Genomic DNA, 140,176 nt, shown 5'->3' with positions numbered 1-140,176 from the left:
TTAAAAAAGACACTTTTAGTTACAAAGTTTGTACAAAGCATGCATAAGCTGACGGACCCCGTCAAGGCAGTGTCCAAGTGTCAGTCCTATCCTAAGTGAAAAATAAAGTGTTATCTTTGGGGGGAGAAAGACCATACCTGCTTTTCTCTTTATTTAGCATGATCTCTTCCAAAGACACCATTGAGCAGGGGTTGGGAGTGTGAGCATTTAAGGAGAGAGCCACCTCCCCAAAATATAAAGATTTTTTTAAAATGAAACAAGCTGAAATGCGTAAAGCGTTGTTTTTGCTACAATTATCATTTCTGTCGTGAGTGCTTTCATCCGCCATATTTTGTATTGTTTTTTCGTTAGCACCTGGCCTGTGCTATGAAGGAGAGGTTAGTGTTGCACTCATGAAAAAGTACTCACTGGTGCCTGGGTGGTGCAGTCCACTGGTTTCAATTAAGTTACACAAGCTGACGTTTCGACTCTATACACAGCCTTTCTCAAAGTGAAAAAAATCAAACATCCACTCAAATACTATGGGGCAAATTTACTAATGGTCGAATATCGAGGGTTAATTAATGGTACAAGGAATAATCGTTTGATCGAACGATTAAATCGATCAAACGATTCTAAGGATTTTCATTCATCGATCGAACGATTTTCATTCATCGATCGAACGATTTTCCTTCAATCAGAAATTGGCTAACATCGATGCTCGGTAGGTTTTAGGTGGCGAAGTAGGTGGTCGAAGTTTTTTTTTTAAAGAGACAGTACTTCGACTATCGAATGGTCGAATAGTCAACGATTTTTAGTTTGAATCGTTCGATTCAAAGTCGTAGTCGAAGGTCGAAGTAGCCAAAAAAATACTTCAAAATTCGAAGTATTTTTTATTCTAATCCTTCACTCAAGCCAAGTAAATGTGCCCCTATATGTGGCAGGAACCTAAAGTGAGGTGAATCCTGACGTATATATAATACGTGAATAATATTCATTATATTCTATTTAAAAAATTCTGGTTCAGAGTTTAGATATATACTAAGACATACATACCACATATTAAAAACTTCCAGTGATTTAACAACAATGTATCTTACGTATACATGGAAACAATGTATCTAATACTTAGTAAGTGTTAACTTCCTCCACCTAATTAACAGTCAAACTGCTCCCTACGTGGACACAAGGAAAAAAGCATTAAAAAAAGTTTAGCATAGCTTTACAGTTTTTCAGAGTTAAAGGAAAACTATACCCCCGAACAATGGCGGTCGCTATAAAAAGATATTGCATAAAACAGCTCATATGTAAAACCCTGCTTGATGTAAATAAACCATTTTCATAATAATATACTTTTTTTAGTAGAATGTGCCATTGGGTAATCATACATAGAAAATTGCCATTTTAAAAAAATAAGGGCTGCCCCCTGGGATCATAGGATTCACGGTGCACGCAAACAAACCATAAATGTTAAGTCACATGAGCCAATTAACAGACAGAGTTCTGTGCTTTGCTCTCACACTTCTTCCTGTTACAATTGGAGCTGCAGTATTTCTGGCCAGGTGATCTCTGAGGCAGCACACAGACCATCACAAAATGGTGGATGTAAAATGGCAATATTTACTTAAATATATATTCCAGATGGTAAGATTCTTTAATATGTCACTTAATATGATATGAACTGTTGCTTAAGTATTCATTTTGGGGGCATAGTTTTTTTATTTGCCTATTTTGGATTTGGCAGAATCTGTTCTTTCCAAAAATCTTCAGTTTTTGTGGATTTTTTACTGTTATGGGGTCTTAAGACACATTATGCATGCAGGGTGTTTTATAACAGCAGCCATTGTCAGCTATTTAGTTTGTATGCACTATATTGATTTTATGATTTCTGCACTGCAGAAACTTTAAAAAGCCTATGCATACTGAAAACTTCTTAGAAGATACTGGACTTCATATTTACAATGTTCTATCTTGGTACCTAAGGTTGCAGAAGATTAGATGCTAAAAGGTGGTAGATTTCAGGAAATTTTCAGAAATGTCATCACAACCACTAACTTTAGCAAGGTTTTGTGGTTGTTTGGGGCATAAAGACATATTTACCTATTTTGGACTGTTTAGAATGTGAAATGTCCAAAATATATTGTTTCCTGTAATAAACTTGCTTTTGGGGTTTAACCCCACATTAAATAATTAAAATCTGTTGATTTTGAAGTAGCCTCAAGTTTCTACCTTGACAACTGATGTATACTATTTTGATTATCTCCACATGCCAGATTCTTTGGCAATGCTATGCATAGTTGGCATCAAACTCTTCAGATCGTCCCTGATATTCATATTTATGAAGTTTCATCTTGCTACTCAGTAACACATAGGATATAAGTTGCTGTAAAAGAAAGCCTTGATGCGATTTTTCTGAAATTTACATTTAAAAATTTGCTAACTTTAAAAAAGCATTGCATTAAAGTAGTTTGAATTTGAAAGATATATTCCATCTTGGGTTCATCAGAATGTCATATATTGCTTTCTTTTCAAAAACATGAAATCGAACATTTTCTTAGTATTAAGAGTCCTATATTACAAAAGTAGAAGAAAACTCAGCTTTAAAAATGTGGATTGCCCTGATAAAAAAATGTATTGAATTGGATTTTCCTAGGCAAGCAAAAAGTCTTCCATGGAAATTCCAGTAAACAGAGAGAAAATAAAGAGTTCAAAAAGTGCAAATGAAATAAAAAAAATAAGCAGGCGTTTAAAGGGTTACATACCGTCCAACAGAGTCGATTTTCTAAACACTGCCCGCAGTTCCGGATTGCAATTTAAAAGTCCCGCAGCGCCGTTAACGTCTGGGTCTTCGAATCCTTCCGGACAGCTTGTTCAGACGTCACAAGTATCAACTCGCGAGATTGTGCCGTCAAACTTCACGTATATAAGCGTAGAGACGCTGCGCGTAGCAGCTTTGAGAAATTGAGGTGTGGGTGATAGCTTTGGGGGAAGTGAGGTGTGGTTTGCGGAGGGTTGTAACAAGCGGAAGTGTTCTGTTACGGGACATTTTTGTGCTTGTGAGCCGTGCCGTGACCACGTTCACCAGAGCCGTTTGTCAGTGTTTGACCATTCCGGATTTCCGGATAATGGGTCTTTCTGTAATTTGGATCTTCACACCTTAAGACTACTAGAAAATCATGTAAACTTTAAATAAACCCAATAAACTGGTTCTGCTTCCAATAAGGATTAATTATATCTTAGTTGGGATCAAGTACAAGGTATTGTTTTATTTTTGCAGATAAAAAGGAAATCATTGTATAAAATTTGGATTATTTAATTATAATGGAGTCTATGGGAGACAGCCTTTCCATAATTTGGAACTTTCTGGATAACGTGTTTCCGGATAACGGATCCCATACCTGTACTCCTTTTTAGGGCTCACATCTCCTGTGCCAGGGAAGAAAGAAAAGGTTAAACACTTACCGCCAGCAGAGTTTAAAGGAGAAGGAAAGCTCCAAGACGGTTTATTGCCAACAGAATAGCCGCAAAAGTGTGAGCTAAAATGCTATATTTATTCTACAGAATGCTCATACTCATACCTGAGTAAACAGCTGTAGACACTGGCTCTGTTTGTTTAGGATAGAAGCTGCTATATAAGATTGGTGTGACATCACTTCCTGCCTGAGTCTCGCCCTGCTCTCTTAAAGCTCTGAGCTCAGTTTACAGCAGGGATGGGAGAGGAACAAACTGAGCATGCTCAAGCCCTGCCCTGGAGGTTTATGCTGAAAACAGGAAGTCTGATACAGAAGCCCATGAGTACACAATAAAAGGAAAGAAATGCTGTGTTTCTGTTGACAGAGGACTCGGAGCAGCATTACTTTGAGGGTTTACTTGTGTATTTATATAGACCTTTCTGATAAAGCTTGCATAATTGTAGCCTTTCCTTCTCCTTTAAAGGGGATGTTTGGTGAGAATTTTTAATCCCTCTTTGGCTTTGGGGAGTGAATAGAAGGATTTTTGAAATTTCAAATATATATATTTTTTTTTTTTGCGGTTTTCTAGCAATCAAATCCCCCACATACCGGATCATGCTGCAGCAGGGGTCAAAACCTTCAAGGCCTGTGGCAGTCTCTTCTTTGCCCGTCTCCCTCTTTTGCTAGTCCCTCCCACCTACCAATGAAAAACAAGTAGGCAGTCTTGTTTGCGGGCACCTGCTAGATGTGCTTAAAATTACTGCCTACTAATTTTTTTCATTGGTATGCGGGGCTGGACTAGCAGAAGAGGCAGACGGGCCAAGAAAAAGAGACTGCCACAGGCCGTGAAGGTTTTCCTGTTTCTCCACATGGCAGTGGGCAACAATGGTTTACATCCCTGTCAAGTGACCTAAATTAGCAAGCAATAAAATTAGGCTCTCTGCCCCCAAGCATGCATCTCATTTCCTGTCACTCGAGCTCACCTGATGTGCCAGCAGAGTCTCTGAGCTCTACCTGCTGAAGCTCCAAGTCCTATTGCCTGTGTGAGGCCTGTGAGCAGACCCAAACTGGCAATCTGTGGGTTCTGCCAAATGCCAGAGGGGCTGCTATAAGGTCCCATAGAAAGTCAGTATTTAGTGGGCTGGTGGGGGCAGATTGGGCCTCTATGTGGGCTGATTGGGCCTCTGTGTATTTGAAATGCTAGGACCTATTTTAATTCTCATTCCGGACCTGCCTGTGAGGGTACAAGGAGGACCATGGCCATGTGTGCCTATCACCACAGTCAGTCACAAAACCTTTGGGCACGTGCAATAAGTTGATGTTTGCATCCAAACAGAAAGTATGGGGCTCTCCTCACTGTGCACTCTGCCGGATAGCGTTCAGTGGAGAATGAGGTTATAGATATCTGAAGGACACGAGCTATCTGACAGACGGGCCATTTCCTATGATGCAGATTATCCAATTTACAAACGCACACCCTGGCCCTCCTGGAACTCGAATCCCTGGTGCCCAGCAAAATGGGGGATCGGCCAACCCCTCAACAACACAAAGAAAAAAGTTCACTGGCACTCAGGTAATGCTAGCAGGGTGAAACCCTTGCTTTAAATTTATTTAGTGCGCATGCAACGTTTCAGGGACAACCCCTTTATCTTGATAAAGGGGTTGTCCCCGAAATGTTGCATGCGCACTAAATAAATTTAAAGCAAGGGTTTCACCCTGCTAGCATTACCTGAGTGCCAGTGAACTTTTTTCATTTCCTATGATGCCCCAGAGTGCATTTGTTCATTTGTCTCCCAAGTCAAGTGGAATTTCAGCCATATACAGTAAATAAAGTACATAGTAGAAACGAAATGGCATTCCTCCAGAACCCCCTGGTGCTATACAACAACTCTAGTACACAGTCATGCTGGGCTAGGTGCACATTTCAGTTCCTTATGAATATATTCAGTTCAGTCCTTGGGAGTTGAGACACCTGATGGCTTGTGGAAATAGACTGTTTCGCATTCTGGAAGTCAGCGCTTGAATACTGCGGTATCTTTTACAGGATGTCAGGAGGGTAAAGAGATCATGTGCAGGGTGGGTTCTATCCCTGACAATGCTGGTAGCCTTCTGGAGACAGCGGGTGTGGTAAATATCCATAATGGCAGGAAGCGAGACCCCAATGATCTTTTCTGCTGTCCTCACCACCCGCTGCGATCTGATACAAAGCAGTTTCAATACCAGGTAGTGATGCAGCTGCATAAAATGCTTTCAATAGACCCTCTGTAGAAGATAGTGAGAATGGGTGGTGGAAGGTGGGCTTTTTTCAGCTTTTTCCCTGGGATTGAAAATGGGAGATAATTGGGTGAGTAGGAAGCAGCAACATAGAGCACCTGTTACTGGATCATCATGCTGATTAGTAATCATTCAAGTTGTAAGGTGTTCAAATATATATATATATAAGATTTTTTAAAAGTAGTTAATTTATTTATCAAATATTAAAAAGCATTTTACAAGTATCAACGTTTTGGTCCTGGTCTGGGACTGTTATCAAGATACCAAATGTAATTAACCCTTTACCCGCCAAGCACGTAATGCCGCGTGCTGGCGGGTCAGGGCTCTAACCGCTGGCAACGTACCTTGTACGTTTTCGCCGGCAGGAGCGCTTCCGGCTATACAGGGGCTGCTGCTGTGGCCGGAACGCAACAGAACAGCAGCCGACACCCCTAGGCAACGAGCTGTGGGGCCGGATCTTCCTGCTAGGTGCCCGATGACCCCCACGGCGACCCCAAAACAGCAGGAACATCGCCAAGGCTGTGGGGGTCATCGGTCGGCTCCATATGACCTGCGGTGGCTGCGGAAAGCCGCAGATCAGCAGCCACCACCTCTAGGCAACAAGCAGTGGGGTCTGATTATTTAGGCAGGTGCCTGATGACCCCCACAGCGACCCCAAAACCACAGGTAACGTCAGCAAGGCCGTGGGGGTCATCAGTAGGCGCCTCATGTTCTGCGGTGGCTGCTGCTGGCTGCACAAAGCCGCAGATCAGCAGCCACCCCCCTAGGCAACGAGCAGTGGGGTCAAATGTACCTGTCAGGTGCCCGATGACCCCCACTGCGACCCCAAATAGCAGAAACATCAGCTGGAGATGGGGGTCGGTGGACTCTGCCTCTTCTGCTCCTCTTCCCTTCCTGGTTTGACCTCAGCCAATCCCCTTAGGCAATGAACAATGGGGGCTGGATTCTTCTAACATGTGACCCCCACCTATGTCACCAGCTGCTGGGGTATATAAGATCTCCCCCAGTGCCTCCTCCTCTCCTCTTCTCTGCTTGGTTGTGGATGTCATTTGGAGCCCTCCTGCTGCCAGCTGCGGTCCTCCTGTGATCCTTGCCTGTGAGATCTTCTGTGCCTGCCCCAGGTAACGCATTTTCACACTCACTTACACACTTACATCCCCCCATATTTGTATTTCTGTTTATTATATTTTATTATATTTTATTGCTTGTTTTATTTTTGTCTTTTTTCTTTTATTGTCTTATTTCATTTTTAGTGATTTTTATTGCTTTTTTCTCTTTTGTGTTGCTGCCAATTACTGTTCTTTATTGATTTTCATTGATTTATTGCATTTCAGTGTTGCGTTGCTTTTGATTTATTGCTCTAGCTTGTTTTGCTGGTAATTAGCATTTTCAGTTTTGTGTTGCTTTTGCTTATTGTTCTTTATTGATTTTCAGTGTTTTATTCCATTTCAGTGGTGTTTTACTGTTGGTTATTGTTCTAGCTCAGGGGTCAGCAACCTTTAATATCAGAAGAGCCATTTTGCCCCCTCTTCCACTAAAGAAAAATAGTCTGGGATAATGGGATTCTCTTTGATTAAAAATTTCTTTAAGTCCCCATCAATTATACCATCCTTCTCGGCACTAAGTACCCTATCATTAATGCATTGTTGGATAGATGAGAGTGGGTTTGTATCAACTCTACTATAAACCTCCCTATGTGCCAATTGTGAGTATATCTCATCCATGTAAGAATCCTTATCCATAATGACAAGTGCACCACCTTTATCCGCTGGTTTGATCACTATCTTGTCATTATGCAACAATTCAGACAAACATGCCCTCTCCTTATGATTTAGATTCGACTCATTACAAACCAAGGATTACGTATGGCCCTTTGCTTTTATTTTTCAATATCACCCATCACCAGTTTAACATATGCCTCAACCACATTATCAGGAGTCATTGGTATAAAGGTACTTTTGTTACGTAGACCCACATCCCTAAGGGTAATACATGAATCATCAGAGGTAACCACAGAAGTATTATGTGGTGACCTGCATAGAATATCCTTAGTGCCGGCATGACATCAAGCATATCTTGGAATGTATCAGAGAAGTGCTGAGTATGTTTGTCATGGGCGTCTCAGGTTTGCAAATTCACCTTATCAATATACAATAATTATTATATGTTCTGAAGTGTTTTGAGTATCAAAATATGAGATTTTGCAAACACCAATGGACTCTTTTGAAAAGAATGGACTCAATTGATGAAACCCACTGTTTTTGAAATTCACGCTGGACGTTCTATTTTAATGTTTTTAATATCACATTTTTATTAACACTTTGTTATTAACACTGATTTTTTATAACAATTTCTTAACTTATTGGGAAAAGGTCATTATTCATGTAATTTACTTAATATGTAATTTATTAATTGTTTGTGGGATGGGGGTGGAGCACATGTACACGCCCCAAACCCTCACTATAAATGGATTGTTAATGGTGTAACAGGGGGCTTGATAAAGGGCCTGGTTGGCTCGAAACGTTGCCTTTGTATGCTGTGGGCTAAATAAATTATGCACTTGAGCACTTTTGCAACTTAACAGTGTGCTGCTATTTTTTGTCTATGGATTGATATGACCCGAGGACAGGATTGGGTCTTCTAGTTCAGCACCTGGCACTTCAACTGTGTTTATTTGAGAGGTGAGCGCTCCAATTTTTGTGACTGTCTGAAATATTCCTGCCAGGAGTTTTTTTGCTCCCTCTAATGTGAGAGAATCGAATTAACATTTATCTAAATGTCGCAAACAAGCCCTATTACACAAGACTCGACTACCTTTGCTTATTCAGAGGCTGATGCAAAACAGTACCAACCGGAGAGAACTTATCACCTGAACTGGAGAGAGAAAAGAAAAAACTGGTGGGCCTAGAACTGCATTCCGTAACCTTGACTGAATACTACAGGAACAAAAGGATCCCACGAGGATTGAGGGTAAACCTGAGACCCACTATTTTTGCTGAAAATGCAGACTTTGTGAAACGATATGAACAAATTATTAACAAATGCTCATTTGATATTGTTTTGTTAAACATTGAATTTCTACAAAGCAAGATACCTGAAGTACAGTCTAATATCAGGGACATCGAACAAAGTTTGAGGGACTCATTGGGCACAGACGATTTGAGAGACTTACATGACCGAATGACTGAAATCATCAGCAAACACCGAAGGACGATTGAAGACAGGAAAAGGGTTAAATTCCAGCGTGATGCCGAGGATTATCGCACAGGAGCAATCTATCAGTGGAGAAGTGCCGACCGGGAGGCAGTGAGTCAGAACCAACATCACTACGCCAGGTATCCAGCCAGTGACGCCTATAGACGCAACAGAGTGGAAGTCTCGCGAGATTACGCGGTAGAGAGAGAAGAAAGATGGCCACGCGCTGGGAACTATCGGAAGCCACGAGTCAAATTCACGGAGGAGAGTTTCTCGGACAATGCTGCCTCTACCTCCTCCTCATCTTCTTTTTTAGATTTGCGAGCACCAGAACCCGCAAGACCAGGCGGGGACGCGGAGAGGTCATAGGGGACAGACTACCACGCGACAGGGAGGTGCACTACAATCCCAACCCACAGGAACGCAGACAGCTCCCATACAGATCGGCGAAACAGGACAAGTACAAGAGACATTAGTATATAATATTTCTAAATCTGTACTTTCTGAACAACAAATGCTAATATTACAAAAGGGTTTATCATTTTGTCCCACTTATGTATGTGATACCTTTAATCTTGACATTGAATTACAGAGATTCTTTCGTAATTTAAGGTTGAAAAATCATTTTTCTAAAATACCAGACCAAACTATTACTAATGTGGTTACCTCTGATGATTCATGTATTACCCTTAGGGATGTGGGTCTACGTAACAAAAGTACCTTTATACCAATGACTCCTGATAATGTGGTTGAGGCATATGTTAAACTGGTGATGGGTGATATTGAAAAATTAAAGCAAAGGGCCATGCGTAATCCTTGGTTTGGACATGAGTCGAATCTAAATCATAAGGAGAGGGCATGTTTGTCTGAATTGTTGCATAATGACAAGATAGTGATCAAACCAGCGGATAAAGGTGGTGCACTTGTCATTATGGATAAGGATTCTTACATGGATGAGATATACTCACAATTGGCACATACGGACGTTTATAGTAGAGTTGATACAAACCCACTCTCGTCTATCCAACAATGCATTAATGATAGGGTACTTAGTGCCGAGAAGGATGGTATAATTGATGGGGACTTAAAGAAATTTTTAATCAAAGAGAATCCCATAACACCAGTATTATATACTTTGCCAAAGGTCCACAAGAATCTCAAGAAACCACCGGGGCGACCCATAGTGGCAGGAACTGACTCAGTCCTTAGTCCCCTGGCTATATTTTTGGATAAACTCCTACAGCCATTGGTGGTTAATACCAAATCCTTTGTAAAAGACACCACACATTTGCTTAATATACTCGAAACAGTTCATCTCCCTGTACATGATATACTATTGACAAGTTTCGATGTGAGTAGTCTATATACATCCATCGCAAATGATTTGATTTTAATGTTTTTGTTTTCTCCCTTAAGGGTATTAGAAGTATTATGTGGTGACCTGCATAGAATATCCTGAGTGCCGGCATGACATCAAGCATATCTTGGAATGTATCAGAGAAGTGCTGAGTATGTTTGTCATGGGCGTCTCAGGTTTGCAAATTCACCTTATCAATATACAATAATTATTATATGTTCTGAAGTGTTTTGAGTATCAAAATATGAGATTTTGCAAACACCAATGGACTCTTTTGAAAAGAATGGACTCAATTGATGAAACCCACTGTTTTTGAAATTCACGCTGGACGTTCTATTTTAATGTTTTTAATATCACATTTTTATTAACACTTTGTTATTAACACTGATTTTTTATAACAATTTCTTAACTTATTGGGAAAAGGTCATTATTCATGTAATTTACTTAATATGTAATTTATTAATTGTTTGTGGGATGGGGGTGGAGCACATGTACACGCCCCAAACCCTCACTATAAATGGATTGTTAATGGTGTAACAGGGGGCTTGATAAAGGGCCTGGTTGGCTCGAAACGTTGCCTTTGTATGCTGTGGGCTAAATAAATTATGCACTTGAGCACTTTTGCAACTTAACAGTGTGCTGCTATTTTTTGTCTATGGATTGATATGACCCGAGGACAGGATTGGGTCTTCTAGTTCAGCACCTGGCACTTCAACTGTGTTTATTTGAGAGGTGAGCGCTCCAATTTTTGTGACTGTCTGGTACAAGAAAGTTGGCATATACCTTATTCAAATGGCCCTTCGAAATTCGTATGTTGTCTATAAGGCAGCAGTACCAGGCCTCAAATTGTCTTATTATAAGTACCAGTTGCAGATAATCCCTGCCCTGTTGTTTGGTGGTCTAGAGGAGGCAGTGCCTGAGATGCGTGCCAGTGACAACGTGGCCCAATTGGTGGGGAAGCATTTTATAGACACGCTTCCACCAACTCCTGGAAAACCAAGAGCCCAAAAAGCCTGCAAGGTGTGCCGCAAAAGGGGTATCAGACGAGATACACGGTACTATTGCCCAAAGTGCCCTCGCAACCTCGGGTTATGTTTCAAACCATGTTTTGAAATATACCACAGTACCAAGTATTGGCATCCCGCTTTGTGCAAAATTTATATTCAGGGCACTCCTAGCATTTTATGTTGTGGTTAATTTGGTATTTTCTTTCCCTAAACTGTTCCTATGGTTAGAGGTAGCACTAGGGGGTATAGCCAAGTGATGTGTTAGGTGAAGGTCAAGGGCGCCTAAAAATTTGTGGTGTGTGATGACTCTGAGATAATTTCATCTTGCCTGCTGATGATGTCTTCTCTCTGGTGCCAGAAAACTTTTTTTTACTGACACCTCATAAGCTCCCCTCTGAGTGCGGTTGATCAGTATATCAGAATTTCGGGGCAATATTGTGTTAGGTCTCCCTAGAATTTTGAGAAGTATGGGCTTCAGTTTTTTTTTGTAAAGTGATCTTTGCCTGTTCTGGCTTTTTATTTGCAGTTGGCAATGAAACTCATGGTTTGCTGATAGATGGGAACATTTTGCATTTCAAAATGCTAATCTAATCTTTGTCTTTATTATGGCTAGTAGTTAGTACAGTACTGAATGCATGGCTGAGATGGTTGGAGAAAAACAGGGCACTTGATTGAACTGAAAACTCACCAGCGTTCAGTGCAGATTCTTTACTTCTGGGCAATATATATTTTGTTCTTGTGTAGACATTTAGCTCTTTCTTTTTGTTTTGTTTTTTTTTTTGTGCCGAATTATGGATCCATAAGTTGATTTCACCTCTTTATCTAATGCCTCAAGCTTTAGGGCAGAGACACACGTGGAGAATCTAAATCACCGGTGGGATGGCTCTTGGAGCGCTTCATTTTCCAAGTCGCCCAAAGTTTCCTCGTGAGGCAACTTTAGGCGACTTCAGGAAAGCGAATCACTCCGAGTGCCATCCCACCGGCGATTTAGATTCTGGGCGACTAATCTTCCCGAATCTCCATGTGTGTCTGTGCCCTTATTATTGGCATCTGAAACGCTCACCTTTCAGTGCAGTTACAGAAGGCACGTGTGTTTCTGGCAGTATGAATATATAGTGGCAAATGTTTTTTTCTTATAATTGCGCAGATTTTCTAGTTCTAATTTTCTAGGTGTTCTAAAAGTAAAAATAAAGATAAAAGCAGCCTTGCCAAAGGACATTGAAGAGTACAGATCAGAAGATGGTCCACTAAACGGATAATGGTAAGGAGAATATTCAATAACTATTCAGTAGGTTTTTGTTGCTTGTCTTTGGGTTTTTTTTAGAGAAATCTAGTTTTGAGTTTTTTTTATCTTCACTGCAAGACAAAATATAACATTTTACAAAGAATTGCATCCAATTCTGCAAGAAGGAAAGCAAGGATGGCGCCGCTAAATAGCTGCAGGTGTGCACGTTCAAGGAATATATAGTTTGTGGGGGGTATTTCACAGGTAAGGGGGTTTATAGACTGAAAAACTGTAAGGTGGTCACTTAGAGCACAGCCTCAAATTTAGCTATTGCTTCTGTTTTAGTGTGTTTCTTTAGGTGCACCCATACATGTAGGGCAGTGATCCCCAACCAGTAGCTCGCGAGCAACATGTTGCTCTCCAACCCCTTGGATGTTGCTCCCAGTGGCCTCAAAGCAGGTGCTTATTTTTGAATTCCAGGCTTGGGGGCAAGTTTTGGTTGTATAAAACCAGGTGTACTGCCAAACAGAGCCTCAATGTAGATTGACAATCCACATAGGGGCCACCAAATGGCCAATCACAGCCCTTATTTGGCACCCCAAGAACGTTTTTCATGCTAATGTTGCTCCCCAACTCCTTTTACTTCTGAATGTTGCTCACGGGTTCTAAAGGTTGGGGATCCCTGATGTAGGGTATTGTTTTGTTCAGGAGAAGTTGCACACTTAGATACTTAGCAGGTTTTTTTTTAGTTGTCATGGCAATTTTGTGGAGAAATCTAACCTTGATACTTTTTTTCTTTTATCTCAGGCCAAACCACAAATTTCTACAGAGAACTGCGCCCACAGATCTGCGTGTAGGAAAGGAAGGATGGTGCAGCTGAATAGGTGCAGGTGTGCACTTTCAAGGAATATATAGTTTGTGGGGGGTATTTCACAGGTAAGGGGTTGTTTGGACTGAAAAACTGCAAGGTGGGCACTTGGAGTGCAGCCTAAAAATGTAGCTATTGCCCCTGTTTTAGGATGTTTGGTGGCTGTATCTTTAGGTGCACACATACATGCAGGGTATCCTTTTGTTCAGGAGAAGTTGCAGATTGATATTTGCCAGGTTTTTTTTCATTGTCATGGCAATTTTGGGGAGAAATCTAACTTTGGAACTTTTTTTTTCTTTATTTCAGGCCAAACTGCAAATTCTACGGCGAACTGCGCCCACAGATCTGCATGCAGGAAAGCAATGATGGCGCCGCTGAATAGCTGCAGGTGTGCACTTTCAGGGAACATATAATTTGTGGGGGGTATTTCACAGGTAAGGGGTGTTTAGACTGAAGAACTGCAAGGTGTCCTCTTAGAGCGCAGGCCGAATTTTCCAGCTAAAATTTCCCTTATGTATTGCTCCTGTTTTGGGGTGTTTGGAGGCCATGTCTTTAGGTGCACCCATACATGCAGGGTATCCTTTTGTTCAGGAGAAGTTGCAGATTGATATTTGCCAGGTTTTTTTTTTTTGTTGTCATGGCAATTTTGGGGAGAAATCTAACTTTGGAACTATATTTTTTTTCTTTATTTCAGGCCAAACCGCAAATTCTACGGAGAACTGCGCCCACAGATCTGCATGCAGGAAAGCAATGATGGTGCCGCTGAATAGCTGCAGGTGTGCACTTTCAGGGAACATATAGTTTGTGGGGGGTATTTCACAGGTAAGGGGTGTTTAGACTGAAGAACTGCAAGGTGTCCTCTTAGAGCGCAGGCCGAATTTTCCAGCTAAAATTTCCCTTATGTATTGCGCCTGTTTTGGGGTGTTTGGAGGCCGTGTCTTTAGGTGAACCCATACATGCAGGGTATCGTTTTACTCAGGAGAACCTTTTCTTTCATATTTGGGGTTCATTTGACTATTTTCAGTGGAGTAATTTTGTCACATTCACTTCTGACTTTGTGACTGTAATGGTGTTTCAGAAAAAAAAAAATCCCCAAAAATATTGCTGTGTTTTAGGGTGATCTGTGTGACGGCAGCTACATTTAGAGCAAAAACTACACCACAGCTAAAAACCTAGAGGAACGCGGTTTCTAAAAACACCTAACTTATGGGGGTACGTCACTTCTGTCGTTGGATATGCAAGGATAACCTATAGATGCTCTTATCTATTGTGTTTCAATGTAAAATTGTACAAAATGCTGTTTTATTATTGGGGTGTGTTGTGGACAAGAAAAGTGGGATACCAATACATATCTGGTATCGTTGGATTCAGCAGAATCAATTTTTTGAAAAAAACCCACAAAATAAAAACATTTTATTTTTTATTTCACTTTTTTTTACATATTTCAATCAAAATTTCATTATATCTCCAGAAAAAGTACAAAATTTTGTTTCAGTGTTCAAGCCCAATTCATTACGAAAAAAAAGATATATAATGTATCATCTCTGATTCAGAATGCATGTTAAGGACAATTGTTCAATGAGACTGTGTGGCGCCATTGTGTTAAGTTTCTTAATCCAAAAGCATTCTCTTTGGAGAATCACTTTTTACCTATCCCCTCCTCTCCTGGGAGGTGGTATATGGTCAATGCCAATGTAATTTAATGTTGGTAAATGATGGCCCTTTTCTAAATAGTGTTTGGCCACTGGTTTTGAAGTATGATTATCTCTAAATGTGGTACATTTGTATTACTATGTGTTCATAAGCAACACTGTTGCAAGTTACCACAGGTTGAACAGCATATTTTGACAGCCTAATGTTTCTATGTTTAAGTGGGGGTGGAGTCGGTGACTTCACTTCCTGTGTTATGTGAGAGAGTATTAAGCAATGGTTTTAATTACACTTGGTATCTTGATAACGGTCCCAGACCCGGACCGAAACGTTGATACTTGTAAAATGCTTTTTAATATTTGATAAATAAACTACTTCTAAAAAATCTCCCAGTGTGCACTGCTCACTACTAAAGGACATGGATATGTATATATATATATATATATATATATATATATATATATATATATATATATATATATACTAATATCATGTAAATAAAAAAAATGTTTCCATCACCAACAAAGGATTGTGCAGCCTTATCAACTATAGTGGATTTGATCCACATCCTTATGGAAAGTTTGGTAGCCTAGCCTCTGTGATATAGGTTCACAGCTTGATGGAATAAAAGCTGTTTTATCCGTGCTGACCCTAAGGGAAAGGCTCCTAATGCAAAGGAGCCTGGTGCACTAATTGCCTCTGGCATGCAAATTACCTTTTGGGAGTGTTGCAGGTGTATGAGCTGATGTAGCAAATTGGCTGTCTGCTATACCAGCAAAGGCATTTAGAACTGTTGCGGGTATGGTTAATTAACCAAATCCCTGGAATATACAAAGTATTGTAGCTTTCTCAACATAGAGTTTCCCAACAATATGGCTACTAAACCCGTTACTTGTTACGGTTAGTAAGAAATGGTTGGTAAATTACCACATGAAACTCCGATTTCACCATGAAGTGAGTATTTCAGGAATCATTCAATCCTCAGGAGGTGGTTCTTACCTGCAATTTTTCTTGTGTTTAAAAATGTTTGTTCATTCCTGAATTACAATGTCTACCATTCAGCATATGAATTCTAATGGCATATATGGTTATTATTGTCCAAAAGTAGTGGTTGCGGACTCCACCAAATGATATCAAAGTGCGAACCGGAGTATTAAAATAAATCCATCTTTATTAGGCAACTTTAAAAATCGCGGGCAGGGGAGGGTTGCTCGACGCGTTTCGTGACGGCAAGGTCACTTCATCAGAAGCATAGGTGCCCCCTACAGGACTCTCACTAAAATAACACACAATTAAGAACATCTAGAACATATGATAAAAGTCACGTAGCGTGTGCTCACAATTATTAAATGGGTATCACAAATATCTATAGTGTGAGTATTGCTTGAAAAGATGCTAGAAAGAAACACCTATCATTTAGACCCAAAAAGTGAATATTAAATATAATCAAATACAATATAATCAAAAAAAAAATACAATATAATCAAAAAAAGAAGAAATCTGATAGGTTAACAGGAGCACACGGCGAAAGTACAAGCAGCAAAATATAATGTATACACAAGAGGTCAGGCACATATAGAATAAATGGAAAATTGGCAAATGTGATGTATAAGATATAAAGTATAGTACTCAAATCCAAAACTAGATTAGCGGTCAATAAAGCAGGTCAATTCCCATTCTCTATTAAGCCCATCTGTTGCCACCATATTAAGCTTGTAAATCCAATAGGCTTCTTTCCTTAAAAGAGAAATATCAGTATCTCCCTTATGTATATCTGTTACAACTCTATCAATCACCTGGACCGTGATGCGGGTTTTACTATTGTGGTGTTCAATCAAATGTTTAGACACAGCTGAGCTGTGATCACAGCGTGTTACACTACCCAAATGTTCAGAAAGGCGTTTCCTAAGAGGACGAATTGTCTTGCCTACATACTGTAATCCACAATCATATATCTCATCACTTGTAGATTGTTGTTTGCCGTGGCCAGAGCGGATCTTGTGGACGCACCAGCAGGTAGATTGCCTGAGTGCACTCACTGCTCCGATCCTGTAACGCTTTCCTTTTTGTCTCCATGGTTATTATTGCTATATGTCTGCAGGCATAAGTGCTATCATGATATAGCCATACATTGTGTTGTACTAATCACACCCGTGCACTCCACCAGGATTTTGTACACAATACCTGTATTAAGCAGTATCATAATACAATATATCATATGTAATGGCCGCACTCAAACTAAGTGCATGGCTATCTTCATTTTACTACCATATAAACATCTGAATTAACCTGAGCTACCATGAAGCTGCCATACAGCATATGGAGCTCCCTATACTACCATAGTGTAATGGCTGCATTCAAACTAAGTACATGGCTATCTTCATTTTGCTACCATACGGCAACATCTGAATTAACCATCGCTACCATGAAGCTCCCATGCAGCATATAGAGCTCCCTATACTACCATAATGTAATGGCTGCATTCAAACAGTATTAGCAGAATAGCCATTCAGCATATGGATTAAGTGCACTTCTGTACTGGGGGTTATACTGAATGTTCAACTACAGCTCCCTATACTGCCATAGTGTAATGGCTCAACTTGAAATATCTCACGGAGCACCAGGCAACTTCGGGTCTTAAAAATCTTGATTTTATTGCATTAAAAGAATTTTTTCATCCGCAGTAGTGAAACAAAACCCCACGCTTGACGTGTTTCGTGGCCTCATGCCACTTCCTCAGAAGCATAAGGAACAGCCCTGCTAACCACCCACAAATAGTGAAAGACCCCCACTGCTTAAAAACATTTAACTCTTGATGCTAATACATACAAGGCTATGATACAATTAGAAACACAGGACATAGGAATAGAGCATTATGTACAAAGAAGTACTAAGCATCCACTACAAAACCGGAAACACACTAATAGCAATAGCACGAAATCTCCCATTCTCTGTTTAGGCCCCCATAATTCTCAGTAGTTTTCAGTTGGTGGATCCAAAAAGCCTCTAGTCTACAAAGTTTTTTTTATCAAGGTCTCCCCCTCTGGTATCTCTAGATGGTTTATCAATGATTTGGAATGTTAAATGGACAGTTCCCTGATGTTTTTCAACAATATGTTTTGCTACCGCGGACTTAGGGCAGTGACGCACCAGGAGATTAATCGCTAGTGATAAATCAATGTTTCTCTGGGCAACTAATTTCCTCCACTCTCCATTAAAAAGCTTTCCCATAGGCAAAAATGTGAATCGTTGGTGGTAAAACCCATGTGTCGATCCAGTCTCCTAAAATCACTACAAGAGGAAACTTCAAGCGATTTTGGGAGACTGGAGCGACACATGGGTTTTACCACGAGTGAATCACATTATTGCCTATGGGAAAGCTTTTTACTGGAGAGTGCAGGAGATTAGTTGCCCAGGGAAGCAGCGATTTATCACTAACGATTACTCTGCTGGTGTGTCACTGCCTTCAAGTCTTTTCTGTCCACCACTGATATGTGTTCCAAAAACCTCGTACTAGCCATACGTAAAGTCTTAGGGTTAGTTCACACAAGGAGATTCGCCTCTTCTTCTGGGTGACAATCTCCCCGAACTGCCTTTGCATGTCTTCTCATCTGCTATAATAAAAAGTCGCCTGCCCTAAAGCATACGCGGCACTTGTTTTCTGAAGTCACCCGAAGTTTCCTCGTGAGGCAACTTGGGAAACCGCAGCGCCGCTTGTGCTTTAGCGCAGGCAACTTTTCATTATAGTGTGAACTAACCCTTACCAACCCATTGGGCGTTACAATCACATGTGATCAAATAAATAATCCCTTTAGAGGTGCAATTAAAATATTGATTTATGTTGTATGACATGCCCGTGGCAGAGCTTTGGAACATTTTTGATGGTTTAATGCTGAAGCATATTTTACACCTCGTTCTTCCGCATTTATAAATTTATAAATGCCCTAAACTTTAACCATGGAGTTTCATTCTTCTTATCTTTGGTGGTAAATAGGCTCTTTGAAACATGGGCTGCTATGGTTTTTCCTTTCCTCAACACAAATGAGGGTGTTTTACCTAGTATTTTACCTAGAACTGGATTATGAAGAAGTACCCCCCAGTGCTTAGGTATATTCTTTTGAATGGAGTGGGCATCCCGACTATAGGTTGATTGGATGTTTTTGCTTTTATTTACTTTTTTATTTTTATACTCACTTGCCTGCACAAACTGGGGTTCTGGTTTGGATTTATATTGTAATAATTTCTGACAATCGAAGCTTTTTTTTTTAAAAGGTATTTATTTATCAACTTTCATGAGGGTACAAGACCTAGTGCATATACAAAGAGATTGATACAGGCATATTGCATTTTGCACCTCTGAAAGCCATTTTCAATTTTCAGACCTTGGGATTCCCAACATGAAGGTAAGTGGTAAGAATGAAGAAAAAAGGAAGATAGGTAGGAAAGAAAGAGCAGTATGAAGAGGGGGGGGGAGATTGACCATTCTGCAGAAGGAATATATAAAATGATAACCCAATGTCACATTCTTTGCAAGCCTAACTGGGACCTCAACATATTATAACAAAATTTTGATCTTAATCATAACCTGCTTTAGGTTCATTTCAAGTATCTGTACAAGCTTAATAGTGCTAGTCAGCTAAGGCCTAGATAGGGGCTTCAAGCCAGTCCAAAGGTTGATCCGGTATATTTGCTGTTCTATTTGTATAGGTTTCATTTCGTAATAGCCAAAGTGTCCAAAGTGTTTTATTGAATTTTGTAGGACATCCCCTTGCATAGGAAATTTGTTCCAGTGTTGGCAGTGTTTGTTCCACCAGAGCTGTCCAATAGCTGAGTGTAGGAGGGTTCTCATCTTTCCATTTTATGGCTATTGCCCGTTTTGCATGGAACAGGAGGAAAGTGAGCAAAGTCCTTTCTGCTCTTGAAGTTAAAGTATCCTGTAGATAGTTTAGCAGTAGCACCTTAGGGTGAAATTCCACTGGCATTGCCATAAGTTGAGTTATATAATCAGCTATTTCTGTCCAGAAGTGTTGGATTTGGGTGCAGTCCCAGACCATGTGATAAAAATCTGTTGCACTTGTCCGGAAAGGCCGTGTTCATTTTATGTAGAGAAGAGGGAGTATAGTAGGCACGGTGTAAGTACTTGTATTGGATGAGTCGGTCTCTGGATCTTATTAATGGGGTGAGAGAGTTAGCTAGTATGTTTCCATTGCTCCATTGTAAGATCTGGAATGTTAACAATCCATTTCTGCAGCAGTTCCTGCTTTGTGGTTTGGTAACTGGTGCTGACAACAAAATAATGATATTAAAAATAGTATAATAAACACCCTATTCCATGACGGGTAATGGCTGGTATTTAGGACTATTAATTTAAATTAAAGATCAAGACCCCTCGTCTTGGTACTTACAAAGGCCAGACCTAAGGCAGATAAGGGGAAGGGAATGCTGATGATAGTGGTCTCAGGTAATCATACAATGACATGCTGACCAAAGGTCAAGACTCTGCAGAAGTCAAACAACAGTTAGATACAGAAGTGTTGCTTCAGAACTGCAAACACCCATACTGTCTCAAACTAGAAGACATATATTTTATGGTTTGTGTATATTGGAATCAGGGAAACATAAAATGATGTAACAGGTATTGCAATATTTACTATAGTAAGCTTACATGCCATCTAATATAGAAGGAGGGCTTTTGACCATGTATGGTATTTCCATGTACCCTTTGCTCTTCTGGTAAATGCTCTGTAAAAAGGTATAAAAGCTAGTTGTAAGAGGAGTGTCTTTGGGAAGTTCTCCTGTCACACTTAAGTACTATGCTGTGGTGTGATTGTGACAACTTCCTAGGCAAAACTCTTTTCTTGTTTGTCTTCGTCTAATAAATAACCTCACTTATTTGAATAGCCTTTTCTCTGAGTTTTGCTTTTATAAACTAGGTCTGAGTTATAAAAAATACCAACAGTGCGTAATAAAGTGTATATTGCTGATAATGGCTTTGTTAGGTGCTCCTTTCGTAATAGATTCTCTAGTCGGAAAGACTCAATCCTAGGGGTGTTGGACTGAAATTGTTGAGTAAGGGCATGTCTCAGCTGTAAGTAATGGAAGAGCCTTCCATTTGGCATTCCAAATTTGTCCTTTGTTGAAAGGAAAAAAAGAGTATTATCCGAATACAAGTCCCCTATATATTTCACATTATATTGAGCCCAGAGGTGTGGACTGACAATCTAAGCTTACCGCTTTTTAATATGCTGATTTGACATCCTCAAGCCTATACCCCCTTTCAATAAAATGGTCCCACAAGGCCATAGCCTGTTCATGAAAAGCATCCCAAGAGGAGCACACATGCTGGAGGCGCATGAATTGTCCAATTGGGATACCCCTCAAGAAGGAGGCAGGATGACCACTTTTAGCATGTAACAATCTATTACGATTTATGGGCTTGCGAAATAAGTCGTTAGCAATCTTGTCTGCTTGTACTCTAAAGATAACATCTAAAAAAGGTAGTTTGGTTAAATTAGTTTCATGGGTAAATTGAACACCCTTCACTGTGTGATTACAGTAATCTACAAAAGATGTCAGGGATACTTCGTCGCCGTCCCATACACCCATAAAATCATTGATGTATCTATAAAAGCATATGATTTTATGTCTAAAGGGATTGTGTTCCCCAAAAATATATCCCACCAACAGATCACCAAATTGGCATACGTTGGGGCGAAGGAGGCGCCCATGGTGGCCCCCCATTGCTGTAAATTAAAATGCCCATTAAACAAAAAATTATTTGATTGTAACAAAAAATGAATAGCCTGTAAAATTCATTCTGTGTTTGAGGAAAAGACCTGGTTACATTCAACCAATATTGTATAGAATGCATGCCCACATCATGCTCAATGGAGGAGTATAGGGCTGTTACGTCTACAGAGAACATTCTATAATTCGCTTCCCAAACTAAATTTAACATCTTGTTTAAACACATAGTGGTATCCCTCAGGTAAGTCAGGAGTTGAAGGACCAGAGGTAATAGCAGTTGATCCACATATTTAGACAAACCTTATATTAAAGACCTTATACTAGCCACAATGTGGCGTCCTTTTACTGATTTAAGTGACTTATGTACCTTCGGAAGTACATGAAAAATTGGTATAATTGAGTTCTCACAATATATGTAGTCAAATTCCTTTTGATTGATAATACCCATATCTAGAGCAGATGATAACATTTCTTTCCATTTAGACTGGAAAATTAAAGTGGGATCTGATTCTAAGACCCTGTACATTGCTTTATCTGTTAATTGCCTCATAATCTCTGACTCATAGGCAGACGCATCCAAAACCACCACAGATCTCCCTTTAGCTGCGTTTTTTTCACTTTATTGCGACTCTTTATATTCACCCGTATTAAGATTATTCCCCCAATTATTTTGCCCAATTTTTTGTTTATTTTTCATATCAATAGCTTCTATGTCCCGTTGTAGCAATTTATGAAAAAGGTCAATAAATTACTTTTTGACTGAACAGGGTAGAAATCCGAGCGTTTCTTTAAGCTACTGTAGTATGCATTATTAGTGGTTCATTAACACTGGTATTCTCTTGTAAGAAATCCTCTAGGGTCTGTAATGCACATTCATATCTGAAATCAAAATTGGGGTAGAATGTGGAGTCGGCAACAATATCAATCTCAGATTGGGCATTATCATTGGTAGCTGATGCCCCCATGTCACCTTAACTATTACCTATATCGACATTGACGGTTACTGAAGCAACATCTGTGTCACTTGAGTCAAAGTCCTGATGAATCTGTTTAGATCAAAAATAGTAGCAAAAGAGTCACTGTATGTATCTGGAACAAAATTTAAACTAGGGATGCACTGAATCCAGGATTCGGTTCGGGATTCGGCCAGGATTTGGCCTTTTTCAGGAGGATTCGGCCGAATCCTTTCTGCCAGGCCAAACCGAATACGAATCCTAATTTGCATATGCAAATTAGGGTCGGGGAGAGAAATTGTGTTACTTTTTGTCAGAAAACAAGGAAGTAAAAAATGTTTTCCCCTTCCCACCCCTAATTTGGTTCGGTATTCGGCCGAATCTTTCGCAAAGGGGGTTCGGCCAGATCCAAAATAGTGGATTTGATGCATCCCTAATTTAATAAAGGTAAAAAGGATATCAAGGGTTCTGGTTGTCCGCTTCCTCTGCCGGTATATCGTCTGTCTGTTCTCCCTCAGACTTAAAGCAAGGATCCAAAGTTACAAAGGAAAACCAGCGCTTACAACACGAGGTCAGATCCACGAAAAAAAGAGAAAGAGAATAAAAGAGAGATTTCCGCCAATATGGTGTAGTATTTTCCAAATGTGTACACACACCTTTATGTGATTAGCATATACAATAAATAAATAGTGTAAAATTGTAAACATCTTTAAATATCTTTAATGAACAAATGTTAAAAAATGCACTCACAATGTTCCAGTAATAAAATCGCATAAAATATTTTGTCTCCCACAGTCACCGCTTCAGCGTCCCAAAGAGTCTGCAAACTGTTGTTATTGGGTGCGAAGAGTCGACGGCGTCTTTTCCCACTGCGTGTAGACCTCAGGCGCTTAGCGATGGCGTATTAGCCTTGACACGTTTCGTCCTTCGACTTTCTCAAAAGGCTTCAAATTGTAATTTGCGCATGCGTTTTTACGTCCTGGCGATAGTTCCGGTGGCGTGTTTTCTCCTTCCTTCCTCTTAACCCGTTCTAGCTGCTGGGTTATCATATATTCAACTCTATTGTTCTTTAACTCCTTATGACCAATCTGTTGCCATGGGGTCCCGGTTCATAGCAACCATCATAATTTCAAAAATTTCACATAAATTTATCTCTCTTTTACAATACAGTCTAATAACAATAGTCTAAAAAACTTTTTTTTAAAAAATTTTTTTTTTAAAAAAATATTTTTTTTAAAAAAATATTTTTTTTAAAAAAAAATCTTACAAATCTTTCCTTAAAAAGCTGTTTTACAACATATAGAAAAAAGTTTTTTCTTTGCGTCATGATGACTATTGGTTTCCCCAGCTATACCTGATATTAATAATAACAATAATTTACTCTAATAAAATGTTGTTGGATTTCCCCCTAAGATTCCAGCATTATATACTGTAGGGGGGAGATTATGGTTCACAGAAAGGCCCTCAAGTTGATATCTATATTTAGACCTTTTGGTGTATATGTTTCTAGGTTATAAATCCATCTGCTCTTGCTTTGCAGGGTTATATTAACCAATTATTATCACCTCCTCTCCACTTTTTCTTAACCTCTTCTATGCCCCAGTATGTTAGAAATGTTGGATTTTTATTATGGACTTCTTTAAAATGTTTTGAGACACTATGTTTTTCGTTACGTTTTTTTTATATTGTTTACATGTTCTCTGATTCTGTCTTTCAACCTTCTGTTAGTTTTTCCCACATACTGTAGTCTGCAGGAACATTGTAAACAATATATTACATTCTTAGTTGTGCATTTAATTTTAAATTCTCTTTTGTTCACTTCTGTAATAAACGTTTTTCTTTTTTTGCCATATTTACATGCTGTGCATAGGGAGCATGGAAAAAAAACCTGTCCATGGGTGCCCACTAATATCTGGTTGTTTGTCTTTGTCTCGACAGTGATTGTTTGTCAAAATTTGCTTTAAATTGTTTGCTCTTTTGAAAACAACCTTCGGTTCGTCTGGAATGATCTTTTTTAATCCTATATCACATTGTAAGATCCCCCAATGTTTCTTAATAATTCTACTTATATCCCTTGCTAAGGGGTTATATGTAGTGGAGAACACTATTTCCTGTTTTGTTTCTTTATTGTCTTTTTTTCTTTCAATCAATAGCTCACTCCTCTCTATTTTGTCTACTTTAACCCGAGATTCTTTTAGTATCCTATTGTTGTATCGTCTTTCTCTGAACCTATTGAAAAATTAAACAATAGGTTCAGAGAAAGAGGATACAAAAAGGTCTAAATATAGATATCAACTTGAGGGCCTTTCTGTGAACCATAATCCCCCCTACAGTATATATATAATGCTGGAATCTTAGGAGGAAATCCAACAACATTTTATTAGAGTAAATTATTATTAGTAATATTAGGTATAGCTGGGGAAACCATTTTTTTTAGACTATTGTTATTATAGACTGTATTTATTAATGTATAACTTTGTAAAAACATAAGTTAATATATTTATATAATATTGTAAAAGAGAGATAAATATATGTGAAATTCTTGGTAAAATTGTTGAAATTATGATGGTTGCTATGGACTGGGACCCCATGGCAACAGATTGGTCATAAGGAGTTAAAGAACAATAGAGTTGAATATATGATAACCCAGCAGCTAGATAGGGCAAAGAGGAAGGAAGGAGAAAACACGCCACCGGAACTATCGCCAGGACGTAAAAACGCATGCGCAAATTACAATTTGAAGCCTTTTGAGAAAGTCGAAGGACGAAACGCGTCAAGGCTAATACGCCATCGCTAAGCGCCTGAGGTCTACACGTGGTGGGAAAAGACGCCGGCGACTTTTCGCACCCAATACCAACAGTTTGAAGACTCTTGGGGACGCTGAAGCGGTGACTGTGGGAGACAAAATATTTTATGCGATTTTATTACTGGAACATTGTGAGTGCATTTTTTAACATTTGTTCATTAAAGATGTTTACTATTTTACACTGTCAGTGAATTTCCATAGTGGGATGAAGCTTTGGAGCCGCATGTAAAATCCGCTGCTGATATCTACGCCTCTTTACTGTGCAGTATCCCTTAAACGTTCGTGAGTACCCCTCCATACAAAATATGAGATAAAGTCTAGGATAGTGGATAATACGCTGGAGTGGATACAAGGGACACTTTTACTTATTTATTTATTGTATATGCTAATCACATAAAGGTGTGTGTACACATTTGGAAAATACTACACCATATTGGCAGAAATCTCTCTCTTCTCTTTTATTCTCTTTCTCTTTTTTTCGTGGATCTGACCTCGTGCTGTGAGCGCTTGTTTTCCTTTGTAACTTTGGATCCCTAATTTAAACCACAAGAAAGTCAGGACAATTCATTAACTGATAGCACATATGTAATGGCTGCGTTCAAACGGTATACACAGAATAGCCATTGAGCATATGGATATTAACCCTTTAACCGCCAAGCACGTGCGGCGTACGTGCTGGCGGTTCAGGGCTCAGGCTGCCAAGAACGTACCATGTACGTTCTCCTGCAGCTGAGCCCTACTCTCTGCATCGGCGGCTTTTGCCGCCTCCGCAGAGAGTCAGAAGGGTTGACAGCCCCCTGGGCAACAAGGCTGGGGGGCTGTCGAGTCAGATCTGTGACACGATTCTCGCAGATTCGACTTCAAAGTTGCAAATGCGCTGGAAATAGCACTGCTGCGTCATACTCACCTCTTCCTTCCTGCACAGCTGCCCACACAATTCCTGCTGCGCAGTTACTCTGCAGACACGCTGTTCTGGCTGCCTCCATCTGTTCCAGCGATCCTACTGCTACAAAAACGGTAATTGCACGTTTTTTTACCCACTTACCTGCACTTACACATACCTACAGTACATTTATACACTTACACAAACATTTTAGTAAAAATTTGTATTTTTTATTTTTTTATTTTAGCACACTTGGTCAATTTTGTACACTTATTTACACTTAATTATATGTATTTGCACACTCAGACAACTTTTATTAGTGCACAAATATGTATACACAAAAACTCACAAACTGTTTTTTTTTTTTTTTACTTATTCATTGTACCGTTTTGCCTAAAAACATGTTATTTTGACAGCGTGACTATTGGATAATCGATTTCGGACACTAATTACGTTGTCGGATCAATTATTTTGTTATTTCATTGATTTACGCTATTTTTGTGGTTTTATTGCAATTTCATCCCTGCATTATTGTTCCTTATGAATCTTTAGTATTGTTTTGCTGTTTGGTGCTTTGGTATAGAAAGATTTATTTTACTTAGTTTGATTCACCAGAATATATGCTTTCCAAAAATATATAGTTTTCGGGGGGTCTTTTTACATTTTGTGGGTCTTACGGCACATAACGCACAGTTGGGGCTCTCTTTTCTGCAGCTTAGTTGGCTAGCGTGAAAATTCATATGCATGTTTTTCATTTGGGGTCCGTACACGCCACATACTTTGGTAAATCTTTGCATATTGGGCATCAAACTATTCAGTAGACCTCTGACGTCCATATTTAGGGTGATTTTTCTTTATACGTAAAACATTGTGTGTGATAAATGCAGCAAACTGCAACAATTTTAGGCGATTTTCAGAAATGTTGTAAAAACCTCTACGTTTAGAAAAGCTTTGCAGTTTGGTAGTTTGGTGTAGAAAGACGTCTTTATCTTTGGTGGATTCGTCATAATGTGTACTTGCCAAAAACATATGGTTTTGGGGGGGTCTTTGCTGTTAGGAGGGTCTTGAGGCACATAATATGAAGTCAAGGGTCTATGTTCACAGAAGGCGAATCGGCAGCGGAGAAAAATCATATGCACTATTTTCATTTGGGGTCCGCACATGCCAGCTGCCTTGGTATATCAATGCATATTGGGCATCAAACTGTTCAGTAGACCCTTGGCATCAATATTTATGGTGTTTTACAATTGTATGCAAAAAATTGCGTGAGATAAATGCGGCCAATTGCAATATTTTTAGGCAATTTCAAAAATGTAAAAACTGTTGCTTTTATTGCCAAATTTAGGAAAGGCTTGCGACTTGGTACTTTGGAGTACAAAGATATGCATACCCAATTTGGATTCGCGGGAATGTGTACTTTCCGAAAATATATGGTTTTCTGGGGTGAATGTGCATTTTTCTACCTTTGCTCCCCCCCAAAACTATGTATATGTGTTGATTTTGCAGTATCTGAAATGACAGACCATATGGGGTCTTCCTTTTGGGGCCCCTGTATGCCACGTGCTTGGGTACACCTATACATTTTGGGCATCAAACTGTTCAGAGGATCCTAGGCTTTCATATTTGGGGTGATTTATCTTGATACCTAAAAGTATGTGGGAAATATGATGCTGCATGGTGGAAATTTTGAGGTGATTTTTGGAAATATCACCAAAATCACCAAATTTAGGAATGGTTTGCGGCTTGGTACTTTGGAGTAGAAAGACATGCATACCCAATTTGGATTCGTGAGAATGTGTACTTTCCGAAAATATATGGTTTTCTGGGGTGAACTTACTTTTTTCTACCTTTGTCCCCCCAAAAACAATGTAAATGTGTTGATTTTGCAGTACCTGAAATGACAGACCATATGGGGGTCTTCCTTTTGGGGCCCCTATATGCCACGTGCTTGGGTACACCTATACATATTGGGCATCAAACTGTTCAGAGGACCCTAGGCTTTCATATTTGGGGTGATTTGTCTTGATACCTAAAAGTATGTGGATAATAGGATGCTGCAGGGTAGAAATTTTGAAGTCATTTTTGGAAATGTCCCCAAAATCACCAAATTTAGGAATGGTTTGCGGCTTGGTACTTTATAGTACAAAGACATGCAGACCCAATTTAGATTCGTGGCAATGTGTACTTTCCAAAAATATATGTTTTTTTGGGGTGAACTTACTTTTTTCTACCTATGCCCCCCCAAAACGATGTAAATGTGTTGATTTTGCAGTACCTGAAATGACAGACCATACAAGGGGGGATTTTTATTTTAGGGCCGATATATGCCACGTGCTTGGGTACACCTATACATATTGGGCATCAAACTGTTCAGAGGACCCTAGGCTTTCATATTTGGGGTGATTTATCTTGATACCTAAAAGTATGTGGGTAATACGATGCTGCAGGGTAGAAATTTTGAAGTGATTTTTGGAAATGTCACCAAAATCACCAAACTTAGGAATGGTTTGCGGCTTGGTACTTTGGAGTAGAAAGACATGCATACCCAATTTGGATTCAGGTGAATGTGTACTTTCCGAAAATATATGGTTTTCTGGGGTGAACGTACTTTTTTCTACCTTTGCACCCCCCCAAAACTATATAAATGTGTTGATTTTGCAGTATCTGAAATGACAGAACAAATGGGGGTCTTCGTTTTGGGGCCCGTATATGCCACGTGCTTCAGTACACCTATACATATTGGGCATCAAACTGTTCAGAGGACCCTAGGCTTTCATATTTGGGGTGATTTCTCTTGATACCTAAAAGTATGTGGGTAATACGATGCTGCAGGGTAGAAATTTTGAAGTGATTTTTGGAAATGTCACCAAATCACCAAATTTAGGAATGGTTTGCGGCTTGGTACTTTGGCGTAGAAAGACATGCATACCCAATTTGGATTTGTGGGAATGTGTACTTTATGAAAATATATGTTTTTCTGGGGTGAACGTACTTTTTTCTACTTTTGCCCCCCCCAAAACAATATAAATGTGTTGATTTTGCAGTACCTAAAATGACAGACCATATGGGGGTCTTCTTTTTGGGGCCCTTGTATGCCACGTGCTTGGGTACACCTATACATATTGGGCATCAAACTGTTCAGAGGACCCTAGGCTTTCATATTTGGGGTGATTTCTCTTGATACCTAAAAGTATGTGGGTAATACGATGGTGCAGGGTAGAAATTTTGAGGTGACTTTTGGAAATGTCACCAAAATCACCAAATTTAGGAATGGTTTGCGGCTTGGTACTTTGGTGTAGAAAGACATGCATACCCAATTTGGATTCATGGGAATGTGTACTTTCCAGAAAATATATGGTTTTCTTGGGTGAACGTACTTTTTTCTACTTTTGCCCCCCCAAAATGATGTAAATGTGTTGATTTTGCAGTACCTGAAATGACAGACTATATGGGCGTCTTCCTTTTGGGGCCCCTGTATGCCACGTGCTTGGGTACACCTATACATATTGGGCATCAAACTGTTCAGAGGACCCTAGGCTTTCATATTTGGGGTGATTTATCTTGATACCTAAAAGTATGTAGGGAAATACGATGCTGCAGGGTAGAAATTTTGAAGTGATTTTTGGAAATGTCACCAAATTTAAGAATGGTTTCTGGCTTGGTACTTTGGCGTAGAAAGACATGCATACCCAATTTGGATTCGTGGGAATGTGTACTTTCCGAAAATATATGGTTTTCTTGGGTGAACTTACTTTTTTCTACTTTTGCCCCCCCAAAACGATGTAAATGTGTTGATTTTGCAGTACCTAAAATGACAGACCATATGGGGGTCTTCTTTTTGGGGCCCCTGTATGCCACGTGCTTGGGTACATCTATACATATTGGGCATCAAACTGTTCAGAGGACCCTAGGCTTTCATATTTGGGGTGATTTATCTTGATACCTAAAAGTATGTGGGGAAATACGATGCTGCAGGGTAGAAATTTTGAAGTGATTTTTGGAAATGTCACCAAATCACCAAATTTAGGAATGGTTTGCGGCTTGGTACTTTGGCGTAGAAAGACATGCATACCCAATTTGGATTTGTGGGAATGTGTACTTTCCGAAAATATTTGGTTTTCTTGGGTGAACTTACTTTTTTCTACTTTTGCCCCCCCCAAAACGATGTAAATGTGTTGATTTTGCAGTACCTAAAATGACAGACCATATGGGGGTCTTCTTTTTGGGGCCCCTGTATGCCACGTGCTTGGGTACACCTATACATATTGGGCATCAAACTGTTCAGAGGACCCTAGGCTTTCATATTTGGGGTGATTTCTCTTGATACCTAAAAGTATGTGGGTAATACGATGGTGCAGGGTAGAAATTTTGAGGTGACTTTTGGAAATGTCACCAAAATCACCAAATTTAGGAATGGTTTGCGGCTTGGTACTTTGGTGTAGAAAGACATGCATACCCAATTTGGATTCATGGGAATGTGTACTTTCCAGAAAATATATGGTTTTCTTGGGTGAACGTACTTTTTTCTACTTTTGCCCCCCCAAAATGATGTAAATGTGTTGATTTTGCAGTACCTGAAATGACAGACTATATGGGCGTCTTCCTTTTGGGGCCCCTGTATGCCACGTGCTTGGGTACACCTATACATATTGGGCATCAAACTGTTCAGAGGACCCTAGGCTTTCATATTTGGGGTGATTTATCTTGATACCTAAAAGTATGTAGGGAAATACGATGCTGCAGGGTAGAAATTTTGAAGTGATTTTTGGAAATGTCACCAAATTTAAGAATGGTTTCTGGCTTGGTACTTTGGCGTAGAAAGACATGCATACCCAATTTGGATTCGTGGGAATGTGTACTTTCCGAAAATATATGGTTTTCTTGGGTGAACTTACTTTTTTCTACTTTTGCCCCCCCAAAACGATGTAAATGTGTTGATTTTGCAGTACCTAAAATGACAGACCATATGGGGGTCTTCTTTTTGGGGCCCCTGTATGCCACGTGCTTGGGTACATCTATATATATTGGGCATCAAACTGTTCAGAGGACCCTAGGCTTTCATATTTGGGGTGATTTATCTTGATACCTAAAAGTATGTGGGGAAATACGATGCTGCAGGGTAGAAATTTTGAAGTGATTTTTGGAAATGTCACCAAATCACCAAATTTAGGAATGGTTTGCGGCTTGGTACTTTGGCGTAGAAAGACATGCATACCCAATTTGGATTTGTGGGAATGTGTACTTTCCGAAAATATTTGGTTTTCTTGGGTGAACTTACTTTTTTCTACTTTTGCCCCCCCCAAAACGATGTAAATGTGTTGATTTTGCAGTACCTAAAATGACAGACCATATGGGGGTCTTCTTTTTGGGGCCCCTGTATGCCACGTGCTTGGGTACACCTATACATATTGGGCATCAAACTGTTCAGAGGACCCTAGGCTTTCATATTTGGGGTGATTTCTCTTGATACCTAAAAGTATGTGGGAAATACGATGCTGCAGGGTAGACATTTTGAAGTGATTTTTGGAAATGTCACCAAAATCACCAAATTTAGGAATGGTTTGCGGCTTGGTACTTTGGATTACAAAGACATGCATACCCAATTTAGATTCAGAGGAATGTGTACTTTCCGAAAATATATGGTTTTCTGGGGTGAACTTACTTTTTTCTACATTTGCCCCCCTCAAAACGATGTAAATGTGTTGATTTTGAAGTATCTGAAATGACAGACCATATGGGGGTCTTCCTTTTCAGGCCCCTATATGCCACTTGCTTGGGTACACCTATACATATTGGCCATCAAACTGTTCAGAGGACCCTAAGCTTTCATATTTGGGGTGATTTGTCTTGATACCTAAAAGTATGTGGGTAATACGATGCTGCAGGTTAGAAATTTTTAGGTGATTTTTGGAAATGTCGCCAAAATCACCAAATCTAGGAATGGTTTGCTGCTTGGTACTTTGGTGTAAAAAGACATGCATACCCAATTTGGATTCAGAGGAATGTGTACTTTCCGAAAATATATGGGTTTCTGGGGTGAACGTCCTTTTTTCTACCTTTGCCGCCCCCCAAAACTATGTAAATGTGTTGATTTTGCAGTATCTGAAATGACAGAAAAATATGGGGGGTCTTCCTTTTGGGGCCCCCTATGCCACGTGCTTGGGTACACCTATACATATTGGGCATCAAACTGTTCAGTGGACCCCAGGATTTTATATTTGGGGTGTTTTACATTGATACCTAATGATGTGTGGGAGATATGTTGCTGTAGAGTGGAAGCTTTGAGGTCATTTTTCAAAAAATTCACCAATTTCTATAAAACATTATAACTTTAGGAAACAATTGCAACTTGGTAGTTTGGAGTACAAAGATATTTGTACCCATTTTTGGTTCACCAGAATCTGTTCTTTCTAGTAATGGGTAGTTTTCTAGGGTAAACCTACTGTTAGCGGAATGTTTGGCCTTGAAATCAGAAGTATGCCGTTTGGGGAGCGCTGCTTTGGAAATTTGGTTGTGTACTGCTTGTAGATTTTGAGCTATACAAGTGAGAAATCTCCATAAAACTATATATATTTGGTATTGCCGCGTTCAGGAGACATAGACCTTTCTAAATCGGCTGTGTTCTCATACATAAAATAAATGATGTTTCTGATATATGTGATTGTTCTTCGTGAAACATGATTTTTTTCATTTTATTAGATACTTAGAAGCCTATATTTTTTTACAGAAGTAGAATTACACCAAAATTCTTGCATATTGTGAAAGTTCAGGTTGTCCTGAAAAAAACAATATATTGTTTTCCTGGGTAAACTAAAAGACCACCCCAGGAAAGGCCCTTAAAGTGAAAGAGTGCAAAATATCTAAAAACTGCTTGGCAGTAGATGTTCGCATCTTGGACAAAACGGCTGGCAGGGAAAGGGTTAAGTGCACCTCTGCACAGGGGGTTATACTAAAGGTTCACCTATTGCTCCCTATAATACCATAGTTTAATGGCAGCAGAATAGTCACTCAGCATTTGTATTAAGTGCACTTCCGCAGCTAATTATTACTATATAACAACTTATGTAATGTTATGCTATCGGTAATCAAAGCTATCATTGTATAGCCATTCAGTGTGTTGTGTTCCTATAGTTCACTATGCTACTATATCCTAATGTCTTCATTTAACCAGTAATAGCAGAATAGCCATTCAGTATATGTATATTAAAGGGGACCCGTTACCCAAAAAAAACATTCCAAATCCTATTTTATCACATTAGTCAAGCAAAATTAACTTTAATTACACTACATAAATTATTTGAATCTTGTTTCCTTCAGTCTGGGAATTCATATTTATAGCAAGCAGGAAGCAGCCATTTTGTGGACAGTTTTATTAAGGCATCTCAGAATCTTGTTTGTGCACCAGAATGGGGGACCTGATGTCCATCCCCAGGCACTGGCTTTACAATTAAACGGTAAAGAGAATGGGGGAATGTGTGGAGAGCAATGACATGTAGGAAGTGCTGAATGGAAAGTGAAAGTAATTGTCTGCCCCGCCTCTATGCCACTGGCATAGAGGAGGGGCAGACCATATTTGATTGACAGCTGAGATTTTTAAATGAGCTTACAACAGCTATGAATGCTTTAATAAAAAATAGAAATTGGATTTCATGTTTAATTTGAAAAGGACTTTTATTATAAAGATTTTTGTGTCTGGGTGACAGGTCCACTTTAAGTGCACTTCTGCTTTTCATTATTACTAATCTACAATTTATGTAACAATAGGCTATCATTATTGATCAAAGCTGTCATTATATAGCCATTCAGTGTGTTGTGCTCCTATAGTTCACTATACTACAATTTTGTAATGTATGCATTTAACCAGTAATAGCAGAATTGCCATTCAGTATATGGATATTAAGTGCACTTCTGCTATTCATTATTACTAACTTACAACTTATGTAATGATATGCTGTCGGTATTGATGAAAGTTATCATTGTATAGCCTTTCAGAGTGTTGTACTAAGTGCTCGCCTACAGTTCTCTATACTACCAAATCAGAATGTCTGCATTTAATTAGTAATAGCAGAATAGTCATTGATATATGGAGGCTAGTTGAAGTTCTGTAGTTCATTCAACTATATGTCTGCAAACATCAGTATTATCATGATATAACTATTCAGTGAGTTTTACTAACACACCCTTGCATTATACTAAGGGAACCCTTCACTTCACTTGTTGCCTTACTACGACATCTGCATGTAACCTTCCCATCATTATGTAGCCATTCAATTTACGGATCTTATTTGCACGGCTGCAGTGCAGTTTACTATACTAAAAATTATGTTGTAACCAAAGCTGTATAACCATGCAAGGTGCCAAATTATGTGTACTATGCAATTAAATATATTAACATATTGCAATCTTTACAGATGACAGCGTTTAAGCATACAAAGTTGCAGGTACGATCATGATAGATATTCTGTATTTTATGGTTTATGCACCATGTTAACATGGTGCTTCAGATCCTTATATTTCCTTCTACAACTACTTAGTAACTCTCCAGTTAATCCAGCTACTATCACAACTTCTGAAGAATTGTACTGGGTTTGTGTCCTTTTCCATAATTCTATACTACAGAGTACTCTGTAGGTCTTGACTAAGCTCAATAGCTAAGTATATCAACACTTATGGATGCAGGTTTTGGCAGGTTATCTGTTAATTCCAAAATATATGGTTACTAGATAGATAATCCTGTGTTTTATTCTAATGATACAACTACCCAGTTATACATGACTAGCTAAGTGACATATAGCTCCAAATGTGCAGAATACAGAGCACATTGCTGTACTTTTACTAATGTTTCCTGGATAATCGGTTATTAATATAATGTAGTTATAATCCCTATAATAGGTTTTCTCAGCATGTGAGCTATAGGGTGTAGATTTGCAGCTAGTAGTACCTTTACGCAGTATTCTTTTTATATGGCACTTCAGTTCACCACCATTATATCATGACCTTGTAGAGTACTAAGGCTGATGCATTCAGGAAACTTTAAATCTATTGTCTATATTACAAAGGTATAGGGGTTGCAAATATCCTATTGCTCCTCTATAGTTATATATAGTATTGCTTCTGCACTTTACCATTTCAAATAAGTGCTTAGAAATCTATTATAACATAATATTCAAAGATTGCAATTCATCATTGGTGTTACAATTCCTAGGCTGTCCTGCATTCTATTATCTTTACCAGTATAAAACTGGAGCTAGCCAGGGAGTACCACATGATAGCAATGCAGCATTTAAATACAGGCATGCAAAATATGGAGTATGAGGAGTTTAAACTATTTCCAGGAAACTCAGAGATACAGAAAGTTATTTATGTAGCAAATATGTTTCATATGTACCAGTGTCCATGCTCTGCTTGGACTCCTTCCACATGGAATGTCTACCATATATTCAGCACTTTATCTTAATTTTTTGTTATGCTGTTCGTTGCCATACTGCACACATAATGTGGCTATAAGCTTTCTATGCTATTTCTAATTTGATATAGCTTTCCTAACTGAGACCGTTCAAAGGAACATAATATACAACATGAAGTGCGGTGTCTGGCTTTCAGTACATTAATAATAAGGGTATTGTCACCAATCATTGCTGTTCTACAATATTCTCCATTATAATACTGTGTGGATTTTATTTTACAGCTCGCCATCAGAGCGGCTAAGATTCTGCTTAGTACACCAATTTAATCAATTTGCAATGTCATTCTCCTGCACTAACTGTAAATAGTCAGTATGATACTATTATGATATTTCATGGTATCTCGGTACTATTGAGACTTTTGTATATTAAAGGAGAAGGAAATCTACTGAAGCAGTTTATTGCCAATAGATTAGCCACAATAGTGCAAGCTATAACACTATATTTATTCTGCAGAATGCTTTACCATACCTGAGTAAAAAGCTCTAGAAGTGTTCTCAGTTTGTTTAGGATAGAATTGGATTTGTGTGACATCGCTTCCTGCCTGAGTCTCTCCCTGCTCACTCATAGCTCTGGGCTCATATTACAGCAGGGAGGAGAGGAGGGAGGGGGAGAGGAGCAACCTGAGCATGCTCAATGCTGTGTCCTGGAGGTTTAAACTGAAAACAGGAAGTCTGATACAGAAGTCACTGGGGCTCATTTATCAACACTGGGCAAATTTGCCCATGGGCAGTTACCTATAGCAACCAATCAGTGAGTAGCTTTTTAAAGCCAGCCGCAGGTAGAACAATGAATGCAGCAATTTAATTGGTAGCCATGGGTTACTGCCCATGGGCAAATTTGCCCAGTGTTGATAAATGACCCCCCACGTGTACACAATAGAAGGAAAGAAATGTGGTGTTTCTTTTGACAGAGGGCTCGGAGCAGCATTACTCTGAGGATATACTGGTGTATTTATATAGACCTTTCTAATAAAGTTTACTTAATTTTAGCCTTTCCTTCTCCTTTAATACATTATTATACATTATGGTACTGCAATTATAGCTGTGCATTACTGTTGATAGATTACTTAATCTAAGGATCATACTACATAATCCTGCCATAGGTCTACCTGGATTTATCCGGTACATTGGGCTTCTGCATGAACTTGTTAGTATATTAAACTAATAATATATGTTTATAACAGGTTTAACCAGGGTTCACCTCTCAAAAACTATAAGTATATAAATGTATTATCCATAAGATGGAGCCCTATAGTACTATAATTATAAATTGGAGTGTTGAGTATGCTACAAGGTGGAATGACGCTCTATGGTATCATCATATGCAACTGTATTGCTATGTCACTTTTCAATGTTTAATTTTTCATAGGGAAAACTTTTATTAATGCTTCTGCAACTGCAAGGTGGGAATATTGTTGTATGTAATTGCCTTCAGTCAATATATAATTTAGCGGCTGTCGCAGCTATCCATAGTACCAAAGTTGCTCTATGAAATAACTACTCTAGTTGGAGGGTGCAGTGGCCTGTATTTCGTTAGCTCTCTTGGTTATACCCTCCCTTTCTATGATGCTTTTTTACGTCCCATTGTTGCCCACTGCCATGCGAAGGAACAGGAAAAGTGAAAATCATATCATACTTACTGAGATTTCCCTTTCCTGGACTGTAGCATGGCAGTGGGCATGGCTTCCCGACCCTAGTGGAGAGAGCTCTCTGTTTAAGTCAATGGGATGCATGCTTGGGGGTGGGGAGCCTAATTTATTGATTGCTTGCTAATTTAGGTCATGTGACAGGGATGTAACCCATTGTTGCCCACTGCCATGCTACAGTCCAGGAAAGGAAAATCTCGGTAAGTATGATATGCTTTTCACTTTTCCGCCCTGCTGCAGCGTGAGCAGGTATGTGGGGCAGCTAAAAAATGGGAAAAAACATAATTATTTGCAATTTGAAAAATCCTTCTATTCACTCCACAAAGCTAAAGGGGGATTAAAAGTTTTGACCATACATCCCATTTAAGCTGTCAATCTTGAATCAATGCTAAAATTCGTAGTTTGTCTCTTAGAGCAGGGGTGCCCAAAAGGTAGATCGGGATCTACCAGTAGACCTTTAGTTAATGATCAGTAGATCTCAAGTAGGGATGCACCGAATCCAGGATTCGGTTTGTGATTCAGCCAGGATTCGTCCTACTTCAGTCGGATTCGGCCGAATCCTTCTGCCTAGCCGAACCAAATCCGAATCCTAATTTGCATATGCAAATTAGGGTGGGGAGGAAAATTGCATGACTTTTTGTCACAAAACAAGGAAGTAAAAAATATTTTCCCCTTCCCACCCCTAATTTGCATATGCAAATTAGGGTTCGGTATTCGGCCAAATCTTTCACGAAAGATTCGGGGGTTCGGCCGAATCCAAAATAGTGGATTCGGTTCATCCCTAATCTCAAGACACTGTCTAAATCACCCTCCTGTTTTATTATTTTCTTTCAGAAATTTTTTTACGTTAAATTTACATAAGGAATAGTTTGTTAAATATAGCAATATATTTTTTCTCATAAATCGGTATTTAAATAATATTTTCCATGGAACAGAATGCTAACAATGCTTTTATGGATGTTGATCCTCATAGGACAACATCACTAAAAGTAGACCTCGCATTAGAAAAGTATGGGCACTCCTGTCTTTTTTAATACTTGCTGCCATTAGAGCCTCTTCTCCAAAGTTTTTTTCAAACAATATATGTATAGGTAATACAAAATGTCATCTTATAGCTGGAGGAGAGATTAATAGGGTATTATTTCAAAAATTAGATGCATTCATGAATTAAACATGGATGTAAGTAACTTTTAACTTTTTAACCTGCCTAACTGCTAGTTGATTCAGAGGAAGGCACAAAACCCCATCTGAAGCCTCCAATTTGCCTCGGGGGAGGGGAATTCCTTCCTGTTCCAAAATGGCAAGTCCCTGACTCAACTTGTACTGTGAGCTCTCTTCCTTAACCCTGTATTCCCTCACTTGCTAAAAAGCAATCCAACCCCTTTTTAAAGCTATCTAATGCAGTGCTGTCCAATTTATGTGCTACCGAGGGCCGGAATTTTTCTGGTCTACATGGTGGAGGGCTGATAATAAAGCCAGTGTTAGCCACTCCCTGTTTTAGACCACACCCACATTAAACCACACCCATGTTACCACAAACCTATGTCCACATTCATAGCACACCAAAAAAACAAATGGTTGGTGCTCACTGTAGGTATATCACTCATATGTAGAAAAACTTAAGTCATATTAAGACATACCTCCCCTGTCAATACCACAGAACCCCCAGCACATGTTCAAACACCTTAGGGACCCATAACAATAATTTTCAAATGCTAACAGACCCCCAGAACAAATGCCAGGCTTATGATTCACGAGCAGGGAGCATAGGGAAGTCAGAGTATGGCACACGCTGGCAGAGTTTGGCACACCTAAGGAGCATAGGGCAGGCAGATTATGGCACTCCCAGGGAGCATAGGGCAGGCAGAGTATGACACACACAGGGAGCATAGGGCAGAACAGAGCAGGAGACAGGGAAACCCATCACAACCAGTCTAAGGTATACTACATACAGTGAAACAGCGATGGTGCCCCATTAGCATTTTGAATAAAGTGTGAAGAATGTGGGCAGTTTCAGTCTGGGTCTCTGATGTGAATAGTACAGGGCTTTAGGATGTTAACAATAGATAAAACAGGTGTGAACAATGCAAGGTGGATTACATGTGTGAACAATACAGGGCATAACAGTCTGAATTTGAGGTTTAAACAATGCAAGTTAATCTCTGTAGTGAAATCTTACAAAATTTCATGTGGAGGGCCACACAAGGGGGGAACAGGCTGCCAGTTGGACAGCCCTGATGTATTAATCTGTACAACTGATTCAGGGAGAGAATTCCACATCTTCACAGCTCTCACTGTGAAAGAACCCCTTATGAATATTTAAGTGGAACCTCTTTTTCTTTTAAACAAAATGGATGACCTTGTTTCAGCTGGAAAGACCTACTGGTACATAAAGCATTAGAGATGATCCCCTTATATATTCATACATAGTTATCATATCACCCCTTAAGCACCTCTTCTCCAGCGTGAACAACCCCAACTTGGCCAGTCATTCCTCATAGCTAAGATTTTGCATACCTTTTACCAGCTTAGTTGCCCTTCTCTGTACCCTATCTAATACAATAATGTCCTGTTTGAGCACTGGAGACCAAAACTGTACGGCATATTCTAGATGGGGCCTTACCAGTGCTCTATACAGTGGAATAATGACCATTTCCAAGACCATATTTGCCCTTGATGCTGCTGACTGGCATTACTTGTTACAGCCAAGTTTATCATCTACAAGGATGCCAAGATCCTTTTTCATAATGGACTTGCCTAGTGCAGTTCCCTTAAGGGTATAAGTGGCTTGGATATTTTTACATCCCAGGTGCATGACTTTACATATATCAACGTTGAATCTCATTTGCCGCTTAGCTGCCCAGATTGCCAGTTTGTCAAGATCCTGTTGCAAGGATGCCACATTCTGGATGATATTGTCAAGTCAAAAAAAAGTAAACTTTATTGTCATCTCAGCAGTATGTGAATATACAGTGATACCCCATTAATTGGGCTGGATAGTTTTTTGTCATCTGCAAATACTGATACATTACTTACAATACCCTCCCCTAAGTCATTAATGAACAAGTTAAATAAAAGTGGACTCAATACCTAGCCCTGAGGGACCCCACTAAGAACCTTACTCCAAGTAGAGAATGTACCATTAGCAACCACCATCTGTACCCTCTTGAGGCCTGCGGCCAGTTCCTATCCATGTGCAAACAACTTTATTAAGCCCAACAGTCCTTAAATTAGAAAGCAGTCATTTGTGGGGCACAGTATCAAATGCCTTGGCAAAATCCAAATAGATCACATCTACTGCCCCCCCCCACTGTCCAGCATCTTACCTCATCATAAAAAGCAATCAAATTTGTCTGACATGACCTATCCTTCATAAAGCCATGCTGTTTGCTGCTCATAATGCCATTCACTAGGACAACATTTTGAAATGTGGTCCCTTAACAAGCCTTCAAATAATTTGCCCACCACTGATGTCAAATTTACAGGCCTATAATTGACCGGCTGAGATCGTAATCCCTTTTTAAATATTAGAATGACATCAGCTTTTCTGCAATCCATAGGTACCATCCTAGATGAAAGCCAATTTGAGAAAATCAGAAATAGGGGCTAGTTTAAAACTGAACTAAGATCCCCTTGGAACACAGGGGTGTATGCCATCTGGCCCTATCGCCTTCTATACATTCATTTTTATTAAAGCTTTATGAATCATATCCTGAGTCAGCCACTGACTAGATTGAGCTGGGCCATCAGTGCAGATATGAAGTGAGCATGGGAACTCTGACTCTATTGTATACATTGAAGAAAAGAATTGATTTACCTCATTTGCCTTATCTGTTACAACCATACTGGTACCATTATTTAAAGGAGCAACACTCTCAACCCGCATCTTTTTACTATTAAAATACTTAAAAAAACTTTTTGAGGTTAGTCTTCGCTTCAGCCGCAACACACTCTTCATTTCCTTTGTTTGCCTTCCGGATTGCTGTTTTGCAACTTTTATTATAGCGTTTGTATTTATTAAATACAGCTTCTGTGCCAATAGATTTGTAGTTTTTAAATGCCTTTCTCTTCTTTCATATTAATTACGTTACTTCTATATTAAGCCATATAGGGTGATTCTTAGTGCTTCTACATTTACTCATTAAAGAGATACTGACACCAGAAATTAAGCTTTTTTTTTTTTTTACATCTATCATAATATTGCCTTTTAAAGCAACTTCTAACTTGCCATAAAGTATTTGCAGGATGCTTTTACATTACCTGTCTGATGCCACATGTTCCTGTATGAGGGGGCTGCCATATTTGTGCAGCAGGAGTCCGTTAGCATTAGAAACTTTAACTGACAGGCTTAGATGGGACAGTCTGGTTGGCAAAACAGGTTTAGAAACTTCAACTAACAATAATTTCATTAACAAACTAACAAACATTGCAGCAAGAAACGATCAACATGACCTATAGTAACTTTCAGTGATGGGCGAATTTCTCCTGTTTGCCTCGCTTGAAAATTTGAAATGCCAATTTTTACACGCATTAAAGTCAACGGGCACCTATTCATTTCCACACAATTTCGATAATTTATTCGCCAGTGGCGAAACATGGAAATTTGCTGCAAATTCGCACCTGGTGAATAAATTTGTCCATCACTAGTAACTTTTAATGTACATTAATATTTTAAAAAGTAGTTTTTAGTGTCAGTATTACTTTAAGGGAATAAATTGAGAACAGTAATGATTTAATATAATTTTAAAAGACAACCATTTCTGTTCTGTGTTTTTAGCTGAAAACATAATGCCCCAATCAATGCTCTGAATGGCAGCCCTCAAGGCACTAAAATTAGCTTTTCTGAAATTCATGGTTTTTGTTGCCCCAGTGTATATTTGTTTTCTTTTGCACCAGATATTACATGATATAACATTATGGTCATTATTACCCAGGGGTTTAATGACTTGCACATTTGCTATAAGTTCTGAGTCATCAGAGATCACTAGATCCAGAATAGCATTTTTTCTGGTAGACTCCTCAACAACCTGTGCCATAAAATTGTCATGCAACAAGTCTATAAATTTGTTCCCATTAACTGATCTGGCAGTACTGTTGCTCCAGTCAATATCTGGGTAATTAAAATCTCCCATTATCATTACTTTACCCAAACTAGCAGCCTTTTCTATTTGCATGAGGAGCTTTGCCTCCTCCTCCTTACTTACATTAGGGGGTCTATAGCATGCGCCTACAATTAATTTGCTGGACTCTTTACAATTGGTGAAGAACTCCACCCATAAGACTTCTGCCCCCTCATTTTCTAACATAACCTCCTCCTGCCTAACAAACAGACATACCCCTCCTCCTTTTCTATTGCCACTGTCCCTCCGAAACAAAGTATAGCCACTGATATTTACTGCCCAGTCATGTGACTCATTCAGCCAAGTTTCAGCCACACCAATCACATCATATTTTCCCTCCAGCACCAGCACCTCCAGCTCTCCCATTTTACCAGTCAGACTCCTTGCATTTGCAAACATATATTTAATACTGGTACCATATTGAACATATGACATGTGGTCCTCCCTATCCTTAACAGTATCCCCAGCCAAATCTCCTCCCCCATTTTCCCTTTCTTTGCCCACTATCTCATCTAACCCGTCTTCCACTGAATCTTTTACTGAACCCTCCCGCCCACACCTAGTTTAAAATCTCCTCCAACCTTCTAGCCATTTTCTCTCCCAAAACAGCTGCACCATCATCATTGAGGTGCAGCCCATCCCTAGAAAAGAGCCTGTAGCCGACTGAGAAATCAGCCCAGTTCTCCAAAAACCCAAAACCCTCCTCCCTACGCCAATCTCTCAGCCACGCATTAATCTCCCTACGCTTCCGCTGTCTCATTAGTGTTGCTTGTGGCTCAGGTAATATCTCTGAGAAAATTACCTTATACCTTGTAATATTATATTTGGCTATTGTTTTAAAATTGTTCTTAGAGTCTCTCAGAAATAATTCACAAACCATACACCTAGGTGGTTATATATAAAGGTTCGAGTTGTGATTTCCACGAAAATTTTGTTTTCAAGGTTATTTTTTTGGTCCAAACTCGCATTTTCGGGTTAAAAAAGAACTCTAGTTTTTCGAGTTTTGTGTTTAAAAAAACTAAAATTTTCCAAATTTTGAATGTGAAAATGCACCATCTAAAACCTGTTGAGGTCATGTAGGAGTCAGTGGCAGAGGTCCATGGAACCATTTGAAGATGTTGATAGCCTTCATGATGTTCGAGTTTTTTTGGAGGGTTTTGCCTGAAAACTCCATCAATTCGAGCGAGTTCAAGTTTTTTTGAAAACTCGATTAATTTGAGTTTTCCGGTTTCGCAACTCGAACTTGTTGAATCAAGTTTTTTCCATTCAAGTTTTTCTTGCATAAGAAACCATTCGAGTTGTGTGTTCATTTGAGGTATACAAAACTCTTAGACATTTGACCTTTGATAAATAACCCCAAATATGCTTAACAAATCCTTATTACAAATAAAGTTAGTAAGACAATTAGGAATACTTCACCGTTTGAGTCAATAAAACAGGCATCCTCTGCACCAAGTAACTGGGAGATGCCAATTCAATCTACAGAGAGGTCTCAAATTAGAAACCAAGAACCCTGGGCAGCAAGATCATTTGTTCCACAGGAGAGATCTCAACCAACAAAATGGGACCCTCTGTTTTTATATGCTCTGATAAACATGAGCTCATATCATTATCAAAACCACTTGGAACCCACTTTAACAAAATGTCTTTTCTGATGCTCTCATCAGGAACTGTTCAGATTCCCAATAAACACCCACAGCCAAGAGCTTAGCTTTATTAATGCTATTAGTATGTGAGTACATATCCTGCCCCTAACTCTCACAATAAAGAAAGGTTTTATGAGAACACTTTATGAACTTTCAGAAGTCATAAACGCATTATGTAGTTGGTTTCTGGGTACTATGCCAAACTACAATTGAATATTTAGAGTTCAACAGTTCTTTTTTACAAATCTGTTTTATACAAAACATTTTATCAAAGTATTACTCTGAGCCACCATTTTATATATAACAAGCTTAACAAAAACTTCTCTCATAACCGCTATGTATATTATAGTAATGCATGATTAGTGAAGTAAGGGTGAGTTAAGCATGACATAATGTGATACGAGGTGGGAGTAAAGTCAATTCTGATAAAGAAACATGTTGGCATCCTTTGGGTTGGAAGGTAGCCCATGGCTGGTTTGGTATCTTGTTGCCAAATGCAGCTAGTAGTGAGGTGCAGTGGACATTCTGCAAGTGTCGCATGATGTAGCACCCTGATTATAATTTGCTGAGAGCAAATTGATAGGTTAGTATACAGATGGATGCTGTAATAAATGGCTCTGGCTATTATTCTGGCTTTACATCATTAAGCTTACTGTAAATTGAATTTATACACGGTTACATTGCTTGCCCTACTCTTCAATTCTTGTATTTTTAAAGGGGAGCTATTCTATCATGAAAATAAAAATGTAATATAAGCTTCATCATACTGAAATAAGAAACATTGTAAAATACAATCAATAGAAAATTCTGCATTGTTCATTGTCACTATCCCTCTCTCAGCATCTATTTCTCTTCATTCTCTCTTCATGCAGCAGATGGGTGTCAAATATTCATTGACAGATCCAATATATAGGGTGCCTTCATTTTCTAGCAGATGTATTACAGCTCACTCAAATAACTGATTCCAGTGCAAACAAAATCTAACAAAATAACTGCCTTTTGCACAAATCCTGCATGCAGAGAGACATGATGTCTGGTGATTTTAATAGAGTGAGCTCTAATGCATCGTCTAGGCATAAGGAGCCCCCCTATAAAATATATTGGGTCTAACTGTCAATGATTATCTGTCAACCAATTCCTGCATGAAGAGAGAATTAAGAGAAAGATGCTGAGAGAGGAATAGTGAAGATAAACTTGATTATTTCCGAAACGGTACAGAATTTTCAATTGATCATATTTAGAAAGTTTCTTATTTTATTATGCTAAAGCTTATATTAAATGTATTTTCATAATAGTTCCCTTTAAATTATATACTGTGTATTACAGAGTGTGAATTTCAAAAGAACTGTTTTGAATTAAATGTGTTTTTTCACCTCATGCACCACTCTTAATATAGAGTTATTGAACTGCCTAAATATGCAAGCCAGCAACATATGCATCAGCCAAAAGTAAATTTGAATGATTTCTTTTTCAAGATTTGGAGACAAAATTTGGAGACAAAGCAATGGTTAATTTAAGAGTAGAGTTGGTGAAAATGATCAAAAGTAATTTTTTTCTCTATGATTCCTAACTCAGAAGTCTGAAGTGTGCAGATTCCCTGTCAGTTCCGCAGCAGAAAATTCTGCGACCAAAAAAAGGGCAAACTTACCCTACAGATGGCTGTTTCCGGTGAAACTTCGGGTCATATACAAAGATTCGCCCTACATCATGGCGACGCCACAGCATGGGGCTCAACTGTTACAGCAATGGCACCTCCTGCCGAATCAAGATAACCTGCCACTGGCTACCACTAAACAGCCCAAGATTCTACAGGATTGGCAAGTACAAAAATGTGCACATCGCAGAACGGAGGCCAGACAAGTTATTCCCGACCGGGAACCAGAGATAGCTTCAGATGTCACTTGAAGACCTGCGCCAGCTGTAGACTTCTCCTGACGATGAGCAAGATAACCAACTCCACACCTAATGACATCCAAACAATTTTGACACTCTCCCCCGACGGAAGTACCCCTATGATGTGACCGTCTCCCCCCGATCATGGCTTCCAAGTGCATTACACCGCACGATCTAACTCTTGATAGGACTATCAATGACACCCATCAATACCCAGAAGCCACTCTACTCGATGCTATTTACAGTATTGATGTATATATGTTTCTCTATGTAAATGTTTTTACATTACTGTTACTAATGTTCTTTTTTGCTCCTACCTTCTCTATCTTTCTCTTTCCCTACTTCCCCACTCCCCCCCCCATCCTGGCAAAGATTTGATGACCCGTAGTAGGAAAGTGCAGAAGACAAGTGCGGAAACAGCTGAAACTACAGCCCAACCACCACTCCTGATGCCTCAATCATCGAACTCTATGCAGCGTCTAACAGTGAGTACCAAACTACAGCACCACGCCCACACTACATACAAATGGCGATCACTGTTACCACGTTAAATGTTAACGGGCTCAATAGCCCGAACAAACGATCCCATCTTCTACTTTGGGCTCAACAGTCTAAGGCTTCCATATTGTGCCTCCAGGAAACCCATCTCACTAATGAACAACCTAATAGATTAGCATGCAAAGATTACCCACTGCAACTTTATGCAAACAGCTCAGTGAAGAAAAGAGGGGTAGCAATCTGGTTCCACTCTACCATCGCACCCCGTGTGCTTAAACAACTGACGGACCCGCAAGGCAGATACCTCATTGTCACGATTGAATTACAAGACCAAGTATACACAGTGGCATCTGTCTATGCCCCAAATGTGAAGCAATCCTATTTCTACCGCACATTCTTCAGGTCACTGGACAAACTGAAACAAGGCAAGACAATAGTAGTGGGCGATTTTAATGTACCACGCATACAGGAATTAGACACCAGTTCTGTAACTGACCACACTCCTAGAAGAGAAGTACTTACGCATGCACTTAATTTGAAAAACCTTTTGAAAAAACATAATCTGTTTGATACCTGGAGGTCGTCCCACCCTACGGAAAGGGACTATACACATTATTTGCACTCGCATACCAGATACTCTAGACTAGACTATATTTTTACGGACAAAGACACCCTTCAAGCTACTGAAGAGATACGAATTGGTTTGATGACATGGACGGATCACGCCCAAGTAATCTGGACAAGTAACTTCCACAAATCGGCATCGTTCACTTCACACTGGCGACTTAATGAATCACTGCTACTGAATGGAGAAATAGCCCGAAATTGCAACCAACTACTACAAGAATACTTCACCCTTAATGATAATGGCGAGGTCCCGACTCCTACAGTCTGGTGTGCACATAAGCCAGTGCTCCGAGGTCAACTTATTAAATATGGTTCGCTGCTTAAAAAACAACGTGACAACAATAGGCAAGTACTAATGAAACAACTGCTAGACCTTGAACTGCAAAATAAAGCTCACCCTAACAAACTATTGACACAACGCATTAGAGACGTGAAGAATCAGCTGTGTGAAATTGACCTATTCAAAATGCAATACCACCTCCAGCGCCTACGCCTCGCCCATTACACAAAAGGCAATAAAGCCTCAAAGTTACTAGCAAACTTACTGAAACAAAGACAAGTAAACCAAGCTATTGACCACTTGCAGAGCAAAGATGGGGGGAAAATTACGAATCCTAAAGCCATAGCAGATGAATTTGCGGACTACTATGCTACTCTTTACAACTTGCAGCGAGATGCCACTACTCCTCAACCGATACAACAGAATATCGTTGATTTTCTGGCACGCGCCAACCTCCCTCAAATCTCTTCGTCACAGTTAGATTTCCTAAACGCGCCTATCCAACCTGAAGAAATCCAGAAAGCGATCAACTCCACTCCGATAGGGAAGGCCCCAGGACCGGACGGTCTGTCCGCTGCCTATTATAAAGCTTTCCAGTCTATACTGGTCCCTCAGCTGACCCGTCTCTTCAACTACATACAACAGCACGGCGAAATACCAGAAGAGATGCTGAGAGCTACGATATCAACTATTCCCAAACCGGGTAAAACCCCAAACCAATGCCCTAATTTTCGGCCCATCTCATTGTTAAACGGCGACACCAAACTGTATGCCAAAGTTATTGCCAATAGACTGAAGGGAATCTTGCCTGACATCGTCCATAAGGATCAATCTGGCTTCACCTCGGGGCGTCACGGTGCGGATAACACTAGGAAACTCATTTCTCTGATTGAAAAAACCACACGTTCCCATACACCTACACTCCTGTTAGCTCTAGACGCCGAGAAGGCATTTGACAGAGTTCACTGGCTATATTTGGAGGAAACCCTTCAGGCTTTTGGAATTAGAGGACAGATCTTACAGGCTATCCTGGTGCTCTATTCCACACCAACAGCGCAGGTTACCAACATGGGCTTTCTCTCACGACCCTTCTCTATCACAAATGGGACGAGACAAGGCTGTCCCCTCTCCCCGCTAATATTTAACTTGATCCTGGAGCCACTAGCAAAAACAATTCGAGATTCGCCAGACATCACGGGTATCACCTGCGCCCGCTCAGACCATAAAGTAGCGCTTTTTGCGGACGATATCATGTTAACGCTTACCAACCCGGAGAAATCACTATCAAGGCTCACTCAGATATTGAATGAGTATAGCCAAGTGTCCTATTACAAGCTCAAAGTAAACAACACACAAGCCCTCCCATTAAATGTCGCAACAAATGTCAAGACAGCACTGCAGAAATTATAGCCATTCCAATGGAGGAAGGATACGATATCCTACCTAGGTGTTGAACTAGGCAATACAGTGGCGAAAACATACAGTAGTAACTATCCAAAACTCTTGAGAGCAATCCAGACGCAACTAGAAAAGTGGAAGACTCTTTATATCTCCTGGCTGGGAAGAATTGCCGCAGTCAAGATGATGCTCCTGCCCAAGTTCCTGTACCTTTTCCGGACTCTCCCGATCATGGTGCCAAAATCCTTTCTCCAGCAGTCACAAAACACTATAGATTCGTTTATATGGGGTGGGACGAAGCCTAGAATCAAGCGAAGTTTAATGCAACTAAGCCAGAAAGAAGGGGGTTTTGGTGTTCCAAGCATAGATTACTACTACAAAGCCACTATCTTAGAACAACTCACCCTATGGAACCTCCCGGTCAACTGCAAACAATGGCTAGAAATAGAACAAGACCAGATCCATCCCCGTACGCTACAGCAAGTAATGTGGTCCAAATCTCCCTTGCACAATACAGAATCCAGCTCACTCTACCATACCACTTCGACGGCTTTAAAAATTTGGACGTCAATAAAGAGGGCTGAGCACATTCATACATTTCCAACAAAACACTCTCCAATCAGGATGCTAGAATCAGAAATCCCTGATATATCTCTGGCCAATTGGGAAACACTTGGAATTACAAGTATAGCACAACTGTTTCTGGATGAAGGTCTGAACACGTATGAGTCTTTACAAACTAAATTTAATCTCCCTAAACACGACTTCTACAAATATCTACAAATTAGACATTTTCTGAACTCCCACATAGGAAGCCTTTCCAGACTACCCACGCCCTTTGAACGCATATGTTTTCGCAATGCTGGGTGTCGAAAAGGGCTGTCCAATGTATACCAAGCTATTATGCCTGGCCTAGGGCCAACCAAACCGTCACATATTCAAAGATGGGAACAGGACCTCAATATTGATCTCCCATTGACGGAATGGACCCGAATAGCAACTATTTCTTCCAAATACACCAAATGTACAAACCATGTAGAAAACAGTCGAAAGATATTGTTTAGATGGTATAAAACACCTTCAACGCTACATAAGATGTTCCCTAACGAATCAGACATTTGCTGGAGATGCAACACTGCGAAGGGCGACATGCTACATATTTGGTGGACTTGTCCCAAAATATTGCCGTTCTGGCAGCTGATTAACAACCTACTCTCAGAGATATTTAACACATTGATAAAAGTTACACCAGCGATGGCACTCTTGAACCATGGTATACCCGACCTAATCCCAGAGGCTAGAATACTAACCTTTCACATCCTTACTGCGGCGCGCTTACTGATACCACGGCACTGGAAATCTACGGCTGTACCTAGCAGAGAAAGTCTACTCCATCTAATAGATTCGAACCTTCTACATGAAAAATATGCTGCCACGACCCCTGCACAAGTTAAAAAAGGTCTAGCAACTCACAGGTTATGGGAGAAATGGAAACAGGAGCATCCAACAACTTCCATCTGACTACTCTAGAAGTCCGTTCTTAAAAACTGAGGCACACAATGACTACCTCAACTTTCCACTGGTTGATCCAACGACACCGGGTTATCTGACATTCAGTGAATTATTTCCCCCCTCCCCCCCCCAGGATGATAGCTTGGACCCATGGACAATGCAATCCACATTCCCTCTCACTCCTCCCCCCCTTCCCTTTCCCCACCTCTACTCACCTTTCTTGCTTCACCGCTGTTTCTCTCTTCTCTCCAGTCTCCACTGGAAATTTCTTTGTTACCTGAAAATCAAAAAAAAATTCAAATTAAAAAAAAAGAATAGACTTACGTTGGGCAAAGAACATTAGCTTGCGAGCCCTTTAAATATTTGAATTTCACGCAGGTGCGCAATGACGTCAAATGCACCTGCGCTTAGTGGCAAAAAGACGCGTCATTATTATTTGGACGTGAGGGAGCTCACATCGGTGCACAGGGCAGAGGAATGCCAGCGGCGTCCCCGCCTAGGGTGCAACGCCAGTCCCCGCTGCACCCCCATTAGACCACCAGGTACTCTCCTTACATTACCCCCCTCCTGAAAGGGCCACTGGACCCCTAAGCTTGTTTGGAAACCCAGCATAAAATTGCCTTACCAGCTGATCAGCCCGAACATCAGAGGCAGGGACCTGCGACCTTTCCTCAGGACCATAACCTTTCCAGTGAATGAGATGTTGGAGTTTATCTCTGGAAAGGCGGTAGTCCACCAACCTCTGAACAAAATACTCAGGCTGACCTTCCACAGAGATGGGAGGAGGAGGAGAACTCTAGCAAGCTTTAAAAGAGAAACTTGAAAAGAAATAGAAATCTTGAGTTCAGGAGGCAGATCTAACCTGACATTACTGGAATTAATTATCTCAGTCACAGAAAAAGGGCCAAACAATTTAGGACCCAACTTGGTTGAAGGAACTTTTAGAGGAATGTTTTTAGAGAACAACCATATCCTATTACCCACCTGATAGGTGAAACTCTCCGATGTCTATCAGAGGCTCTTTTTTGGCAAAGAGTTTTGGACCCCATGCCACCTTTTAGAAAAATTATCAACTAAATTATTCAAACACACAGTCCAGTTTAGGGGTTAGGGATAGGCACTGCCCTAGCCACATGCCAGCAATGAATCCAATAAGAGAAAAGAATGCCAATACTTTATTTTGCTGCAAATAAGGTGTTCCCAAAATTGATTCCATGATGCTGTAGACACTTTACAAAGATCAAATGTTTCAGGACCACATGGCACTTCCTCAGTGATAATTAACCAGCAAGACTGTGCAAATTTATAGGCAAACAAACTGCGACCCCTAGTGATGATTAACAGGTACATATAGAAAAAAAGTTCTTTAAAATGTCCATTTTACATTGAGTCCATTTTCATATTAATGACATCACACAATGTTAAACATCTAAGTGCTCTTTGTTCTTTGATTTTGCCCACCATAGACCATCTTGTGAATAACTATCATCCCAAAATTACATGTATTGTTTACATGTTATACCACCTAAAATACATATTGAAAGTTATAATTAATAAAAGTTGCTGGTAATTACTCGCTGACTAGGATACGAGTACGAGAAGGATGCCTATACCTCACTTGTATACTGTTGGGTTCTACCTTAGGGCTGTAAAGGAAACGTGTATATTAATTTATTATTTTAGAGATAACAGAGAAAACAGTTCAATCCACTGGGGGATGGGGGATAGAGTATCGAGCTTCCAAATCCAAAAGCATTTTTTTTATCAATATTCACATAACTCATTTTGATTTCTTCTAGAACTTGCCATCGTAATTGTGCTACATTATGTTTGCACTCTGCCCAGTGTTGACTTGCAGAGGTACAGTAACTTTTGAATGTGCATATCGGATAGAGCTAAAATGCTCATTTCATCTTACCCAAGGTATTGTAAAAAATGGAGATCTTCCTGTGGATGAGTGAGTGGCATTATTATAGGCAAAGGAAGAAAATCTGCCCACAAAGATAGATTGCTGGACACATAACACATGAGAAGCTAGTCCAGTGACTAATTTGTCCTCAATGTCTGGCCATTTGTCTGAGGATGATATGCCAAGGAGAAGGACAAATCGGTACCCATAAGAGAACAAAAAGCCCTCCAAAATTTAGACACAAATTGAACCCCCCTATCAGAGAGAAGGTTCAATGGGGCTCCATGAAATTTAAATATGTTAGCTAAGAAAAGAGATTTACCAGAGGGGAGGGAGGGAAGGGAAATAAAATGAGACATTTTACTAAAGCGGTCTTTCACCACCCAAATGACCATACACCCCTTAGAAGAATGAAATCCATAGAGACGTGGGTCAATGGCCTTTCTGGTATAGGAAGTGACTGTAGCAGCCCTTGAGTTAGAGACCTGGGCATGACTCAATATAATTATCAACATCCTGTCTGAGAGTTGACCACCAAAGTGTGCGAGACAAAAGAGAACAGGTCTTATTGCGGCCTGTGTGCACAGCAATCTTAGAATTATGAGCCTTGAGAAAAACTGCTCCAGGAAGGGTCTCAGGAACAAACAGCTTACCAGGGGGAACATTAGAAGGTGAATTAACTCGAGCTTCAGTCAAGGAAGCATATAGGTCAGGACTCATTGCTGCCACAATCACTTGCTTAGGAACAATGGACACAGGTTCAGAAACCTCCTTAAAACTGGAGACAAAACTTCTGGACAAAGCATCTGCCTTGGCATTCTTCTCCCCCAGCCTATGAGTAATGGTGAAATTAAAGCCCATCTGACCTGTCGGGATTTAAGTGCTTGGCAGATGCAATATACAACAGATTCTTGTGATCAGTGAATACAGAGATCACATGCTTTTTTCTTTGAAAAAAACGCACAAGGATGGATTTTGGGTGGTGCTGCGGCAATACTGCTCTAACTCCAAACTCAGAAGCATCCACCTCTACCAGGAAGGAAAGAGAGGAATCCGGATGCCGGAGTACTTGAACTGAAATGAAAAACTTTTTTTTTAATAAGGTAAAAGCTTCTATAGCCTCGACAAACCAAATACTGGGGTCTGCCCTCTTCTTGGTCGAGGCAGTAATTGGAGCTACCAGGTTAGAGAAATCTTTAATAAGCTGCCAATAGTAATTGGCAAACCCCAAAAATCTTTGAATTGCCTGCAACGAAAGGGGCTGCGCCAATTCTAGAATGGTCTGTACCTTGGTGGGTTCCATTTCTAGACCATTCTGGAAAATAATGTACCCCAGAAAATGTACAGAGGAAACCTCAAACACACACTTTTCAAGCTTGGCATAAAGCTGGTTCTGTCTTAGCCTGCCTAATACCTTTTGAACATGAATACAATGAGTAGACAAATTTGGAGAATAAATCAAAATCTCATCTAGGTAAACCACTACATAGCGCCTCACTGAAATATAATTTATGAACTCTTGGAAGACAGCTGGGGCATAACATAAACCAAAGCATTACTAAGTAGGGATGCACCGAATCCACTATTTTGGATTCGGCCAAACCCCCGAATCCTTGGCGAAGGATTCGGCTGAATACCGAACAAATTCTGAATCCTAATTTGCATATGTAAATTAGGGGTGGGAAGAGGAAAACACTTTTACTTCCTTGTTTTGCGACAAAAAGTCACACAATTTCTACTTCCCACCCCTAATTTGCATATGTAAATTAGGGGTTGGGTTCGGCCAGGCAGAAGGATTTGGCCGAATCCGAATCCTGCTTAAAAAGGCCGAATCCTGGCCGAATCCCGAACCGAATCCTGGATTCTGTGCATCCCTATTACTAAGTACTCATAATGCCCATCCTGGTTGTTAAAAGCTGTCTTCCACTTCCCTTATTATAATTATATTGTAAGCATCTTTAACTCTGTCAAAGAGTTCAGAAATCAAAGGAAGGGGATAGAGATTCTTTACCGTGATCTTATTCAACCCCCTGTAATTGATACAAGGCCTTAGACCCCCATCTTTTATTTAGACAAAAAAGAACCCAGCCCCTGCTGGAAAAGAGGAAGGCCTTGTAAAACCTCTATTTAGGTTCTTTATGTACTCCTCCATGTCCTGAGATTCAGGTATAGAAAGAGGATAAGTTCTACCCTTAGGAGCAGAGGAACCTGATATTAAATCAATGGCACAATCATAGGGCCTATGGGGTGGAAGGGTCTCAGCTGGTTTTTTAGAGAAGACATCTGAAAAAGAGGCATAAAAAGGAGGTAACCCTTCTATGGAAGTTGCAGCTAAGGTAAGGGAGGACTTAAAATATTAAGGCTTACAGGATGCAATCCAAAGAAGTATCTTGCTGGTGAGCCAGTCCACCCATTGATGATGTTTCTGCAACCAGAGGAGGCCTAAAATGATAGGGGTCTGGGGACATTCGATGACATAAAAGGAAATTTGTTCGTAATGATTGTCTAAAGACCTACTGTCAAAAATCCACACTTGAAAGAAACCAACCCACTACCATGGGAACTGCCATCAATAGCCACTAATCTAAGAGAGGGAACAAGTAGCTTTATGGTTATCCCATGTCTACGTGTGAAGGATATATCCAGAAAATTCCCAGCTGACCCCAATCTATTAAGGCAGAACACTGTGCGCAACTCATCCCAATTTAAGAAAACTGCGAGTAATATCTAAGAAGAGAATACTTGTTGGAGAGTTAAAATGACAGGACCCAAGCAGGACTCCCCAGACCTTCTCAGGCTCTGCGTTTTTTTGGCTTCTTGGGACGAGAGTCATGGAAATGCCCCTTATCCCCACAATAAAGACATAAACCATTTGCCCCTCTACGACCCTTCTCCTCAGAAGACAAATGGGTTGACCCCAGTTGCATGGGCTCCTCCGTGGGTCTGAGAGCTGAGAGAGAGGATACAGGGGTCAAATCTTGGGATATAACTGAGAGGCAATTGTAGCTGCTATCTCCAAACGCCTCTCCCTATGCCTCCTATCTATCTGGATAGCCAGATGCATAAGGGAGTCAAGAGAAGACTGTGTCGGAAAATTAAGCAGGCTATCTTTGATAGCTGCATCATTCCAGCCAGTCTCTACCGCTCAACAGTGGAATTCAGTACAACAATTCTCGACCCAGGATTTCCTTGCCTAAGATTACATATGTCTGCGTCTGCAGAGGCAGCGCCATTGGGATCATCTTAGATAAATTGCCATTGCCTTGAAAAAGGCATTAAAAAAGAGATGGGCTGGGTCACTAGAGGAAAGGCTAAAACCCAAAAGCTGTGCATCCAAAAATGTATTCTTGACTCCTCTGTAGGCAAGGGGTGAGGTAAGAAGCCGAGGTGGAGCTTTGGCTCCACAAAGGCGTTACCCACAGAAGAGGTTAGCGGCCTGTTTGCCTGGACTGGTGCGGACACAGAAGAGATAGGTTGCTGCTGAACTTGATCCAGCCTCGCAGATAGTCCCTGGAGATATTGACCTATTTGGTCTTTTCTCACCTCCTGTTTTCCGAGGCGCTGAAGGAGACCTGTCAGGATCACCTCCGTCATACAGGGAGAGGCAGGAGATCCAGCAGCGTCCATTTTCTGACCCAACATAATGTGACGTTAGGTATCCCAAACCCAAAACAAACAGCTCACTGTTCTGCCCTTCGCTTCAGGAGGAACCCTCCGCTACTCGAATGCCACCACGTGTAAGAGAACCTATTAAAAAGTTCTGGGCAAGCAAGGGCACCGTATGTACAAACAAGAACGGAGAATAGGAACGTGGTCAAGTACAGGCCAAGTCGGTACCAAATCAGTCAGCGCAGAACAAAATTGGAAGGTAAGAACATAGTAAGGGTCACAGGCTAGGTCGGTATGCACTAAAGCAGATATAGGCAGTATACAAGAGAATGGTCAAGGTACAGGCAGGAATCAGGGCATGCAGCAGACTAGGCTTGGTCAGGGGTCAGGCAGGGCCAAAACTGGACTGAACACACTCAGAAACACACCCTGGAACTATAAGAAAAGACCTACATTGGGCAAAGAAAATTAGGTTGCGAGCCCTTTAAATATTTGAATTTCAAGCCAGTGCGCAATAACACCACGTATACCGGCACTTAAACCTGGAAGGATGCATGTCATTATTATTTGGATGTGAGGGAGCGTGCATTGGTGCGCAGGGAAGAGGAAGGCCGCTGGGGGCATCCCTGCCTTGGGTGCAACGGTTGTCCCCGCTAGACCACCAGGTACTATCCTTACAGGAGTGATATCATGACATCTTCCTTTTTTACACACATATAAAACAAAACAAGTAAAGTACAGTTAAGTAATCACTCTTCAATAAGTCTGTGAGGCTTTCTTACAATCCTCCCACTTGAGGTTCTAACGGGAGATGTGTGGGTCTCTGACTCTTCAAGATTTCTTTCAGGTGTAGCACCACTCTGGACTTGTTCTTCTGTTGATAGAATGCTCTGTGTATCTTCTTGACTCCAAACCACATTTGATTCATCATCTCTCACCATTGGTTTACTTAAGTCTCTTTCTTGAGTTTTTTTCAAGAACCTTCTATTCCTCCTGTATTTCTGGCCATCAGGTGTCTGTACAATCTAAGACCTTGGTTTATCTTACCTTGGCTGATTTTAGCTGGACCCCATGTTCCGTTCTGCCATATACAGGCTCGGACTGGTAATCTGTCCGTTCGGGCCAGAGGGGCAGCTCTGCCCTGTGTTTAAGTGGGCTGCCCGCTGCCTGATTAGATGCGGCACTTCAATTGTATGCTATAAATCACAGCCTGCAGAGTCAGTACCTGTCCTAAACCAGAATGAAACTAATCCATGACTCGCTGTCTGCTTCTTGTAATCTTGACATCCCTCTGCTCTGTCTCTGGTTCCTTCCACACTCTCTGGCATGGCTCAGTGCTCACGCTTGCATCCCACCTTCACTGCTATGTGTAATGTAACAGAGCAGAGAGAGGGAGGGGGAGAGGACTGCAGAACCTTTTAATTTGTGGGCAAGGACACCTGCATGACATCACCACACGCTGGTTTATTTACAAACAAATGGTGAAGCGCTGTATTTGTACTATACTGTACATTTTCCAGTGGAACAGGAAGATAAGCAGATCTAAGAAAAGGAGATATGTAAAATTATGGTTTGACTGTAATTTAAAAGGGGAGGTAGGGAACAGGGGTTTTTTTTTATCAGGAAAACAGAAGCTATGATAAACATGATATTAGCCTAATATTGTAGTCATAATTGTGACATGGAGGCTGCACAGTTTTAGTGGAGTGCATTAGAGAATGTCCTATTTATAGCAACTTTCTGTGTGGGCTGTTTTGTTATACTTTCACCAACTTTAAGTTGCTGTAAAGGTATAGTTGTTTGATCAAAATAGTGTTTTTGTTTTATTTGTCTTTCAGTTAAGATTGTTGCAGAAATTGTTTTAAGGTTCAGGAGATTTGAGGATGTTAACAATCTTGTTCTGACCCATCTGCCCATCAATCTCTGGGGATGCTCCAATATCTTCCATTGGTGTGTGCCTCTAGTTCATGAGCGACAGAAAAGGGTCTGTTCCATCCTCCTTGGCTTTTTTAAGCATCAATTTGACAGTCTGTACGCTCCGCTCTGCTAATCCATTGGACTGTGGATGATGTCGACTTGATGTTGTGTGGGAAAACTCTGATACTTTAGCAAAAACTTTGAATTCCACATTGTCTGACATGGTTGTGATTTGAGGAGGACTTTCACACTTCTAGTGTATTTAACCACTCAACTTCAACGTATTTTGAATAATAATCCACAATTCATAGGTATTCCTGTTGATTAAAATTGAACAAGTCCACTCCTATTTTCTGAAGAAAAAAGGAGGCGTTGTAGTAGGGGAGTGCGAGTCCTCGTGGATAATCCGCCCACCAGTGAGGCCAAGAAATCCGCTCTGGAAGCGGCAAACTAATGATCCAAATCAGGCAATGGTGGACTCAACCGGACGAAAGTCAAATGAACCAATATGGTAAAATATATGCGGCTTTATTGAAAAAATGCTTAAAATTAGCAAATAGCGGGCAGGGGAACAACAGCTTTATGCATTTCGTGACATAAGTGTCACTTCATCAGAAGCATAGGTGCCCTGGCGTAGGCAAGTCTTGCGCAAGAGGTAACGTTCAGTAAAATCCGCATCTTAGTGAATTTGCATAGTTACGTCCATTCGCCAGAGTACAAATTCGCCAGGCGTTAGGGAGCAAAGTACCAGTAGAGTCTATCTCCTTCACTAGTGAAGCTACAGCAGCGACCGTGAAGTGAAGTACCGAACCGTCACGCTGGCGAATTTTTGCCCACATTAGTCACTTCACCCTGTATTAAATATGCCCCTAAGAGTATCCACCCGCTGCCACATATTATTGCTTTGTGATATTTTGCTTTTGCAGCCTTGAGAAATGTATGCAGAACTAGACAGATAACGTCTTAGCTTTTGCCTTGAGACATGCTGGCCTCGCAGTAAGATATGTAACCACAAAATAACAGCTAAAGCTATTCTGCTGAAGAACTAGGATGACTCTTTGTAAACTGTACTCCCTGATCTGTGCACAACTGTTGAGGGGCGTGTAAGGGTATATAAATGTTGTCATGTACAGCAATAAAGCGAACAAGTCTTTTGCCATACGTGAATGTGTACATAGGCAGCAGAAGATGGTTTTGACAGGGGTGGCCAGGATGATGGGCAAATGTGCCGCGCGTAGCGCGGTGGCAAAAATTTGGCCACGCCCCTTTTTGATCACTCCTTTTGGACTCCATCCCCTTTCCTGTGTGCTTTCACTGAATTTTCAGGAAAATCAAACCATAGCAGTGGGGGCAAAATTTGCTTAAAGTCTGGCACTGCAGGAAGGGGATAATAACACCACATGTACAATTTTAACTGAGAGCTGTGAATGCTGCACTACAAGCACATTATGGGGTAAAGGGGGAAAAAGATTCTGGCACCTAAAGTACATTACATGCAGAGACTACGGGGTACTAAAAAGACATAAAGGAGCAGTAGGTACTGATCTCCCAAGAACATAATATAGAGAAGGCACCACAAGCCGAGGCACTGGCACACCAAATACATACATATAGAACAATGGACAACGGCCACACAAGCAGTAAGATATAGAGAATACTGACAGGCCAAGCATAATAAAAAAGTACAAGAATGCATTATATAGTAAGAATCAGTGAGCACAGGCACTCTCCCAAGTTCTAGCACCCCCCCATGCACTGCCTCACTCTATTGCTCTGCCAAAATGCAAGGTATGAGGAACTGTAGGCCTGGAGCAGTGTGTAACCTGTAGGAGGGAAAGCCATGAAGTGACTGCATTAGTAATGTGAAAAATCTCTCACTACATGGATACCTTTTCTGCTAGTCAGACAGCAATGTTATATTATTATGGGGCAGTTGTATATATTTTCCAATCCCACAGCATCAGCATAATAATTATATATAAACATAGTAATTTAGGTTGAAAAAAGACACGTCTAGCCTTTTTAAAACCTGTCTAACTTCTAGCCGATACAAAGGAAGGAGAACAGCCCCTTCTAAAGCTTATCCAATTTGCTTCAAAAAATGTCTTCCTGACTCCAAGATGCAATTAGACCATTTTCTGGATTAACTTTGTACTAAGATCTTTAACCCTGTATTTTCTGTATACCCCCCACCCAGAAAGCAGGATGGCACAGTAGAAATTCCATGTATAAATACCCCTAGATCTCATAGCAGAATGGCAACTTAATTTATAAATCCCCCAGAATTCACAGCATAATTGCAATTTCATTTATAAATAACCCCAGAATTCATAGTAGAATGGCAATTCCATGTATAAATACCCCCAGCATTTATATCAAGTTGGGACAGTGGCAATTCCAAATATAAATAACCCCAGAATTTATATCAAGATGTCACAGTGGCAATTCCATGTATAAATGCCCCCAGAATTCATGGCAGGATAGCACCATGGCAATTCCATGTATAAAACCCCCAGAATTCATAGGATGGCAAAGGGGCAATTCCATGTATAAATACCCCCCAGAATTCATAGGATGGCAAAGGGGCAATTCCATGTATAAATGCCCCCAGAATTCATGGCAGGATAGCACCATGGCAATTCCATGTATAAAACCCCCAGAATTCATAGGATGGCAAAGGGACAATTCCATGTATAAATAACCCCAGAATTCATAGTAGGATGGCACAGTGCAATTCCATGTATAAATACCCCCAGAATTCATGACAGGATGGTACCATGGCAATTCCATGTATAAACTCCCCAGAACCCATAGCAGGATGGCAAAGGGGCAACTCTATGTATAAATACCCCACAGAACCCATAGAAGGAGAAGAGTAGATGAGCACATTGACAAATTGGCAATGATCAGCCACTCACCCTCACCAATGGGTGTTAAAGGGGTTGTTCACTTTTGAGAATACTTTTAGTATGATGTACAGAATAGTATTCTGAGACAATTTGCAATTAGTTTACATCTTTTATTATTTATGTTTTTTGAGTTATTTAGCTTTTTATTCAGCAGCTCTCCAGTTTGCAAATTCAATCTGGTCGCTAGGGTTCAAATTACCCTAGCAACAATGCATTGATTTGAATAATAGACTAGAATATGAATAAGAGAGAATGGAAAATGTAGTACTTAAAAAGTAGTATCAATACATTTGTCGCCTTACAGAGCATTTGCTTTTTAAATGGGGTCAGTGACCCCCCTTTGGAAGTTGGAAAGAGACAGAAGAAAAATGCAAATAATTAAAAAACTATAAAAAATAAATAAGGAAGACCAATTGAAAAGTTGCGTAGAATTGGCCATTCTATAACATACTGAAAGTGAACTTAAAGGTGAACCACACCATTAAGAAATGCATAAAGCTATTAAAATAGATTTGCTGTAGATTCCTTGACATAGATTTGCCTGGGGTAAACACGGTTCTAGTTGTCTGCTGTTCCTTTTATTCCTGTCGCCTGCGATTACATTATAATACATTTATAATAAGTTAGGGCCAGGGATTGAGACCTTAGCACAGTATTTCCATTTAAATTGTGCCAATACGTGTATATCAGAGTCCAGTATAAGATATATCTGTTACAATGGATGATGTATGCATCTTCACGTTTCACAAATATATAAGGGATTTTTCTTTAGATAGCATTATTTACCATTAAAATAATCACATGCAATGACGAGTATTGTACTGTAAGATGCATGAGAGGGATGAGAGACGAAGCTGCATTTTGCCGATTTGCGCTGCACAGAGACAACTTTGGATACTGCGCTCTATTTGCACTGTATGGAACGCATGTGCAGGCCTATCCGTGCATTCCTATGTACTCCTTACTCCTGACAGGCGCTAACACGATGCTCGCTTCTCTTCCGGACTGCAGCTGTGCGGCAGACGGAGCTTCCTTTCATTCGCTGGCCACTTCACCTTTACCGGCTTGGAGGGGGTTGTGCAAAATGAAAGTGGACTGGCTGGGTAAGGGAGCCAGCCCAGATACGCACCAGCTTACTCACAGGCGCCAACGCGATGCTTGCTTCTCTTCCGGACAGTAGCCGTGCAAAAGGCGGGGCTTCCTTTCCGTCGCTGGGCACTTCCACTACCGGTTTCTAGGGGGTGGTGCAAAATCGAAGTGGAGAGGCCAGGTAAGGGAGACAGCCCAGACACACACCGGCTTAAAAGAAAAAAGGCAAAAAAAAACTGTAAAAAAAACAAAATAATATTTTTTTTTTATTTAAAAAATGGTTTTAAACTGGAGGAGGAAAATTCTGGGGGGGCGACGGCCCCTGTGGCCCCCCCGGGTTCTGAAGCCTATGAATGTGTATGTGTGTACTCCAAGGGCGTGCTCAAGTGGTGATCAGTAGGCAAGCGTTCAGTTATATATAGTTTTAGGCTCTTTTTTTCAAAGCATTGTTGAATGGTCCTGATATTTGTTGCATAATCAAGAGCCAGATTTTTCATATTTTATGGACAACACAATGGGAAGACATTAGGTGATCTTAAGGGTTTAGGGTTTTTTTTTAACTGGCATTAAAGTGTCATATTTTGCACAATTTAAGGGCAAAAAGGGCAAATTATAAATGTAACAATAGGTAAAATTGCTTGCCATGGTTTAGTGTCTAAGGGGGGCCCCGCCATGCTTCACTTACTTGATTAGCCGTGCCCCCTGCTTTCAGCGTGCTGCACAGCAGCTCTGTGCACGTAAGATTTTCTCCTATTAAGATTTGCTGTAACCTCATTGGTCCTTTAAGCATAAGTCCCGGTAAATCTGCATTGGTATTGGATCCCCTTATCCAAACCCTGTACAGCTTTACCTGGACTTGTTCTTAAAGGACCACGAGGGTACAGGAAATCTTAATAGGAGAAAATCTTCCATGCACAGAGCTGCTGTGCAGCACGCTGAAAGCAGGAGGGCCAGACTAATCAAGTAAGTGAAGCATGGCGGGGCCCCCCTTAGACACTAAACCATGGCAACCAAATTTGGGGGGAGATCTGGCCAATTTTTTTTTACTTGCAGATCACCAATGGATTTTTATAACTTGTGGGGGGGGGGGCAGGCCATCAATTTTTTTTACTTGCAGGGGGGGCCCTGATCACCAATGTTTTTTTTTTAAAAAAAACTTTTATGGGGGGCCCCTGATTTTAACTTATAGGGGCCCCTGATCACCAATTATTTTTTTTAACTTGTAGGGGGGACCTGACCACCAATTTTTAAAAAAATTTTTATGGGGGGCCCTGGCACCATAGTTTTTTTTAATTTATAAGGGGGCCTGACCATCAATAGCTTTTTATAACGTGTGTGGGGGGTTACCTTTTTTAGCACTGACGTCTATGTGGTCTTTTAACTGTAGTGTGGAGTGGGCGTGATCTGGGGTGGGGTTTGGGGGCCAGGGTGGGCGGGCCCTGGGGGGCCCTGAACATTTTGTTGTACGGGGCCCCGTGATTTCTAATGGCGGCCCTGGTGACAAAGAAAATACAACTACATGAAAGCCGTTATTTCAGGACTACCTCCACTATGTGTGAAGCTGTTTAGTTATATGCAGCTGGGGCTTGGAGCAAATCCGCTTCTCTCACCCTGTAAAAAACGACATAGGTTGAGAGCAATGGAGCCAACATTATATGTGCCCTTGGCCTTAGAATTTAATGTGGTTGGATCATTAACTTCTCAGTACATACATGCCCCACTGCTCTCCTATGCGCCCAGTGTATAAAGGAATTGCCAAAAAATCCACACCTCATTTGGTAAACCTGTAAGAATAAAATTATTAAAAGGAATAACCTGTGGCTGGAAAGAGATAATAGATATTCTTAATGCCCAACAAACAGAAATTGTAAAAGCTGTCCAAAAAAGATTTTCTTCATGTTCTAAATTTTCTATTTTTGCAGACCTTGGTATAGCAGCAACAATCCCTATTCCATCCCTTCAAGTTCTGCTTAATCAGGAAGTTGTTGAAGTACATGGATTGAGTGCTCCATAATTTTGCTGAGAAAGAAATACCTGCTAGCCAACTGTTCAAAGATGCTTTTGAGAACCCCACTATTTTTGAACTTCACAAACTGCACCAGTAGAGCTTTTAATAGGGATGCACCGGGATTAGGTTTTGGGATTTTGTTGAATCTCAGATAAGGTTTGGGATTCTAATGAATTCAAGACTTTTTCAGCAGAATTTGGTTGAATCTAAGCTAGTGGCCAAACCAAATACATATTGTTGCAATTGTAGTGTAGTGTGAAATTGTATTGTAAAACACTAACTATCCATTTCCAGGGCATTGCATATTAATTCTTTATGGGTAAACAATAGGGACAGTGCTGGACTGGGAGTTTAAAGCAGCCCTTGCAAAAAAATTAAGCAGCCCACGTGTGTGATGTATTTAGGGGCATATTTATCATGCAGTGTAAAATGACTGTATAAAAAGCTGTGTAAAATAAATGGCAAATCTTTTTACTACACGCGAACACCAGATTTGCCGCTATTTTACATTGCTTCTGGTGGAAGTCACTCTAAAAATGAGTAAAAAATGTACTCTGCTTTTTACACTGTGTGCAGTGACACACAGGGCCGCCATCAGGGGGTCACTGTGATGTGTGGTGTATTATCCTACCGTTTTTTACACCACATTATTATGTTAATAGGCCCTTTAGTGTCTGTTATATTTGGGTTTGAATTTGTAATAAACTGGATGCATAAAGACTTTACTTACACACTGTATAGTCAGATAAGACCCAGATCATTAGGTGTAGCTAACAGAATATAGAACAATGCACTCATGGGGTCTTGCAAAGCTGTATGGTATTCCAGCACTGCACATCTGCTCGTAAAAAGTACATTATTCAGTACATAAGATGATCAGCATGTGCCCCTACATGTCGTCAGATGTTGCTATAATGTGCTGGAAGTCAAAAAGGCATATGTTAGAGAACTGAAAATTTTCACCAGTAAAACAGCAGAAGTAACTTTAAAGCCTGTGTCAGAGGAACACTAAAAATGGTCATCAGTAACAATAACTGCATATTTATTAATCCAATAAAAACTTTCAGGGAACACAGAAAGCATTGTGCCTGTGTTTTGTTTCTTGCAGTATCTTGGTTTGTCTATGGCAGCCCCGTCCCCTCTGTGGCAGTCTCAGACAGGGAGAGTTTGATACTTTGTATCAGCTGGGGCATTTGATACACAGAATATATGCAGGAAAAGATTCATGTGATAAAAACAACTCACCCTGGTGGTCCAGTGGTGCGGCAGGGACGCCCACCGCGCCATTCCTCTTCGGCCGCCATTGCGGCTACTTAGGGCGTGCACGCCTGGCGTGATGATGATGCCAGCACGCAAAGGCAAATATTTAAACGGATCCCATTCATTCACTCATTGCCGTGATAGGTTTATCCTGTGGTGCTTTTGAGCCTTGTGCTATCTGTTTGATCCTGTTCCTGATTCTGTTGCTTCTTGCAGGTACTGATTTCCTCTGACTGTTAAGGCAGGCTGAGTGCTATACTTAGTAGGGGTTGGCCCAGCAGAGTAAATAGTTCTTTGCTGCATGGACACCTCGAAAGCTCATTTACATAACAGAAAGGTCCCAGAGTGCCATTTACGTTATAAAGAGACAGTGGGAACATGAGCATCAAAGTGTTTCACCCACGAACATTCCTCAGTCCCAAAACCTTTCCACTGGATGAGATATTGTAAACAGTCTCTGGAGAATCTTTTCAGAATTTTTTCAACCTCATATTCTTGATGCAACAAGGACTGGAGTAGGGGAAGAAGTAAAACAATTAGACATTACAGGCTTAACAGGTGACACTGGATTAATAATTTCCATAATTGGTACCAATACATTTAGGGCCCAACTTGAGAGATGGAATTTTAAGATGGACATTCTTCATGGACAACCAAAGTTTGTCAACAGAGTACTGTGAAGAGATACTTAAGGTTTGTAGGCTTGTAGGCAGAAAAAAATTGGAGAGTGATGCCAAGGGTTTTACACAAAGATATCCAAAACTTGGAAACTAATTGGGAACCTCTATAGGAAACCATTTCTGCAGGAAATCCATGCAGGCAAAAATGTGCTGAATGGTTGGGAAAGTTCCACAGCTGAAGGGAGTTTGCATAGAGGAATGAAATGTGCCATCTTGCTGAAGAGGCCAATTACCACCCAAATACTGGTGTTCCCTTTGGAAGGTGGCAACTCTGCAATAAAGTCCATGGCTAAATGGGTCCAAGTACAAAAAGGAACAGGTAGAGGTTGAAGAAGACCACAAGGTAAATAATGACTGGGTTTCTGCATAGATAACCACCATACAAGACAATTAATAGTTAGAGTCTTTTTTACTCTTGGGTAGTCAGCTTGTTTAGCACAATGAGTCTGTTGTAGAACAAAGACGAAGCTCTGGAGGAATATACCATATAATGATCCACAGGAATAAAGCTCCTAGAATGAACATCTGCCTTTCTGTTCTTGGAGCCTGGATGATAGATAATTACAAATTAAAATAATAAAAACAAGAGTGCCCACCAAGCCTATCATGGATTCAGTCTTTTAAGAGCCTGGATGTATTACAGGTTTTATGGCCTGTAAGGATGGTTATGGGATGCAGTGTTGACACTTTTCTAAAGATAACTTGACAACCAGTAACTCCTGGTTTCCTATGTCATAATTCTGCTCAGAAGAGGAAAAAATCTTAGAAAAATAGGCACATGGATATAACTTCTTATCAGATGCTTGTCTCTGAGAGTTCCTGCTCCTATATCGGATGCATGAACCTCAATGAAGAAGGACTGAAGAGGATTAGGATGCTTGAGGACTATGGCTGAGGCAAAGGATTCTTTTAAAACTTTATAAGCTTTTAAGGCTTGTGGGTACCAAGAGTTAGGTACCTTTACAGAAAAGTGCCAGGATGCGAGAAGACAAACCTTGAATACATTGTCTATAATAATCAGAAAATCTCTGTATGACTTTAGTGCTGGTAGAAAGAGGCCATCTGGATTGCAAAGACTTTGGCAGGATCCATCTCAAAACCCTACTGAGAGATCATATAGCTAAGGTATGGAATTTATTTTCTTCAAAAACACATTTCCCCAATTTAGCATAGAGAGAAATTTTCCTTAAGTAGGAAAGCTGGGCTCTATGGCTGATAATGTCCTTGGAAAAAATGAGAATATCATCTAGGTAGACAACTACTGATTGTCCAAGCAATTCTCTAAAGATATCATTGATAAATTCTTGGAGGACAGAGGGTGCACTGCAGAGCCCGAACAGCATTACCAAATACTTATAATGCTCGTCTCTGGTGTTAAAAGCCATCTTCCAAGATCCCCTTTTTGTTGTAATGTAGGGTATCCCGAACCAAACTCAGAACTAACCCCAAGCACCCAGTCACGGCTCACTCTTCTGCCTATAGCAGCCACCTTTGGCTTTGGGAGATGCCACCAGGACTTAATGTGAGATGACCAAGATTTCTGAGCAGGTTAGGGAACCAAACGTATGTGGAAAGGATAGGGGAGCAGTCAGCAAGAACAGGCAGGGTCAATACCAGAAGGGCAACGTAGTACCAAAACAGATAACAGAAGAGTAGTCAATGTCACAGGCCGAGGTCAAACCAAACAGTAAAGTGGTACTACATCGGGATTCAGAGAATATTCAATATACAGGCAGAGGTCGGTACAGGCGGCAGGATAGCAGAGTCAAGAACAGACATGGGTCAAGAACAAAAACAAACTAAATAAGCACACCCAGGAACTATAGGAATAGACCTTTACATTGGGCAATGGGAATAGGACATTTGCGCCTTTAAATATTTGAATTTTGCACCAACCGCAAAGGTGGCATGCCGAAGAAAGCTGAAGATTTCCAAGCCACGTGGACCCGGTAGTGGCATCATCGTAAAGATGAAGCAGGCAGCAGGCATCCCCTCAGTGAGCACGATGGCCATGCCCGCTGCCCCACTAGACCACCAAGTATTCTTACATTACCCCCTGTAGAGGGGGCCAATGGGTGCCTAGGCTTATCAGGGAACCTCTAATAAATGACTCACCAGCACACACTGGCCTCTTTTTTGTTCGATGGTCTGTAGGCCCAGCAGGAGAAAGCGCAGGATGAGACAGGGTAGGAAGAAGACCGCAGATCCCCAGATGTGGCGAGTTCCAGAGACTGACAAAGAAATATTGTTAAATAATATTTGTAATCTATCTGCCTATAACTTGTCTTGGAGACATCATTATTAAATGAGGGGTTACATTTTGTGCCTGTACATAATAACATTTCTATTGATCTTATTAAATTAACTAGAGCACTGAAACTGAAGGCATATTATTCCAATAAACAGCAGGTTATAAAAAGTGTTGATACTATCATGTTAATGAAACAAAAATTGAATGTGAAAAGTAATTGTATGCCCCCTGGAAACTGTCCCTCCATTGATGCCTTTGAAACAGCAGTGATGATGGAATTGGACAAATTGTTATCAAAAAAAGACAATATGATATTTTATAACATTTCTAAATATGAGAAAATGGCAATTAAGTCATTAAGGTATAATGTTTCTATCCACATCACTAAGGCAGACAAGAGTGGAGGTATAGAGATTCTCAAAAAGAGTGACTATGATTGTGGCAATCACAATATCATTGGGATAATATTTTAGACTGTTTAAGAATTTAGACCTAGATACGAAATTCTTGTTGGTCACCTAATATTTTCTTGGTTGGTTTGGTTTTTTTTTTTTTTTTTTGTTAAGTATATAATACATAATTTTTATGAGATAGATGACAGCATAGGAACGATGCTGGAACGCATATGCGATCCATATCTTAGTTTCCCTAATCGCTTAGGTCACAGTAACAGTTTATAATGCGTTTTTGTTTATTACAGACTAACAATAGAACATCGCCACCGTGATGCTTTTCAAATATGCATGCTACTTCCGATGGAAGGGTCACTATTATAGTTTGTGAAGATACATTGAGTTTGTTCACATTAATTGATTCCATAGATGGTTCTCTAATAGGCTGGAACGCACAAGCGTTCCCAATCGTTATTCAAAGGACAGTGCTCCACTCCTCTGCTAACACCGGACGTTGAAATGACATCATAAGTCTGTACACATGGTTGCCTAACACGCCAGAACACACATGCATTCCAAATCAGTACCCAAAGGACATTGCTCTGCACCTCTGCTACCACAGAAAGTGGAAATGACATCACACGCCTGATTTTTGCAGAGGAAATCAACTTCTTTGGGTATAAAACCGCCATGGACAGTAAGACTCATTCTGCCTTTTTTTGATTTCTTCATCATTTGTGCCCCTGAGGAAGACCCTTAAGGTCGAAATGCATTGGGCTCACTAAGCATTATTTTGTGATTTTTTTTTTTAATATATTTTCTTTTTTTTTGTAATAAATTTATTTTTCTTTAATTGGGTGTGCTTTCCATTTTTGATTATCTTTTGTTATTTTTTAAAGACCCTTATTGCAAGCCTGCTATGGAACAGCACCATGTATTTTATTTAGAGGGTGTGCGCCTCCTCTCTGTATTCTATAGATGACTATGATTATGAAGCAGACCTTCTCAGGCTGACCTTCAACAGAGATTGGAGGAGGATGAGAGTTCTGATGAACAACTCTGGCAGGCGTCAATAAACAAACATGAAAAGAATTAGAAATCTTAAATTTAGGAGGAAAAGTTAACCTGACTGTGCTGGGATTAATAACCTCAGATAAAGGAAAAGGACCAATGAATTTAGGACCTAATTTGGCGGAGGGGGCTTTTAGAAGAATGTTTTTGGAAGACAACCAAACTTTATCACCAACCTGATAGTCAGGAGATACACTCCAATGAGAGAGCAAAAGGCCCGCCACAATTTAGACACACAGTCTAAGTCTGTCAGAAACAATATTTAATGAGGCCCAATGAATTTTAAATATGTTACACAAAAAGAGTTTGGCAAGAGACTTGGCAGAGGGGAGGGTGGGAAGGGAAATGAAATGTGATATTTTACTAAATTGATCCACTACTACACAGTATTCCCTTTAGAGTGAGGTAATTCCACAATAAAATCCATGGTGATATGAGTCCACTGGCATTTCAGGAAGAGGAAGTGAATGTAGCAGACCCTGAGGTAAAGACCTGGAAGGTTTAGAGCAGCGATCTTCAACCAGTAGTTCACCAACCACTAAGATGTTGCTCTCAGCAGCCACAAAGCAGGTGCTCATGCTCTCCAACTCTTTTCGAATGTGAATGTGGCTCATGGGTGAAAAAGGTTGGGGAATCCTGGTTAAGAGCATTGACAAACCGGGGAGGATTCAATATAGCTACCAACATCCTGTCTCAAGGTTAGCCACCAGAGCGTACGAGACAAAAGAGAACAGATTTTGCTATGATCCGGATGTCCAACTACTTTAGAGTCATGGGTTTCAGACAATCCTGCCTCCTGAAGGTTTTCTGGAACAATATAGTTCCAGAAACAAAAAAAGAAAAGTTTACCCAAGGGCATATTAGGCCTCAGACAATGAGGAAAATAGATCTGGACTTAGGGCTGCCACAATCACTTCTTTAGGTACTATAAAGTCAGTTTTAGTTTCCTCTTTAGGAGTGGAGACAAAATTTCTAGAGAGGGCATCTGCTTTTGCATACTTTTCTCATGGCATCTATGTTATAATGAAATGAAAGTGGGTAAAAAACAATGCCCATCTGGTTTGTCTGGGAGTTAGGTGCTTCAATGTATAACAGATTTTTATGATCAGAAAAGACTGTAATTACATGCTTAGCGCCTTCAAGAAGATGTCTCCATTTCTCAAAAGCCCATTTAATAATTCCCTGTTACCAATAAGAAATTCTTTTAAAAGAAAGCACAAGGATGAATTTTGTTGGTAACAGGGTGTCATTGCGGGGGCATGGCCACATGGCATGCAGTGCAGATACAATTAAGGAGCTCCGCAATCGTGCCCATCTCCAGTACCTGCACCCGAGTCACCTTTCACCCACAAAGTGACCCCTACTTCCCTTATGCCACAAGCGGCGAGAAGTGGAGAGGAGAGTTAGTGACATAGAGTATACCATCCAACCCATGCCCAACACGCTTCAGTCTATGGCCTGCAGAATAACAAAAATTGAGGCCAAAGCAGATGATTTGGAATATAGACTGAGGCAAAATAATATCAGAATAGTGGGGATGCCAGAGAGAGTGGAAGGTCGCAAACCAGAACTATTCCTAGAACAATGGCTGAAAGAAACTTTTGGCACAACACCTTCTACAAGGCCTATACTATTGAAAGAGCCCACAGAATACCAGGGCACCCCCCGCTTTCTGATAGCCCGGCTCCTCAACTATAAAGACACAGACACAATCCTACAAGATATCAGGAAAAAGGACAACTTTGCATAGGAAAACACCATATCGAGACTTCTCCCTAGAAATCCAGAAACAACTCTTGAAATTTACCGACATTAAAAAACGACTACAGAAGCTACATCTTCCCTATGTCATGATATTCCCAGCAAAATTACAAATTGTGTATGGGAACCAAACTCACTTCTTCAACTCCCCAGAGGAAGCTGCTGCATGGCTGGACAACAGGCAGCTGGGATCCCCACGGAGATGACATCTAGGAACACAATCACAGACCACCTAAATACAGACAAAACATTACAGTCAGCTCCAATAACCATAGAAAGGGCATGGGACTGAAGAGCTCCCACTCTTAAGCTCGGCACAACTTATCTGGACTCTGGTCAGGTTAATATTATAGTTACAGGTATATATCCACTATCACAAATGTTGAGGAAGATGGTGGATGGGGAGGGACAAGGGAATGTTATGTTAATTTTTTTATGCAGGTTGAAACTCTACCCAATATTGACACAAGCCAGTACACGCACATATTGGGCTAAATCAGATATAGCCAAGAATATAATCCACTATACAACTGGGCAAATATTTACTACTCCCGATATATGGCAGAAATAACCATTATTTCATGGAATGGTAGAGGCTTGGGTACATCAATTAAAAAGGGCCTAGTGAGCAACTTCCTGAGAAAGCATCACCCGCACATTATACTAGTACAGGAAGCTCATCTAGATGGAAGGAAACTGGCTACCCTAAAGAGACCATGGATATCAGTAGCCTATTACTACTTACTATTTTCTACATACTCCCGAGGGGGTCTCCATACTCTTAGCCAAATCATGTCTTTTTACCATACACCATGTTATTTTGGACTCAGGGGGTAGATAATTGATCATACAAAGACAAATACAGGGTAAACTACTCACCATTGGCAACATTTATATTTCTCCTCCCCCTATAGCGAGGACATCCTTCATACCATCATGGAAAAAATGGCAACCCTTCCATTAGCCCCAGTGCTAATAATGGGGGACTTTAACAATGTCATGAACGCCAATCTGGACAGGCTACCCAAATCAGCAAGACATGATTCATCCTTGGCTAGATAGGGTTAAACCTTTAACTTAACAGACCTGTGGTGCTCCAGGCACACAAATGGGGCACAATATACCTGTTACAGTGCCACACACCAGTGGCATAACTACCAGGGGAGCAGGAGGTGTCAATTGCACCAGGGTCCGCTCCCCCTCGGGGCCCGCCTGAACCCAGAGATCGCGCCATAGGCCATGACACCTCTAGAATTTTCCTCCTCCACTGACTTTTTTTTAGGTTTTTTTTTTTTGCGCTGTTGTGTGTCTGGGCGGGAGGGGCTTCCTCCCCTGTCTGATCCACTTCGCCCCCCCCAGCCATTGAAGTTGAAGTGGCCAGCGAGGGAAAGGATGCCCATCCTGCCGCAGTCTGCATCTGCCCGGAAAAGGACAGAGTATCACGTTGACGCGTGGACTAGAGGAGCAGCGCACCAACCCTTCATTTCCCAGGTCACTCACGGTCTGACCTGCCAGGCTGCCACGTCCTCCTCACTATGCCAGATCTGATCAGTGTGTGTGTGTGAGGCCAATAAGGATTACAAGTCCCCCACTGCCTCCAATTTCACCAACAGGCTGAGACAGTGCAGGAATACGGTCGTGGCTATAGATGAGGTAAGTGCCTGTAAGACTGAGCTGCTGCAGAACCACTTGATGATTCCCATGATAAATGGGAATGAATGTGGCTTGCTGAAACTGAGCTGCAAATGTATGGGCTGGTAGAGACTGTACATTGCAACCCCACAGGTTTTCATCATAGTTGTCCAGTCTACATTTCTCTGTCTGTCATTCTGTCATTCTACTGCAACTGCCAGCATTCAGCCTCAATAAAGTTTTAGTTGAGCAACAACTTTATAAATGCAGGGGTGCTTTATAAATATTAGGGACCATTGCACCACTAAGGACAGGCTTGAGTTTGAAATTGTTTCCAACCACTTACCCAGGCCATTGACTTTTATACAGTTTCTCACTTGTCAGACGTGTTACGCCAGTTTGGCCAATCATCCTGAAGATTTGGGGCACCCAATGCATGACCTGACTTGGGGGGGGGTCATCTGCTTAGCCAAAACAGCATGTTGGTGACTAATGACTAAAAAGCTCTGATTGCCCACTATAAGGATCACCTAAAAGTGCAGAACATTTTAAGTGCTACAGGGTGATATAAAATGATATAAACACCAGGGGCATCATAAATGTTCTGTTTAAACACTGCCCATCTGCCCATATTTTCACTTGGCATGTTGTCATAGGAATCATGTGAATAGTCTGTGATCAGCAGAGGTAAGGGAAGGGAGTGTGACTGTGGGATAGCAGGTATAGTAGGGAGAGATGGTGCCTATAGTAACAGTGGATAATAGTCTCTGGGAAGGGAGTGTGACTGTGGGATAGCAGGTATAGTAGGGAGAGATGGTGCCTATAGTAACAGTGGATAATAGTCTCTGGGAAGGGAGTGTGACTGTGGGATAGCAGGTATAGTAGGGAGAGATGGTGCCTATAGTAACAGTGGGATAATAGTCTCTGGGAAGGGAGTGTAACTGTGGGATAGCAGGTATAGTAGGGAGAGATGGTGCCTATAGTAGCAGTAGGATAATAGTCGCACATGGCTGTCCCCATTAAGCGTATCTATGTAGAAGGTGCACAGCACCTCTTCGCAATGCCACCAAGTCCCTCTTTACAGAACAGGACTCCATAGACTGGAGCTGATGAGCACCTGCAACACTAATCCTCGCCTTACTACTTGCTCTCCCAGTAATGCTGTATTCCAGCCCAATGCGTGGGGGGGGCAGTTTTAAATTTCCGTACCAGGGCCCTTAGGGGTCTAGTTACGCCACTGCCACACACAAAACTTTGTCCTGCATCCATCTAGCCCCGGGATCACCAGAAATAGAACTGGCCACCCTAGAAACACAAATACTCTGAAGGGGCATTTCAGACCACTCCCCTATATTAGCCAAACTACAACTGGACCAAAAGGTAAAGGATAGAACATTGCGACTAAATACTTGTTAAATCATACTAAACTCAAGGAACCCATAAATGAGAGTATACAAGAATTTATCAAGATAAATGATAACACCTCAACACCTCCAATAGTCTGGGATGCCTTAAAGGCCTATGTAAGGGGGGAATACATGTCCCACATTAAACAACTAAATGCCCAATTCAATACCGAAATAGACTCCCTACAGAAAGCCACCTGTTTGGCAGAACAAAACTATGCCCAAAACCCTAACCCGCAAATATTGGCTGACTGGCAAAAGGAATAATCTCAATTACTGGTGGCCCAAACAGAACAAGTCAAAATATCTATTCTATATCACAAGACAAAATTTATGGAATGGGATGACAATAGTTGCAAAGACAAAACACATACCGCAGCCATCCCAATCATTCAGCAACCAGATGGTACTGTAACAACATGCTCCCTCCAGATTAATGCAGTCTTCACCCAGTACTACTCAACTTTATAACAAACTAAATTTACAGTTGGTAAGGCTGAAATAAATGACTACTTACAATCAATAGAAATTCCCCCATTAAAAGCTGTTGACAGCACAGCACTGGAACATCCAATCACGGCCAAAGAGATCGTAGAGGCTATTCACTCCTTCCCCTCCAGGAAAACACCAGGCCACAACGGTATTCCCATGGAGTGGTATAAAAAATTCCAAGATCCCACGCCTGCTAACATTATATTCAAAATAGACTAGAAAGATAAACAGAGGTCCGGGGCCAGATGGTATTCATCCCAGGGTACTTAGCAAGCTTAGCTCTGTCATTGCCAAACCTCTTAATTTTTCATGATTCATTGATGTCTGGCATGGTGTGCAGGGTTTTGGCAGGGGCAGATTAATGCCTAGGGGCCCCAAAGTCCTGAGGGGCCCATGTGGTTTTTCAATTTGTTTTATGTTTTGCTTATAAATGTTCCCAAGTAGACCAAGCAGGCTTCGGGGCGAATTGACACGCACCAGTGATGTCATAGCAGAGGCAGACCCAGCATGACATGCACCTTGCCTAGTCTACTCCCAGCCAGCCAGAAAGCAGGTAATTGGGGGGCAGCATAGCACCAGACCAGGTCCATCGGGGGTCTGGGGGGCCATATGGGGTCGGGGATAGTCAAGGGGGGCGGGTCGCATAATACTATGAGTTTGTGCCAGCATGGTTTTATGTGTATTAGATCTTGCCAGACTAACTTAATTTCTTTTTATGAGAAGTTGAGCAGGGACCTCGATTCTGGGATGGCAATGGATATGATTTACTTAGAATTTGCTAAAGCATTTGATACAGTGCCACACAGAAGGTTACTAGTTAAATTGAGGAATGTTGGCCTGGAACATAGTATTTGTACCTGTATAGAGAACTGGCTAAAAGATAGACTACAAAGAGTGGTGGTAAATGGAACATGTTGTAATTGGACCAGGGCTCTGTATTACGTCCTTTGCTTTTCAACTTGTTTATTAATGACCAGGAGGTGGGCATTGAAAGTACTGTTTCTATTTTTGCAGATGATACTAAATTGTGCAAACTATAGATTTCCATGCAGGATGATGCCACTTTGCAGAGTGATTTGTCTAAGTTGGAAAACTGGGCAGAAAACTGGAAAATGAGGTTCAATGTTGATGAATGCAAGGTTATGCACTTTGACGAAAATAATATAAATGCAAGTAATACACTAAATGGCAGTGTGTTGGGAGTTTCCTTAAATAAGAAATATCTAGGGGTTTTTGTAGTTAACACGTTGTCTAATTCTGGGCAGTGTTTTTTTCTGTGGCTACTAAAGAAAATAAAGTTCTGTCTTGGATTTAAAAGGGCATTAACTCAAAGGATGAAAGCATAATTATGCCTTTTTATAGGTATCTGGTAAGGCCTCATCTGGAGTAACTATATAACGGCATCATAGAGGGGTCACCCCTGCACAACTTGTCTCGAAGAGCGCATATAATTTTCCTGCCAAAACCTAACAAAGATATGCACGAATGTGCCTCCTACAGACCAATATCACTAATAAACTGTGACGCCGAAGTTTTAACTAAGGTCTTGGCCAGATGCCTAAATCGCATTATTCACACCATCATAGCACCCGATCAGTCGGAAGTCATGCCAGGCAGAACCACCAACATTAACTTACATAGATTATATACCAAATATCTATACAACATGACAATCCAGGCATCAGAGTAGTAGGTGCCCTGGACAACGAAAAGGCATTTGATTCAGTGGAATGGCCATACCTATGGGCGACCCCTTTGGCTTCAAACCAAACATGGTAAAATGGATACAGGCACTATACAAAGACCCCAAAGCTATAATAAGTACTAACCCAAACATATCTCCTTTTAGACTGTACAGGGGCATAAGGCAGGGATGCCCCCTCTCATCAATTCTCATCGCAATAGCAACGAAACCACTGGCTATTAAGATCTAAAGATATATCTGACCTTAAATTGGGTCCACTCACCAAAAAAATCTCATTGTTTGCCGATGATAATTGATTATACCTGGCCAATCCTCAAACTGACCTAGTGGCTGCCCTGTCTACAATAAACACACATACACGATTCTCCGTTTTGAAAATTAACAAAATTGACAAAAATCCAACCTCTTCGCAATAGATAAGAAACCTGATGCTGCCATCACCACTCCCCGGAGGATTGCAGTGGGCTACCCAGTTCAAATACTTGGAAGTAATGATACATGTGGATACATGTAACAGAACGTCAAAGCCTGGGCAGGACTATCAATTTCAGTTTTGGGCCACATCAACTTATTTAAAATGACTATACTGCCAAAATTCATCTATATCTTTCGACAGTCACCCAGGAAAATAGCCTCTACAAACTTTCTCATGGATAAGAACTTTTCTCTCACAGCTCTACTGGAATTGATCCATCCCTAAAATTAGCCAAATAAAATTGCAACTCCTCACAGATGTGGGAGTCCTGGCAGCCCCCGATATGTTTCTATATTATTTAACAGCCAAACTAAATACTGCCTGGTGGTGGGCATTCCTATCTCTGGACAACCCGGCAACGAGGCTAGAGGCTCAGACTGTGGGCCCTTATGAAGAACTTGCTATATAGCACATACACAAACTAAACAACTTCAGCCATGAGAGAAATGGTATGGGCATGGAAAACCGCTCTAAATCTATTTTCCAAACCACAAAACTACTGCTCCAAATACACCCCTCTCTAGTGCAACCTGAAACTATCACATCTGGAAATGATCCCAGACTCTCAGCTTTGGGCCTCCTATAGGATAAAATGTAAGTGATATTTTACAAATATCAGGCATAATCGAGTTTGACAAACAATTAAGACACACAGTACAAGCCCAATTCTCTACCACCCCAATTGTTACCTTCCCAGGGAAATTGAGGAACTGGCGCACTCCTTAAAACTTTAGAAGCCACTATCTACTTTCTATGCCCATCTGGCCAGAGTGAATGACTGCAAGCTACCCAACCTCCTAGAGAAATGGCAAAGAGACCTTCCCATGCTGACTGAAGAAGGGTGGATAGAAATGTTGGACTCAATTTTTAACAATCTAGTTTCAGCTGTGGACAGACTAATCCAATTCTAAATTTTTACATAGGGCTTATATCACTCCAAACAGACTCCACAGGATTTCCCCCACCTATGTGGATGAATGTCCCAGATGCCATCAGTCCCAGGCACACTTCTTTCACATGGTCTGGACCTGCTCTAAACTGACTCAATTCTGGTCCGGCGTGAATTAATTTTTCTAATAATGGACCTCCCGATACCGCTAGATCCCCAGGTAATGCTATCTTAGTCCATCACCATCAACATACAAGTAAGGGAATCTAATTTAACGAAATATTACTGCTATAACATGTATGTATCATTACCATTATCGAAGCCAGAAGAAGAAATGATGTATCCCAGGAAAGAAATCGTGGACTTGAAATGAAATTCACACTTCTCAAGCTTAGCGTAGAGACTATTCTCCCTTAATTTGAGTAAAATATGTTTCACTTGGAGATGATGATCAGACATGGAGGAAGAGTAAACCAAGATATTGTCCAAATAGACTATGACACAGGTTTGCAGGAATTCCTGAAGAACATCATTAATGAGGTCTTGGAACACAGCGGGAGCATTGCAGAAGCCAAAGAGCATGACTAAATATTCATAATGGACGTCCCAGGTGTTGAAGGCTGTCTTCCACTCATCCCCTTGACGAATGCGAATAAGGTTGTATGCCCCTCGTAAGTCCGACTTAGTAAAAACTTTGGCTCCCCTTAGTCGATCAAATAAGTCAGGAATCAATGGCAAAGGGTAACAGTTCTAAATCGTTATTTTATTCAAAGCATGATAATCAATGTATGGTCTCAGAGTGCCATCTTTTTTCTCATCCTAGGAATGTTGCGGAGGCGGGACTTCAGAATTTTTCTTTTTGAAGTCGTCAGAAAAGTCCTTGTAGACAATAGGAAGAAGTGGACTAGATGCAGGAAGCAAAGAAGAAGCGGCTACAGGAAGAATTGATGAAGCCATACAGTTGAAGCAACAAAACAAACTCCAGTCTGTAAGTTCCCCAGTGGACCAGTCAATGGACGGGTTATGGAGGCTAAACCAAGGAAACCTAAAATTATGGGAGTCTCTGGGCATTGGATCAGCAGGAATGAGATCTCTTCATGAAGACTGCCAACACGAATTTGGACTGGAGCAGTAGCAAAGGTGAGAACACCTGGTGAAATCGGTCTGCCCTCCACAGCCCGGGGCAGAAAGAGGAAATTTGAGAGGTACAGGACTCAGACCAAAGGAGTTAGCAAAATAATAATTTATGAAATTTCCTGCCGCTCTGGAATCCAGAAAGGCTTGACAGGAAAACGTACCAGACAAGGTGGAAAGGGAAGCAGGAAGAAACATACGAGATCTGTAGGCTGGGAGTGCAGATATCTTGCCTAGGGGAGAATCCCCCCTCACACCTAGGCTGGAACATTTCCCTGATTCTGAGGTCTGGTAGGACAGGTTCTCAGCAAATGTCTAGCAAGCCGCAGTACATACAGAGACCAGCATTTCTCCTACAGGTTCTCTCCTTGGGAGTGAAACGTGTAGCCCCGATCTGCATAGGTTCATCCCGAACCGGTGGTGTGGGAGCCACAGGAGGAGGAAATTCAGAACTAACAAAAGAGATAACCAAAGGTTTGTAGGAACAGACAAGTGAAGACTTCTTCCTCATCCTGGAATCAATCTTGACAATGAAGATCACGAACTCTTCAAAGGAAGTAGGTAGATCCCGAGTAACCAGCTCATCCTTAAGATCCTCGCAAAGCCCCCTCCAGAAAGCTGCAATATGTGCATTGTTGTTCCGTGACACTTCTACAGCCAGAGTCCGAAAATAAATAACATATTCGAAGGCCGTATCAGATCCTTGATTGATTTTCATGAGCCGATCTGAGGCATTCCGTTTTTGACCCAGAACATCAAAAATTTGATGAGAAGTGGAAAGAAAAGCCATGGAATCATGTACCAGGGGATTGTCTCTGTCCTACAATGGAGAAGCCCAAGCAAGGGCCTTCCCCTTCAGAAGGGCGATAATATAAGAAACTTTAGACCTTTCGGTCAAAAATTGATCTTGTGCCAAATCAAACTGAATCGTGCATTGAGTTAGAAAACCACAACATGCATCCATGCATTACTGCAACCTTGTTCAGTAATGGGTACCTTCAGACGCACAGGTGGACCCTGTGGATTCCGGTATTCACCGACGCCTTTTTGGGGCCCCGTGCTTTCTGCTGCAGAAGCCAACAAGGAAGTGCTTAGGTAAAATCAAGTCTGTAAGCGAGATACTGGCAGGGATTTAGAGAAGACGTGGTCATAAAACAGGCAAGTGTTCAAGGCAGGAGGCAGGAATCATAGTCAAAAGTCAGGCAGAAGTCAAAACCAGGAATTCAAATCACAATCAAAATGCTTTGGCAGGAACAGAGAACTGAAATCAGCTTGGGCAATTTCCAAAATGGAGACTGGGCTTTAAAAAAGATTTGGCGGCAATTATCAAATTCGGTGCCTCTTCGTGGCGTCATGACGCCGGCGTCACAGAGGCCGAGAACCTGGAAGTGCGCGCCTGCACACTAACAATCTCCGAGAGACACGCTGTGAGGTAAGAGAAACCAGCAATCTCCCGGCGCGTCTTACAAACGCATTGTTAAGGGGAAAAAAAAGTGTGTAGTTGGGATAGAACTGCTCCTGTACTTCATCCAGGAAAGGAAGGGTGTAATCTGGATGCTGGAGTACAGGAGCAGAAAAAACACTTTTCTTAACAAATCAAAGACCCTGATTGCCTCTTCAGGTCAAATGCTAGGGCAAGAACCTTTTTTGTATATAGCAAGAGCAGCTTTGTGCTCCATCAAGGATCTGTAACAGGGAGTAGCTTCCCAAAGGCTTCTTGGTTGCCTTCAGTGAAGGGACCACAGTGGATAGGGTGTCAGGTTAGACTTCTTCTCCCTGACCACTCCGCTGGGTGGGATCCAGACCACTTCAAGGTACATCTGCCTGGGATTCCTGATTACTACTTGACTACAATGCCTTCTAGAAGTCACATTCTCATACCTCCCAATTGTCCCGTGTTTAGAGGGACAGTCCCTCTTCTGACAGCTCAACCTGTAGTCCCTCATTTGTACTGGAAAGTCCCATTTTTCTCTGCACTGAATAGTCAGAAAAAGAAACAAAGTTTCTAACTTAATTGGCTTTTGGCAGAGAGCCTAGAACAGCCACAACAGAAGATGAGATACATTTGTAACAATTCAAATGTATCTAGATAGGCAATCTAGATAAGCAAATTAGTCATTTTAACAATATAAGGTAACAGGTCCCTTTGAAAAAGTTAGACTGAGATCTTAAAGGGCAATTCACCTTCAAAACTGTAATAACTGAAAAAAACAAAGAAATATATTCAGAACTTTTATAACCTGCAAAATTTTGTAAAATGAACATGGTAATTAGAGGGTGTGGCCACAAAAATGGGCATGGGCTACACAAGCCAACTTTTTTGTCCCTCTTTTTATTTCCAAAATGTTGGGAGGTATGCATTCCTCAGTGTGTCATCCAATCTATTCTAGCATGTGATGTTACATCTACCTATACCTCTAAACAACTGTGAGTAAACCTGGGGACATTGTGCTGTAACAATGAACTACCATTCTGTTATTTTACTAAAAGCAAATAGAAAAGAAGCTTTTCAAGTTTAGCAAATAGCTGGTTTTGCCTTGGACTACTTAACAATTCCTGTACCTGAACATGATGGTCAGTCAGATTAGAGGAATAGATTAGTATGCCATCCAGGTAGGCCAAAACATACCGACCTAGGAGATCCCAGAAGACATTATTTACAAATTCATGGAAGATGGCTGAGGCATCACATAAGCAAAAAAGGCATTTCTAAGTACTCATAATGCCTATCCTAAGTGTTAAAGGCTGTCTTCCATTTGTCCCACAAGAGGTTTTATGGGTATACCATGCCTAAGCACAAAGCTACTATCAAGGAAATTCCCTGCTGCCCCTGAATCAAGAAAAGCTGGAATCTCAGTGCAACCCATATCCCAATTTAAGAGCACCGGAATGAACATGAGATGAAATTGTTGGGGAGTAAAAACGGCATGACCCAAACAGGACTCCCCAGACCTGCTTAGGCCATTTCTCGGCCTCTTGGGACAGGTATTGCAGAGATGCCCTTTATCCCCACAATAATGGCAAAAGCCATTAGCCCGACTAACAACCCTTCTCTTCTACAGATAACTGGGTAGAGCCCAGTTGCATGGGTTCCTCAAACGGCCTAGGGATGGAAAGCAGAGGCTTAGGTGTCGACTCTGGAGAGGAATTTAAAGGGATACTGTCATGGGAAACAGTTTTTTTTTCAAAATGAATCAGTTAATAGTGCTGCTCCAGCAGAATTCTGCACTGAAATCCATTTCTCAAAAGAGCAAACCAATTTTTTTATATTCAATTTTGAAAATCTGACATGGGGCTAGACATATTGTCAATTTCCCAGCTGCACCCAGTCATGTGACTTGTGCACTGATAAACTTCAATCACTCTTTGCTGTACTGCAAGTTGGAGGGATATTGCCCCCCTCCTTTCCCCCCCCCCAGCAGCCAAACAAAAGAACAATGGTAAGGTAACCAGATAACAGCTCCCTAACACAAGATAACAGCTGCCTGGTAGTTCTAAGAACAGCACTCAATAGTAAAAACCCATGTCCCACTGAGACACATTCAGTTACATTGAGAAGGAAAAACAGCAGCCTGCCAGAAAGCATTTCTCTCCTAAAGTGCAGGCACAAGTCACATGACATGGGGCAGCTGTGAAATTGACAAAATGTCTAGCCCCATGTCAGATTTCAAAATTGGATGTAAAGAAATATGTTTGCTCTTTTGAGAAATGGATTTCAGTGCAGATTTCTGCTGGAATAGCACTATTAAATGATGAGTTTTGAAAAAAACATGTTTTCCAATGACAGGATCCCTTTAAGGATGCATCCTACTGTTTGTCTTGCCTGTGATTTCAGATGGCTGCATAGGCAGAGGCGTCATCATAAATAATTGCCATTGCCTTAAAGAAGGCCTCGAGAGAGACGGGCTGGATCGGCTGATGACCGGCTGAATGCCCATAATTGAGTATCCTTTGAAGTTGGGTGATCACAAAATTTACCCTGGATTCCTCAATGGGAAAAGAATAGGGTAAAAACCTAAAATGGAGTTTTCAGTACATGCCTTGGTACATTGCCCTGGAAGGCAAAAAACTTGCTCTGATCCCCAGAGAACTTTTAAGGAAAGGGGCGATTGGGTTCAATAATGGAGCTACCAGAAGGCTCACTCTTCTGCCCATAGCAGCCAACCTTTGGCTTTGGGAGGAGCCCTCGGCTACTCAGATGCTGCCAGGAATTAATGTGAGAGGACCAAGGAGAGAGTTCTGAGAAGGCTATGGAACTGAATGTATGTGGAAAGGACAGGGGAGTCAGTGAGACATGAACAGGCAGGGTCAATACCAGACAGGCAACGCAGTACTAAAACAGATAACAGAAGTATAGTCAAGGTCACAGACCAAGGTCAAACCAAACAGTAGTGTGTACCAAAATCAGGATCTAGAGACAGGCAGAGGTCGGTGCAGGCGGCAGGATGGCAAGGTCAGGAACAGAATGTTTCAATGTCCTTACTATATTGATTATGGGTTGAGTGCAGAGGACCTCTTGTATTCGTCTATGTGAATTTTATGGTCACAACCTCATTGCACCCCCCTTAATGTTTTTAAAAATGAGTGGTCGAAAATTTTCCCTTGTTTGTTATAATTTATACTGGAGCAGTGGCTAGCTCCATGTTGTAGCTCAATCATGGTGTCAGTGTAGTTAATGTTTTTAAAAATGAGTGGTCGAAAATTTTCCCTTGTTTGTTATAATTTATACTGGAGCAGTGGCTAGCTCCATGTTGTAGCTCAATCATGGTGTCAGTGTAGTTACATAGTTAACTTGGGTTGAAAAAAGACAAAGTCCATCAAGTTCAACCCCTCCAAATGAAAACCCAGCATCCATACACACACCCCACCCTACTTTTACATAAATTCTATATACCCATACCTATACTAACTATAGAGCTTAATATCACAATAGCCTTTGATATTATGTCTGTCCAAAAAATCTTCCAAGCCATTCTTAAAGGCATTAACTGAATCAGCCATCACAAGATCACCCAGCAGTGCATTCCACAACCTCATTATCCTGACTGTTAAGAACCCCCAAGGTTGCTACAAATGGAAGTTCTTTTCTTCTAGTCTAAAGGGGTGGCCTCTGGTACGGTGATCCACTTTATGGGTAAAAAGTTCCCCTGCTATTTGTCTATAGTGTCCTCTAATGTTCTTGTAAAGTGTAATCATTTACCCTTGCAAGTGCCTTTTTTTCCAGAGAAAACAACCCCAACCTTGACAGTCTACCCTCATAATTTAAGTCTTCCATCCCTCTAACCAATTTAGTTGCACGCCTCTGCACTCTCTCCAGCTCATTTATATCCCTCTTAAGGACTGGAGTCCAAAACTGCACTGCATACTCCAGATGAGGCCTCACCAGGGACCTATAAAGAGGCATAATTATGTTTTCATCCCTTGAATTAATGCCCTTTTTTATGCAAGACAGAACTTTATTTGCTTTAGTAGCCAAAGAATGACACTGCCCAGAATTAGATAATTTGTTATCTACAAAAGTATAGGCTGGGATCTCTTGACACAGTCGCTATCTGTTTGGTGTTCCATACGACCTTGATGGTAAAAAGCAATCTGATCCTCCAGCTGTTCAGGGAGATCTCTGGATACTAGATCATAATTAAGCTTGTCAGACAATCCTATACAGAAGGCAGTCATGTTCAGAAATCAATCGCATGCTCACTAGCACTGCGATTCCCTTGGCAGATCTGCAAGAGGCGGAAAGATGCTGTAGCAATATGGCCAGTCCAAAAAATATGGAGGAAGGTTGGTATCATGGATTAGGGGAGAGCTATTTTCCCACAAAGGAGATGCCCATTCCATAGCTTTGCCCTCTACCATGAAAATTACATACCCCACCGTAGCGCATTCAGAAGCAAAATGTGTGGTTTGCAATTCAAATGATATGAGACACTGGTTCAAGAAGCCCCAGCAAGTCTGAGAATTCCAATTATAGCATGGATGTGGTGAGATGCAGGGTTCTTCTTGTGTAGCAGTTGCTGTAGTAGGAGGAGAAACAGATGCAGGAGGACTTCCAGATACTGGAGGAACTGTAGGCATACAATAGATAAGAGACTCAAAGATTTGTCCTATGCGAGCCTGCTGGGCTTCATACTCCTCCATATGTGTTGCCATGTTGCACAAGGATATTTCCAGCTCAGACAGAGTTTCATCAATGGGGTCCATGGCCTAAATATACTGTAGGAACAGTACAATTTGTGGTACACAAGGGGTTTAGAGGCTCAGAGTAGGGAGGACCACATGTCATTTGTTTAATATGGTACCAGTATTAAATGTATGTTTGCAAATGCAAGGAGTCTGACTGGTAAAATGGGAGAGCTGGAGGTGCTGGAGAGAAAATATGATGTGATTGGTGTGGCCGAAACATGGCATTGGCTATACTTTGTTTTGGAGGGACAGAGGCAATAGAAAAGGAGAAGGGGTATGTCTTCATTTTGTTTTCTGAACATTTGTTCAGAAACACTGGGGATGCGCAAGAGATATGATAGTTTTCTAAATCTCCTGTGCTCCAATCCCCATTGCTCCGGGCCAGATGATGAAAATTTGAGTGAATAAAAAGTAGGGGACGGGGTGACAAATGACAGCAGGCTTAGGGGCACCCACTATGTAAATCTGGCCCTGGCTATAGACCCCCTAATGTAAGTGAGGACGAGGAGGAGGCTAAGCTCCTGATGCAAATAGAAAAGGCTGTTAGTTTGGGTAAAGTAATAATAATGGGGGATTTTAATTACCCAGATATTGACTGGAGCAACAGTACTGCCAGATCAGTTAATGGGAACTAGTTTATAAACTTGTTGCATGACAATTTTAAGGCACAGGTTGTTGAGGAGCCTACCAGAAACAATGGTATTCTGGATCAAGTGATCTCAAATGACCCAAAACTTATAGCAAATGTGCAAGTCATTGAACCATTATTGAATAGTGACCATAATGTTATATCATTTAATGACTGGTGCAAAATACAAATATACACTGGGGCAACAAAAACCATGAATTTCACAAAAGCTAATTTTAGTTCCTTGAGGGCTGCCCTTCAGAGCATTGATTGGGGCATTATGTATTCAGCTAAAACACAGAACATAAATGGTTGTCATTTAAAATGATATTAAATCATTACTGTTCTTAATTTAGAAGTTCTAAGAATCATCCTATGTGGCTTGATATATAGGTAAAGAAGTCAATAGGAAAGAAGTGAAAGGCATTTAAAAACTACAAGTCTGTTGGGATAGAAGCTGCATTTAATGAATATAATAACTATAATAAATGTTGTAAATCAGCAATCCGGGAGGCAAAGAAAGGAAATGAAGAGTGCATTGTGGCGGAGGCTAAGACTAACCAAGTAATGGAGGCAGAAAAGGAGTTACAGAAGGCTGAGTCAGACTATGTATCCAATCCCTCTCCAACAACCTACAACAAGCTAGTAGACTCTCACCACAAACTGGCCAGGGAACAAACCCTCCTCACACAAAAAGCTCAACTATACACCTACCAGCATACATTTGAAACTGGGGACAGAAGTAGCAGGACACTGGCCTACCTAACCAAATTACAGGCTCCCTCAACTACAATTGCAGTTATAGCAACCGCAGATGTAACTCTCAAATCTATGTCACAAGATATAGTAGAAACCTTTGCAACATACTTTGACATTATATAGAATGAAGAAAACTGGAGAGCCTTCCAAAGTGAATTAATGTAGTTTTTTTTATTGAAGCACTACATGTTTCGGAACTCAAGGATCCTTCCTCTGGTGCACTTGCATCTCCTCTAGATACTTTACCCCATCCACCGATTCAATGAATCAGGTGTGAGGAAATTGCATGCAAACAAAATTAATTAAATGCTGTGTAATATATATTATAAACACATAACTAATGCAATAGAATGCAGACAGCCTTTATTGAGGTAAGTGTGTCCTTAATGGTCAAAAAAGAGCACAAAGTCCCAAATAGCATAAAGATCCAAGAGATTTTCCAAAGTGAATGTTCGCGCACTTAGTGCCCTTATGCCAATATTTAATTTATGTGGTGCAGACCCAATATTGGGGGTTAGTGAGTGCTCTTAATGATGGAGTCTGTATGTCAACATTGAAGCGCTCAATTGATCATTATACACACGGGTTAGTAATTAAATCCAGAAGGCAGGAATTAGCGATACAGCAATCGCAGTGTTACAAGCAAAATTTGACCAGTTCGACCAATGAACCAAAGTGTGAATAATATGTCACAGGGATGCCCTCAGACCTGTGTCCTTGTCCTTTGTCCTGCCCGAACAAAATACAAAAGTTTTTTACCGACCATGTGTGAAGTTGTATTACCGCCGAGACCTCACAAGTTTGTTAGATCAGCCTCATATCCATATATCCAATAGATCAGAACCAGATATTGGGAGGCTTTCGTTTAAAATAAATTGGGGGTTAAAAGTAATTTTATTCCTCCCGGTAATTAACCTAATATTGATGCTTTTGATTCAATAGTTGCTCTTGAGATTAATAAAATACACCGTACAGCGTCCAAGCATTTTCCAAAAAACATTGATAACCATTACTAAAGCTGATAAAGTCAGTGGCACAATCATTCTCAATACTAGTGATTATAGAGTGGAAGCTAAATGCCAATTAGATAATACTATCCATTATAGACAATTAAATTGTGACCCAACCTTGAAGTTGAAAAATGAACTCAATATTTTTCTTAAATATTCCCCTTCATCAGTGATGAGATTCATCAATTATTGGTCACTGCACATCCTAAAGTTCCTAAAATATATTTTCTTCCCAAGATCCACAAACACCCTACTAATCCACCTGGGAGACCAATTGTGTCTAATGTTGGGTCTATTTGACAACCTTTAGCCATTTACATTGACACATTTTTATAGGAGGTGATATCTACTTTGAAACTATGTTTATTAGACACCACAGATTTCCTCAATAGACTTGACAAAATCAATATACCAACATGTGATTTTCTATTGTGCTCACTTGACGTAAAAGATCTCTTCACATCAATACCCCACAATGAAGGGATTGAAAGCATCCGTACATACTTGACTAAGGGGACTCTAATCATATGATTAATTCATTTGTGATTTATTGGAATGGGTGTTATATAATTTTCAGTTAGAGAATGATTTTTATTTGCAGATGCAGGGCTGTGCCATGGGTGCCAGCATGGCACCTGCCTATGCAAATATCTACATGGATTACTTTGAACAGACCTTTATTTTCCCTAAGGACCAATTTTCACAACATATTCATGCATACATGCGCTATGTAGATGATACTTTTTTTCTTTGGTCAGGATCCATGGAGGAATTCAATGAGTTCCTCAAATATCTTAATAGTATAGACTTAACCACAAAATTCACAATGGAGGTCAGTGCCACTGAAATAATTGTTTTGGACGTCAGTGTTTCTTATATTCACGGCAAGTTTGTCACTACTGTATTTACTAAACCCACCGATCGCAACAACTTATTGAGACCCACGTCTTATCATTATTAAGGGTTTGCCAAAAAGCCAGTTTCTATGAGTAAGACGTATTACATCTAATGATGACTTGTTTGAAACAGAGTCCAGTAAAATGTTGCTTACATTTTTAGACAAAGGCTACGATAAACCCAGCCTTGAATCCTTTAGAGAGGAGGTAAGAAATATGCCCAGGAAAGAATTACTCTCTAAAAAATCTTTGGTCCCCAAGAAGGTACAAAGAATACTGTTTACCGTATATACTCGAGTATAAGCCGACCCGAGTATAAGCCGAGGTACCTAATTTTACCTACAAAAACTGGGAAAAATTATTGACTCGAGTATAAGCCTAGGGTGAGAAATGCAGCAGCTACTGGTAAGTTTCAAAAATCAAAAATTGAGGCATGAGTGGGTTAAATGTTTTTGAATACGGTTTTATTTCAAATAAAAACAGTAAACTACCGTAACTCTATAAGTGGAGAACAAAAAAATGGTATCAACAATGATACCTTAAAAGTACAACCACCTGAGCTCAAACAGCAACCAAGTTAAAACACATTAAGTTAAAATCCTTCAAAACTGGATTCCTCCTCATCATCTGTTTGTCCAAACAGAGCTTCAATTTCAGCTGGTGTGAGGATGTCAGCATAGACATTGTCTCTGTAAACGTGGAGCGCTCACCTTGTTGTTTCACACTTCTTGTAGTGTCAGGTGCTGTAACTGGAGGACCCACTCCTGTCACTGGGTCATAATAACATGTAGAAAGGAACCAGCAGCACACTGTATTCAAGTTGCAAAAAGTGTACCAAAATTTATTAAGCCCACATCATACAATTTAGGCTAAATTGTATGATGTGGGCTTAATAAATTTTGGTACACTTTTTGCAACTTGAATACAGTGTGCTGCTGGTTCCTTTCAGCATAGACATTGTCATCATCATTGAGTTCGCAGGCATCACCATCACTGCTGTCATTCTCAAACAAAGCGCAGTCTTCACTGCCATCCATAGCATTACTAATGCCACATTTCTGGAAGGCGCGTTGCACCATGTCCTCTGGAATATCTTCCCATGCATCTCGAACCCACTTTGCTATTAATTCAATGTCGGGCTTCGTTAGATTTCCAGATTTTGTCAGTTTAGCTCGACCAGATGACATCCATTCATGCCACATCTTTCGCATACGGTCTTTGAAAGGTTTATTTAAAGACACATCGAGGGACTGCAACACAGATGTAAGCCCACCTGGAATAACAGCCAAAGTAACTTGAGAAGACTTTGCCAATTGTTTTATGTCATCAGATGTGTGGGCTCTGAACATATCCCAAACTAGCAATGATGGTTTCTTTTTTAAGGCTGCTCCTGGCCTTCCATTCCAAATTTCTTTCAGCCATTTCTTTGTTCCGTCTGCATCCATCCAGCCTTTAACATGTGCATTTTTGGTGGGAATTTTACCTTTTTAGGCAAGGTCTTTCTTTTAAAAATAATGACAGCCCGCAGGTTGGTCCCATTAGCCAAACATGACAGAACAACTGTGAAATGATTTTTTTCATTTCCTGTGGTTCTGAGGAAAATAGTTTTGCCTCCTAAACTTGCCACAGTTCTGTTGCTTGGAAGATCAAAAGTCATAGGTGTTTCATCCATATTCCCAATATTTCCCAGGTCATAGTTATGAATCCTTCTTTGTTTTATGATGAATGATTGGAATGACATCACTTTTTCTTCAAGGTCTTGCGGCAACTTCTGTGAAATCTTTGTTCTCTGTCGCAAACATAGGTCAAACTTATTCATGAAGCGGGTACACCATCCTGCTGACGCAACAAAATTTTCAATGCCTGGAGCTTTATATTTGTCATCCTTAGCCATTTGAAGGGCACGTAAGCGAATTCCCATGCGTGTTACGCAGTAACCATTTTGACGACACTCCATAAACCATTTATGCAATTCAATCTCTAAAGCCCCATAAGAAGTTGTTAAACCATGTCGAGCTTTTTTAGCCTTTGGGATCTTTTCCAAGTCAGCCTTCATTTTCCGCCACTCCCTCACTTGTTTTTCATCAACACAAAATTCCCTACTTGCAATACTGTTATTGCTTTCTTCTGCTCTTGACACAACCTTCAGTTTGAAACTAGCTTCGTATGACCTGCGTTTTTGTTTTGGTCTAGGATTAGCGGTATCGGTATCCATTTCTAACAGGATAAAAAAAAAAATAACCTTATAAAACAGCCCATGTACGGTATATATTTGTGTATTCAGTTGGTGGTTAGGAAATTCCTAATGTAATGCCTGTTGCCAATTAATAACTTGTAATGCGGATTAAGGATCTGGCTTCAACAATTCTGAACTAACATATGGTAAACATGTTGCAGTGATGTTTCTCTGATCAATTATCCTTCTGTTCTGTACAGCTGATAAAAGTTTAATTTTCCCATAAATGACATTCCACATTTACTCAGAGCAGAGACGCAACTCATACACTGTGTGCATAATAAACTCAGCCAGGGCACTTCACTAATTGTTCTGCGTGGTAAACAGTATATTCAGAAGGTAAACAGGCAACAGATCATTACAGTAGAAGACCCATTTTACAATTTTCAGGGGGAAAAGAAAAAGATGGTGTAAAATCCACGCAAAGGCCAGTGTTTAAAAAAAAAAGAAGAAAAAGATCCCCTTAAAAGTGTGCCCCCACATGATTGCGCCCTAGGCAGGCGCCTACCCTGCCTACCCCTAGTTCCGGCCCTGGACATTTGTGTCAGTATCACTGGTTGCCCACTAGAGAAACTCACCATGGCTATGCTATAGACACAAGCCTTTAATGTGTGTTACCAAAAAGCCAGGCAGGACTGCTGCTTACAATGGGGATCAGATAGGAATTTTTTTATTTTGTAAAAACTTATCAATTTACAATAATCATCAACTCAGCTAAATCAAAACTGATTTTAAACTATTTACCACCAATAAGCAAAATATAGTCCATGAATCTTTGGCTTGGCTCAGCAGTATCTCCCACCACCAAACCCTCTTGGAGTCCTTCCTCTGTCCATAATTCCCAAAACAAACTTGGCAAAGTCTTTCCCTTTGTCCATGAAAAAGGTTTTCCTCCCTCCCCAACCACCACCTTCACCACCACAAACCCGGCCACAAAGTCCAAAGTTTGTCTTTCTATTAGTGGGCCATCACACCACCCTTCCCACATACACCCCCCCAACTCAGGACATATATATTGCTGAGCCAAAGAGCTTGCAGAACGTTTCCACTGAAAAGCATGAGCTGGTGTTATCACATTGTCTGTTTGAAAGAGAAACATGTCAGACATCACAGGCATTAGTATCATAAATACATCAGTATAAGTCACAGTTTCACACCTCTCCATTTGGATGCATTCAGACAGCTTTGCTTAACCTCTCTTTCCCTCAGGAAACCCAAATCAGCCACCACAGACTTCACTATTTGGTCTATAACAACATTCTCATGGCTAATGGACCTTCTGCAGCGGAACTGCCATAGGTGGTACCTCATCACCGATATTATTAGATACACTGTCCCTCTATCCAGGGGATGTGGGACAGACAGAACACCATAGGCCGTATCAGCATAGGACAGGTGTTTGATGTGGTGCACGTTGAGAGCCTCTGCCAGCCGATGTTTTAAAACTTTTGTCACAGGACAATCCACAAGAAAATGTTCTAGGGTCTCATTAGTGGAACAGCCCCATGGGCACTCCCTCTCTGTGATGTTCAAAAAGCTCACATTGCCTCGGACAAAAAGTCTTCCCTGAAGAGCCAGCCAGTTCAGATCAAAATACTTTGGGGGCACCCTTCTGTCATTGAGCCACCGGAGGCTCTGAGAAAGGACATCCCCCACAAAGTCCTTCAAGGCCATGGGGACAACAAAGTAGCTCAATAGGATCCTCTGATAAATTTGTCTCCTTGTAACAGAACTCAGTTCCCCAATTCTAATGTCCCACTTTCTCAAAAGTTTTAGCCCGAGTCGAATATGCAGTGGGAGACAATTCCCGCGCACTCGGACCTGCTTCACACTATCGCCAAGCAGCCAATCTCCTACCAGAGGCAATGCCCAATTCTTGATGCAACATTCCCACAGGGAATCAGTTCTTTGGCCCAGGCTCCCAAAGTTAAACTTCAAGAAAATGGATCCAAAGAAAGCCACTGGACACAACATGCCCAACCCTCCCTCTTTCCTCTGCAGGTAAGTAATGCCCTTTTTACAGGATTCAGCCTGTTCCCCCAGATTAACTGGAAGAACAGGCTTTGGATCCGAGCATAGAGAGCTTCTGGCAGCGGATACACGTAGGAAACAAACAAAAAGATAGGGACCAGGTAAGTCTTCATGAGCTTCACCCCTACTCTGTAGGACAGCTTCCACTGCTTCCAACGCTGTACCTTTGCATTTCCGGCATCCAACTTTTCTTCCCAGTTTTGCCTACCATCATCTCCCTTCCCAAATTTGATTCCCAAAATTCTAATCTGAGTTTGGGCTGTTGAAAATTCCTGGAGTGGAAAAGCCGGCTCCTCGTCTAATGACCAAAAAGCTTGAGACTTATCCATGTTGACCAGAGACCTGGAGGCCTCGGAGTAACTTCTGATTTTCTCGGACAGCACTCTCGCATCTTCCGGACAAGAGACTGCTACCGTGACATCATCCGCATAGGCTACCGACCTGAGGGGCTGGCTATGGGGAACAGAGAGACCCTTAATTCCACTCACCTGCAAACGCCTTCGAAAAGGATCGATCGCAAAAACATACAGCAGAGGGCTTAAGGGACACCCCTGTCTTACCCCGGCCCCAACCTCAAAGTTTTCACCGCGCCACCCATTGATAAGTGGAAAGCTTACTGCCCCTTTGTACAAAGCTGAGAGCCATCTAATGAAAGTTCCCGGGATGCCATACTTTGCCAAAACGGCCCACAGATACTCATGATCCACTCGATCAAAGGCCTTAGCCTGGTCCAGAGTTAGAAAGTAACACTTTGCATTGCTCCAAGGCTTCCCTAATAGTAAGGATCGCCCCAAAGATGCTCCGCCCTTTCACCGTGCAGAACTGGACAGGAGATAATAAAGTGCCTGAAAATGAACTCAATCTAGTAAAAAGTATCCGTGCGAGAAGCTTCCTATCAGTGTTGAGAAGGGCAATTGGCCTCCAATTTTCAACATGCTTTGGATCCTTACCTTTTGACAGCAGGATCAAGGAAGATTCTCTCATAGAGGGGGGTAAGATACCCCCTTCCAGGCAGTCTCTAAAAACCTCTACGAGAACTGGAGCCAGCTGATCTTTAAACTTCTTATAAAATTCGGCTGTAAGGCCGTCTGGTCCTGGAGCCTTCTTTTTGGCGAGGCAGTCGATGGCAGCTTTGACTTCATCCTCCGTGATCTCAGCTGTCAAAGGCTCAAAGTCCAAATTAGTTACATCAGGCCCTGGGGTTGCCTCCAGGAAGGATGAAGTCCTCCCCTTATCCAAAGCCTTAGCCCGGAACAGAGAACCGTAGAAGTCTTTCACAATCCCAAGGATGCCCTCCCTTGATGTTTGTAACTCACCCTTGGGATTGATCAGACTGGTGACAAGTTTTCGCCCAACATTCTCTTTGCAGTTTAAAAAGGGGTCCGGTGAGTGAAAACTCCCATAATCCCTTTCCTGCACAAGAGATTTGTACCGGCTGTACTGACATTCTCTGATCTGGGCCTTCAGCTGGGCAATTTTTGACCCCTCCACCCCATCCGAAATAGAGGACTCCAACTTCTTTAAAAGAGTCAGGTACTTCTTATACCTATTTCCCTCCCTACGTACAGATAGCTTACGGAAGAAGGTCCGGAATGAGAATTTGGCATCCTCCCACCATGATGACACAGAGTTGTAAAAATCGACTCTATCGAGCTGGTGGCAAAGAAGAGCCTCAAAAGACTGTTGAACTGACTCACCCTCCAGGGAATCCACACTCAGCCGCCACAGACCCTTACCCTTCACTGGAATAGATGAGGATCCCACTGTAAAAGAGAGTGTCAAGTGATCAGAGTACTCGACCCCAACTTCCTTCACATTAGTGAACTCCTCACCAGCCCTGACAAAAGCCATATCTAGACGGCTGCTTCTTTCTGCACATCTATAGGTATGTGACGCCTTCCGGCCACCCCAGGTTGCAACATCAACCAGACCAGCCTGCTGAATAAGCATGTTTAAATAATAACTTTCTGATTTTCTCATTTTACCAGAACGATCTCCTCGTCCAAGGACCTGGTTGAAATCACCAGCCAGGATGACTGGAAGGGAAGTGTGCAGAAAAGGTCTCACTTCAACTAGCAGGGCCCTCCTGGCTGCCATAGACTGTGGCCCATAGATGTTTATAAGACGGAAACGACTTCCACTTATCGTGACATCCAGTAGCAAACATCGGCCCACCTGGATCTCAAGCAAACGGTGTACTGTAATATTGAGGCCACCCCGAAACAGTATTGCTACTCCCCCACATGGTTCCTCTGCTATAGACCAGAAGGAAGGTCCATGTCGCCAATCAGCTCTTGCCTTTCTAAGATCTGCCTGGGTAGTGAGTCGGGTTTCCTGAAGGAAAAAAACCTCAGCATCTGAGTTTGCTAAACTTTCGAATGCCATGAATCTTGTACGAGGCAATCTCACACTGCAAACATTAGAGGTCAAGAATCTTATTGTAGGCTGCACCATCATGAATGCTTGTGAGGATGTTTTTTCTTACCCAAACCTACAGCCTCCTCCCCATATCGCTTGACTTGAGGACCACAGCGAGATCTCATTCCATCCTCAAGACAAACACTCTCTCCGTCCTGATCACTGGAATGTTTTGCACCTACACCTTTCTTCCTGACAGTCTGGTCACTCCCTTCCCTTCCTCTTTTTTTAAAGGGAGTTGGATTTCCATTTCTTCTGTATTTCCCTGTTCTAGTTCGCTCTCTTCTTCTCTCTCTATTTTCTCTAGTTCCTCCTGCTCCTCTCTTTCAGCTCTGTCTCCCCAGGTCTCAGACTCCTTCTCCAAAACCACAAATTTGTTTTTGGTGGTAATTAAGAATGACGTAGCAGAACCTTCCCCTGGGTCTAACAAGTCAGCCTGCATTTTGGTTTTATTTTTTGTGTTGACTGTCTGCCAGCCATTCTCATCCTTTTTACCTTCCTTGTTGGTATTGCTCCTCACTGCTTTCTCCCTTATCTCTCTGACTGGTTTTGGGTTCTCCTTTCTGCTTGTTCTTACTGCTTTCCCACTTATCTCTCTGACTGGTTTTGGGTTCTCCTTTCTGTTTGTTCTCACTGTTTTCTCCACAGGTTTCTTTGGAACAGTACTACTCTGTGAGTCCCTCACTTCTGTTTCACTTTCCTCACTGGTCTCTCTTTCTGGTGTTACAAAATCCTTCCTCATCTCCTTGTCAATCTCTGGGAAAAGGGTGACTATATTATGGTAGGCCTCAGGGCAACTCCTATGCACGTGTCCCATTCGATTACAGAGATTGCACCTGACATTTACACATGCATCTGCAACATGACCAATTGCATTACATAGGGCGCACCTCAGGACTGCACATGACCTGGCCAAATGGTTACTTGCTCCACATTTATAGCACCTACGGGGCTGCCCAGCATAAAAACAGATACCTCGTTCTTTCCCAATGAAAAAAGAATTGGGCAGGTGCTGTGGAACGTTACCCGAGATGTTCAACTTAACCTGGGTTTTCCAGACTCCTTCCCAAACCCCATCCTCATCAAAAACCTTAACTAGAGGTGTAAGGACTGTGCATTGCCTGCGCAACCATATGAGAATGTCTTCCTGAGGAATGGCGTCATTCTTTGTTACAATTGTGATGTTTTTTGTCTCAGGCTTTGTCATAGGGATTACCACAAATTGTTCCCAATTTTGGTTACCTGCCCTTTTTTGCATATTATAGATACGCCAAAAATTTTCAAGTGCTTCCTGAAGCTTAAAAGTTACATCAAATCAGTTTCAGTTTGTGCTATAACAGCTGATAAATCCCCAGGCCTGAAACCCATACTATCCAGTATGACTGTTCTTACAAGAAACCTTCTAGATGGAACTTGTTCTTTCTCTCCATCCCATTTAATTTTTTCCCAATGTTTCCTCTTAAAGGGTTGGTTATCATGGGACATGTCTGGGGTTGCAAAGAGCCTTTGCTTTCCCCAAAAACTGTTTGCAGTTTCATCCACCCCTCCTACCTGAATAGATTCTACCTCCACTCTCTGCTGTACCTGATCTGACTGACTCTCTATATGACCAACTTGCTCCACCTCTACCCCTGCCTCCTGAGTCACAGACTCTTCCGCTGCATTCTCTTGTTCAGGCTGCACAACCGCACTCTCTCTCACTTCTGTTTGCTCAGCCGCACTCTCTCTCACTTCTGCCTCTTCAGCTTGACTCTCTCTCACTTCCATCTGCTCACACTCATTCCCATCTGTGACAGGTGTCACACTCTCAGCCACACTCTCAGCCACTTCATTCTGAACACACAAAAGAGATTCTTGAGCCGCCACTTCCATTTTGTCTTCAGATTCTGGGCCACTCTCAGCTGCTTTATGGGAGACCTTCTTGCCCTCTGTTTGGTTCCGGCGCCGGACACTTGGATCTTCTGATGGTCTCACTGCTGCTTTAGGCAACTCTGGAAAGTCCTGATCAGATGAGATTTCATAGGCGGCTTGAGACGAATCCTCATACCGTAGCTTAGGTCTTGTGCTGGTTTGTGGCAGATTCACCTTGAAGCTTTTCTGTTCTTTTTTCTTCTTTTCTTGCTCCTGAATCTCCTTCTCATCAAAAGTCATGTTCTGCCAATTGACTCTGCCACTTGGTCGTTGCTGCTGCCGACGGGGAGGCAATGGTTTTGCAAACTCTGGTTCACTTTCAGAAGTGGCCGGACTGTTGGAGGTACTGGATCGGGTCTGGCGCCGCCCAGTAGCAGGATGTGGATACGCTGCTTTATAACCAGAACGCATTGACTCAAACCTTTGCTTGTTCTGATAGATTTCTTTCCATGGCCCGACTTTCCCATACAGTTGGTTTATTCGCTGGTCAATGCTGCTCATTTCATCAAACAAACTGTCTTTCTTTCTCCTGTTAAGCTCAGTTTCCTTCCCATCAGAAAAGAATACGAGGTTATTCAGACACTTTATGGATATCTGCAGTTTTTTCTTTTCATTTTGTAATGTTTGCAGCTCCTTTAAGGCTTCTGCAACCTCCTCTGCAGTGATTGGCTCGTCTTTGCCTTTAATCTTGCCTTTGCATGGAATGGCTCCTTTGCTTGGCTTTGCCACTGTTGCTTTAAATGTTGTCTCCTCCCCCTTCTTCCTCACAAGCTGTTCCTCCTGCACATTCTCTCCCCCTGGTGATTGAGCTGTAACATTGGCTGCACCTGCACAGGTGAGAGGCTCAGTTTGACTGACAGGAGCCTTTGTGGTGTCATTGCCGACGCCCCCAACTCCTTGTGCAGTGTTTGCCAACGCCATCTTGGATTCCCCATGCTGAGACTGCAGGTCTGCTGCAACTGTCAGTTCACTTGGCTTCCCAGACTCTCCCAGCTCTACAACACAGACACCTCCCTCCCCAGGGGCCACAGACTCCAACTCCATGTGCATCACAGGGTCTGACAGGGGGGGATCACTGTGTGTTTGGGGTGCAATAAACTTGTGCATTTTATCAGCAGGTTTGTCAGATGTTTCTTTCTTTTGCAGGGTTTTACTTTCAGTGTCAGTGCATTTACTTAACCCACTCACTACTGTAACCTGCAGCTGCTGCTGTTTATTCTCTGCACACACAGGGTCACATTCAGGCTTTTGCTCTTTCTTCTTACCTTGTTTCCCTGGGGGTAATGCAGGATTCAGCTTGGATTCTTCCTGGGGGGGTTTCTCAGTGGGAGCCCCACGCCGGCTTCCAACTTCCTGGGCCTGAGCCACTTGTACATTCCTTTGTTTTTGTTTTCTGATCTCAGCCAGACTTTTCTCCATCTCCTCATCACTCTCACTGCTGTTTCTCCTCCTTGATCTGGGGGTTCCCAGAGAAGAGGAGCGTAGCTTTGGCCTTGTATGTTCAGCCGGAAGGCTAGGCCCCAAAGCCTGGGCCTCACTTTGTCTGGTAGCCCGACCAGCCCTAGCAGGGCCTGGGCTTGTTCCGGACATTGCAGAGCTCTCTGACACACGACTGCTTGCAATGTGGATCAGATAGGATCTGTGCAGCCACTGGGACAGAATGTTCTGTTATACGGATAGCTAGAATCTCAGCAGCCATAAAGCAGGACAGGACTGCTGCTTCCAATGGGGATCAGATAGGGATTTTTATTTAAAATAAAAAACAATACAAAGCATAACAAAATCAAAGTATATCAAAATGACATTATATTACAATATGTACATTATTTACAAAGAATTTGACCAAGAGAAATCAAAGTTCAAACAATTTTTTTCATTCAAGCTTTTTTTCTGAATCTCATTGACTTTAATAAACACAATTTCCCTTAAGATTTTACTTATTGTTTGGTCTATTGATTGATTGTCTTTCCCAAAGGTTTTCATACATCGGATAGACCACAGATGGTATCGAATGACTGATAGTATAATAAATACAGTCTCTTGGTTATAGCGGTGCTTCCTATGAATGATCCCATAAATACCCAACACCTTCAGTACACCCTCATATAAACTGTTTGACACCGAACAATCCACCAAAAAGTGCTCTTGACTCTCCTCCACCCCACACCCCCAGGGACACTCTTTTCTTACATGACTCAGATATTTCATGTTGCCCCGCACATACAACTTGCCCTGCAGTGTCAGCCAGGAGTTATCAAACAGTTTTGGGGGGAGTCTCACACTGTTTAAATACTTTAGTATGTCCTCCAGGGTTTTGCTGGTACAGTCTCTTATAGCCAGTGGGACAGTAAAGAAGGAGGTTAGTACCCTGGCATAGATTTGCTTCCTTGGGGTTGATGTTATTTCTTCTGCCCCAATGCCCCACCTCTTTATCAGCTTAAGGGCATGGGCAATGTGTGGTGGGAAATAGCTCTGTCTTACACGGACCTCTTTCTCCCTACCGCCCTGCAGCCAGTCCATGATAAAAGACGATGCCCAAGACCTGATACAACTTTCCCACAGGGAGCTTGTTCCTTGAGTCAGACCCCCAAAGTTAAACTTTAGGAACATGACACCAAAGAAGGTCACAGGACAGACCATCCCCAAACCTCCCTCTTTCCTCTGCAGGAACGTTACCCCTCTTTTGACTGGGTTTAGCCTATTCCCCCAGATCATCTGGAAGAATAAGCTATAGACTCGAGCATAGAAAGATTCTGGCAAAGGAAACACACAGGACACATACAAAAACAACGGGATCAGAAAAGTCTTGATAAGGTTAACTCTTTCCCTATAGGTCAGCTTCCACCCTTTCCAACGCTGAACTTTTGCCAAACCGGTATCCAACTTCTCTTCCCAATTTAACCTGGCATTATCTTCCCTCCCAAATTTAACCCCTAGTATTTTTACTTGAGAGGAGGCAACAGGGAAGGTTCTTAACTCAAAACTGGGGTCATCCTCCAAACTCCACAAAGCTTCCGACTTTTCACTATTGACCAGAGACCCTGAGGCCTCTGAGTAGCTTCTGATGCAACAGGAGACTCTCTCCACCTCTTCAGGCTTTGAGATAACCACTGTCACATCATCCGCGTAGGCCACCAACCTCAGGCGCTGACCACTGGGTGCACAGATACCCTCCAAGTTACCTCCCTGCAGCAACCTAAGAAATGGATCTAACGCAAATGCATACAGCAAAGGACTCAGAGGGCACCCCTGTCTTACTCCTGCCCCAACCTGGAAGTCTTCACCCTGCCAACCGTTAATTAGTGGGAAGCTTCTCGCCCCTTTGTACAAAACTTTTATCCAACTAATGAACTGACCCGGGATACCGTATTTAGACAAAACAGCCCATAGGTACTGGTGATTCACCCTATCAAAGGCTTTTGACTGATCTAAACACAGAAAGTATTTCCCCCACCTATGAGCTTTGCATAATTCCAGAGCCTCTCTAATGGTAAAGACAGCTCCAAAAATGCTCCGCCCCTTCACCGTGCAGAACTGACAGTCAGACAATAAAGTGCTTGAAAATAAACTTAAACGAAAGAAAATAACCTTTGCGAGAATCTTTCTATCTGTATTGAGCAGGGCAATCGGCCTCCAGTTCTCAATATGCTTCTCGTCCTTACCTTTTGACAGCAAAATCAAAGAGATAAAGAAAGAATTGTTCAGTGTACCTTCCTAAAAAAGCAATACGTTTTCCGAACGAAAGAGGTGTGATTACCAAAATAATGTGTTATAGAAATGAAAATAAGTAAAACCCCTCTCTATTCAATTGACCACCAATTAAAGAAAATTCAAATATTAGTGCAGCAGTGTCAGAGTTTATTAACAGTTTCGTTAACGGTTACTAACCCAGTGTTGCTTCAATTATTGGGCAGCCATTGCTGGGTTACCCAATAAAGTGCTATGTGCTAGGTGCTAATAATTCATTAGCAATTAAAAATCATGTAACAGGATTAATTAATATTGTGCTATAAAGTGCTAGTGCTTCAAATGAAATTAAGGAGTTAACTTAAATAACCAGGATTAAATTGACCCAGGTGAGATTAAAGTTAATTCATTATTATATATCACACATTAAAATCCATTCATTATAGAAGATTGTAGATAACTGATTAACTGTTAAAAAGTAAACTTTACTAAATTCATTAAAATTGCTGCAAATCAATTAAGGTAATCTTTGAAGACTGCATAAAAATTGGTGAGTAATTAATCCATACACCCCAGTTAAAGTTATAGGGTGTTAAAAAACGTTTGCATAAAATTATTCAAAGGAGACCAGCTGTTAGAGGTGGAGAAGTCCCAAGTTCTAGCTGCCTGTATTTTTCTAAGTCTGGGACCCCACACGGAGGAGAAAGTAGGTCACTGGGGACTGTAGTCTCAATTTTACCTTGCTATCTTATAATTCGGAGAGCTAATCTTCCCTATAAAACTACAAATCCCACAGTGCCATTAGATAACAGGTAAGATTATAAAAGAAGAATCAATGCGGTCGCAAAGGTTTAAAATCAATAGGAAATTATTTTGCAATAGTAAAAATAAGGAAAGCGCACAGGAGACTTCACAAAAAGCGCTTCCCAGTGTGCCAACACGTGTTTCGCCTGCTGGCTTTGTCAAGGCAAAATCTAAAAGTGACTTGTTTAGTGTGGTATCTTTATCACTTCCTGAATACAAAATCTCGCGATACTTGAAAATGAGATCTCGCGATGAGGTCTCGCGATACTTGGAAATGGGATCTCACGATGAGATCTCGCGATACTTGGAAATGGGATCTCACGATGAGATCTCGCAATACTTGGAAATGAGATCTCGCGATGAGATCTCGCGAGAGTTACATTGGGGAAGATATGTGTGTATCGTTGCTAAGCGACGGTCACATTTCAGATGTATTTGGTTAAATCAATATATAACTCACTGGTATCTATAACAACCACCGGTATTTATTGAGGAAGAGATGTTAGTAAAACTTATTATTATTTATTACCAAGATTATTTAAATAAAATGTTAGTGGAATAGTGTCTACTATTAGAAGGAATTGATATGTTAAACCAAATACCTGAATCATGTTTATTAGAATAGTGTCTACTATTAGAAGGATTTGATATGTTAGACCAAATACCTGAATCATGTTTATTAAAGAAAAGCATTAAATAGTATATTTTCATTGATCCCATTGGGTGAAACTGAATTTAATTTGAAAATCCAATGTGTTTCCCGTTTGAGTAATTCTTGTTCCAGATCACCCCCTCTGATTCCCAATTGGATCTGTTCTATAGCCCAAAATTTAACATTGGAGGGGTTCATATTGTGATATTGTTTGAAATGACTTGCAACTGTGGATAATATTTTATCTGATTTACCTATTTTATCCGCATTTCTGATTGAACTGCAGTGTTGTTGTATTCTGAGTTTGAGCATCTGTGTTGTCATCCCAACGTATTGTTTCTTACAAGGGCACTCCAGTACATAAATTACTCCCTTGGTTCTGCAATTGATGTAATCCTTGATTGTATGATTAATGTTAAATCTATCACTGAATTTTGTGCTTTTGATCATGTGATCACACATATTGCAATTTCTACAGGGGAAGCAGCCCTTAATGATATTGGGTCTGCTGGGTGTCTGGAAGTGACTTCTCGATAGTAGGTCTTTCAGATTAGGGCTACGTCTGTAGCATACAGAAACTGTATCTTGTAGAACAGTATCTAGAACCGTGTCTTCTTTCAAAACCGACCAGTGTTTATTAATAATTTGATTAATTTTCTTGCTGTTAGAGTTATATGTAGTTATAAACCTGACCGTGTTATCTTGCTGAGACCTAGTCTTTGGATGGAGCAATTGTTCTCTTTCAGTCCCTAAAGCTCTATGATAAGCTCTCTTTATGAGTTTACCGGAGTATCCCCTTTGTTTTAATCTGTTTTTAAGTAGTACCGCTTGTTCTTTAAAGAGAACATGAGAGGAACAGTTCCGTTTTAGTCTTAAAAATTCCCCTATAGGGAGTGATTTTTTCACAGAATACGGATGATGACTAGAGAAACTTAGCAAGGAATTAGTGGCTGTCTCTTTTCTGTAGTTGTCAGTAGTCAATTTGCCCTCCTCTGTTATCATAATTGATAGGTCCAGGAAGGAAACCATTTGTTTAGAGATATTCACAGTCAGTTTGATATTAAGTTTATTAATATTAAGCTTGTCTATAAATTCCAGAGCTTCCTGTTCCGTGCCAGACCATAGTATCAGGATATCATCAATATAGCGTATCCATCTTAAAATCTTATTGTGGTAATTTTTGAACATTTGACTGTTCACAACGGTCTCCTCCCAATGCCCCAAAAAAAGGTTGGCATACGAGGGAGCGCAGGAAGTTCCCATGGCGGTCCCCTGGGTTTGCAGATAGAATTTCCCTTGGAATGTAAAATAATTAAAATGTAAGATGAACCCCATCATTTTAATTAAAAAGCTGGTTTCATCAGATTCACCTAAATAGCTGTACAAAAAGTATTTTAGAGCTTCCAACCCCAGCTGATGGCTAATAGAGGTGTAAAGGGATTCTACATCCAGGGTGATTAGAAGGGTGTTGCTATCTGTTTGTATCTCACTAATCTGATTAAGCACGTCCATGGTGTCTCTGGCGTATGAGTCTAATGCAAAATCAAAGAGGAAAACTGCATAGATGGCGGGAGGTCATCTTCCTCTAAACAATTGTTAAACACCTCAACAAGTGCCGGAGCCAACAGATCTTTAAAGGTCTTATAGAATTCTGATGTTAAGCCATCCGGACCTGGAGCTTTCTTATTCTGCAGACTCTCTATCGCCAACTTTACCTCCTCCTCCGTGATTTTAGCTGTCAAGGGGGAAAAATCCAAATTATTTGTGTCAGGCCCTGGGGTCGTCTCTAAGAAAGCTGTCATCCTTTCCCTCTCCAAAGTTCTCTCTCCAAACAAAGCAGCATTGTAGGATCTCACGACCTCCAGTATTCCCTCCCTTGTCTTTTGCTCTTTACCCTGGAAGTCAATGAGACCCCTCACCAGTTTCCTTTTAACTGACTCTTTACAGTTCCTAAAAGGATCTGGGGAAATTTTCATCCCAGAATCCCTCTCAAGTACCAGAGACCTCTGGCGGCTGTACTGATACTGCTTCATTTGGTTCTTTAACTGGGTCACTTTTTCCCCCACCACCCCATCCGAAATATAGGACTCCAGCTTCTTTCTCAAGGACTGGTACTGCCATTGTCTATTTCCCTCCCTTTTAACAGATAGGGACTTGAAGAAAGCCCGAAATGACCTCTTGGCCTCTTCCCACCACTGTGTTGGTGAATCATAAAAAATCATTTTTGACAGAATATTTTGTACAACAAACTCACAAAAGGGTTTTTGTTCCTCATCCTTTAGTATTTCTGAACCTAACCTCCACAGACCTTTACCAACCCCCAGACTATCTGATACCCCATACTCAAAGAAAAGAACCAAGTGATCAGAAAACCCCACTTCAATCTCCTTAACTCCTGAAAAAGGAGCACCAGCTTTAATATAAATTTGGTCAATTCTACTACTGCGGGAGCCACAAAAATACGTGTGCTTGGCCTTCCTACCCCCTTCAGTAGCCACATCCACCAACCCTGCTGTTTGAACCACCTCATTGAGAAATGCTCCCTCATATTTCCTATACATACCAGATCTATCCCCTGGCCCTGTCACTTGGTTGAAATCCCCGGCTAGGATGACTGGCATTGAGGTGTGTAAATATTGTCTCATTTCTCTTATGAGTTCCTTCCTCTCCACCACTGATTGGGGCCCATACATATTAATTAATCTTAGATCTTCCCCTTCTATCTTAATATCAAGTAACAAACACCTGCCCATTTTAACCTCCACCAACCTCTTAACTTCAATGTGCCTGTCACCATTAAACAGAATCCCCACTCCTCCCGCCTGTTCCTCTGCTATGGACCAAAATGAGGGCCCTTTCTGCCAGTCTCTCTTTGCATTGTAGATATCGTATCTATTAGTTAGGCGAGTCTCCTGAACAAAAATGATATTTACCACCAAGGAAAATAAAAACTCAAATGCTACCAATCTTGCCTTGGGAGACCTAATGCTTCTCACATTAAGGGTACAAAAAGAAATTGGGGAACCCATCATGTTTTAGGGAGTTTTGCTGAAGACTCTTCCCCTCCTTCCCCACATCTCTTAACTTGCATCCCCTGAGATTCATCCCCTTCTACAAAAACCAGAAACTCCTCCTCAAAGGAACCTCCCTCCCCAGAGTCTCTCTCCTTCCTCTTTTTCCCCTGCTCTTCCCCAGTAACTTCTAGAACTTCTGGGATTCTTGGAGTCTGGCCTGCATCGGGTTCTGGGGATATTCTTCCTTCTTTTGTTTTTCGCCTTTTCTTTTTCTTCTCCTCTCTGTCCCTTTCTTCCTTCTCTATCAGCCTTTCTTCCTCCTCCTCCTCCTCCTCCTCCTCTGCCATCTCCCCCCAACTCTTCCCACCTGGGAGGGTAAATCTGTTTGATGTGCTCACACCTGCCTTAACAACCATCTTTCCCTGTTGTTTATTCCCCTTTGCTCCTACCACAGTCCAGTCCTCCTTCTCTGTCCCTTTCTCCTTCCTTTCCTTCCCCCTAGTTTCCTGAGGGACTGCAGGCTCCACTACTCCTTCCACCCTGGTCTCCAACTCCATTTCTTCCTCATGCCCCCTCCCCTCCTCCCGCTCCTCCTCCTCCTGAAATTCCCGCTCCAAATTAGGGCAATCTCTGACAATGTTATGCCAAGCATTGGGGCAGTCCTTTGTGTATGACCCAGAGCATTACATAGGTTGCACCTGACCTCATTACATTCCTTGCTGGTATGGCTTTTAGCACCACACAGAGCACACACCTTGGTTTCACAGTTAATGGCCAAGTGTCTGTTTGACCCACACTTAAAGCATTGGCGAGGTTGGCCTGGGTAAAAACAAACCCCCCTTTCTCTTCCTATGAAAAATGAGTTAGGGAGGTGCTTGGGGACATTGTAATGAACCTCTAGTTTCACTTGGGCTTTCCATCCACCTGCCCAAAAACCTTCCTCATTATAGATCTTGGTGAGAGGGGTTAGTACTGTGCATTGTCTCTTTAACCAAACAAGGATATCCTCAGGGGGGACTGATTCGTGTTTGAAAATTATGGTTACATTTTTGGTTTCAGGACGTGAGATTGGGATTGCCTTAAAATTTTCCCACTCTTTTGTGTTTTTCTTTTGGTCATAAAGAGCCCAAAACCTCTCCATCCCCTGGGACAATTTAAAGCTGAGATCATATTCAGTTACAGAAATATCAAGAAAAGCATTGACATCATTAGTAGTGAAACCCATAGACTCTTTCACCAGGTTACGTGCCACATATCTCCAACCTGGGAATTTGTCTTGCTCCCCCTCCCATTTAATTCTCACCACATTGCGCCTCTTAAACACCGGCCCATCAAAGGATCTATTTAGCCCAGATGAGTTAGCAAACAGCCTCCTCCTTTCCCACACATTCACAGGTGCTTGGCTTCTCTCTTGCCCAACCTCTGGAGCAGCCTTACTGCCCCCCACAGTCCCCTCTCCCATCCCCCCCACACCAGCATTCTCACCCCCCTGTACCCCTTCACTCACAGCCTCTCTCTCACCACTTGCCCCACTCACACCTGCACTCACACCAGCACTCACACTCACACACTCTGGCTGCACAACAACATTAGCAGAGATATTAGAGGAAACATTAGAAGAAAAACGTTTCCCTTTTTCCATCTGCTCAAACCTTTCCCGGTTCTTATAAATCTCTTCCCATGGTTTAATTATAAGGAAAGTCTTTTTAATTTCTTCCTCCAGTTCCTCCAACTCTTTATTGTACATCGCAGTCTTTCTTATTCTCTGCCCTCTTAACTCTCCAGTCGCTTTGGCAGCCAAACTAAGTTCTTTTGCAATCACATTATTTAGTTCTTTTTTCCTCTGCTGCAAAAACTCCATAGTCTTTAAAGCTTTAACAATTTCCTCCTGATTTACAGAGTCTTTAGAGGTGGAGACCCCAGAAAAGTCTTTAGAAACACAGTCTGTAGCAGCAACAGTCTCATTAGTGGAAACCCCCTCCCCCACACAGGCAATTAAGGAAAAGTCAGTTTGTTTGTTACCTGCAGATTTCTCCTCCAGCACCTGTAAAGCCACAGTCTCTGCCAGGTAGCCACAGTCCATGCTTGCCTCCATTCCTCCCTCTGCTGAAGCAACAGCAGTCGGTGCCATTTGTGGGGGGGTTCCCTGATTCTTTGCTGGAATCTTTCCTTTCTCACTGTCTCTGCTGGACTTTCTGCAGTTCTTGCTGGGTGGGCGGAGCTTCCCCTTTGCTGTACACAAGCCTGTCTCTGCTTCCAAAATGGAGTCCTCCTTCCCAAGCACATGGCCGGCCTCCATTACAGCAGTGCAGCTGGTACCTGCTTTCTCCCTCAGCTGGGGGTCACTGTCCATAGCAGCAGCTGCTTGTGTGTCAGTACAGCCGCTTGTACCTTCCATTTCCCCCAGCAAAGCACCGCTCCCCTCTGCTCCCTGACTGATGCAAATACCAGACCAGGGGCTCCAGTCTGCGCTGGCCACAGGACTTTCCTCCTCCATAGCTATGGGGGACCTGCTTGTTCCTTGGGGGGTGCTCTCTGGGACACAGGTAGCTTGGGATTCACCAACCTTTGCTGAAGCTCCAGATGTAGAGACTTGTAGTTCCGCAACATGTTGCACAGGGGGCTCAGATGCCGCAAACCCAGACAGACTTGACTCAGGGACCTCATCCAGCTTTTCCTCCTCCTCACTCTCCACAGACACCTCTTCCACCTCCTCCTCCTTTGGCAAAACTTTCCCTTTCTTGTTCACTTTCTTTACAGTAGCAGCCATTTTCTTTTCTGCACCAACTACAGCTTTCTGGCTCACTGCTCGCCTGCTGGATCCCAGCCTTGCTCGGGTATTCATTGCCCCTGCTTCCTCTGTTGGGGGCAACTTCTTACCCATTTCCAAAAAAAAATAAATAAATAAAACAAAAAAGAAAAGTAAAGGCTATAAAGCCGCAAAAACAGGTGAGAAATCAACCTCCCCAGACCCAGAAGGGCCTGGGTAAGTCAAAATCACAAGTTCTCTCTCAAAATCACGAGCTCTCTCCAAACACGTCTGCTCCCTACGAGGATCAGATAGGATCTGTGCAGCCACTGGGACAGAATGTTCTGTTATACAGATAGCTGGAATCTCAGCTGCCATAAAGCAGGACAGGACTGCTGATTACAATGGGGATCAGATAGGATCTGTACAGCCACTGGGACAGAATGTTCTGTTATACAGATAGCTAAGGGGGGAGTGCAGCCAATTATTTCAGTAATGTTATGATGTGCTCTGCTGTACTATGACTTTTGTGCGATGGGGAAAATAGTGCTACCAGGGCTGCAGGATGGCAGAGCAAAGTAAAAGTACTGTGCCCACCCCCCTTGCCCCTATTTGCTGATGCAGAGAGAAACCTGAGCCATGGGCATGCTGCCCAATCTCCATGCTACCTGCCCTTTACTTCTTGCTAAGCTCTTAACTGTAGGAGTTATGATAGGAGGCCTCCTGTTATCTACTGGAACTATTATAACTACTTGTGGCTGCACACTCAAACACACTCTGAGTGACTCGCTACCTTGATGTCCGCAGTCAGTTTTGATGTGACTGAAAGGGAGTTCACCACAGGAGACAGGCAGAGCAGTGAGAGAGAGCAGGACGGGTCCTGCCGGCTGGGGGGGGGGCGGACATATGATTTACAATACCTGCAGACCCTTATTGCTGAGAGAACAGCTAGTGAGGGAGGGAGGAAAGTGCCCTACCCTGTAAATAAATGTGATCGCCGCCTGTACCTCTGAGCCTGCATTCACAGTGGGAATGTGGGAGAGTCACCCAACCTGGGACGGTCAGCCGTCTCTCTCTCTCCTTTACTGTACAGTGCGTGGGGATTAGGGAGGGGAGCGTCGTGTGCAGGCAAAAAAAGCTTTAAGTACAGTAATAAATAAAATCACTGACAGGTGGGAATGATCACATCCACACTTATGAGCTCAGAAAGAGAGAGAACTCAGGAGAAAGGATTCGTACACCTCTTACCCTCTCTGAACGCTACAGAACTTTGCCTGACTACAGTAATTACGGTATGTCACATGGTGAATCCGTAAACACACAGCTTCTGAGCATCCGATTGGACAGGGATAAAGGCCTTTTTTCATTGGCTACCCAAAATCCATCAGGAAGTGCGCAACTGCCAAGTGCCCTGCAGTATCCCACAGCTCACATGCGCCATAGATTTCAAGCTGTGCATCATTACTCTGGTCGGGACTGTGGATTTACAAAGTTAAATGGCATCCAGGACAGCAAGGAGTTCTAGCTGCAGGTCAGAAGCGCAGCTATCAGCAGGGAAGAGGCACACGCATCAATCAGATAGGTAATTTTTTTAACTGACCCGAGTATAAGCCGAAGCAGATTTTTTTCATCTTATTTTGGGTGCTGAAAAACTCGGCTTACACTCGAGTATATACGGTATATCAGATTATGACAGCAATTCAAAAGCATGTCGGAACACAATTCTAAAATATTGGGGTATTTTGAGTAATGATCACAAATATGGCCACTTGTTCCACCATCTCCCCTGTTTTCATATAGACGTGGGAAAAATATTGGTGATCTCATCAAACCGAGGACCCGTAAACAACAAGGTGGTAACTTACATTCTAAATAACACTCTAATGGCACCTTTCCTTGTAGGAATTGCAGTCATTGCAACGACATTATACCGGGCAATAATGTAATGCAGCCACAAAAAGGTTCTAAGCACAATATCATGGGATGTTTTACATGTGATAGTAATGATATAATATATTGAATTAAATGACCTTGTGGCCTTGCATATGTAACACCTATTTGGGCCACTCGGGGTTAATTCACCAGCTAGAACACTAGAGCATGGGTTACACGTGACTTACACCCAGGGCAGGGCCTTCGCTAAGTGGAAGTGTTCCCTCTATGGTGTAGTGCAACTACACCCCCCCCAGGGGATGGGCGCCAGGAGGTTCTTAACAATCAGGAACAGTTTATTATGCCAAAAAGGGCAAATGACCACAGGTTTCAGTACTCACGCAGGATTTGAGGAAAACAGCATATTGAGAGTTCACACAGATCAAAGGCAGGCTCACACAGAGAGTGCATAGGCAATTGCAGTACAACCTTTCCCTATTGGAAGTTGTCAGGAAAGCAGCTTCTACCCTACAGTCCCTCTTCACTGAGGTCCCTGACTGGAGGCAACACACAGAGCCTCTGGGAAGCTACTCCCTTTCTTTAAATCCTTGTTGGAGCTCAGCTGCTCTTTCTCTCTATCCTATCTGCCTTTCTCTCCTAGAGAGACTATGACAAGTCTGCCCTGGTATATCTGTTCCTCATTCACGGGGTTGCCTGGTCCCCGACTTGGACACATGCCTTCTTCTGGGCCTATTGCACTCAGTCCCCCTGAGCACATCCAGCTGGATCAGCATCCAGAGGCGAAAGAGGAAGTGGCCACTCCCTGCACACACTATATAGGAGTGTGTCAGAGCAGTGTCATCAAATCTCTCAGCCTATCACTGTAAAGGTTATTTTGTAACAGGGATTCTACCCAATAATCCAAGGAAATGGTGAAAAGATTAACTCTATAGGGCCTGTATCCCTATAGGGCCCTTCATTCACCCGGGGAAAAAAAAACCATTTCTCCTAACAATGGTTTAACAATCCCCAACATTTCAACTTACAGTACCATCACATCCGCTTCTGGTATCCTCTCCTAAGGCATTCCTGGTAACAATGGTCACTGCAAAGGAAACACACAGCATACACAATACTGTATCAACATTAAATAATAACAGTTGCAGTTGGTCAACTTTATTATACACCAAAAACTTTCTTTCCTCCCAAGGGTCCACACAGGTCATCCTTGAAGTGCAGAAACAAGGCAGAAGAGTTGTGGTGGAGATCAATAGTCCTGAATTAGAACCCACTTAGTCCAGCAGTCCTTCCAGCCACAAAAAAACAAGCAAGCAGCACTCTAGGCATCTCACTCTGCAGGAGTCCATAGAAGAGCTGTAGCAAACATCAGAAGAATCCATCCTCCAGATTCTCCTCTTCCAGATCCATGATCCGGGATCACACATGAGCAGGGCCGCCATCAGGGGGTCACTGGGGGGACAGTCCTCCCGGGCCCGGTGGATTTCCCCGCTTCCAGGGGGCCCGGCCGCGACCTAACTCTGCCCTGCATTTTTCTCCACTGAGCTGCGTCCCGTGCGTACGCGTGACGTCAGTACGCACGGGCGCAACTCTATTTAAGCCGCCGCCGACTGCCGCCTGCAGTCAGAAGATCGAGGACGTCGCTGGAGGAGGACGTGCTTCCTGGAGACGGCGAACGGACGGCGAAGACGGCGAAGAAGACCCTCCTGGAGGAAGAAGAAGACGCCAGCACAAGCAGGTAAGTCCCCTGAACCACCAATGTAACCCCTGAGCCACCAATGTAACCCCTGAGCCACCAATGCGGGCCCCTGAGCCCCATACTGCCGCTGAGCCACCAATGCAGGGCCCCTGAGCCACCAATGCGGGCCCCTGAGCCACCAATGCGGGCCCCTGAGCCACCAATGCAGGGCCCCATACTGCCCCTGAGCCCCATACTGCCCCTGAGCCACCAACCCCATACTGCCCCTGAGCCCCATACTGCCCCTGAGCCACCAATGCAGGGCCCCATACTGCCCCTGAGCCACCAACCCCATACTGCCCCTGAGCCACCAACCCCATACTGCCCCTGAGCCACCAACCCCATACTGAGCCACCAATGCAGGGCCCTGCCCTGAGCCACCAATACAGGGCCCTGCCCTGAGCCACCAATGCAGGGCCCTGCCCTGAGCCACCAATGCAGGGCCCTGCCCTGAGCCACCAATGCAGGGCCCTGCCCTGAGCCACCAATGCAGGGCCCTGCCCTGAGCCACCAATGCAGGGCCCTGCCCTGAGCCACCAATGCAGGGCCCTGCCCTGAGCCACCAATGCAGGGCCCTGCCCTGAGCCACCAATGCAGGGCCCCTGAACCCCATACTGCCCCTGTGACACCAATGCAGGGCCCCTGAACCCTCAATGAGGGCCCCTGAATCCCCATGCCAGGCCCATATCCCCCAATGGGCCCCCTGATCCCCATGCAGGGCCCCTGATTTGCAGAGGGCCTGGTCAGCAGTGTTTTTTTTTTGTGACCCTGGCTGCCAATGCAGGCCCCTGAACCCCCATACTGCCCCTGAGCCACCAATGCAGGGCCCCTGAGACACCAATGAGGGCCCCTGAATCCCCCAATGGGCCCCTGATTTGCAGAGGGCCTGGTCAGCAGTGTTTTTTTTTTTTTTGTGACCCTGGCTGCCAATGCGGACCCCTGAACCCCATACTGCCCCTGAGCCACCAATGCAGGGCCCCTGAGACACCAGTGAGGGCCCCTGAATCCCCATGCCGGGCCCCATATCCCACCAATGCAGGCCCCTGAACCCTCAATGAGGGCCCCTGAATCCCCATGGCCGGGCCCCATATCCCCCAATGGGCCCCCTGATCCCCATGCAGGGCCCCTGACTTGCAGTAGTGTTTTTTTTTTTGTGACACATGGCTGCCAATCTAGCTCTGGTATTCCCCTGAATTGTGTTTTTATGTAACTTTAGTAGGAGCCCTGGTCACTAGTTATTTTTCTTGGTCTTGTAAAAGGTCTTCCAGTCACCAATTGTTTTTTAATCACTGTTGTGAAACTCCTGAACACTTATTGTTTTTTGTTATGAAACTCCTCGACACTTATTGTTTTTTCTTTTTTGATACTGGAAGAAGTCTTCCAGTCACCAATTGTTTTTTAATCACTGTTGTGAAACTCCTCGACGCTTATTGTTTTTTGTTATGAAACTCCTCGACACTTATTGTTTTTTCTTTTTTGATACTGGAAGAAGTCTTCCAGTCACCAATTGTTTTTTAATCACTGTTGTGAAACTCCTCGACACTTATTGTTTTTTGTTATGAAACTCCTCGACACTTATTGTTTTTTCTTTTTTGATACTGGAAGAAGTCTTCCAGTCACCAATTGTTTTTTTAATCACTGTTGTGAAACTCCTGAACACTTATTGTTTTTTTCTTTTTTAGTCCTGTCAGAAGTCTCCCAGTCACCAATTGTTTTTTTTAATCCTGTTATGAAACTCTTGGCCACCAATTTTTTTTAGTTCTGAGACATAATGTGAATTCTTTTTTCTCCCTTCCTTTTTTAAACAGCTAAACTGTATCACAGCTGCAAAAGAACAGGAACTGTTGGTATTTAGCAGGAGTGGCTCAGCTGTTTGCATGACGTCATTCTCAGCCTTGAAGCCCTCCTGCTGAACGGAGGTGAAGACAACAGGTAAGTATTGCACTTGCTGTTGTTGTTTTACATCTGTTGTCACTTGACTTTATTAATAAAAGTTTATTATCTCTGTGTCGTTGTGGTCATTGTATCAGCTGTTCTCTTTAGTTGTTTTGGTGGTGTTTCCTTTTTGTATAGTTCTGCACTTTACGTGTTTTGTTAGTTGTGTGCTTGAGATTTATTAGCATTATTTTTATACTGGTTCCAATACCTTCTTTTTGTCCTATAATGTAGATTTATTTGCACTTTGGGTTTTTCTGACATTTCATAGGACTTTTACTTTGCTTGCCATCATCTTTACAGTTTTTTTTTTTGTATATAAATATATATAGGTTTTGCATTTACAGGCCTAGCTGCTTTGTGGTGCCTTGTGCTTAGCTGTTTTTTTTTATTATTTTAACTTTTTCTGCTGTGGGTTTACTGTAGAGCTTTATTTTTTTGAAAACTTGCACTTTATTTATTTTGTCGTGGGCTTTGGTACTTTTGCTAGGATTTTGGTCCCTAGTGTGATACATTGATACTTTTGCACTTGTGTTTATTTGTATTACTTAATTTTTGCCTTGGGTTTTGGTAATTTTGCTAGGATTTTGGTCCGTAGTGTGATACGTTTGCATCGGTTTGCACTATTTTTCAGTTTGCACTTTTTACATTTTGCACTTTATCTGCTGTTTTTGTAATTGCCCTTGTGTCCATAATCTGTGCTTAACTTTTTTTGTCAAGAGGTATTTTGTTTACACTTTGTAACAAGTGGGCTCCATCTTATTCACCTTGCATAAAAAAAGGTAAGATTTTAAAGGGCCTTCATCACAGCTACAAGAATGTATCAGCATAAGTCTGGATCTCAGAAACGAAAGGAGAAGCGAGGGCGAGAGCATGAAGATGAAAAAATCAAAAACAAGAAACCATTGCTCCAATACTTTAAAAAATCTAACAGTGGCAGTCAAGATGCAAGAGAAGATCGTATGGATGCTGGCAAAGTCATTGGGCCAATTGTCAGCACATCTTTAAACAATGTCCAAGAGGAGCCAGTTTCCTGCAGCGAGAATTGCATTTTGCCTTCATGTGACATCTCCTTGCCCACCACAGAAATCGAAGAGAATGCTTCCTGCAACATGTCTGCTGTTAACAATGACACGCTGATGGAAGAATATAGGTCATGCAGTCTGTCAAGCATCAATGCCTCTGAAGATTTCTTGAGTGAGGCATTTGAAAGTCATGAAGGTTTATCAGGTGTTAACTGGAAAGACCCAGCATTATGGCCAGACACTCTGAGAGGTAAATCTAGAGAGTACATCGTTCTTGCTGGATTGATGAGTGAACAAGATCTCTTGAAAACTGTACAGTCTTTGCCCAAGGATTGTGACGGCCAGGCCTTTAGTGAATTCCACTTGTATTCAAAATCACCGAATGGACGTGAAAAGATTCTAAGGGATTGGCTAAGATGGAGCGACAGCAAGAAAGTCTTGTACTGTACAACTTGCCTTGCTTTTTCAACAGACTCTGCCAATAAAACAGGAAGTTCTCTTTGCAGAAAGGAAGGGTATGATCCACTGAAGTCAAAGTGGCACAAATTGTACAAAAAATTGCCAGAGCATGAACATTCAGCACAGCACAGGAAGAACTACTGGAGCTGGCGATGCCTTCAGAAATCTGTTGGTGGACAGGGTGTAGACCATGACATTCAAAGAACTTTGGCAGTGGAAGCAGAGAAATTCACTGTGCTCCTGGAGAGGCTTCTTGATGTAACTCTGTTTCTTGCTTCAAGAAATTTGGCATTCAGAGGGAGTTCGCAAAGAGTTGGAGACATTCAGAATGGGAATTTTCTCGGTATCCTAGAGCTCATTGCCCATTATGATGCTGTCCTAAAGGAGCACCTAGACAAAGTGAAGAGAAGCCAAGAAAAAGGGAAAAAACTTCCAGCTCATTATTTATCATGGGGAACCCAGAATGAATTCATCAATCTGTGTGGACGGCATGTTCTCAATGCAATACTTTCCGAAAGGCAAGAGGCTATCTATTTACAGTGATATGCGATGCTTCCCCAGATATTTCCCATACTGAGCAGAATGTCATCGTTTTACGTTATGTGCACAGATGTTCACAGACAGGTAAGTGGTGCATTCAAGAGAGATTTCTTGAATTTTTTGATTTTTTTCAGAAGACTGGTGAGGAAATTGCTGAGATGCTAACATCAAGATTGCGTGAGCACAACATCGACCTCAAAGATTGCAGAGGGCAAGGGTATGATAACGGAGCCAACATGGCTGGAAGAATTAAAGGAGTAAAATCCAGAATCCTGGAGAAGTATCCACAAGCCATTTTTTGCCCCTGTGCTGCACACTCTTTAAACCTTGTTGGCGTGCATGCAGCATCCAGCTGTCCTGAAGTGAAGACATTTTTTGGAAGTGTGAATAGATTGTACGTCCTGTTTAGCAACAGTCCTGAGAGGTGGCATACCCTAACTGAGGAAATTGCTGGTTCACTGCATGGTCTAAGTGACACTAGATGGAGTTCAAGAGTTGAAGCAATTCGGCCTGTCGCTAAGAAGCTGCCAAGCATTCTCCAAGCACTTGAGAAGATAATTTCCTCTAGAAGGCTTACAAGTGATGCACAGTCAGAAGCTGTGGGGCTGTATAATTATTTTTCTTCTTTCCGTGCAATTCTACTTGCAACTTTTTGGCTAAAAGTTCTACAGTGTTTTGATGAGAGGAACAAAATTCTGCAGGCACGGTCAGTTTCCATGGAGATTGGAGCCGCAAATATAAGAGCATTGGCAGAAGAAATGAAATCTCTTAGAGAAAAGTGGCCTGCTCTACTCTCAGAGGCTAGATTGGTTGCTGATGGCATGGAGATTCCGGCTGAACTTATGAACACACAACAGATTCGCCGAAAGAAGTCACAAACTCCTGGTCAACTGGAAGATCCTGAAGCTGTTTTTAAAGTCAATGTTTTTCTCGTGACCCTGGACACTATCATTTCTGACCTAGATCAGAGATTTAAATCAATGGAAGAAATATGCAATTTATTTGCTCCAATATTGAAGTTGAGGAAGCTAACAAATGAAGATCTAGAAGCATCCACCAAGTTGCTGGTTGCCAAATACCCTCAAGATCTTACAGACTCGTTACTGGATGAGTTACAACATCTTCGTAAGGTCTACAATGAAACATTTGAAGGGTCTCTTGGTCAACTGGAATTATTAAATTGTATCTATGACCTGCAGCTTGAAGGCATATTTGGACAGGTGTGTGTTGCCCTTCGTATCTTCATCACACTTCCTCTGTCAGTGGCTGAAGGAGAGAGAGCGTTCAGCAAACTGTCCTTGATTAAAAACTATCTACGGTCAACAATGAGTGAACAGAGACTGAATAGCCTGGCAATGCTTTCTATTGAACACGAACTTGCAAATCACCTGGATTTCAAAGAACTTATCAAAGATTTTGCAAGCAGTAAAGTGAGGAGACTTTGAGCCCTGTGTATATCACTATTTGCAATAAGCTTCAGGAGAACATGGTTTTACAAAGCACTTGACACTTTCAGTCATATCTTTTTGAGTATCCTGGTTACTTCATCAATCATGTACCACTAGATTTCTATTTATACTTCTAAATGTTATTTATTCATACTAATAAAAGTTCTTAATTTTTTATTGTAAAAATAGTTTTATATCGCGTACCACTAGGTTTCTATTTATACTTCTAAAAAGTTAAATGTTATTTATTCATACTAATAAAAATTCTTATTTTTTATTGTAAAAATAGTTTTATATCTTATTTATTCATACAAATAAAAGTAGTTATTTTGTTTGCTATAAAAATAAGTTATATAAGGCCTATATGTTTACAAACAATCACAAACTGCCAATGCACTTTATAATCATCCAGTGGTTAGATCATGAATCATGTACAACTAGGTTTCTATTTATACTTCTGAACAGTTCATACTAATAAAAGTTCTTATTTTTATTGTAAAAATAGTTTTATATCTTATGTTCTTTATTTATTCATATTAATAAAAGTAATTTTGTTTATTATAAAAATATGGTGTATATCTGTTTATTTATACTAATCAAAGTTATTATTGATGGCCTATATGTTTTCAATCACAGTGCCATTGCACTGTATAATTGTCCAGTGGTTAGGTTTCAGTTTTTTTTAATGTATACATAAAATGCATTATACAATAAATGTGTGTATACATTAGACATGCTAGATAGATGGGCACATTTCAATCTTCCATTGTCCTTATTAGGACTGGTTGTTTTTTGACCAAGGGGTTAAACAAAATGGCTCTTATTGGTACAATTTAAACATATAATAATTGTAAAACAAAGTGCAATTTAGGTTAGAGCAGGTACCTGCTTAAAGAGTCTACCTTGATGTGGTGGCAGGCTTAATAACCCTTTTGCCAAAATGATTTTATTTGCGGTTTGTGAATGTGTCCATGTGACCTTTGTGGTGGGGGGGCGTGGTTAAGATGAGGGCGTGGTTAGGGGCGTGTTAGGGGAGGTGTCGTGAGGGGGGGCCCCGAAAATTTTGTTGTGTGGGGCCCCGTGATTTCTGATGGCGGCCCTGCACATGAGCAGAAAATGGCTCCTTCCGGGACATCCATCTTCCTCCCGTCCAAGCGCGCGAAAAATCTCTTGCGCGGGAACAAATGGACGCCAGCGAAATCTCGCCTGGCATGACTAGTAGTGGCGCAGGCTAAAAGGGTAATCGGGAAAAACCTCCAAGCCCGACCCCACGGCCTAACATGCGCTCGCACAAAAAAATAGACATTGCGTGCAGATAGGCCCTTTGCCTATCTGGTCTGGCAGCCTGTCAGCAAAATTTAAAGAGACAGTACTCAAAATAGCAAAAATTGCACAGCCTGGTTATTAAAGGGTAAATGCCCCACGTTGGGCAGCCAAATGTAACACCTATTTGGGCCACCCGGGGTTAATCCACCAGCTAGAACACTAGAGCATGGGTTACATGTGATTTACACCCAGGGCAGGGCCTTCGCTAAGTGGAAGTGTTCCCCAGGAACGGTTTATTATGCCAAAAAGGGCAAATGACCACAGGTTTCAGTACTCACACAGGAGTTGAGGAAAACAGCATAATGAGAGTTCACACAGATCAAATAGAGAGAGTACACAGGGAATTGCAGTACAACCTTTCCCTCCTGGAAGTTGTCAGGAAAGCAGCTTCTACCCTACAGTCCCTCTTCACTGGAGTCCCTGACTGGAGGCAACACACAGAGCCTCTGGGAAGCTACTCCCTTTCTGCAAATCCTTGTTGGAGCTTCAGCTGCTCTTTCTCTCTCACCTCTCTACCTTTCTCTCCTAGAGAGACTATGACATCATTCATTCACGGGGTTGCCTGGTCCCCGACTTGGACACATGCCTTCTTCTGGGCCTATTGCACTCAGTCCCCCTGAGCACATCCAGCTGGAATCACATCCAGAGGCAAAAGAGGAAGTGGCCACTCCCTGCACACACTATATAGGAGTGTGTCAGAGCAGTGTCATCAAATCTCTCAGCCTATCACTGTAAAGGTTATTTTGTAACAGGGATTCTACCCAATAACCCAAGGAAATAGTGAAAAGATTAACTCTATAGGGCCAGTATCCCTATAGGGCCCTACACATATATTGGCCAAACCTCGAGACCTATAAAAATCAGGCTTAATGAACATAAATGCACGATACGCAACTAAAAACTGCCAATCCCACAACCTGCAGATAATAGAATAAAGGACAAGGAAATGGCAAAGTCAAAAAGGAAAACTTTATTAGTGAAACATGTTTTTACACAAGGCGATCGGGTGGCACAATTAAGATGGCAGATCTTAGAAAAAGTGATAGCTAATCAGGGTCATGACAAATAACAACTGTTACACCAGAGGGAATGCTTCTGGATCTGGTTACTCCAATCCTGGAGTCCGAAAGGTCTTAATGAGGAACACAATTTGTCTTGCTTTGTATAAATGCTCTTTGCATTTACATTACGAAACATGTTTATCTAAAAATTATTTCTTTCCCGTTTCTCTACAGATAAGAAAACCTCTTTGATATTATACCCCAGGGACAGGTAATTCACCTTATCTTTAATAAGGTTAGTTTGAAGGGATACAAATATTACTTTGTTACTTTTTAACCTTTTTAGAGACAACAGGCAACTGCCTGTACACTGTGAGGCACATTTAATAAACCCTCTAATTCGACTCTCGAGGTAAAATCCTACGAATTTGAATATCGAATTCGTAGGATTTACCGCAAATCCTATGATCGAACGATCGAAGGAAAAATCAAACGTTTCGAAGGATTTTAATCGATCGATCAAAGTATTTTTCCTTCAATCAAAAAAACTTTTGAAAACTGATGGGGATGGTCCCCATAGGCTAACATTGTCGGTAGGTTTAAAGTGGCGAAGTATGTAGTCGAAAGTTTTTTTTAAAGAGAAAGTACTTTGACTATCGAATGGTCGAATAGTCGAATGATTTTTAGTTCGAATTGTTTGAATCGTAGTCATAGTCGAAGGTAGTAGCCTATTCGATGGTCGAAGTACCCAAAAAAACCTACGAAATTCAACATTTTTTTACTTGGAATCCTTCACTCGAGCTTAGTAAATGTGCCCCTTTGTTTCAATTTTATCTTTTCCTTTATAGATACACTTTTTCTAACACACTGAATGAACATTATACACGGGAATAACTTGGTACACCTCCAATCTTCTGCATTTTTTTTAAAGTTTTTTCTGAAGGTTTTTTTTTTAATTTTTCCAGTGGTTGGGCTTTTCCGATTGAACTCAATTTTTGTACAATTTTTCTTATTGGACTTCTCACCGGGCAAGCTGGTTGGAGGGTGGGTATGCCAATTTGGTATGCAAATTGTTACAATTGGTCACTCTATATATTGTCTGCACAACAGTTTTCTTGTATGTTTGATAAAGGGGCTTCCCCCGAAAAGTTGCATGTTCGCACGAAATAAACAGCAAGGGGTAACCCTGCATAACACTATGCCAAGGTGTGATAGAGCCGCAGTGTTATTACATTTTGTGCCTTTATACTACCCACATTCTCCTCCTTGGGAATAGGTCTTATTAGGATGGATTTCCAAGACATGCTTCCAGAGATTTGGATATTGATTCTTATTTCAAGACACTACCCACCTTGAAGTAAACATATAATTGTGGACATCTGCTATAGGAGGAGACATCAAGAGTGCAAATATTATTTGCATATTATTGCATACACTTTAATTGGAACATATACCACTATGGCGATTAACATCATAGTCATGTGATGCTACCTTTAAATCCACAGCATTTCCAGATTTTTGGCCTCTTGACAAAGCCATGGGTTGTGGCAAATGGCTGTCGAGGTGCAGCACTGTGTCTGGCAAACGGGGACCCCTCTCTGGATACTTGTAATGTGCTACATGGAAAACCATTGCGGCTGATCTAACAAACTTGTGAGGTCTCAGCGGTAATACTTGACACATGGTCGGTAAAAAACTTTTGTATTTTGTTCGGGCAGGACATTGCCAGGTCTGGGGGCATCCCTGTGACACATTACTCACTCTTTGGCCCAAATGGTCAAATTGTTGCTTGTAACACTCCGATTGCTGTATCGCTAATTCCTGCCATCTGGATTTAATTACTAACCCATGTGTATAATGCTCAATTGAGTGTTTCTCTGTGGACATACAGACTCCATCATTAAGAGCACTCACTAACCCCCAATATTGGGTCTGCACCACATAAATTGAATATCGGCATAAGGGCACTAAGTGCGCGAACATTTTCCTGTTTTGATTATTGGTAATATCACAGTATTTCTTGGGCGCATGGTGTGGGGGTTAAGTCCCAATTCTCGTATATAATTTCACTTCTATACTATGCCAAGAAAGTAAGTGCTATGGCATGCATGGGTCCGCAACCATCCAAGCAAAACTGGATAACATTGGTAAATCAGAATCTGCCTCTCATCAAACTCACTTTATTAGCCAGAGGGCTGGAACTAGGGGCAGGTAGAGTAGGCACCCACCTAGAGTGCAATCATGGGGGGGGGCACACTTTTAAGGGGAATTTCCTTTCTATCTTTTTTAAGATAGGCCTTTAATAGTTTTTCAACTTTATAAACCCCCCTGTTCCAGACAGAATCACTCCCAGCTCCCTTTTGGCAGCTGCTGGCACAGGTACATATTTGTGGGTAATATCTTGGCTGCTACATGCACAGGTAAACAGATGATATGATATTTGGCTGCTGCTGGCACAAGTACATATATGGAGGCAATAGTGTGTATTTTTGGCTGATGCTGGCACAGGTACAGATTGGGGAAAATATAAGGGATTGGCTGCTGCTGGCTCAGATACATGGAGCAATATGGTGGCTGCTGGCACAGGTACACAGATATTTGAAGGCAATATGATGGATTTTTGGCTACTGCCAGAACAGATACAAATTGGGCATATGATGTATTCGTTTGGTTGCCGCTGGTATAGATACCGATTGGGTGTAAAAATATAATGGATGTTTTGGCTTATGCTGGCACAGGTACAGATTGGGGCCTGGGGGCAATCTGAGGGATTGACTGCCATTGGCATAGATACAAATGGAGGCAATATGATAGGTGATCTTGTGGTAATAAGGGTGTGGTTTACAGTGGGTGTGGTTTAAAAGGGGAGTGGCCAACACTGACTTCCATTATCGGCCCTCCTCCACATAGGCCAGTAAAATTTTGGTCCTCGGTACCACAGAACTTGGACAGCACTGCTCTAGATGATGAGTGTACCAACTAAATTACTAAACAAATGTCTAAGTAAATATATTTTGTTCAAAGCTTTTCAACTGCATTTATGACATGTGTATTGTTATAAGTTTTTTTTTCAAAAAAATTCCTATAAAAAAAATATATTAATAGTAAAAAGATGCAGGTTGAGAGTGTTGCTCCATCATATAATGGTACCTGTATGGTTGTAACAGATACAGAAAAGGCTGCTAAATCAGTAATTTTCTTCAGTGTATTCAATAGAGGAGTCTGAGTTCCAAGGCTCACTTCATAGCTGCACTGATGGCTCAGCTCAATCTAGTCAGTGGCTAACTCAGGATATGATTCATAAAGCTTTAATAAGAATTAATATAAACAAGGCTCCAGGGCCTGATGGCATACACCCCTGGGTTATCAGAGAGCTTAGTTCAGTTTTAGACCAGATACATAAGCTATCGCTTTAAGAAGGGGTTGGGTGGCTTTTTAGCAAGTGAGGGAATACAGGGTTATTGAAGATAGCTCATTGTACAAGTTGATCCAGGGACTAGTCCCATTGCCATTTTGGATTCAGGAAGGATTTGTTTTCCACCTCTGAGGCAAATTAGAGAGGCTTGAGATTTTTTTTTTTTGCCTTCCTCTGAATAAACTGGCAGTTAGGCAGGTTAAAAAAAGGTTGAACTTGATGGACGTGTGTCTTTGTTCAACCTAACTTACTATGTTACTATGTATGTTACTATGAAAAGTCGAAATTCAGGCAAAGGTCAAGGATAAGCAGCAATCAGCAAAGTCAGAATCAAAAAAGAAGATTCAGGAACCAGAGCTCAGTCAATACAGCAATATAAGCAAACCAGGAACTCACAGAAGCAAGGACACTGAACTCACAACCTCTGTGTCCTTTTATTTTGAATTTGGCACCAAACCAAAGCATTGGAGAAAAGAGCAGCACCATCGGGTGCTCCTAACAATATATGAGCAAGGTTTTGAGCAGTTTAAGTAATGGTTGAAGGATGTGGAAAGGGGCACATTAGGGAGTTAAATGTGGTGTGAACTGGTAACTGGAGCACAGTGTGAAGGGAGATATATTTCCTCTAGGTTCATGTCTTACTCCCATATGTACAGCAGTTCTGAGTGGGTTAATTCCCCTAGAAAGTCTCACCTGGGGAATAATTAGCAGGCTAGATCAGCTATCTGCTAGAGAGGGTTGGGGCTCAGAGGGAGAGATTGAGACAGACACTGAGGAGAGCTGGGAGCTGAGTGTGGCCATTGGAAGTGGCTGTTTATGTTTTCCAAAGGGAAAGGACTTTGCAAAGGTATTGTGAATCTGGGGAGTTGTACTGTTTGTGTTTGGGGACCGGTAGTAGAGAGGGAAACTACTCTGTGTATTAGTTAGAGCCCAAGTGGTGCAAGGATTTTGTTTTGTTTTATTTTGTTTAATGCTGCTTTGCTCACATAATCTTTATATGTGAACAATAAATGGACTTTACCCTGTTCAAGACTGTCTGTTCATATGATCCTGCTCACAATTGGTGGAGGTATGCAATGGGCAGAAATTTCATTTGAAAATAGCAAAGACCAAAGTTTAAAGGGGAAGTCTTCAACAGATATTAAAATGGAGGAGATATTGAAGGCGAAGCTGCAAACCCAGCAGCTAAATCATGCCAGTCAGCAGCAAGCTAATGCAAATCACCAGGAAGCTTTAAGGGCTCAGCAGGAGTCCTTAAGGGCCCAACAGCTAACCCATCAGGAGTCCTTAAAGGCCCAACAGGAAACCAATCAGCTGCTGATTGCACAAATGAATGCCCAAGCGGAATCCAGTAAAGTTGCCTTAGCACAACACCATTTGCAGCAGGAGATCCAAGCACTGGCTGAAAAATTACAGGGTAGTGTGGCCCTGGGGCAAGTACCTTTTAAATATCCGCAAAGCGGTTCAAAAAAGTCTGCAAAAGATGACTCCAGCAGACGATGTCGAAGCATACCTGGTAGTGTTTGAAAGAATGGCAACACGGGAAAAGTTATCCCCAGAGGACTGGCCTGAAGTGATAGCACCTTACTTAACAGGGGAACCCCAAAAGGTGTACTTTGATCTAAAAGAACAGGACTCTCATAACTATAATAAGTTAAAAGAGGAAATCCTGGCCCACCTTGGAATCACTTTGCGGTTCACGCAAAAAAGTTCAATGACTGGGTTTACAGCAAAGTCAAGCCTGCACGTGCGCAAATGCATGACCTCCTGGGTCTCACAAGAAAGTGGCTGCAACCAGACGTCAACACAGCTGATCAAGTGGTGGAAAGGATCGTTGTAGACCAGTACCGGAAAGGTCTTCCCCGTGATATACAGCGATGGGTTGGACAGGCAGACCCCCAAGATATGACCCAGATGGTGGAACTTGTGGAGAGGTACATGACTACTGAGAGCTACCTAGGAGAGGGAACCTCTGTCCAGCGCCCTATCAAGCCTCAGAGATTTCAAGGAAATCCTGGTAAGACTGTTCCATTTATTAAAGGGGTGGCTTCCCATGGTAACCGGGACAAAACCTCTGATATGACTTTGGGACTGAGTACTGGAGCCAAAGATAGGGTGGCCACCAGTCAGGGTCAAGAGGCCTCTGACAGAGATAAAAGGGGGGTTACAATGCTGAAGGTGTAGAGAGTTTGGCCATTTTGCTGCTAACTGCCCCCTAACATCAGAGCCTATGGATTGTAGTTGGGGGAAACAAGAATCCCTGTATGCCCTGCCAGCATGTCTGGCCTCTCTACAAGAAGAGACTGGTAAACAGTTTTGCCCAGTAGTCATAGAAGGACACCGGGTGACCGCTCTCCTGGATTCGGGGAGTTTGGTAACATTAGTTCACACTAGTTTGGTGGACATCGTTGACTCTACCCACCCACGGGTCGGGGTAGTGTGCATTCATGGGGACACTAAAGACTACCCAACTGCTTTGGTACTGTTTGAAACTCAGTCGGGAACTGTAAAGTATCAAGTGGGGGTTGTAAAAACCTTAATGCATGCTGTTATATTGGGAAGAGATTTTCCCTTGTTCTGGCAACTGTGGGGTGGGGAGAGTAATTCTGGAAAGGGTTCCTCATGCAAGGCAGAGGAAACATGCTTGTCCCCAGAACCCTTTACACACCCTTAGAATGATGATAAAGTAGGGGTGACCCCTGATGTTCCCTCACCCCTAGAAGTGTTGGCAGGACTTGAAGAGGGGGTAGAGGAAGGTGACATGGTACCTGATTTAGAGGTCTCTAAAGAGAACTTTGGAACTGCCCAAATGAGGGACCCCACTAGAAAAAATATAAAAGTTATAAATGGGGAACCTCAATGTCCAGGGGCAGAAACAGTGTTTCCCCACATGGCCCTGAACCAGGATCTGTTATATCATGTGAGCAAAATAAGGGGTGAAATTATAGAACAGCTGTTGGTACCCTAGCAATATAGAAAGGTGGTATTAGATATGGCACATAGACATGTACTTGGCCACCTGGGAGTTGATAAAACTACAGAAAGAATTCTTCAGAGGTTCTTTTGGCCTGGGGTGGTTGGAGATGTAAAGCGATATTGTAACTCCTGCCCAGATTGTCAGTTAGCAGCACCAAGACCCCATTACAAAGGTCCTTTGGTTCCCCTTCCAATCGTTGAGGTCCCATTTGAGAGGGTTGCCATGGATTTGGTCGGTCCCCTGCCAAAATCCACTAGAGGGCACCAACATATCCTTGTAATATTGGATTATGCAACCAGATATCCAGAAGCAGTACCTTTAAGGAATACTTCAGCAAAATGTATAGCCAAAGAGCTGGTCCATTTGTTTTCTAGGGTGGGAATACCTAAAGAAATACTGACAGATGAAGGCACACCCTTTATTAAGTAACCAAAGCGTTATGTCGCCTCTTAGGTATCAAACACTTATGTACCACAGTGTACCACCCTCAAACTGATGGCTTGGTGGAAAGGTTTAATAAGACCCTGAAAGCCATGTTGAAAAAGGTGGTAGATAATGATGGGAAAAATTGGGACTGCTTATTGCCGTTTTTGTTGTTCTCAATCAGGGAGGAGCCACAAGCTTCTACTGGGTTCGCCCCATTTGAGTTACTCTATGGTAGACACCCCAGGGGTCTGCTAGATGTAGCTAAGGAAACTTGGGAACAGGAGGCTACCCCCTATAAGACAGTGGTAGAACACATTGCTCAAATGCAGGAGCGGATTACAACTGTGTTACCTATTGTAAAGGAGCACATGGCCCAAGCACAGGAGGCCCAAAGCAGGATCTATAATAGGTCTGCAAAAGTAAGGACCTTTAATCCTGGGGATAGAGTCTTGGTACTTATCAAAAGGGGGGTTGTGGGAGCACCCGCATTGCTAAGTAAAAATATATAGAAGTATAAGGGAAGTGCTACTGGCATAACCAAATGGGTCAGTGCACATTCCCTGGGCCCCTGTCTAAGTAATTCAGTAGATATGCAAATTCATGTGTTAACAAAGACAGGGGTTTTTAGTTACAAAGTTATGATCATAAAGTTGAAAAGCCACCATACCACGTCAAGGTAAACCCCATATGGCATTCCCTAACTTGTTTACCTACCAGTCATAGTATTGAGGATCCTGTGTCTCTCTGCATAATAGCATTAGTAAAGTAAAAACTAAAAGTCTGCTGAACCTTGGTTTCTGTCTGAGGGCTAAATCCTCCCCCGCTGCTGAATTGCAGCTTTTAAGAGAGAGTGATTGCCCAAACCAACGCCCATTTTTAAAAAAAGTGTATACATATGGTGCAGTTAAAAGCATAGGGCCACAATTAATTAATAGGGGTGGGTATGGGGGGTGCTACAAGCCACAAGAAGCTTAGCCAAAGCTCCAGGCTGTAAGAGCAAATACAAAAGGGGGGTTGTGGGAGCACCCGCAGGGCTTACTGCAAACCTTTAAAAGTATGTGGTTGGAATGGAAGAAGCCAAATACTTAGGTTATGTAATTGGGAGAGGTGCAGTAAAGCCTCAAATAAATAAAGTGGAGGCAATACAAAAGTGGCCCCAACCTGTCACAAAGAAACAAGTCAGAGCCTTCCTTGGGATAATAGGCTACTATCGTAGGTTTGTGCCTAACTTTGCTTCTATTGCAGCTCCCCTTACAGATCTTACTAAAGGGAAGAGCTAAGTAATGGTTAAGTGGTTAGCTGAGGCTGAAAAAGCTTTCATAGAACTTAAAAATTCCCTCTGTAGGCAACCAGTGTTAATAACACCAGTTTTTCAGAAAGAATTCATTGTGCAAACTGATGCCTCAGATGTGGGTTTGGGAGCTGTCCTCTCCCAAATGGTAAATGGTCAGGAACACCCAGTAGTGTACTTAAGCAGAAATCTTACACCGGCTGAGAGTAGGTACTCTCTATTGTAGAAAGGGAGTGCCTAGCCATTAAGTGGGCATTAGAGGCCCTCAAATACTATCTGCTGGCCTGAAAGTTTAGATTGGTCACAGATCATGCTCCCCTTAGGTGGATGTCTGAAAATAAAGAAAAGAATGCTCGAGTCACCAGATGGTTCCTGGCCCTGCAAAACTTTATGTTTACAGTGGAACATAGATCTGGAGCACTGCAAGGGAATGCAGATACCTTCTCAAGGGTTCATTGCCAGGTGGCGCAGTATGCTCAGCCCTACGGGGACCGGTAACTGGAGCACAGTGTGAAGGGAGATATATTTCCCCTAGGTTCATGTCTTACTCCCATATGTACAGCAGTTCTGAGTGGGTTAATTCCCCTAGAAAGTCTCACCTGGGGAATAATTAGCAGGCTAGATCAGCTAGCTGCTAGAGAAGGTTGGGGCTCAGAGGGAGAGATTGAGACAGACACTGAGGAGAGCTGGGAGCTGAGTGTGGCCATTGGAAGTGGCTATTTATGTTTTCCCAAAGGGAAAGGACTTTGCAAAGGTACTGTGACTCTGGGGAGTTGTACTGTTTGTGTTTGGGGACCGGTAGTAGAGAGGGAAACTACTTTGTGTATTAGTTAGAGCCCAAGTGGTGCAAGGATTTTGTTTTGTTTTATGCTGCTTTGCTCACAGAATCTTTATATGTGAACAATACATGGACTTTACCCTGTTCAAGACCCGTCTGTTCATATGATCCTGCTCACAGTGGCAAACGGTTTGTAGTGATTTAGAGGATAGAGAGAAGAGTAAAGAAGTGCATCTGTTCAGCCTTTGATAGTGCTCAATTGTAGCATGAGAGCATGAACTTGAAGTGGATGAAGTGCCAAGTTGAGCTAGTGTACTAGGCTGGTGTTAACCGGACAGTTATGATGAGAAGTGGAAGAAGCAAAAGTGAAATTTGCAGAATGCCAACACCCAATAGACCAGGTAGTCCTAAATTAGCTCCCACCATACACTTTAATCATGTATACTGTATTATACTACATGTTTCAGACTTCACAAGCCCTTTGTCAAGTGTGAAACATCCAAGGGCATTACAGTATTTATAACCACATCCCAGACAGTGACATTATAACTATTCCTTTCTACAATTAAGTGTTCATTGGTCAGTGATTCTCCACAGTATTTATGGTGCCTGAAAATCAAGTCCATTTCTTTGTGTGTATTGTTCGAATAGAAAAGTCCAAATATAAAGTCTAAAATAAAAAGGTGAATATGGTACTGCCTTAACCCTTTCACTGCCAGACGATTTGGCCAAGTTGGTACTTTTATTGCCAGACCATTCTTGAACATTTTGCACTCTTTCACTTTAGGGACCTTTCTTGAGGGGTCTTTTAGTTTACTCAGAATGACGACAAAACTCCTATGACTTTTTTTCTTGAATGCTAGTTTATTTAATAAAAACTGCAACAAAATATTCCCATGTGCATTTTTTCCTGGAAGCCAATGAGACTCTCATTGTCCCATTCATTTTCAATGAGGCTGAATATCTCTATATCTATACAACCTCACCAGCTTTTACTTGCCGAGTTTTATCTGGTGACTTTTCATGCATTTTTTCAGTATCCATGTTTTTTTGCCACATTTTTCTCGAATTGAGAAAAACCTCACCAGCTTTTACTTGCCGAGTTTTATCTGGTGACTTTTCATGCATTTTTTCAGTATCCATATTTTTTTGCCACATTTTTCTCGAATTGAGAAAAAAACCGAGTCGATTTTTGATAAATCAGCCCCAAAATGTCTAAAAAATTAAAACAAAATCATAATTTAATTTATGCTCATGAGCATAGCAGATTTCTCACTTGTACAGGTCAAAACTCCAAGCAATACACTACCAAATTTCCAGGGCCGGATTTACATAACGGGCGCCCCTAGGACCACTGCTGTTCATCTCCCCTGTCCCCTCCACTTTATTCCTGCAAATTTTCATCATTGGGACCGGAGCAAGGGGGATAGGCGCACAGGAAATGTAAAAAAGTATTGTATCTCCTGCATATCCCCAGTGTTTTTGAACCAATATGGGTGTGGTTGGGTAGCATGCTGCCCCCTAAAATCCTGCCACCCTAGGCCTTGGTGGCCTTTCCACAAATATGGGCCTGCAAATTTCCAAAGCACCGCTCCACAAAAACTGCATACTTCTGATTTCAAGGCCAAACATGCCACTATAAACAGTAAGTTTACCCTAGCAAACTAAACATTATTGGAAAGAAGAGATTCTGACAAATCCAAAATGAGTAAATATATATTTTGTACTACAAACTACCAAGTTGCAATTCTATGCTAAAGTGATAATTTTTATAAAAAAAAGTTTTTGAAAAAAGACCTCAAAGCTTCCAATCTACAGCATCATATCTCCCACATATCATTAGGTACCAAGGTAAAACACCTTATTAACACCATGAGTCCACTAAACACTTTGATGCCCAATGTGTATTGTTTTACCTCCATATGTGGCATACATGGGCCCCAAAATGAAGACATCCCATACGAGCTAACGATTCTGTAATACCAGATACTGCAGAAGCCAAAAAAAAGCAAGCTCTCTATTTGATTGTCTGTCTAAGGCAAGATTTTCATTTGGTGTGTAAAGGTGTTGGCTACTTGGTATGAATTTTGGGGAGTTTTTTTGGGGGGAGCATTACTTAAAATCCATTTTTATTCTGACCCAGAAGGTGTGATTGCTAGCCCAGTTCCCTTCACTTCCTTTGGGCTACAAACTCACTGACAGCAACTGCAAACAGTAGCAGACTATAGGATACATATTAAGTATGCATGCATTAAGTATGCATTCCTCCGAATCCAAATTGGGTATGCATGTCTTTTTACTCAAAAGTACCAAGTCGCAATGCTCTCCTAAATTTGATGACATTTCCAAAAATAACCTCAAAACTTCCAATTTGCAGCATCTTATTTCCCACATATCATTATGTACTAAGGTAAAATACCTAAATATGAACTCCAAGGGTGCATTGAATAGTTTGAGGCCCCATGTGCATTTGATTACCTAAGTATGTGGCATATACGGACCCCAAAATGAAGACCACATGCAAGCTATCAGTTCTGTAATTCCAGTTACTGCAAATAAACACATTTACAGCATTTTTTGAGGGGCAAAGATACAACAAAGTACATACACCCCAGAAAACCATATATTTTTCTAAAGTACGCATTCCCCCGAATATAAATTGGGTATGCATGTCTTTGTACCTAATGATATATAGGAGATAAAATGCTTTTAAAAGGAAGTTATGAGGTGATTTTCAGAAATGTCACCACAATCGCCAAATGTAGGAAAGCTTTGCAACTTGTTACTTTGAAGTAGAAAGACATGCATACCCAATTTGGATTTGAGGGAATGTATACTTTGCAAAAATATATGGTTTTCCAGGATGAACATACTTTTTTGTACATATGCTGTCAATGTTTTGATTTTGAAGTATATGGAATTACAGAACTCATAGCTCGTATGGGTTGTCTTCATTTGTGGGCTCCTATGTGCCACATATTTAGGTAAACTGTTTAGTGGACTTTTGGCATTCATATTTCTTAAAAAAAATTATGTAAATGTGTTGATTTCACAGTATCTGGTATATTATTCAAATTGCAGGTGAGTGATTGCTCACCAAATTTAATCACATCTCAAAGGAGATAATTTAACTGAATAAAATACAACTGTCACTTAACTTAAAGTACACTTAATGCACCATGGAGCACTCTCAAACTCAAGTCTTCAGTGGGTCTGGGCACAAAAGTGGAGTAAAGGGCTCGCCATTGGGGGGAGGATTGAAACACCTGCAGAGACCCAGTGCTTTCCCATTCATAGAAAGTCCAGTAACTTTCTCTGGATCTTAGCAATAAATTCTTGGGGTGGGCTAAGTCATGTCAACTGGTACCAGAGCTGAGAGGTCACCAGCTGGTTGATAACCAAGAGCCCTCGCCCCTCATAGAATGCATTTTAGCAAGACCCTTCAACTTTCCCAGGCGGGTAAGGACGTGCTCCTTAAGTTCATTGAAATTCTGTGAAACAGGACGCTCCTTAGCTGACAGGTAGACTTAATATTTGATGACGTTAGTTTCCCACAAGATATGACAAAAAGCAGGAGGCAAGGAGTCTACATATAGAGGACCTTCCAGAAGGCCTGATCTCTTGGACCAGTTGATACAGGCAGATTAGGCAGCAGCATAGACCTGATGAAATTCTTGTGATCTCTCAAGATCAACGTCCTGGGCTGAAAGAACCACCCTCGTATACGATTCTCTGATCACCAACCCTGTAAGCCTCATCCTTAGGAGACAAGGGAAGTAATCAATGGCCAGTGAGTACAGTTGTCCTGACAAGGGACATCCTTGCTGAACTCCTTGTCGAAAGGCCAGAGGTGCAGTCAGAGACCAATTTATTTTAACCAAACACTCTGCATAGGCGTACAGTGTTTTCAGGAAGCCTACAAAATTTGGGCCAAAGCTATAGGCCTGCAGAGTGCCTATAAGATATTGGTGATCCACCCTGTCAAATGGCTTCTCTTGAACCTTGCCTACATCCCACACTGACTCAGTGTGCAAATTCATTCTGGTAACCCTTCCAGTCTGTCCATGTTTCCTGGACTACTTTTGCAAACCCTTTGGGGTAAATTTATTAAAGAGTGAAGTTCCGCCACTAGAGTGAGATTCTGCAGCTCTCAATTCATTTCTAGGGGATTTTGAAAGGCGTATTTATCTATGGGTGAAAGTGAAAGTTCACCCTTTGATAAATACGCCTATAAAAATCCCATAGAAATGAATGGAGAGTGGCGGAATTTCACTCTAGTGGCGGAACTTCACTATTAACTTCACGCTTTGATAAATATACCCCTTTGTCCTCTAGTAAGCTGTTGCCAGTAACATGCCAATACATAGCTTTATGCAGAGATGACGCATCTGCCGCTATTATGGATGCACAATTGTGGTCTGAGAATGGTGCCAACCACGTCCAGACTGAGAATTAAAATAGGTCCTGGCATTTCAGGTACACAGAGGCCCAATCAGCCAACATAGAGGCCCAAACAGCTCCCACCAGCCCACTAAATACTGACTTTCTATGGGACCTTATAGCAGCCCCTCTGGCATTTGCCAGAACCCACAGATTGCCAGTCCGGGCCTGGTGCCAACCGAATGTTACTGGACTGGGCTTGTGACATGAGATGACTTGATATATTATAGCCTTGATATATTATAGCCTATCAATCCGGGTTTGAGAAACATGACCACCTCTCATCATGACGCAGGTGATGACATCTGTCTCTGGGTGCTGTTCTCTCCATATCTCAAACAAGGAGAAATGGGCGAAGAGTTCCCACAATGCTGACTCTGATATGTGCCTTCTCTGGGGTACATTGAAGTCTTAGACATTGAGGGTGGAATTAAAATCACCTCCCATAATTAAAACTTCAACTGAGTCAAATGTGTCCATATGGGCTGACAAACTTTCATAGAACCATGTCCTCTCCAGCCCAGTAGTTGGTGCATACACGTTTATCAGATTGTATATGCAATTCGACTCCCCGACATGGAGATGCAACATATGGCCTGGAACGATAGCTTTAACATTTGGCACCTCTGGCTGAAAGGAACAGGGCCACCACCGCACATGATGCCCATGTAAGATTATGAAAAAAGACCCTGCCCTTCCACTCTAGATGCCAGGTTACCCTGCTTGGCAAAGAAAGGAGAGTACCTGAAACATTCTGAAAGGCTCCCGACAGCCTTCAGAGGTGTTTGACTGAGAGATAGCAGATGGAATCAGCTTCTCAACAACAGGGGAAGCTTTAGAGACTTGATACTCAGCCTCTACTCTTTCTGTTGTCTCCTGAGCATCCTGGATGGCAACAACACTGGGATCAGTGAAAGTCAAGCAAGGAGAGATCTCTGCATGTACAGTAGACCTCACATGGCTGTTTTTTTCAGAGACTGTTTGGGTACCCTCTTCTATATCCACTGCTCCAGCCTCATCATCCTACCTTGCATTATCATCTGCAGGATCCTGTATGGGGGTTATCCCACTATTCTCCCCTCCAGGAGTGAAATATCCCGTGGCACTGAAAACCGAGACTGATTATAGTCCCCAAAACTCAGTACATTGACTACCCACTCTGCATGGGGTCTTTGCAGGGGTTTTAGCTCAAATTGGAAATAAAAAATGCAAGTGAAAGTGACATCCAAGTGTGGGGATGGGTAGGGGAACTGTCAGGAAGTTTTTTTTTTTATTTACGTTTTTATTAGTTTTGACATGCCAGTTACAATCCAATGTATTTTAAAACAATTAGCAATTATAATGTAGTTAGTATACAATGGTGGTTCAGGTCTTTACATAAAATCATTTAAATACATTTTTGCATCATTTACATGCCAATATGTATCCTATAGTCTGCTACTGTTTGCAGTTGCTGTCAGTGAGTTTGTATCCCACAGGAAGTGAAGGGAACTGGGCTAGCAATCACATCTTCTGGGTCAGACAATCAAATAGAGAGCTTGCTTTTTTTTTGACTCTGCACTTTCTTTTGCCTCCTGAGCATCCTGTAAATGTTTGAAAAAAACAGCTCTCAATAGCACGAAGATGGGCAAACAAGGAAACAAATAAATAATTCCAATATGGTGTAGTATTTATCAATAATATCGATACACCAATAAAGAACATATATGGGCAGGTTTCTATCCATGTTCTTTATGTACGGGATGCAGATATGGTAGAAAATAAATTATTTTCAGAAGTAAACAAAAGGGAGTTTGAAATTAAACAAAACATCAGATGCACAACAAAAAATGTTATATATTGTTTACAATGTTCATGTGGCCTACAATATGTAGGAAAAACAAATAGGATGTTGAAGGACAGGATCAGAGAACATGTAAACAATATAAAGAAAGGAAATGAAAGACAGTGTTTTAAAACATTTTAAGGACGTCCATGGAATGAATCCTGCCTGTTTAACATATTGGGGCATAGAGGAAGTTAAAAACAGATGGAGGGGAGGAGACTTACTGAGGACAACATTACAGTGTGAGAGTAGATGGATTTACAGTTTAGAAACTTTTACACCTAAAGTCCTCAATATAGATATAAATTTAAGAGCATTTTTATAATTCATTGAAATATACAGGATTTTGTAATGGATGTTAACATTATCTGAATGCATAAAATCTAATTGACATGGATGTAATAATTATATGGGTAACTGCATAGAGATTACCGTAATTTGTATATGCAACTGTATAAAAATTGCCCCGACTATATGCAATTGTATAGAGAGAGCCCAAATTTGAAGACCTGTGGGCTAAGGAAATGCACACCCCTTTCTTTATAACAGTTGCTAATGCATGTGGGATTAATGTAGGACAGAAAAGCTTGCAGTAGAGAGGAGTCATCATGGCAACATACAACAAATAGCACAGGAAGCGGAAAGAACACATAACAGGAACAGCCATCTCCATAAATAGATATGCACAGTAGAGACTCTGAAGCCCTTGAGAAAGTCAGAATAGGAAATGCGTCGGGCAGTGATGTCATCCACAGGCGCTCAGGGTTACATGCGCAAAAAAATCAAAAATGATAACTTCAGGAAAGAATTGCAACTTGATAGTTTGGAGTACAACTATATATTTACCAATTTTGGATTCAGAATATGTTTTTTTCAAAATGTGTAGTTTTCTAGGGTGAACCTACTGTTAGTGGAATGCTTGGCCTTGTAATCAGAAGTATGCAGTTTTGGGGAGTGGTGCTTTGGAAATTTGGTAGTATAGTGCTTGGATTTTTGACCTATAGTGAAAAATCTCCATAAAATTATATATATTTGGTATTAATGTGTTCAGGACACATGGTAGTTTCCAAATATGCTGTGTTTTCATGCATAAAATAAATTATGTTTCCGATATATGTGTTTATATTATGGGAAACATGATTTATTTTATTTTTTTACACTTACACTTAGGAGCACATTTATCAAAAGTCGAAGGACTAAGTTAAAAAAACGTCGAAATTCGACCATTGAATTTGAGTACTTCGAAATAATTTTTCCGATCAAAAAAAATCGTACGATCGAAGATTTAATCTGGCGATTGAAGGAATAGCACCTTCGATTCGAAGGTTTTGGTCATAGCGTATTGTCGAATAAGATCAAAGTGAACCTTGCCCCACTTGTATTCGAATCGATCGATTCAAAGTTTTTATGCCCCACTTCCTTTCTGCCATTTTTTTTCAAACAGGAAGCCCTCTAAATTGCACAGATGGAGGTGTCTGAGGCAGGTTGGATTTTTTGAGCCTACAAATGTCTGGGAGGATTGAGGAGAAGGAGGAGGGGGAACGTCTCTCCAGCCCTGGGGAGGTGCCAACGGTGGCTGGATCCCACACTATGTGGTATCTTAGTCGTCGCAGGAGGGGGAGAGAGGGGAGCACAGGCTGGGGAGTCACTGGGAGGGGTTCTTGGGGGAAGGAGGAGGAGGAAGAGAGTGGGGGTCCCGTAGGGGAGGGGAAGAGAGGAGGTCAGGTGGGGGGTCCCATAGTGGGTGTGAGAGTAGGTCAGGTGGGGGGTCCCATAGTGGGGGTGAGAGTAGGGCAGGTGGGGGGTCCCATAGAGGGGAGGAGAGTAGGGCAGGGGGGTCCCATAGAGAGGGAGAGCATAGGGCAGGGGAGTCCCATAGAGGGGAGGAGAGTAGGGCAGTGGGGTCCCGTACAGGGGAGGAGAGTATGGCAGTGGGGTCCCGTAGAGGGGATGAGCGTAGGGCAGGGGGCAGGAGCATAGTGTAGGGAGGGTGTCCCCCAGCCCACGCAGGGAGTCCCGCAGGGCACGCTGCATGTCTCGCTCACCACCTGGGGCATGCAGCGTGTCACGCACCCCACCCAGGGCTCGGAGAGGCTCCCCCAGCAGCGAGGAGGAGATGGAGGCACCACCAACTGCCTCAGAGAGGAGACAGGAGGAGGAGGAGGGTGATGATGATGGAGGAGAGGAGGGTCCCAGCAACAAAATGGCCCAAAGATTTACCAGTGATGAGAATGGAGCACTGGTGGACGAGGCAGTGCTGTTTGGGAGTTGGTCCCATCGCATCAGTGCTGCCAGATGTCAACAACACTGGCAGCAGGTAACGGACAAAGTGAACACTGTGGGCGCTTTACACAGGGATCGCCTCACTGTGTACAAGCGCTTCAGTGACCTGAAGCATTGGCTAAGGGCAAAGCTGGTTACCAGGAGAGCTAAAGCCCAGAAGACCGGCGGAGGGTGTGTCCCTCCACTCAGACTGAAGCCCTATGAGCGCTGGCTTCTGGATATTTTGGGCAAAGAGGGCTGTGAAGAAGTGGACACAGACTGGAGAAGTAAGTAGACTTTTATAGAAACAAATATCTGACTCCTTTTTTCCATATTCCCATCATTTAGATAAATGTCTAATTTCCCCTTTAGCATTTCACTTCTTTGCTAAAATATTGCTCCTGCTTTGCATCAGAGGAGTTTCTTGTGCTTTTCTTTACAACTTTGCTGTTTGTTTATTACTAGTTATTAAGTGCAGCTGTAACATTGACAAAATGGCAGCCATTTCTTTATTAACCATTTCTCCACTACACCACAAATGTTTAGAAACTGCATTAAAGGGGTGGTTCACCTTTAAGTTAACTTTTAAGTATGTTATAGAATGGCCAAGTCTAAGCAACTTTTCAGTTGACCTTCATTATTTATTTAGTATATTTTTAAAATTAAATGACTCTTTCCAGCTTTAAAATGTGGGTCTAGAAATGCTCTGTAAGACTACACATGTGATGTTATTGTAAGTTTTTATTACTCGTATTACTAATTAGACCATCCCCTAATTATATTCCAGTCTCTTATTCAGATGAATGCATGGTTGCTATGCTAATTTGGACCCTAGCAACCAGATTGCTGAGATTGCAAAGTGTAGATCTGCTAAATAAAAAGCTAAATAACTCAAAAATCACAATTATTGTCATCTATTACATTCTCTCCTGCTCGCACCATTGCAAATTGCAAACCATTCCATCTCCCGTGCTGTACCATTCCATTGGAGTTAGTATTTGGAAATAAAATAGATTTGTAGCATGTGGGAGGTCTCTACACCAGGCCACTAGCCAAGTACACTTGCAATTCCATATGATTTTGTCTTTTAATACTTTTTTGTTTTCTTTATTCACAATTGCAGTACCGCAAACATCGCGGCCTGACTTGGACAGTGACCAGGACCAGGATGACGCCCAGCAACCCCAGGAAGAGGGTGAGGCTGAAGATCCTGATAGAGCCCCAGAAGCTCAAGGTACAGACATTTAAAATGTTGTGACCAATGCAGTTGCTCCCTCAACTTGTTTACAGCATTACTAATGTCCTTTTTCACATTACAGAACACAGAGCTGAACGCCGTGCCCAATCACCAGCCGTGATTCCTGTGCTGCCCCCCAGACGTAAGAGCGATGTTTATAACTAATAAGCCCTTCCTTTATTTGTCTGTGTGTCACCAAAGATGCAATGTAATGGTTAAGCTGAGCTCAGGAGAGGTGGTTAGGAGAACAAAATAGGATCAGACAGCTAGAGCAGAGTTTCTATGGGAACCAGTAATGATATCTCCTCAGTGGCTGTTAGACTGGAGGGTGTGTTTAGTAATCTGAGCTGGGAAGAACTGAGCATGCTCATTAGCCAACAGCCAAAGTGAATTCCTGAGGGAGGGGCAGAGTGAGTTAGAAGAGGAGAAGGAATTCTAAGTGATTAAGGGGATACTACAGACTTTACTGTTAACCTTTTAAAAACCAGTGGCAGGTATCTTAAGCTCCTCCTCACTGGGAGGGAAGGTTTACATATTTTTGTCTAAAAAACATGTTTTCAAAGCTACATACTGGTGTGAAATTTCCACTCTAATGTTGTGTTTATGCCACCCCCCAAAGGAAAACACCACCCCCAATCTAACTTGTAACCTTTTCTAACCTTTTGTTTGTTGTGGGTTATGCACATGTGCAATACTTATATTCGTTTTTTCTTGTAGGTCGTGCTGCTGCCACTGCTGCCACTGCTGCTGCTGCAGCAATTGGGGGACCACCACAGGAGGAAGGACGGCGACTGGGTGATCAACCTGCGGCACAACCGGGGCTCATTGACGCGATGGTGGCTGCCATGCAGCCTATGCTCCATTAGCAGAGCCGCCAGGAACTCTGGATGAGGCAGTGGATGGCCCAAATCCATACTGATATTCGGGAGACCCGGATGACCATCCATCGTGGATTCCAGGACCTGGTGGCAGCCATGGCAGCCCAGCCTCACCCAGGGGGCTCTGCTGAGGGTGAAGTCCCTGGTCCACCTGCTGCTCCCCCTCCACACCCTGAAGCTCCTCAACATCGGAGGGAAAGGGGGCATGGAAGGGGACACGGTTCTGTCCGAGGGGACAAACGTCCCTAGCTCCAGTCTGTGTCATTTTCCAACTGACACTGGCCTCTTTGCCTATTTTCTCCTGGTAACAAACTTTGCCCTATTGACGCTTCAGGTATCACTTTGTCCGTTACCCAGCAATGGGACTGACTCCCAAACTACACATCCCATTGTTTACACTGTGCTCCATTCTCATCACTGAGGGGTGCCATTTTAACATCTATTGGCACCCTTTCCAATAACATCTGGAAAAGCACTTCAAAACATCTAAGTGCATTCGCTCTAACATATGCATTTACATATGGTGTTATCAGCACCAAGGTGTGCCATATCTAACACCCATTGGCACTCTTTCCAATAACATCTGGAAAAGCACTTACAAACATCAAAAAGTGCATTTGCTCTAACATATTTCTATGGCGATGCTGCAGTGTTGCCTAACACATTCACTTGGCCAAAAATATTTACATGTAAGGGACAATGAATTCCATTGCAAGCATATGACTACACTTTTTATTGTGTATTTATCACTAGTGCAGTGTTGCTTCAAAGGTTCCATATGCTAATCAAGCTCTGTATTTATGTGGTTTACATGTTATGTGCATTCATGTAACAATGGCCTATGTTCTGCAACTGTCAAAGTGAAAACAGTGTACCTTGTGCTTTGCACTATGAAGTATTGTTGGCTACCTATGGCCTACTTTGGCTACCCAGCACTCATAATATGTGCTATTGCCTACTACTACTACCTCCTCCTCCTCCACCTGTGGTACTTAAATAGCAAGTCAAAGGTATATGATATGCCTTAAAGGCACAAAGCGTTGGTTGTTACTTTGCACTATAAAGTATTGTTGGCTACCTATGGCCTACTTTGGCTCCCCAGCACTCATAATATGTGCTACTGCCTACTACTACTACCACCTCCTCCACCTGTGGTACTTAAATAGCAAGTCAAAGGTTTATGATATGCCTTAAAGGCACAAAGCATTGGTTGTTACTTTGCACTATAAAGTA

The 140,176-nt window shown here is 41.7% G+C and overlaps 4 protein-coding genes across 14 annotated transcripts in view; 2 read left to right on the top strand and 2 right to left on the bottom strand.

The window, feature by feature from the left end:
• Positions 1-3,019, bottom strand: part of zdhhc5.L (zinc finger, DHHC-type containing 5 L homeolog) — a 199,932-nt gene extending 196,913 nt beyond the window's left edge. For 8 of the 9 annotated variants that reach the window (XM_018225554.2, XM_018225553.2, XM_041569020.1 and 5 more), the window contains exon 1: positions 2,742-3,010. The gene's annotated coding sequence lies outside the window, so the exon portion shown is untranslated. Of the gene's footprint in view, positions 1-2,741 lie in introns of all 9 variants that reach the window. The other variant, XM_041569019.1, reaches the window with a different exon arrangement.
• A 16,140-nt stretch (positions 3,020-19,159) lies between these two features.
• On the bottom strand, positions 19,160-108,224 carry LOC121395456. 3 transcript variants are annotated; one of them, XM_041569015.1, is made up of 3 exons: positions 107,326-108,224; positions 50,698-50,759; positions 19,160-20,289 (listed from the first exon to the last, which is right to left on the bottom strand). In XM_041569015.1, exons 1-3 carry the CDS (start codon positions 108,185-108,187, stop codon positions 20,239-20,241), a joined length of 975 nt encoding a protein of 324 aa, XP_041424949.1. In that variant the 5' UTR covers positions 108,188-108,224; the 3' UTR covers positions 19,160-20,238. The 3 variants fall into 3 exon arrangements, with proteins under 3 accessions (XP_041424949.1, XP_041424948.1, XP_041424947.1); XM_041569014.1 differs by lacking the exons at positions 19,160-20,289; positions 50,698-50,759 and adding an exon at positions 101,745-104,024; XM_041569013.1 differs by lacking the exons at positions 19,160-20,289; positions 50,698-50,759 and adding an exon at positions 101,745-104,024 and having other exon boundaries at positions 107,326-107,416.
• A 5,122-nt stretch (positions 108,225-113,346) lies between these two features.
• Positions 113,347-117,595, top strand: LOC121395455 (52 kDa repressor of the inhibitor of the protein kinase-like). Its single transcript, XM_041569012.1, has 2 exons — positions 113,347-113,612; positions 115,774-117,595. Exon 2 carries the CDS (start codon positions 115,798-115,800, stop codon positions 117,082-117,084), a length of 1,287 nt encoding a protein of 428 aa, XP_041424946.1. The 5' UTR covers positions 113,347-113,612; positions 115,774-115,797; the 3' UTR covers positions 117,085-117,595.
• An 18,832-nt stretch (positions 117,596-136,427) lies between these two features.
• On the top strand, positions 136,428-139,292 carry LOC121395454. Its single transcript, XM_041569011.1, has 4 exons — positions 136,428-137,115; positions 137,952-138,062; positions 138,148-138,207; positions 138,783-139,292. The coding sequence occupies exons 1-4, from the start codon at positions 136,599-136,601 to the stop codon at positions 138,929-138,931; spliced, it is 837 nt and encodes a 278-aa protein (XP_041424945.1). The 5' UTR covers positions 136,428-136,598; the 3' UTR covers positions 138,932-139,292.
• Positions 139,293-140,176: the final 884 nt, after the last annotated feature.

The sequence above is a fragment of the Xenopus laevis genome, chromosome 7L, assembly GCF_017654675.1.
Source record: "Xenopus laevis strain J_2021 chromosome 7L, Xenopus_laevis_v10.1, whole genome shotgun sequence".
NCBI lineage: Eukaryota > Metazoa > Chordata > Amphibia > Anura > Pipidae > Xenopus > Xenopus laevis.
Note: the sequence above shows the minus strand (reverse complement) of the source record. Positions and strands in the feature narration are given on the sequence as shown.

Excerpts from the sequence above, each read along its gene's own strand:
- LOC121395454 (XM_041569011.1), top strand. The coding sequence starts at position 136,599 with ATGTCTCGCTCACCACCTGGGGCATGCAGCGTGTCACGCACCCCACCC. Across the intron at positions 137,116-137,951 it reads AGTGGACACAGACTGGAGAA|TACCGCAAACATCGCGGCCT; the intron begins GTAAGTAGACTT and ends TCACAATTGCAG. Across the intron at positions 138,063-138,147 it reads TAGAGCCCCAGAAGCTCAAG|AACACAGAGCTGAACGCCGT; the intron begins GTACAGACATTT and ends TTCACATTACAG.
- LOC121395456 (XM_041569013.1), bottom strand. The coding sequence starts at position 103,801 with ATGGACGTGCTTAATCAGATTAGTGAGATACAAACAGATAGCAACACC.
- LOC121395455 (XM_041569012.1), top strand. The coding sequence starts at position 115,798 with ATGCTAACATCAAGATTGCGTGAGCACAACATCGACCTCAAAGATTGC.